The 113,291-nt window shown below is 39.5% G+C and overlaps 2 protein-coding genes across 3 annotated transcripts; both read right to left on the bottom strand.

The window, feature by feature from the left end:
- Positions 1–15,060: 15,060 nt before the first annotated feature.
- On the bottom strand, positions 15,061–45,873 carry PUM3 (pumilio RNA binding family member 3). Of its 2 annotated transcripts, none has more exons than XM_087716025.1 (18): positions 45,766–45,873; positions 42,498–42,583; positions 40,132–40,308; positions 39,615–39,750; positions 39,024–39,099; positions 37,957–38,050; positions 37,195–37,261; positions 35,461–35,635; positions 32,806–32,909; positions 32,314–32,392; positions 31,491–31,589; positions 30,548–30,601; positions 29,131–29,211; positions 23,968–24,110; positions 21,336–21,558; positions 20,337–20,424; positions 19,817–19,907; positions 15,061–15,461 (listed from the first exon to the last, which is right to left on the bottom strand). In XM_087716025.1, exons 2-18 carry the CDS (start codon positions 42,571–42,573, stop codon positions 15,329–15,331), a joined length of 1,896 nt encoding a protein of 631 aa, XP_087572151.1. In that variant the 5' UTR covers positions 42,574–42,583; positions 45,766–45,873; the 3' UTR covers positions 15,061–15,328. The 2 variants fall into 2 exon arrangements, with proteins under 2 accessions (XP_087572151.1, XP_087572150.1); XM_087716024.1 differs by having other exon boundaries at positions 40,132–40,311.
- A 9,554-nt stretch (positions 45,874–55,427) lies between these two features.
- Positions 55,428–109,455, bottom strand: LOC106547356 (histone-arginine methyltransferase CARM1). Its single transcript, XM_087716027.1, has 13 exons — positions 109,004–109,455; positions 90,803–90,928; positions 88,965–89,071; positions 88,558–88,662; positions 82,743–82,853; positions 75,326–75,503; positions 73,480–73,570; positions 64,123–64,204; positions 61,160–61,245; positions 60,056–60,145; positions 58,819–58,956; positions 56,829–56,918; positions 55,428–56,330 (listed from the first exon to the last, which is right to left on the bottom strand). The coding sequence occupies exons 1-13, from the start codon at positions 109,167–109,169 to the stop codon at positions 56,321–56,323; spliced, it is 1,380 nt and encodes a 459-aa protein (XP_087572153.1). The 5' UTR covers positions 109,170–109,455; the 3' UTR covers positions 55,428–56,320.
- Between the last annotated feature and the right edge of the window lie 3,836 nt (positions 109,456–113,291).

The following is a 113,291-nucleotide window of genomic DNA, read 5'->3' on the forward strand; positions in this document are numbered from 1 at the left end:
TGCTGGCCACATGACCACGGAGATGTTTTCGGGCAGCACTGGCTCTTCAGTTTTGAAACGGAGCCCCCTAGAGTCGGGAACGACTAGCACATATGTGCAAGGGGAACCTTCACCTTTACCTTTTACTTTATTTTTTGGTGCATAAGATAAAGTTAACGAAATGTTTTTGCTGACATAGAGAACTATGTGAAATAATTAGACCCAGGAGATCAAGCTGAATGGTGGCCTAAGACATGATGTCCAACACTGACTCTATAGACACTGAATTACCACTTAAGATTCCCACACAGAAGAACTTTTAATCCTGTATCTGAAGATCATCTCTGGCAATCCCTGGTTTAGGATTTGGGAAACTGGGATTTAAATTCTCTCTGTAACAGGAACAACAACAACAACAACAACAACAAAACCCAGAACAAAACAAAACCTGTGCCCAGTGAGTAGTTCAAGTAATGCCCGTTTAACAACTGTTAACAACAACTTAATAACAACCTGTTTAGCAACTGTTTGAAGATACAACAGCATTGAAAACAGTGAGTTATGATTGGTCCCTGCACTTACAACTGTTGCAGCATCCTCATAATCCCGTAATTGAAATTTGGGCATGTGACAATATTTCACATTTATAAAGGTCACAGCAACAGTGAGTGACATGATTGCCATTTACAATTCTCCCACCTGGCTTCCAACAAGTAAAAGCAACAAGGAAGATGGCAGGACCTCCCAAGTCACAGTCACTGGCGAGTCACATGTCTCATTTAATGACTGGAACCAGGACTGGTTTAATATGATAGTTGGGCATGGTCATAGCATTATGGTTTACTTAATGCTTCCCTTAACAATGGGATTGCTAGTTTCAGTTAAATTGCCTATTGGGACCTAAAGCAGGAATGGAGCTTTGGATCCAGAGTAGAGAGCTTGTTGTGTCTGTTGGTGTCACAAAAACATACAATGAGATGCCTACACCAAATCTAAAGCATCTTTCTACGTTTGGATTAAATTTACCAGACAATCTTAATCGGGATGGACTGCAACCAGTTTAACAACCAGTTCAGTGATCATGTGCTTTGCGTGCGCACGGAGCATTAAAAAACCACCCATTTTAAGCTCTAAAACTCACCTTCTACTGCAACGCCAGTGAGTAAAACAGCTGGGGCACAGCAATCCGCTGTGCCACACGAATCAGCTGAGCTGAAAAATATAGGACAGGATAGGGCAGAGACAGGTGAGCGGAGTCAACTGCTCACCGGAATTACCAGTTTGCCTGAACCAATCCGAACCGGCAACAGCCCACCACTGATCTTAGTCTTAGCTAAGTTACAATGAGAATGTTTTGAAGAAAGAAGAAACATCTGTATGTTCCAATTTGTGGAAGAGATACGTATGGGGGTAGGGAGGCAAACAACCAATGCCAGTCTAAGAGATATTTTATTGAACCTCCTAAACACACTTAATTTTATTCAAAGTTTGTTGAACTCAGTGCTGATCCCTTTCTGGATATGATGCGGTAGGAAGATTTTGGCATGTTCAGCGGTGCTTGTAGTTCAATAAACTTCAGGACATTACTGGAATCAGCATGTTCTGGTTCAAACATTCTCTGAACAATTGTTTGGGGGAGCCTGTCAGGAAGCCACTTTCATTTGTCACTGGTGGGGAAAAAAATGCAAAGAATCATAATGGAGAATGTTGTTGGCAATAGCTCTAAGGCTAAGGAGTATCCATGTGCCTTCCATACATGTCACATTTTCAGATGTGTTCTTAGAAAGATACAATTTCCTTTTCAGAAAGTGTAGGCTCAGATGGCCTTTCAAATGTTAACAGGGTGGAAATGGGGTGGGAAAATGAAAAGCCACTCCTCATATCTCATTCTTCCTTCAAAGAGTTCAAAGCTAACTAAATGGAAACATTTACTTTCATCCTCCTCTCAAATAGCCGTGCAGGAGGTTGAACCTATCTCCTCTTGACATTGACACGAGGTGAATTAATGTGAGAAGTAATTTAGGAAACTGTCCCGGCGTTGAAGTTCAATGTGCCGTTTGCTTGAAGAATTTGGCAAGAGTGCTGCTGCTTTGCAAGATAAGGAATTCCATTGCCCTGTTCTCAAGGGTTTTGGGCACAGCAGACATGGAAATTTCCACATTAAATATAAACATGCTCTTGACATTCCTGGGTTTCAAGGTCCTCCTGAAAACTGGGAACTATTTATTGAGAAGCAGAAGCAACACCCCCAAAAGCTCAATTTCCCAAAAGAAATAGTGTCCACGTTCAAAGGAAAACATAACAAAGAATTACTCCATATAATTACCTAAGAAGGGTGAAGAAGTACCCTATACAAAGAGAAGCAGTTTTGGAAGCCGATGCCAATACAGCTAGTGTGGAATAAGGAGCATCCTTGTAACAGTAAGTTTTGTGAGATGGCATATCAGCTGCTACAGTATAAGGGGCTTGTCTACACTTATTCTCTATGTTGTGAAGGCCTTCAGCATTCTCATGTCATACGGTAGGAAACGAAGGCCAGATAAGTTCTGCTCTGGAGCAGTCCCTTGTGCTGAGGGAATTGGAGAACATAAAATACAAAACAGGTGTCTCCCTTGCTTTGGTCCCCTGTGTTGACTTTGGATTGGGCTAAGAGGACAAAGATTCCCCAGAAACGGGGTTCCAGGAGAACTCTTGTCGTCCCAGAGCTGGTGGTTTTGTTTTTTTTATTTTTTTATTTTTTTAAAACAAAGTAGAATTTAGCAATGAAAGGCTTAAAAAGGTACAAAGTAGTTCCAGGAAACAATGCAAGAGGAAATAGATCGGTTTCTTCATTTTGCCATTTGTGGCTTAAATCCTGGCCCTTTCTGGTTGGTAAAAGCCCGTAGCAAGGTAACAAGAGGGTGAGTTGGGTAATTAACAGAGGGAAAGAGGTAAAGAGAAAGACAGAGAGTGAGGAGGGAGGGAGGAGAAAGGGAGAGAGGGAGGGGGAGAAGGAGAGGGAAAGGGATAAAGAGAGAGAGGGAGAAGGGGAGGAGAGGGAGAGAGAGAGGGAGAGGGAGGAAAGGGAGAGGAGGAAAGAGAGGGAGAGGGAGGGAGGGAGAGTGGGAAGGAAGGGGAAAGGGAAGGAAGAGGGAGAGGAGAAAAGAGGGGGGGAGAGGGAGGAAAGGGGAAGAGGGAGGTTGAAAGGGGGAGGGAGAGGAAGAGGGGAAAGAGAGAGAGAGAGGGAGGGGGAGGGAGAGAGAGGCAGACAGGCAGACAGGCCATGGTGGTGGTGTACACTTCAAGCCATCACTTAATCATGTTGGACAACTGCCATTTTTTCCATTTTTGAAAAAAACTTAACAACTGCAGTGAATTTCCGAAGTGAGGCGTGGGAGGAGTAACACATGGGTATTAACTCAGCCCTTTAGCCCTGGAGACTGAGGTAAATCTTGAGGCCACACCTCCTTCCTCCTTCTGACCTCCCAGATTAACCTCAGTCTCCAGCCTAGAAGGAGTGTTTTTCCTGACTCTCTCTCACTTCGTAGACTTAGGAATTTTTTTCAGGTTTTTTTTGTTTTAGCTTCTCACCTTTTGGATTGCTGCACCCTCCTCCTTCATGCTCCATGCTCCTAGCATTTCAAGCCTCACCGCTTGCTAGCACGTTTCCCGGGCGACCAGATGGTCGTGTAAGAGAGGAAGCAGTCTCTGAGCCGCGTGGCTCACCGGAGCGGCTACAGATGATCTAGAAGACCTCTGCAGGCAGCGGAGGACAGAAGGCCCTGCAGGATCATCCCTTGTCGTTCTCAAGCCCCAGAGGAGTTCAGGCCGCAGATCAGCGGCCGCCATCTTCAGATCCGCCATCTTGGAGCACATGAGTGAGCGCATGGCCGGCATACCTTCTACGGTCACCAAGACCACTCAAGAAGCACCAAGGAGGCCGGAAGAGGCCTAGAGCGGCCCCCATTCTGCCGGTGCATGCTGCCACTCGAGCCACGGGTCGACGGCTGGGGAAGGAAGCGCAAGCTAGAAGAGCATCGCGTAAAGCAGCTGAGCTGGCAGAGAGTGAGGAGAGGTGATCGGCAGAACCGTCAGTTGCATGGGAGAGGTGGCGAGGAGCGGGGGTGCTGGGCCTAGATCCCCAAGGGACTCGGATCCAGCCGAGGGGACCTCTAGAGGAGCTTCCCATATCACCAGAGGGAGGACCCCCGTCAGGAGAAGCACCCCCAGGGCATCCAGGAAAGAGACCCATGCTAAAGGGGGTAGAGTTACCAGAGCCTCCACAAGAAGGTTTAGGGCATCCATCAGCCCATCCCCTTCCAGGTCTCGCTCCCCCCGCAGGCTGCCTACGCTGGTAGAGGCCCAGCCCCCCGGCTCTCCTAGGAGCTCAGGGAGAGGGCACAGCTATTTATCGACCACCTTTCCCCTGCCCACCCATCTGAGACTAGGAGTGATCCCTTTGGGCACAGAGCTCCCAGCCCTGCAAGGCACAGGCTGGCACCGCAATCCCCAGAGGCAAGGGACTTCCTACAGCCTCAGAGCTCCATCCCTCCCTTCCAGAGCTCCCCGATAGCTTTCAGGAGGTTTTAGCCAGGGCTATAGCTCAAGGAATTGCTTCTGGGATGAAACATCAGCCTCAGGGTCTAAACATAGGTCTTCCCGGGACCAGCCCAGGGATCATCAGAGCCACTCCAGAGCCTCTGCTACCAGAGAGCCCAGGTCTTCCTCCCCTTCCACTGCCAGTGAAGCTTCAGATTTAGAGGAAGGAGAGTTGGTGGAGTTTTCTGATGATGAGGATGCTCAGGCTCCTGAGCCCCCAACATCACTAGCATTCCCCCCCTTGTTTAGCTCCTTACTTTGTAAGTCTAGGGCCACAGCAGACCTGGATACTCCTCCAGATCCCAGGTCTGCGACTGCCACGCCTAGCACTAGCGGGAGTAACAAGGAGGGACCCTTCCATAGATCCCCGGTAGAGAAGGAGGGGATCCCCACTCCAGAGATGTTCCTGGAAGTCCTTAAATCCCAGTGGGTTAAGCCAAGATCCTTTCCCAATCCAGGGGGCAATGAGCGGAGGTTCTATTCTACCTTTGCCCAAGCTCTTCAGGTTCCTGAGGTGGACACCCAGGTCGCCACCCTAGCCTCAACTTCAGCCGTGGTGACGGGAGACATCGCCAACTGCCTTAAGGCAGAGGACAAAAAGGTGGAGATCATTTTACATAAGACATTCCAAGCAATAACCTGGGCCATTAGGGCGGCCGCTTCTGGATCTTTTTTCAATAGATCTACAGTGCTGTGGCTGGAACAGCTGAGAGACAGAACCCCGGCCACGGAGGTACGACTGCTGCAGGACATCTCTAAGCTGCTGGCAGCCACACAGTTCTCAGCGGACGCCACCCTGGATGCAGTTAAGTATGCGTCTTGAGCCTTGTCATCCTCTGTAGCGTCCAGGCGCCTGCTGTGGTTGCGCCACTGGCAGGCGGAGTCCCGGGCTAAGTGGCACCTGGCAGGAGCGGACTACGCCGGGAACAAACTCTTCGGTGCCTTGCTGGATAATATCCTGGTGGAGGACAAAAACAAGCGGAAGGTTTTCCCGGCTACGACCAAACAGTCAGATTACCAACACGCTCCTTATCCCAGAAGAACATCTTACCGCTCACTTGAATCAGATATCCAGAATCAAAGGGACCAGACCCCCAGATTTCATAGACAGGGGGATAGGCAGTTTCCTAGGGACAGATTCAGGGGCCAGCAGCAGAGCAAGTAGCCCTTTCGAGGAGGGGGCAGCCGCCCATTCTGCAGGTTCAAGTGATTCATCCGCGGATCACCCCATTGGCGGTCGCCTCTCCCTTTTTGCGGATGCCTGGGAGCGCGTCACCTCAGATGACTGGGTCCTCCAGACTGTTAAGCTGGGGTTACAGCTGGAGTTCTGCTCGCAATCCCCGAATAGGTTCCACACCTTTGCCTCCTCTGCAGATCTGGCCAAATGGGCCCTTAAGGCAAAGGCCATCAAACACCTGTTAGATATCAGGGCCATAGAGAAGGTCCCAGAGTGGGAGAGGGGTTCCGGATTCTATTTGAACCTGTTTCTGGTCCCCAAGAGTTCAGGGGGGGGGTGAGCCACTCTGGATCTTAAACTACTCAATTCCAGGGTGTCTACCGTAGGTTCAAGATGGCCTCCCTGAAATCTATCTTAGAGGGCATCCGACAGGGTGACTTCTTGGCCTCCATAGACCTCACAGAGGCCTACCTTCACATCAAAATCGCCCCGGAACATCGCAGGTTCCTTAGGTTTTCCCACGAGGGCAGTCATTTTCAATATAGGTCCCTTCCCTTTGGGCTGGCCTCAGCTCCCAGGAACTTTACCAAGGTGCTGGCCACGGCCGCGGGTCACCTGCGTTCCTTCCCAGTATGTCTTTTTTGTTACCTAGATGACATCCTCGTCCTGGCCAGGTCCCCAGACACTGCCAGGCAGGACCTGGGGATCACCATCGACCCTCTCAGGTCCCTAGGGTTCTCTATCAACCTAGAGAAGAGTCACCTGGTCCCATCTACCAGGCTCCAGCACCTAGGGTCCATTATAGATTCGGTGTCTGGGGAGGTTTTACTTTCCCAGGATCGAAAGGACAGCATTGTGCAGCTGATTCATGAAGTTCACAAATTACGCTCTGTCCCTGTAGTTCTTCTTTCCAGGCTCCTTGAGAAATTCATTTCTTGTATAGGGATCGTGCCTTGGGCTCGCCTACACGCCAGGGAGCTTCAGTGGTTCCTGCTTCCATACCAGAGAGCCGGGATGAGCGATGCCAGCTTCAAGGATTGAGTGTTGCCCCAGGTTCTGCTTTCGCTACACCAGGGGTCTCTGGAGCATCCAGATCCGGAGTGGTGCCATCTGACCGCCTGGTGATTGAGCGGGAACAGCTGAGAGGGGCACAATTTTCCGCGAAGGTCATTAGGACTGTCGAGGTGTCCAGGAGGAAGTCCACCACTCGCATCTTCATGGACTGGTGTAAAGCAAAGGACATCATACCAGCTTCGGCCTCTGTGCCCCAGGTTCTGGACTCCCTACAGGAAGGTCTGGAGAAAGGTTTGGCCCCCAGCACCCTTAGGAGACAAGTCTCTCCACGATCCTTGGGTGGGGGTGGATGCTCCACCTTTGTCCCAACATCCAGTCCTCAGGCGTTTCCTTAAGGGAGCAGCGAATCTGAAACCCCCAGTGGTCTATCGATTCCCTACCTGGGACCTACCCACGGTCCTCCAGGCATTGACGGAGACACCATTCGAACCCTTGAGGGAGGTTTCCCTACAATTCCTGATCCTTAAGGTCATCTTCCTGGTTGCCATCACCTCAGCCAGGAGAGTATCTGAGCTCAACACTCTTTCCAGCAGAGCGGACCTCTGCACCTTCCCAGAGAATCCTCAGACTGGACCCCACGTTCATGCCCAAGGTCAATACTCCCTTCCACAGGGCTTTAGAGATAGTTCTGCCGGACTTCTGTCCACAGCTCTCCAGGGATAGGGAAAGATATTGGCACAGGTTGGACGTCAGAAGACCCTTGTGCATATATCTGAAGTGCACGGCGCCCTTTAGGCATTCAGAAGCCCTCTTTGTGTCCTTTCAGCTGTCCACCCAGGGAGCCAAGGTTTCCCCGGCCACCAATAGTGGATCAGAGCGGCCATCTCTCAGGCCTATGAGGCACAGGGACTTCAGGTCCCAGAGGCCATCACAGCGCACTCCACCAGAAGTGTGGCCACCTCAGCAGCCTGGGCCACCCAGGCTCCCATAGAAGAGATTTGCAGGGCTGCCGCCTGGTCTTCTCCTTTGCCTTTCATCAGGCATTACCGGCTAGATGCTTATGCCTCCGCGGAAGCCGCCTTAGGTAGGAGGGTTCTGCAGGGAGTCCTAGATTCTCGAGGGGCTCAGGCCCATTGATAGCTTTGGTATGTCCCATGTGTTACTCCTCCCACGCCTCACTTCGGAAACTGGCAGTTGGTCTTACCTGAACTGCATGTTTAGAAGAAGGCATGGGAGGAGTCACTTCCTCCCCGTTTAGGGCGCACCGCGCCAGGGGCCTGAGTGGTTCAATGGTCAGTCAGGGCCAGGCAGGAAGGATGTGTGCGTGTGCTGCCTGTGTCTCTTCCTTCCAGGTGCTCTGCTACGATCCATCGGTTAATCTGGGAGGTCAGAAGTAGGAACGGGGGTGTGGCCTCAAGATTTACCTCAGTCTCCAGGACAAAAGGGCTGGGTAAATACACATGTGTTACTTCTCCCACGCCTTCTTCTAAACATGCAGTTCAGGTAAGACCAACTGCCATTCACTTGGCCAAAAAAGTTCATAAAATGGGGCAAAACTCACTTAAGCAATGGTGTGCTTAGAAATGGAAATTTTGAGGTCAGTTGTGCTTGTATGTCAAGGACTATATTAGAGAGACAGATGCTAAGGATTTGAAAGGAACTAGATACAGTTCAAACTGAGATATTTTATTACAGGAAGAAGGGGGGGAAAGAACATTAGGAACTTCACTATCAAGTGAAGCAACAACTGATGACCTGCATGGAATACAGCCGTTTCCTCTGCTTTTACCTCTGAAATGACTATTTGAAAATTATCTCTTGGGTGGGATTGGTGAGAGGCAGATAGAAGGCTTGGAAAAATGTTGATACTCAGATTAAATTAAAGCCAATCAATCACTTCAATCCTTACTGTAAAGTATCCTTTGGGTATCTTTTTAAGATACCAGACAGGAAGATTACAGTATTTGCCATGATAGCCAGACAATAAAGTCACCTTCGTTCTATATATTCCAAAAAAAAAAAAAGAAGATAAAATGGATTTTAAAGATAGGCAAGTTGAAGCAATCAATATTGCAAAAAGAAATGACAGCAAATCTTTGTGGGGCACATCCTTAGGTAAACAGTGATAAAAAGGGACTAGTTCAAAAGCAAACAGGCCTATGACCGTGTTTATACACACTAAGTAGATGGACGGTTCATCCCATGATGAGGGAATGCTGTCCATTTCCACAATCCTGAAGGCACAGAACATACATTGCTTGCAGTTCTTTTTTAGACTTTTCAGTTCCTACTTTTCAAATGTTTGTAGAAAGGAAATTGGCTCCAAGCAATATTTCAAGCCTAAATACACACATGCACTCTCCTAGTTTGAAGGAAAGTAAAGCAGTAACAGAACAGAACAAGACAGAATATTTTCTGATAATTTCTTAAGCTAATTATTTGTTACTAAAAGGCATGATAAATATCAGTGAGATGGGTGGCACAAATGTAATACATAAATAAAACAAGTATGTATGTATGTATGTATACACACACACACGTGTGTGTGTGTGTGTGTGTGTGTGTGTGTGTGTTTTCGTAGATTTTCACAGGTGTAGGTATGCTGGTCTTGTTGTATTTGGGTCTTTTCCTGTGTAAGATTTTCTTACACGGGAAAATCTTACACAGGAAAAGACCCGAATACAACAAGACCAGCATATATCTGACCCATACCTACCTTCAAATGAATTGCTTTAACCTTCTGTGGAAGAATTAGCATTGAGCAAATTTTATATTCATTTTAGGACACTTTAAATCAAAATCATTTAAATGGCGGATCGGCAATCTTGGAATGGATGTTTTGGCTTGGCCAAATCTCTTTGGAAAAGTAGACATTGGATCTATTAAAAACAAAGCATTGCAGACAACATTAGACTTCGAACGTCTAGTATCAATACTTATTAACAGGAACAACAAAGAAAAAAATCAATAGCCTATTGGAGAGAGGAACCATTAAAACATGCATAGGCAATGTAGAACACTCCTCACTGCCTGACCTCCTGGCCACCCTTGATTTTATCTTTCAGCTATTTTAAAATTTAAAAATAAATCCAAACCTGACACTCCTCAAAGCAACACATCTGCCTTTAGTATCCATTTTGTTTATAAGAATGCCAGTAGGGGAGCTTTGAGTGGTTTTGGAGCACAAAACTACTCACTGAACATAAGATTGCTGGAGGCTACAGAACAGCACTTATTTTGGAACTGTTTCCAGATGTGTACACACACACACCTACACACTTGTGGCAGGATGTATTTGGGGAAGGGGAACAAAAATAGAGTCCACTCACCACTACTTTAGAATACATAGATGTTTCGTGATCAGCCACTCTCATTAGGAACAGAGGAACCTTTGGGGAAATTGTTTTGGGAGAGCACCTTCAACACACTGTTAAAACACTAAAATTCCACTGAATTCAGAAAAGATGGCCTATCATGATATTAAAATAATTTTTTGAAAAATTACTCTACCCATTTGGTTTTTTTTAGGAAAGCCAAAAGAAGTCATGGAAACAACCTTTAAATGTTAGCTGCTGGAAGCAACAATAGAAAAATAACAGAATAACAGAATTGGAAGGGATCTTGGAGGTCTTCTACTCCAACTCCCAGTTCAAGCAAGAGATTCTATGCCATTTCAGACAAATGGTTGTCCAATCTCTTCTCAAAAACCTCCAGTGTTGGACAGTGGTGGGTTTCAAAAATGTTTAGAACCTCTTCTGTGGATGTAGCCTACTTTGTGGGAGTGGCTTGCTGGCCATGTGACCGGGTGGGAGTGGCTTGGCAGCCATGTGACTGGGTGGGCATGTAAAATGTGGTGAAACTCACTTAACAATGCTCTTGCTTAGCAACCAAAATGTTGGCTCAGAAACTCTGGCACGCAAGTCTTAAAGCTATCAAGTTACAAGACCCTTGCACTCCTAACCCTTTAGAAAAAAAACCCCCAAGGCTGTTTAAACTTGACAGCTTTAAGACTTCAACTCCCAGAATTCCTCCTCTCGCTCTTCATATTGATGATGTGCAGACGGGCGGGGAGGGAGCTGGAACCGGTTCTAAATGGCACTGTAGATTTATGGAACCTCTTCTATAGAAGAGGTTAGAACTGGCAGGAACCCACTCCTGGTTTAATCTGATACTCTCTGTTCTGAAATACAATATTGAAGTTAAAGCAGGAGGAGACCATCACTATGGATATTGGACATCTGCAAGAATTCCAAATGCAGTTCTACCAGAATTGAAGTGCAAAACATGCTTGTTATATGCCAAAGATTGTGAGAAATGCTTTGTCTTTTTAAAAGACAGCTCATTCTGACAGGTGTGCAAGTGTATTTCAGCCCAGTTTCTTTCCACTATCATTTTGTTGTACTTCTACCATGGAGTTGTAGGACATCAACAAAGATTTGCTTGAAGTCATTTTCCACTGACCTTTGCACACAATAAGCCAATATTAAGCCAACATGTATTTAATATCCCAAGAGACAATCCTAGTAGGAGAACTTTAGGAGCTCATCCTAAGCGTTTGCAGGTGCTCTGGATGCAAATGAGTGTGTGCCTGCCAATTAACCTAGTTGAGATTAATCTTTAAGCTTTATCCAGGCCAATAAAGTTTAGGACTATGGTTTAGACAGCATTGTGTTACCCAGGCAGACAGTTGCTTTATTTATCCTGGCTCTTTTGGCTGTGTAACCTTTAGGACAAGATTAGCGAGCATATTTGCTTACTTACAACTCAAAAATCTGTTGTGTCAATGCAATTGGCCAAACATTATTGGCACTCGTGTGTATTTTCTCTCTCACTCCCTCTTTCTTTCTATGTCTCTCTCTTCAACAAAGATCTTTCTATCCAATTTAGGATGGCAATTTATAAATTATTTTAAAAGGGGAAGATGAAATTCATTTGCTGTTGCTCTGCTTACCACGACTGTGCCAGGAACAGGCAATCTTTTTAGGCAGGGGAGAGGCTGAAAGCATCAGGTGAGCTTGCTCCTAAAATGGTTGCCAAGAGATGGTTGCCAGGTCCCAAAATGGTTGTCATAGCAGGCATGGCAAGTCCTAAAATCCCAATTCAGCAGAGAATTCTCTCTCTTCTCTGAGTGCATTGCTTGGAGATCCAAAAGCATTTCTGGAAATTGATATATGAGACAGTCAGGTTTTGCTTTGTCATATTTTATTTTGGACTTTATTCTGGACTATTTAAAAAATGAATCAGAATAGCATTCCACTTAGCTAACAAAATGGAACTTGTATGGGAACAGCATATATAATAAATGTAATCATATAAAAGATCTTCCTTTATACAGAATAGGTTTTCTTGAGATAGCCAAAGACAGTTGCACCCTCAATTAGTTAATTTGCAGAACAAGATTTAAACAGGGCTCCAACAGATCTCAGCCTCTGCTAATTAAGGAGCAATTAATTAAGATGTAATTAAATTCTAACCAGCAAAAGCTGAGGAAGCTCATATTGGATGCAGAGTTGTGCTCCCAAGCCTGTGAGAAGTTTGGCAAAAATCTGGCAATCTTGAAGCTTATCTAAAGTCAGCAATGAAAATGGGATTTTCAGAGAACCAGTACATGAAAATGCGTTGTGTTGTCAATTATAACAACATAAATTAGGTTACTTTCACACAAAAAATAGCATCTCAAGTTATCAGACTGGTTTGGAGGACCCATTCGCTAAGCGTGATCTTATTCCATCAGAACACCAGTGACTGTGATAGGAGGAACTACCTATTTCTGTTGTCACACCAGACCTGTGCCAAGAACCTTCTGTGAAACAAGGCCATCTAGCGGTCACCTAGGAGATATGCCGCCTCTGGTGTGGGGCCTGCCCTTTGAAACTCTCTCCTTCTGGAGAGTTTGGTCTCCTGGGGCACCTGGCCTCTGATGTTAGCAGAGTCCCTTGTGTGTTTGTCTTGTGCTATGAGATGGTTGATGAGGACGTGTATTGATTTTTAATTATGGGTTGCTTTGTGGCTTTTACATTATTTTATGTACTGGCTCTGATGGCTGCCTGGAGATATTTGATAAAAATGGGTAACCATATTATATAGCTGGTCAACTTACAATCACAATTGGGCCCAAATTTTATGTTGCTAAGTGAGAAATTGGCTAAGTGACTTTTACCCCATTTTATGACTTTTCTCGCCACATTTGTTAAGTGAATCGCTACAGTTTGTAAATCAGTAATATGAAGGTTAAGTGAATCTGGTTTCCCCATTGGTTTTGCTTGTCAGGAGATCACAAAAGGTGATCACATGACTCCCTGGGACACTGCAACCATTCATAAAATGTGAGTCAGTTGTGAAGTTTCCGAATGCAAATCACATGACCATGGGGACACTGCAATGCCAAGGTCATAAATGTGAAAAATGGCCATGTCCAGGAGTGGGTTGCTGCCGGTTTTACTACCGGTTTGCAACCCGCACGCTATGCGCCCCTGCGCTGTTCAATATAAATTGTTCTTCGCGCATGCGCAGAATAATTTACAGTGAACTGTGCATGCACAGTCACTAAAAACCAAAATGGTGGTGGTCCAGCGGTGGCGAGGGAATCAGTTTGGGAGCATGGCAGGCCTGGGTCGCTGCCGGTTCTGTGACCCAGGCCTGAATTCCACTACCAGTTCAGCCGAACTGGACTGAACCAGGAGCAACCCACCTCTGGTCATGTCCCTTTTTTCAGTGCCATTGTAATTAAATAAACTGCTGTAAGTCTAGGACTACTTGTAATTTCTTTAAATAATTAAAATAGGTAATAGGTTAAATTCAATAAATTGGATTTATTGAAAAACTTCCTCCATCAGGCTTTATACACCTGGAATCTGAAATATAGAACACAGTCCAGGTAATATTCTCTTTACAAGAAGGGGGCTTGTAGGAGTCTGCAGCTGTACTCAATGCTTTTTAAAAGAAGAGTAATAGGAAAGCACAGCTTTTGTGAAGCTGGGCATGGAGTGCACTGCAGAACGGTGGGTGATCAGTTGAAAACTCTATGCCAAGGAGCTCTCCTTAAACTAACGCAGTGCATTTCATCTCCACAATTGTGCATGCTTATCTTCAGGCGGCAAGCAAGTTTGGCTGGACCAGTGCCACTTATAGCACTGACTGATGGCAGACTAATGTACTTGCTGCTGGTGTTTACTTTGTGAGTAACACTGTTGTTTGACTTTAACTTTGAAAAATAGGTGCACACGTTATATTCCTTGGTATGGCCTAGTTTTCCTCACTGCAGTAGCTGAGCTACATCTTTTCATAGAAGTAAAAGAGCTAGTTTTCTTCTCTTTTTCCCACTTCTACTATTAAGATACACAGCCCATTAAATGAAGGAGAAAAAGCAAATCATCTATGGCATCAGAAACCAAAGGAGTCAGGAAACAAGAATCTAGATAACGGGTCCCCAAAACCCAGTCCATGGATCAGCACTGGTCTGTGGCATGCCAGAAACTGAGCCAGGCAAATAAGTGGTCCCACCCACGGGATGCAGGAAGTACATGAAACTACACCCCCTCTGATCTGTGGAAAAACCTCTCTCCATGGAACCAGTCCCTGGTGCTCAAAATATTGGGAGCCAAACGCTGATCTAGATTGTATATGTAGCTATTTATCTATTGAGATTTATCTGGCTTGGGACCCCAATGGGGGGGGGGGGAACAGCACAGTGGAGGTGGTTGAGTAACAACAGATTGCACCTCCTGTGTAATTAGGTTCTAGAAGTTTTTTGTGGTTGGTTTTATCTTATTTGTTTTAATGTAGATAGATAATTTTTATGATTGTAAGCCGCCCAGTTACCCTGCGGTGAGATTAGCAGCCAATAAAATGTATAAATAAATAAATATAAATATCAGTATTTATTTTTCCCCCTTAATTTTTTTCATCAATAACTCAAGGCAGTGGACATGCATAATACTCTTTCCTCTCCCCATTTTCCCTAACCAACACTGTGAGGTGGGTTGGGCTGAGAGTTACTTCATTCAGCTGGATTTCAGGCCTAAGGTGGGACTAGAATTCAGAGTCTCCTGGTTTCTAGCCTGGTGCCTTAACCATTAGGCCAATACTGCCTTTTGTACATGTTGTTCCACTCACCCTGACCAATAACCCCAGTGAAATAGATTAGGCTGAGAGGGGATGACTGGTTCCAAATCACCCAGGTCTGAGATAGTATCTGGTCTTGATGTTCTTCACTTAATACCTTAGCCATGATACTACACTGTCTCCCAAATAAACAGTGGGAAGTTAGAAACAGAAAGGTAATTTGAGTAGCAAAATTCAAGAGGCAAACATTGTAAAAGGTATAAGAATTTATTGACAAATTAAAATATGTGATTTTTTTTAAAGTTAACCCAACTCTGCCCAAAACCCTTTCCATTTCTTTTTAAAATGTGTCTGGTTGTCATAGAGGAGGGCTGTCAAACTTGTGGCCTGGATGCATCACTCGTTGGCCACACCCGGTTTAGTGAAGGGGGGGGGGGAGAGTCCTGATACGTCACGTGATGATGCCCTGACATGAGTTTGACACCCCTGTCATAGAGGAACTGAATAATTATTAAATTAGGATAATAATTTCTCCAGCAATGCCTTTGCTGCTGCTGTACAGTCTTTAGTCCTTTTTAGTTTTGGAATAATGCTCTTTAGTCCATCTTTGACTTGTGTTGCAACTTCTTGATCAGAGCTCTGAAGAAGGCTGTAAGAGGAAGAAAGAGAAAGATATGTTTTAAACAGTATCCTTTAAAAATCAATTGTTTTCCCAAGTGTCAAAAATACCATGGTTAGAGATATCAAAGGTCATTAAAAGATTGAAAAGAATTATGTGCTATCCACATCTAAGTGTTATCATAGGTCAACAATGTGAGTAACCAATGCTACTTCCATCTCATGCTCAGATATAAACACTGATTCTAATTTCTTCTTCTTCTTCTTCTTCTTCTTCTTCTTCTTCTTCTTCTTCTTCTTCTTCTTCTTCTTCTTCTTCTTCTTCTTCTTCTTCTTTTCCTTCCTTCCTTCCTTTCTTTCAACACATTTAAAAAGAGGCTAGGGAGAATTGGATTTGTGTTGTATGTGTGCAAATTCACAAGGGCATCATGATTAATAATGGGATGCAAAATGGGGGGGGGGAAACTTTCATTACTTTTCCAGACGCTTGTTTGTCAAGATTTTTTTATATCAATGGTGAAGATATCAATGTTGGCCTGAAAAAACCTTCTGCATTTTTTATCATAACTTTCCATTTAAACTGTCACATCCAACCTTGTGTTATTTTAAAACAAAATTATTCTGCCAAACAAACAGAAGAAAAGAATTAAAGTAGCTGGGATTGAGAAAAAAATCTGTTTTTCAGTATGACCCAAAATAGTTCTCTTATCTAAGAACAAGCACTCTGACCTAGTATTACATATTTGAAGAAATAACATAAATTACGTAATATGCCCACAGATGACTATAACGAGCCTTCTAGGATATTTTTTCTTTATAGGCTTGTTACTATTTTAGGGAAGGACAAGCATGGGTGCAAGCAGCCACCAAGATTACCAAAATGTTGGAGCAGAAATTTAAGCTGATTAGACATGTTCCCGTCTCAAATATTCATACAACGCTAGAGCAAGATATGAATACTCTGCATCTGCTTTTGAATCCACATTAGATATCGGATGATAGAGAGATCTGCAGTGGTTCTGAAGCAGACCAAGACTAAAGATTCAGTAGGACATCTCCCAAAGGAGTCACACAATTTCCTGCAGTCACACAATTGCTCATGAAAATTCAGGAGGTTGGATAGGACTCCTTTAGGGAGCGAATGGTGCTCAAGTTTGATAACAAGCATCTTTGTCTTAATTATGGATCCATCTAATTAAATACATGGCCAGTTGGCTAATGGGCTGTAGCAGTTTTAACCAGTGGTGAAATCTTTTTTTTTTTGACACCGGTTCTGTGGGTGTGGCTTGGGGGGTCATGTAACTGGGTGGGCGTGGCCAACCTTTTTGCATTTTTAAAGCATTTTTTTCCTGCTTATTCGCCCAAACTGGCAGGAAAAAAATGCTTTAAAAAGCGGGGGGGAAAGCTTCTGATGAATGTGCGGTTTGCAGAACCAACGGCAATCATCCCTACCGGTTCGGCCAAACCGGGCGGATTTCACCTCTGGTTTTAACTCTCTCTAGCTCGTCCATGAATTCGGATTAGTTTTCCAATGAGATGTCAAAAATAGAACTACTTCAAATATAGTAGCAGCAGATCAACTGAGTTCTATTAAAATAATGGAAGAAAACTAAAAGTCAGTACTAGCAGTATCAACCATCTAAATTAATTGTTGTAAAACCAGCCTTGAGAGATAAAACTTTTAAAATGCAACAATTCTCCATTTCTAGAATTCAAGCAGAAATAATCAGGATGTCTCTGCTAAACCAGATTCCTCAACATCTTTTGCACCTCAAATAGAAAACTTTGCCACGTGTAGGGAAGCAATTCCCCACAAATCTTTATTTATGTTTTTACAAGGAATTAAGCATTCCTGTCAAATGTATGGGTTCTGTTCTAAGGTACAATTAAAAATCCCCATGGTTCTATTTCAGAAAAGCAGTGGCTGAACAATGGAAATTCACAATAACCACGTTAAATGGAAGTTTGATTTAAATCAGGTTTTTGCACTGATTTATATAAATAGAAACTTTTTTCTGATCTGTATCAAAAACACTAGAATTTTTTTTAAAAAAAGAATGGGATCATGAAGAAAGAAACCAATTATTTTTAACAGATATATATGCAGTGCTGATCAAGCTTGGCTAGGAGAATATATATATTTAGGGGGCAGGGGAACCATCAGATTGACAGGCACTTTGGGTAAGCCTAAAGACCCCTCAGGTAGGACTCCATGCATTCAGACTCTGTTCCCACCCACCCACTCAAATTCAGATTAGTGAAACAAAATAAATATCTCTTGCTTTTTGGTGATCTTGATCAACATTTCTGTTAACAGAAGCAAGGAAACAAGTACCCTTTCATTAGGGATTACTGCTGTGGGGATTGCAAAAACAAAGCAATCTGGATTATCTTCTCAAATTCAGAACATTTCAGGAATGGTCTTAACCGTGTTGGAAAGGCCACTCTTGAACTAAAGATTTGCGCACCTCTACATTTCCCTTGAAATGTGTTTGGACAAGGCACCTCCTGGGAACTCAAGGGCATGACAGAAGAAAGTCCATAGGAAGATAGGGGGGCAAATCAAAGGTGGTATTCAGCCAGTTCTGACCGGTTCTGGTGAACCAGTAGAGGAAATTTTGAGTAGTTCGGAGAACCAGTAAATACTACCTCTGGCTGGCTCCGTCCCCATCTATCCACTGTCTCCCAAGTCCCAGCTGATTGGCTGGGTCTTCTTTTGTTGCCCTGCATAAGATAGCAATAGCAGTAGACTTATATACCGCTTCATAGGCCTTTCAGGCCTCTCTAAGCGGTTTACAGAGAGTCAGCATATTGCCCCCAACAATCTGGGTCCTCATTTTACCCACCTCGGAAGGATGGAAGGCTGAGTCAACCCTGAGCCGGTGAGATTTGAACCGCTGACCTGCTGATCTAGCAGTAGCCTGCAGTGCTGCATTTAACCACTGCGCCACCTTGGCTCTTGAGAAGGTGCTGGAAAGCAGGTTAGTGGGATGGGGAGGAAATGAGGATTTTGCAGTATCATTCCTCTACCACGTCCACCAAGCCACGTCACACCCACAAAACCGCTCATAAAAAAATTTGAATCCCACCACTAGCAAATACTTCTGTAATATAATGAAGAAACTCCTGCTCACTAGGAATTAAGCTTGAGGGTATCTTTACCTTTTATTTTCCACTCATACAGATCATTATTTCAGTAGGCTTGATTGGAATCCTGGAACATAATTATAAGTCTTTCTCATTTTCTCTCCTGCAGTGACCTTGATCAGGTTTGCTGGAGAGGGAAGATTAGCACTTCCTCAGCAAACTGATAAACAGAATTGTTCCTTTTATGTTTAGGCTTTGAGGTTCAGCTGTCCTGCAACCTATCATTTTCTGTTCCCAATTTGCTTTCACTGAATGCACCTCTACTCCCAAAGGGACATTTATTCTTTGTCAAAAGGCATCAGGAAAATACTAATGAACCTAATTTGATATCAGGATATATTGTATATACAATTCAGTGGATTCAATTGATCTATTTCTAGTGACTGTTTGAACAGATCCATCAGTTTTAATTTAGTGGAGCATGTTGCCATAGTGATCTCATCATTTCTAATTCCTGAGAAAACTTACAAGACAGAAGTTAAAACTTAACTTGGAAATATTGTCAGTTGATTCAAATAGAGAACAGTAGTTAATCTACAAAAGCAGGAAGTTACGATAAATAAATACAAGTTAAAAGATATTTTAGTTTCATACCCCATCAATACATTTTAAATAGTTCTATAAACGAAGATGCTGCAAATAGTTTGTTTAATGTCATATTGATTTATTCCAAAACAGAGCTGTTGTGTTCTGAGTTTGTTTGCTTGAGGTTATGTCAATAATTGCAAGAAAACTTCTTGGTGTAAGAGCACAAACTTCAAGCTCATTTGCAATGCGTACTATATATAAGAGACCCAATAATATTTGTATTATTCACATTACTGAGCAAGCAATCTTTGTAGGTTGCCTCATTGGAATAAGTCGAATTACCACATTATAAAGAAAGAAGATAGTATGTCTGTGATAGCAGAGCTTCTAGACATCATAAACTCCAGGACAGCCAAATTATTACCTTCAAAGAAAGACAGTCCAATGGGACAAGACAATCAACAGCGGTTGGGCATTTTACAAAAAATGTAGCAAAGCTTCAGCTTACTTCCCTTGTATTTTAAAAATAATAATAACAATGAAGCTGAAAGCAAAATAATGAAATTTTGAAGGTGATTCAGCAAGTTAATCCAGCTGCAGTGTACTTACTGGCAGGAATGGTTACAGGCACTTCTTAAAAAACAATGATTTAAAAATATTAATATTAAATAATGTCATTGCCTAAAACAAATCTAGAAACCTCCTACATACCGGCACAGAACAATTGCACCACGATTCACATCCACCCAGGTCTTTAGAAGATCAATTCCCACATGTTCTATCAGGATTCTTGCAAAACATCCTGTTTGGGAAAATTCAAAGCAGGGTTTATACATTTACCATCTCAGGTCGGTTATTAATTAACACTAATCAACATATCTGCAGTCACTTCAAGGAGATACTGATTAGATTACGCACAATGCTGATTTGTAGCATTCAGAGCACATGCCCTTTCAATCTAATTTGCTGTGTTATTCACACATACACACAGTTGAATTCAAGAAACTTATCCCTTGAATTGCTTTGTAAGAGCATGACCCCCTTTTTTAGAAATGCTTTTCCATTCTTACTATGAGCAATTATCTGTGTCCTTGGAACCACATCATTCAGAGAAGTTATTTTAATTAAGGCACACAAAATGGAAACCAGGACCTCGCTATCTTGCCCAACCCTCCACCAATTAAAGGTCTATTGATTAATTTTACCCCCCGATGTACAGATGCCAACATACCTTCTCTGCCAGACTGACTCATCTTCTCATCTTGTTCTATTAGCCACTTAAGCACCAAATGACCGGCTGGATGTTCAGCAATGTGAAGCTTCAAAAGAAAGCATAAACATGTCAAGATCTCACTGGCTTCGCTCTTCATTATTCTCACATGTGCAGCTTTTTAAAAGCAGGATCAAGTCATATAGCATGTAAGAAGTGCCCCATACACCTACTCTTCATATAATTAAGTAATTGGTGGAGAAATAGCAAAACAGTCTAAATTTTAAACAACCAGAAAACTTGATGGTCACTCAGATTAGAAATGTACTTCTTTTTTTGGGGGGGGGGGGGCAATCAGCTTCAGTCTCAAATACTTTTTTGAATATGTTCTATACTCCCTCCCATATTTGCCCATACCAGGTAATTTGACAAAACTGTTTACTGTTTATTAGGATTTGTATGCCGCCCACTCTCGAGAGACTCAGGGCGGCTTACAGATAAACAGGGAGGAGGAATATATAAAAATTAAAAAGAACAAACATTAAAATTACACAACATTCATATAACTTAGGATGGGGTTGGAAAAATCAACAGCCCCAGGCCTGCTGGGGCTGTTGATTTAATCGCTTTGCGGAACGCCGGAAGAGTAGTAAGGGTCCGGATCTCCACGGGGAGATCGTTCCATAGGACAAAAAACAAAAAACACTAGATAGATAGATAGATAGATAGATAGATAGATAGATAGATAGATAGATAGATAGGCAGGCAGGCAGGCAGGCAGGCAGGCAGGCAGGCAGGCAGGCAGGCAGGCAGGCAGGCAGGCAGGCAGGCAGGCAGGCAGGCACATACCTCTAAAATATATGTTGGTAATGGAAATCTATGCAAGTCTTCAAATTGCCAAAGTTGGACACTCTTACCCTACACAATCACTATCACCTCAGAGAGATGAGTGAACAACAATGAAAGAGAAATCTGCTAATTCGGGGGTGCTTATTACTGTTTGCTTTGTGTCTAGCTTACCTGTCCATCTTCTCCCCCCGGAATCATCTTTCTTGCAGCAAGACCAGCGATGGCTTTCATCGCTGGCTGGACATCGCCGACAGCAGCCTTGAGGATGCCTGTCACTACAATGAATGCAGCTTTGTCCATCACCATTTCTTCAGCATGTGCATTGAGGTGCTGTAATAAGGGAGTGGAAATGGCTTCCAGAAGCTCACCATGGCGAACATCTGCATCCTTTTTACTGGTGAAATAAAGACAGACAGAATAAGAATGTTTGCTTGACAAAGAAAAGTGAGAATTGTACAAAATTCTGATGCAAATTTTTTAAAAAAAATCCAAATTCTGCATTACACTATTTTCATATTTTTCCCAGAACAATCTCCAACAACAGATCAAAAGTTTTGATTTACGTCCCTACAGCAGTGGTCCCCAAGCTTTTGGGCACCAGAAACTGGTTCCATGGAGTAAGGTTTTTCTGTGGACCAGAGGGAGCATAGTTTTGCATGCTGCCTGTTTGCTGGCATGCCACGGAACGGTGCTGGTCCACGGACAGGGGGTTGGGGACCCTTGCCCTAGAGATCACCTCTGATCATGCACTCTTTGCACTGGATATTTGCAAAAAAGTTGTTTCTATCTAAGCCGGTAAAGCATTTATGAAGGAGCAAAGTGTTTATGAAGCATATTTTCATGAGAAAATGCTGGAATGGAGAATTCAGCTTTAGGCCAGAGGCAAGTCTCGTTAACAGCCACACAGTTGCAATCGCAATCCTCAGTTCAGGCTCCATTTCCTTGGCTGTTTTTAATTTTTAAAGACCAAGATCGGTCAAGAAAGTGATTTGCGTGGCTGCTGCAATTAATGTCACTGGAAAGAACATCGAGAGAGACAGGCGATGGCGTGACTCTCGTGGCTGCCATGCCTGTGGCCTGCAGAGCGGCACTATTTTTATACAATCAGCAGGTGATGTATTTTGAGGTGCCATTTAATTACCCGTGGGGTGATATCAATCAAAGCTGTCTGTCGGCAGTGAGTATATTTATGTTAGGAATGAAGGTGACAGTTCGTTTCTGCCTGTAGTATTTTGATCTATGGCCCAAACATTCATTTGTTCATACTTGCAGAGTTTTGTGGGATGTTTCAAATAAAATATCCTGTCTCAAAGAGGATCTAGGAAAAATTGCCTGAAACCTGATTTAATTTTTACAATTTTTATTGCAATTAATAGGAACCTTCCCCATGAACACATGAATAATAAACAAATAACAATAAAATACCAGGAAATGGAGGACATTAATAAAAAAAATTAAAAAAAAATATTGTCCAGAATGCCTCCAGATCTTTTTTCTTGCTACTTTTTCAGAAACCATATGCCACTTCAATAAACTATTGATATCGGGGTCCCTGGCGCTCTCTGAGCTTGGCTGTTTTCTTGCAGATGTTTCATTGCCAAGGAACCACCAAGACTACTACTCCCACCTACAATGAGAGGCAAGTCACTAGAATATCAAAAGAGAGCAAACCTCAGTCTTGCAGATGTTTCATTGCCAAGGAACCACCAAAACTACTACTCCCACCTACAATGAGAGGCAAGTCACTAGAATATCAAATGAGAGCAAACCTCAGTCTCTACTAGCACTGATGAAGTTGCATAGTTTGGTATTGAAACGTTCACAAGAAAACAACCAAGCTTAGAGAGCACCAAGGACTCCTCATTTCAACCCTGCGCTATTGATATCAGCCCATTGCTAGATGCTTGGTGTCTTCACAACAATGTAAAATAAACCTCTGGCTCCCCTGTTGCTGATCATATCTAAACATAGAAACTAAATGAAACTGAGCATGCCTATCTCTGGGTTTTATCTTCTACTAGCTGATAACCCGGCGCTGCCCAGGTAATTTATTAATCCTCTTTCCATGAACGTTGAAGCAATTTCTAAGCTTGGATTTTCCCCCTTGTGGAGTATATATGAGTGAAAGGACCTTGAGAAAAATGCATTTGTTTTTCTGAAAGTATTCTTTCACTAAGGTCTCCAATCCTGGCACATTGCTAAAGGCTGACATCCATCCACACATTTTGCATAATCTTCTCCGGATTCAATAGCATCACTTAGCCTTGAATAGGTCAGATTCTGTATCCTTGGAAGATTTGTCCAAAAAATAAGTGATATAGGAAGGCAAGATACAGTTAACCAGATAAGAACAGATAAAATATAAGAGTATTGAAATGAATACCGAGAAACGAATCTAGTCTGTATCATAACCAGCTGTAGGTAAAGCATAACATGCATTATTCTGCCAGTGTTGAAATAAACACCTGCTGTTCTTACTTGTCACTTGACTCACATGGCAATAAACTATTATTTTACCAAATCCACTACAAGCAAATGTGATTGAAATTCATAGAAAATTACCCAATATGAAATCCACTATTTCCCACCAAAATGTTATCCTACACTTTGAAAAGCTACGCCACCTTTTAAGGTCATTTATGTACAATAAAATATAGATCAAATTCTACTTGGCACAGCATTCTTAGGCAACTGTATAGCCATAGTTCAATCCACTGGGATTTGGAAGAGTGAAAAACAGCACCATTCAGACACAACCAGAGAGGAGAAGATGCAGAAATCTCAAGAAATTGTACCCAAGTACCTGTGAGAATTTTCATCACCCTGTTGCAGGATTTTGATTATTGCTGGGGAAAAATATGTTGGATCCCGTGGACTCAATAAATATAGCAGGACTTTCCTTCCATATTTGTTGTTTATAACAGCGGCTAAATTACTATTCAATTCCTAAGTGTTGGGGGAAAGACAAAAAATTCTGTTAGCAACAGTTTTTTCCACCCATTTCAGCTTGTTCTTGTTTTTTTGAAGGAAGCCAGTTTTTTTTATCCTTATTCAAATCTTACCTATGACTAAATAAGACAATATGCTAATGCTCCAAATCAAGCCATAAGTATAGATGGGAATAACATCCTCACCATTCCTTGCATTTTCTTTTGCTTAGACTGCTAAGCATTCCCTCCCCACCACCACACCATCTTTTTTTTCCATTTCAAAACCCATCTTTAGCAACCCTGAAGATATAAGAAGTATAAAGCTTGTAGATAAATATCAAAGGGCAACATTGTTTTATTTTGCTGTTCACAAGCCTGGCTCATCAGAAAAAAATGAATCCATGAGAAGTGCAAAACCAAACTTAAGGCGTTTTCCCTATGGCATGATTTCAAAATATTACGAACTGATAATTCCTCCATTTTTTCATCCCCTTTGGGCAACCATATTGATCAATCCATCTGGCTGTAATTTTAAGTTTAAAGCAGATACTCCAAACTTATGCAGATAGTATTACTAAAAGCATTCCAACATGGTTAAAGGAGAGACATGAAAACAGAGGGCAGTTTATCTAACAGTCAAGTTTAGTTTCATTTTTCATTCAAAATGACAGCTTTTTTCTCATAGTTCTGGCAAGAAAATATATTGTGGGTGATGCCTTTTTTCTCTCCTTCCTAGTGATTTTTCTGCAAGTGTAGAGAGTGGGGTTTTGGGGGGAGTCAACCAAGTGTTGATCCATTGGCTGTGATAGGAATTGATCAACTGGCTTGTCACCTTAGCCTGATGTTGTGGGCTGAGAGAGTGAGTGACTGGCTCAAAGTTTGAAAAATCTGTTTTCATGCCTGAGGAAGGACTAGAACTGACAGTCTCCTGGCTTCTAGCCTTGTGCCTTAACCATTAGACCAAACTGGCTCTCTAAGAGAACATAACATAGTGACTATGATAAGTTTAAGACAAGTTGACTAAGATAAGCCTATTTCTATGAATGTGACAACCTTATGGTCTATTAAATCCGGTTTTCAGTAATTTCCCACAATGTTCACATACTAGAGCAGTGTTTCTCAACCTTGGCCACTTGAAGATGTCTGGACTTCAACTCCCAGAATTCCCCAGCCAGTGAATGCTTGGCGAATGCCAGCGAAACTTCAATGGAGTTGAAGTCCAGACATCTTCAAGTAGCCAAGGTTGAGAAACACTGTACTAGAGCATGCCAAATGCTGTACCTATTTCTGAAAAATAGAAGTTAAGCAGAAAAAAAGCACCATTTACCCCCATTACTATATGACTTCCTATTTTGAAGACAAATTATTTAGAGAAAAAGAGGGTTTTTAAAAAAAGATAAATATAGTATTGTTCATAGTCCCTTAAATATATTTCCCTACTGCTCTTTTACAAACACAACAAATTTTAGTCATCATAATCTTTTAGCTTAAGAGTATGTAGGCTTACTCCATTCATTCTTTATTCATGAATAGGCAGAGAAGTCTATATACTCAAATACATCACTTGATAAGCCTTTTGTCTCTTGAGAGTGTCCTTCACTAAATGAGAACTCTGAAGATTCTTCTCTTGCTTTTACTGCCATCCAATCAAAAAATGGAGAAGATATGAGGATATATAAATTCTTCAACTAAAAGAATAGTCCTGGCTTCCTGTTCTGAGCGATTTGATAGATATCAAACTCTCACCACATACAGGACAAGACCGAATTAAACAAAAATCTGAAAAAGTTTGGAGGAAGGTGGCTTCCCAAATGAGATAAATTATGAGACTGTCTTTCAAACAGAAGTTACTATTATAAGCACAAACTCCAATCTGCGGAGCCATTATTGTGACATGCATCTTTGTTAATGAAGAAAGTCCCAAAATCCCAAAGCAGGACGAGCAAAATTAGAATCACGACATAAAGGAATGATCCCTTCACTCAGCTGTAGCAAATCAGACAACAAAGAATAGGGAAACTAAAACAAAACGAGCTTAAGTTTCAGGCTTAAAGTAATTGCTTTAGGATATAATGATAACAACCACTAAAAAGTCTTTGGGGAATGCCAAACATGTTGCTAAAACGTTTGGACTCTATTATACAACTGTTTGAGACAAAGAACATGTGATGTTAGTCAACTGAAGGTAATGACTATAAGACTTCAATCATGGTTCTCTTTCTTCAGTTTACCCAGTCTAATCTTTATATCGGTTATCCATTAATTACATTAGAACAGATAGGTGCCTCAAAAACCTGTCATCACACAGCTTTTTCTATCAGTGGAAAATTCAAACTCACCAATTTCACCATTGAAATCAGACAGCATCTGTTTCAATTTTAGCTTGGTAACATCTAGGTTACTTTGCTAAAGTCAGAAACTAAGTAGGACCAGATTTGGTTAATATTTGGATGAGAGACCACCAATAAATGCCAAGGGTATAGACATGTGATGGCTAACCTTTTTGTTGCCGCATTCAAAAAGTGCATGGAATGCGACAGTGCACCCGCCCCATAATGCAATGTGTGCATTACAACCCCTGTATCCCACCCCCCTGTGCATGTGACCTCCATCCCTTGTGCATGAGCATGCGAAAACCCCAACGCCCTGTTTTGGGCTTAGTAGGCCTCCCGGGACCAAAAACGGGCCACAGGAGGGGGGCGCACCACACACCCCTGTGCGCACCTCCCGCCCCCCCACATGCACATGTGACTCCTCCCACCCCCCATGCATGCACACGTCTCCTGCATGACCCCTGGCATGAAAATCAGCTAGCCGGCAGGAGGCAGTGAAGCTGAGTTGGGACAATGGCTTGCATGCCTGCAGAGGGCTCTGCGTGCCACAGGTTCGCCATCACGGCTATAGACTAAGAAATCAACAATCATCCTGAGACAATACTTGTACTGTAGCCAAGAAAACAATACAGTTATGTCACCAGAAGCTGAACTCAAGTCAATAGTGTCTATATCACTTTTGGCTAAAAAGCTCAAATGCGATAATCACTAAGTGGAGTTCAACAAACAGACAGAGAAAGGAATTTAAGCATCATTTCAAACTCATACATATTCAAGACATGCATAGCAACAGGGCTATAAAAAGAAAGCTATAACATGGTGTCTCTGAGCTGTTCTAAAAAACTTCTAAAACATCAAAAATTATTGCCACTTTGACTAAGATGGTCCTTGTAAATGAATTATTAGTCACACACCTGAGCTCTTTCTCCCTCCCTCTCCGTCTCGCTCTCCCTCTCTCTCCTCTTGCTATCCTACAGTGTATCTGCTAAGATAAACTTTTGATTTTTACATTAATACTGTGCTAAGGTAGAAATTTTTAGCTGCAGGAGGAGACAAACAACTAATTATAGAGGGCATAAAGAATGGCCTTGAAGGACAGAAGGAAGAATTGCAGCCAAAGCTGCAGTCAGATAAGAGGGGCTTGAGCCTGGGCCAAGAAATCAGTTTGAGTAAATGTCTCAAACAATATGACCATAAAAGGAGAAGCACATTCAGATTTGCAAGATTCTGTTACTACAGTTATTATAATAAAAGGAGTCCTGACCTAAATGGTAAGGCTTTCGGAGTCTACTCCAGTGTTTTTCAACCACTGTGCCATGGCACACTAGTGTGCCGTGACATAGTGTAAGGTGTGCCGTGGGAGAATTACTTTATACATAGTCAATATAGGCACAGTTAATTTTTTTAAACATTTTCTAATGGTGGTGTGCCTCGTGATTTTTTTCATGAAAAAAGTGTGCCTTTGCACAAAAAAGGTTGAAAAACACTGGTCTACTCTACCTTGTTGGGCTGACAGTAATAAATAAACCATCACAGGGGTGGCGGGGGAATAGAACAAATTGCTAGCGATTCATCCATTGCATTCTATCACCGCACAGAGAAGTCCACTACACGAAAGGATCCTTGTATGAACCTCCGTCAAGGCAAAAGAGGAATATGGCAGACCTGCTAAGGATTCCCTTCCCTCAGCATGGTTCCTACTTGGTCATTTGATCACTCAAGTTGCTAGCTTTATCTTGGTCCTGGATGTGGATATGGGGGAAGGAAGATGGAAAATGGTCTATGCCAGGGGTGTCTAATCTTGGCAATTTTAAGACTTGTGGATTTGAATTCCCAGAATTCCCTACCCAGCCATGCTGCCTGGGGAATTCTAGCAGCTGAAGTCCACAATTCTTAAAATTGTCAAGCTTGGAAAGCCTGGTCTATGGAGAGAAAATCCTAAGCATTTGCCTCATATTCTCTGTTTGCCTTCAGTCATCTCTTTTTATCTCAAGATATATATGCATTTTATACAACTCCAATGTTTTAATCCAATGCATAATCCTTCACTGGTACACCGATATACAGTTTAAAAATTTCTATCACAAAAGAAAGAGTAATGGATAAATGAAAAAAAAAGTACTCCTTCACCAAAGTGGGCAAGAAGCCAACTGCCCCAACAATAATTTGGACAATTCATTTTCATTTTAAACAACAAAATGGATGCAGGTAGTCCTTGAATTACAACAGTTCATTTAGTGACCATTCAAAGTTACAACAGCACTGAAAAACGTGACTGAGGACTATTTTTTCAGTTATGACCATTCCAGCATCCCCATGATCATGTGATCAAAATTCAGGTGCTTGGAAACTGGTTCATATTTATGACGGCTGCAGTGTCCCAGGGTCACATAATCACCTTCTGCAACATTTTGACAAGCAAGGTCAGTGGGGAAACCGGATTCACTCAACAACGAGGTTACTAACTTACCATCCATAGTGATTCACTTAACAACTGTGGCAAGAAAGGTAGTAAAATGAGCCAAAACTCACTCAGCAAATGTCTCACTAACAACAGAAATTTTGGATTCAATTGTGGTTTTAAATTGAGGACTTCTTACAATGTATAATCTTTGTATAAAACCAGTGGAATTTCCTACATTACTTATATTATTCTGCTAGGTGAATGATTAAAAATGTAGATTGGAAATCATATTTACTTACAGATATTATCAATTGTTTCACAAGTTTGGTATCATCAATACAGTCAAATGCTGCCAGCAAAACCAAATGTGAAAATTCACCCTGAAATAGGAAGAGAAAAATTACAAGTATAAGCCAAAATAATTCTTGAACGCTAGCTCCTAATTATCCAAAGTGATTATTCACCTTATTCCTGATTTTAACACTTTTTTTTGCTAAAATATTTAAACAAGATTCTTCTTCAAATCCAAAAACAACAATAATCCAACCCATCAAAATATCAAACTTCTCAAATGTCTTATATAAAGCTAAATTCCAATGCCAACTTATTTAAAATTAGGCAGTGAACTCTGTGAGAGTTATTCCTCAGTAAATTTACTAATGATTATCTATCTGGATTCTATTTTTTTTAAAAAAATATTAATATGTACCGTATATACTCGAGTATAGGCCGACCCGAATATAAGCCGAGGCACCTAATTTTACCACAAAAAACTGGAAAAGTTATTGACTCGAGTATAAGCCTAGGGTGGGAAATGCAGCAGCTACCGGTAAATTTCAAAAATAAAAATAGATACCAATAATGTTTTTGAATATTTATTTCAAAGAAAAACAGTAAACTAGCGGTGTATTCAATGAAATACTTCACTCACCTCATGATGCTGATGTCCCGCTGTGATGATGATGTCCCGTGCAGCCGCGGGAGCGATGTCCCGCCTCCTATGACAAACAGCACAGTGATTCCTATCATTGGATCACTGTACCAGAGGAGGTGGGACATCGCTATGTGGCTGCTTGCCATAACAAGGAGGAGGTGGGACATCGTTGCAGAGCGGCAGGAGGGGGAGGAAGGGGAATCGTAAGACAGCCCTGCATTACATTAGAACGTGAGGAGGGGGGATGGTGCGGTGCGCGCTGTGCGGCAAACTGACACAGAGGAAGGGGAAACTCACAGGGGCACCGGGCCATTCATGAGTGTCACCCAGCGGCATGGCCCCGCCCCTTTTTCTCCTCCATTTCGGGCAAATTTTTCACTGACTCGAGTATAAGCCGAGGCGGCTTTTTTCAGCCCAAAAAGTGGGCTGAAAAACTAGGCTTATACTTGAGTATATACAGTATCTTAATTGTACAGATTCTATAGATTCTTTGCCACGGAATTTCTTTCAGGTTTATCAACATTCCTTAAAGTACTTCTTTAAACATGTGTATTAATGATATTTACATATATGTAACTCAATTACAAACATAATTGCCACTATTAATTTCTTCTGAATTCATATTGGGATAAAGCAGTATTCCAGAAATGAGATCGTGAGGTTGAAACCCTAAACTTACAATGAAGGAAACACTACTAAGTAAAATACGGTTAACTTCTAAGTAAGCATGTATTAGGATTGCCTTGTATGTGATTACAATAGGACACATTAAAAATACTCACTGTAGCTATTTTTTCAACATACGTCTTCATTGTTTTCATAATCACTTTTCTGTCCTAAATAGTGTGAAAGAATAGGGAGAAGCTTCACACTTTAAAATACATGTAATATAACATGCTATGAAATCAGGCTGCTGACTTTTAAAAAAAGTATTCTCATAATAAATCAAATGCAATGTTTAGGGATCCACATCTGGATTAGGGATAGAAAGACATCCACAAGAGCAGTTGAAAACCATCTTTGTACTGTGAAATAAGCAGCTAATCTCTGCTTCTTTCAACCCTCAAATCACTATATGAAGTGAAATACATATAATGCTCCACATACCACTCTTTATGTCTGTCTGTATATCAGTTATGCAAGCTTAGCTTAAGACAGTAAGGAATTAAATTACTCTTTCCTTCAAACTGTCCAGAACTGTTCAATTAGTGCATTTTTCTTTCTTAATTTCTGCTTGTTTTTTTTCTACTTTTTCTTAATATGTTTAATGGTTTTCTTTATGTTAGCATATTAAAGAAACATTAAAGCAAACTTACTTTCATTAAACCAGGGTTTCCTAACCTTAACAAGTCTAAGACATCTAGACTTCAACTCCCAGAATTCCCCAGCTAGCCATGGCTGGCCAGGGAATTCTGGGAATTGAAATCTACCAGTCTTAAAAGTCGTCAAAGTTGGGAAACCCTGCATTAAACAAAATATATAATCATATATCTTTGGATAAGTTGAAGTTGGTAATAGAATGTATCCCACCCCTAAACAAACCACTCAACTTATCCTTATTGGAGCTTCTCAAAAACTAATCCCAATAAAATGCATGGATGTTTCTCTATTTGAAACAGTTGTCAAAGTACACTGTGTTTTTGATTGCTGCATCTGAGACAACCAGTACACATCAATCCATAGTGCAAGACTTCTGACACAAATAAGCTCCTTCACACACAATACCTTGGGAGTCCCGTGCCACAAGCAATGCATGGCTACTCTGGCCCCATCGTGGGTGTGTGCCAAGTAAATGACAGCTTCTCTAATTGCTTCAATCATTTCCTAGAGACAGAGAACACAGTTTTAGGGAACAGTTTTAAGAACTCACCATTGTCTCCAGTAAATAAAACTTACTTAATCTTCAATGCTTTTTCTCACAACAATACTGGCAATTGGTTTACATATTAGGCAATCTGTATTGTTTCCTCTATACCCCTTAAATAATAATCCTGTTCCTAGCTTGGAATCAATGTCTACTTTCTAAAAAAAAAGTTTAATTTGGTGTGGAATCTTTTAACTCGTAACTTAAAAATTATTTCAGGCTTCTAGGTCTGCATCACATTTTAGCACATAACAACTAAGTTGTATTAACAAAAACATGCATGAATAAAGAATTTCATTTATTTGCAAATATGACAAGGAAAGAAACCCTTCATGCAATTTAATGTAAGGTGATCGGCTTACATTTCAATTATAAGCGACTAGCTGTGCCAGAAAGAAGAACAAGATATACATCCCACTGAAAAAAGTTCAAAGGAACACGCTGAGGGGCAGTGAGGCTGCCAGATCTGACTCAGCAAGCAAAGCTGCATAGTCAAACCAGAATATCCTTGGCTGGGCTGGATTATTTCATCGTTGCTGCTACTATTGGAAAGCCCAAACAGAAACAAACCAGCACTAAGTATCTGGTATGACATTTAACTCTATTTAACATAAAGACAGATTAAAAACGTAAGTAATGAATGTAATGAAGTAAACATAGTTTAATGAATAAATAAATACTTACAGATCTCTGTTTAGGGACAGCGTAAGTAAAAAAGTCCAAAAAAACTTTATGTACCAATGAATGCTTTATTACAGCTTCTCTGTAAGGAGGAAAGGAAGACAATAAAAAAAGAACTCTGTATTTACCTGTTGTGAAATATTTGCAATAATACAAAGAATGCCATTTGCCACAAATTTTCATTTGCGGCTGGATCAAGACAGTAGTTTCAGAGGACAAAGCTTCAGCGGGATCTAACCAAGCTGGAAACAAAAATTGTCTATCCATTTATTGTGGGGGGGAGGGCGGGGGGGGAGAAGAAAGAGTAGGTGTAAGAATTTGGGGTTTCTAGGGATAGGAGACAATCCCATAAAGTTAACAGGTTATCATTAGATCTCGACACCATAATGAAAACATCCTGCTGTTATTAGTACAGATCTCAAAATGGATTTAAGGAAAATCCCTTAAAACAGAATTTCAAGTCAAGCATCCAGGCAGTCTGACATTTCTTCTTACTTTTGAGCCATTGGGGTAAGGATCTGTTTCATCTCATCCATAATGGCTTCTCGCTTTTCGGGCTGAATCTCTAGCACTTTACCCAAGGTTGATTGATCTGCTGTCTGAAACAAGACAGAAAAAAGTATAGAACCAAATGACAAAGAAAACAAAAGGTTTTAACATAACTTATCCAAAATTCTCACTTGTAGTCAACTATGGCTTAATCTGGCACTCTGACTTTGCTGGATTAATTCAAAGACTCTAGGTCCATGATGGCAAACCTATGGCACGCGGAGCCATTTGTTAGGGCACGCGAGGTGTTGCCCTGTCAGCTGCAGTGCACACTGGCCAGCAGACTTCAGCCTTCTTTTTTGGCCAATTTTCGCCCTCCGGAGGCTTCAGGAGGCTTCCTTTCACAAGCCTCCTGAAGGCTCCAGAGGGTGAAAAATGTCCCTACAGGCAACCTGGAAGTTCGGGAACGGTGACTTCCAGTTTGCCTATAGGGCCATTTTTCACGCTCCGGAGGCTTCAGGGAAGCCTCCTGAAGGCTCCAGAGCACCTCCAGGGGAGGGAAAGACTGTTTTCGCCCTCCCCAGTCTCCTAGAAAGCCTCTGGAGGGCAAAAAATGGGTCCATTGCGCACCAAAAGCGGGAGAGGGGGGTCACGCACATAGCATTATGAGTATGGGCACACCCATGCATAATCTGCCTCTGCTCCCCTCGTTTTTGGCACGCAATCCGAAAAAGGTTAGCCATCACTGCTCTAGGTCTAGGACCTCAGGCAAAATAAAGCAGGTTTAAGATTGAGATGATAACTAGGAACCACTACAGACATAACATCTGAAATAAAAATACTACAAGGGTTCTTGAAACTGAACTCCTGGAAAAGCTTCTATTTACTACGGAGTGTAAAATTGGACACCACAAAATGGTGGTGAAGAAGAAGTCACTCTGAACTGAGTCTCTGAAACAAACTTGAGGATTATATATGATATGTAATCATAGCCTACTTGATCCAATAAACCTTATATCACAATAAGTCTATGAGCCTGAAAGTCTATAAAAACACTTGCTTCAAAAAAATTAGCATGGGTGTCCCTCAAGAAACTAGTAATGAAAAATGAATATTGTTCTTGAAGAATATGATAAACATAATGGCACATACTATGTAATACCTTCAACAATACCACATTAATTGTTAATCACCTTTTATAGAATATATCTATCAAAAATGCCAAACTTCCTGTTAATGTACTTTCTGTTTAGGAGTTTTTATTTAAAAATATTTATCAATCTTACTTAAATGTAAGAATTCTGATAAAACAGATTGTTGTGTAATGGAATTTATCGTTGTAAGTTAAGACAAAGTTTGAAATACGACACTTCAATTACAAGTTTCTATCTTTTTAAATTAGAATTTCATATGAATGTTAGCCATCTGCTCACTTGTAACAATTTATAACCCATGCGCTACAAAATACTTCTTCTGCCAATACAGGTTAGGTTCCAAAATTTTATACCAAGGAGATTAAAATACACAAAAACATAGAGCTGTTGAAATCAACTTTCAGAACAAACAACATATTAAATTCCACATTTCTGATATGGTCATTCTTGGTTGCATTTGTTTGGATAACTACTATTTTGAATGCATTTATTTCAATGAAGTTAAAGGTTAATTAAATATTAAAAGATATCCATTTTTTTCACAACTGCAAAAAAAGTTCCATAATTCAGAGATGTGGAATCTTTACTACCCAAATGTTTTTTTGTTTCTTGGGTTCCTAAAAGTTGGTCTTGATTCCTGGTAATTGTAGGGAGTTTTCATAGAAACATTTCCAGGACAGGCTCCTCACTGCCAAAGCCTAAAGGAAAGGGACTGGCCCAAAGTCATCTATAGGTAGTCCTCGACTTACAACAGTTCATTTAGTGACCATTCAAAGTTGCAACAGCACTGAAAAAGGTGACTTATGACCATTTTTCACACTTATGACCATTGCAGCATCCCCACAGTCACATGATTTAGATTTGGATGCTTGGCAACCGACTCACATTTATGATGGTTGCAGTGTCCCAGTATCATGTGATCACCTTTTGACAAGCAAAGTCCATGGGGAATTCAGACTCACTTAACAACCATATTACTAATTTAACAACTGCATCGATTCACTTAACAAACATGGCAGGAAAAATAGTAAAATGTGGCAAAACTCAACAACAAAAATTTTGGACCCAATTGTGGTCGTAAGTTGAGGATTACCTGTATTTGCCTTTGTGCTAAAGACGGGGCTAGAACTCACTGTCTCCGTTTCTAACCTAACACCTGGGACTAATCTACCAAACTGCCAATTGCAATGGAACAATATTTGAAAGATCACAGGTTTTTGCATCCTTGCACTTTATATTTGTCTGGTTAAAAAAAGAAAAAGGCAAAAATCCTGCATCCTCAAGACTATTCCACCCAAGGAAAAATTTAAGGTTTTTGAGAGACGCTAATGGTACATATGCCCCAAAGAAGCAATGTGTAGGTATACAGAAGTGTCTTCAAACTATTTTTCCCCCTTGACTTGCCTGCCCTTACTTTTCCGTCATAACTCAAAAGTCATTTCAGGTGTCAGATAACACAAAGGAAAGCTCAAAATGATTTTGAAGAAAAAAGTGTATCAATAATCACCTTATAGACCTGGAATGTATTACCATAAAGCTCCTCCGTCAACATGTTCCGCTGCTCAAGAATGGCTTTATCATTGTAGGCGTATTCCACCACCGTGGATGCTTCGGCATGCCGTAACATCTTTTTAACCTCACCTTTAAAGCTTTTGATTATTTCTGCAATTTGTGGTTTTGTTCTATTTCAAAAATAAATACAGTGGATAAAAAGAAAATAGGGACAAAGGAAAATCAAGGATTTTAACTCAAGAATGAGCTACTTTTTCAGTCAGGAAAATTATTTTTTCTAACTTAACCCTGGTTCCTGGGGTCACAGGGATCATATATAGTGATGATATACTACCATCTAGAAGTGAGGGTGACATGTTTGGGCCCTTTTCCCCCCTATTTTTCCCCATGCATTTGGGGAGGGGATTAAAGGCCACCTCGTCAGTTTTATGACATGTACACCAAATTTTAGGCAGGATTGGAATTAGCCTTTTACACTAAGCTGAATTTATAAGGAACTTAGAAATGGTTTTGTCAAAGTTATTTTGCACCGTGAATCGTTCATCCACAATAAAGAATGGCATTCCATTCGGAGTTATTTTAGCAAAGAATCTCATATTTAGTTAAGTCAAACCAGCATTTCTCAGACATTAAGCAGGCATCAGAAAAAAAAGTACAAAAAAAAGACCTCACTAAATTATTTCTGAGCAATTAAATTTCATAACAGTGACAGTGATAGAATAGAATAACAGAGTTGGAAGGGACCCTGGAGGTCTTCTAGTCCAACCACCTGCCTAGACAGGAAACCCTATACCATTTCAGGCAAACGGTTATCCAACATCTTCTTAAACACTTTCACAACATCTGGAGGCAAGTTGTTCCACAACTTTCTGAAGCATATTTATGAACATGGTGGAATCATAAAATGGTTCCATTTACATTTCTATTTTGCAAAGCCCCTTTTAACACTTTCAACAACAACAGCAACAGCAACAACAACAGGACATAAATTTTGGAGTTACACATGGACACATGTGAGCAGACAGCTAAAACCAGCTTTGGAACAGCTGTGCATATTTGAAAATAGACATACTTTAAAAATGAAAAAGAACTATTTTATAAATGTGTCCATGTATTCCACATCGCTTTCCAAGGATTTGCACAACCTTGTTAAGCTTTGCCCAGGAATTGCTGTTATAAAAGTAAAGGTATGGCTAATTCATGCAATTATTACAAACTTGGAATATGAATAACTTTAATTTCCAAAAGAGAGTTACATATTGCTAGCATTTTTGCCATGTTTTTAGAAGAAGAAAACTGTTTTTAAAAAGTCAGCAGAATAATTTTTGTTCCCTTATAACTTTCAGTTCCTTGTATCTTCAATAACAGGTTTTTTTTACTATTTTGGGATTAACATCTTTTTGAAAAATGAAGATCCGGTCAGTGAGAGACCCACTTCTCTACGCTCTCAGTTATTCATCTGTTTCATGGTTTAAAATGAATTTTTTCAAAAGCTTGAATAATCCTGTTTAGAAAAGCCCTTCTCTTGTATAATTTTTCAGAGATTTTTGTACAGCAAAGGCATAGAAATAGTTATTCTTATATACTCCACTCATTGTTCTATAGAAAAGTGTTTCAGAACCCATTTTTTTTCCAATTCAAACAAAACAGGAGGAAACAAGCACTGTTGCTCTTTAGTCAACTATGAGGCTATGCAGGAACGAAGTATATGGATGCACTGAATACTTACCCATACATGAGAAGTTTCTTCACAATGTTCCTAGAATACTTGGACTTGCTTAATTCTGTGAAACTTTCTGTGGGACGAAAAACCATAGTGAGAAACTGACCCCATTACTGTATTTTTGGAGTATAAGACGCAACCTTTTCCCTCAAAAAAGGGTGAAAATCTGGGTGCGTCTTATACACGGAATACAGCATTTTTGGCCTCCCGAAACCCCGCCCCCTTTGCAAAAATAGCAGTGCATAGCCTTTAGGACAGTGGGTCTCAACCTTCCTAATGCCGTGACCCTTAAATACAGTTTGTCATGTTGTGGTGACCTCCAACCATAAAATTATTTTATGTTTTCCATATTTTTTTGAAAATATTTTTTCCGATGGTCTTAGGCGACCCCTGTGAAAGGGTTGTTCAACTCTAAAAGGGGTCACGACCCACAGGTTGAGAACCACTGCTTTAGGAGGCTTGTAGAGTGTTCCTGTGGGCCTGGGGAGGGCAAAAATGTGTGGAAAATGGGCTGGTTTTTTGCTCATTTTTTGCCCCTCACCAGCCCCCAGGAACAATCTACAAGCCTCATAAAGGCTATGCGTGCCTTTTTTTTTTGGGACAAAAAATGGGCCTGTTTTCATGGAAAACAGGCCGTTTTTGGGAGGTCTGCAGAGTGCAGAAACTTTTTTTTTTAATTTCTCTCTTCAAAATCTTGGTGCATCTTATACTCCGAAATATATGGTAAGTATTCTAGAGGCCAACACAGACTCTTTAAGGAAGTGTTACCTTTTAATTCTTCAAATACTTCTTGCCTTTGTTCTTCACTGCCAAACTGAATGTAACACTGAATGACACGAGTGGAATCATGAGCAAATGCCATCTGAGGAGAGAGAAACTTAACATGTCATTTAGGTAGCATTTTATTTGGTGAAGCTTGCTACTTTTTAAATATTTAGCAAGAATGTAAATAGATTATTACTATAGCTGGTGGAGTTATAAAGAAATACAATAGCATATGGTCCAAAATCAAATTGCCTAAGAGTACCGAGAATCGTATGCCTTCCAAAAAGAAATAAAACTAATCTGAAACGTATTTTTTCAATAGCTTTCACTTCTCAAAGATTTGGAATGCCAAGCAGTTTTTACAAATTGTTATCTTTCTAATGATCTCATTGTATGTTAGCCTCTTACACATTTATTCTCTCTTAAGTCTCAGGAGGTATTTACAGGTAGTCCTTGACTTACAACCACAATTGAGCCCAAAATTTATGTTGCTAAATGAGACATTTGTTTCATGTGAATGTTGCCCCATGTTATGATCCTTCTTGCCACAGTTGATAAATGAAACTAGTTTCCCTACTGACTTTGCTTGTCAGAAGGTTGCAAAACGGGACCATGGGGCCCCAGGACATTGCAATTGTCATAAATATGAGTCAGCTGCCAAGCATCTGTAGTTTGATCCTGTGACCATGGGGATGCTGCCAGAGTTGTGTGAAAAACAGTCATAAGTCCCTTTTTTCAGTGGGACCCCCTAGGGGTCACTAAATGAACTGTTGTAAGTCGAGAACTAACTGTAATTATTTCAATTTATATGGCCATCCATCGTACAATCATAACTCTGGGTAGCTAGTGATAGTTATTTGTTTATAGTGTAATAAATTATGGCAGGTTTATGCAAAAAAAAAAAAAAAAAGGAAATGAGATCATCCAAATTTCAGCTTTGTCTCCTATGGAGAAAAGTAACGTATCTTTGAATAAACTTGTTCACTATTCACATATTCACTATTCATCAATTTGTCAATTGTACTGCATCTACTGTATTTCAAAATATATACATATTTTATATTTCTTACATCTTTAATTTTTCCATGAAGTAACTTCTGAAGATCACTCAACAGCTTCTTGCGTTTTTCCTTGTCACAGTTTTTTCTACAATTGCACCCAGGAGTAAACCAATAGTTTATTATTTTTGTTTTGACAGTTAAACTGTTCTAGTTATCTGCTAGCACTCTTAAACTATCGGGATAAATGTATTTGCAACAGCACATGGATTAGATCAACTAGGTACACAATAATATCACCAAATAATTTATAAGTTGAGCCTTTTGGGCATCAATTTATCTCATTCTGTGTTATATTTTCTTTATAAGATTCTATCTATCTATCTATCTATCTATCTATCTATCTATCTATCTATCTATCTATCCATCCATCCATCCATCCATCCATCCACCCACCCACCCACCCATCCATCTATCCCCCCACCTGCCCACCATACATTACTACTACATTTATCATATCCAAATATCAACCAAGCCCTTAATTTTGCAGATGAACTTTGACTGTTCAGAAAGATCACCTCCACACAAAGTAAATTTCTATACTGAAGAAAAACGCCAAAGACATTAAGTTATTGACTATACAACTGTAGCAATGATGATTACCGCCGTAGAGCTTCCCAAATCTGTTTTCCTTTAATAATTATGTCATAATTGGTCTTCTCATTCAGCTGGCGGCTCTGTTTTATTTCCTTCTTTTTCTTCTTGATGTCAGCCCACTTAGGCTTTTTAGGTTGGGAGCCTAATGATAAACAAAATGTCGTTTTCGAGGTTAATGTGTAGTGAATACCATCTGTACTAATTAATACTGCACCAAATGTTTAAAGTTATGTTTTTCTGGGTTCTCATCCAAGATCTTCAAGTAATTTGGGTTCATTGTGTCCTAATTGTAATTTCAGCAATGACAGGTTTTGAAGAAATAGCTAACTTTTAATTGAGGCCTCTTCGTCTAAAACCTGTATCAGTGTTGAATCAAAACCTGAGTCTATTTTGGTGTGGTCTGATTTGGAAGTGACAGAGGTTCTTTTATAGCCTTTCTACCCAAGGACCCTTTTTAAAACTGCAAAACCATTGAAGGCAGCTGTTAGATTAGTACATTTAACTTTCAGAAGCACATTCTTACCTTCTGTATCACCTTGAAATTTGCGCTTTCTGGAAACATTCCCTGAGAGTTGCTTACTTTTCCAATGTTTCACGCCAGTTTTATTAGGTTTTTTGCCTCCTTTTTCATTTTTCTTAGATTTAAATGTGGGTTTTATATCTTCATTTTTCCTAATGACTCTCTTTGGATGACCAGGATCTGCTTTAATGTTTTAGAGAAAAAGTTCCCAAAGTCAACAAACAATTTGCTTATACTATAAGTATTATATTGTATTTATTCTTAATCCAACTTTGACAGTTTAATTCCTTTCCTCCAAGTACTTTCATCAACTGAAATTAAAATGTATTTTGTAGAGTCCACATTGTTGATAAACATACTTAGATCATGAAAAAACTTCTTTGGTTTCAAACAAAATATTCAAAAGATTGAAAAATAAACATCAGAAAAACCAGTATGCACAAGCATTTAATTTTCAAATAATAATGTGAGGACTAGAAAGAAAAAACTGCTCTGCAACATTTAGAGACTGTATTGCAAATGCCAATCTCTGCCAGTATTATGGAATAATTACTATTCAAATGGGCAACTATTAAACCTCCTATCAGTAGTAAAGATAAATCACACACTGGGAAGTCCCAATCAACTATTCCTAAATGCAAATGGGGCTGGGAGTTGTAGCTGGGCAGGATCTGGAGGGATATAGATTCCCCATTCCTACATTGTTGGGTAAGATGATGGTACACAAGAATGAAAATATGTTTTTTTTTATTATTAGCCAAGTTTAAAAATGCAATTCTTATTTTGATTCCCCATCCCCCACCCCACCCCAATCAAACTGTATATATTGTGATAACTAATGAAGGAAGAAACTATGAGCTGAAGGTGGCATCACAAAAAGTGGAGCTATCAGGTGTGGCTGAACGAAGATTCAGCAAGTAAACTAGCTTGCTGAATCAGCAAGTACCCTTCCTAAACATCCCATACACCCCAGCTTTTCAGTAGTACCTCTTTGGACAAGGAATGCTTGAGATCACCCATAAGAGTTCCAGACAGCTGTTCCTCATAAGGAGGACACAAGATAATGGTCTCCAGTGGCTATAGAGCTCTGGGAGACAAGGATGTAAGAATCTTCTAAACCATGATTGTCACCTTTGAAAGGATGTTAGTTTGCATATTTCATTTTTTAAGCACTTGAAGAAATTTCTTGTTAATTGCTTTTCAGCTATTAGAAATGTTTGGACTGGCAACTTTGACAGCAGTGAGCTTTCTTCAATCCTTACTAAAAAAAAAAAGATTTTAACCAAACGTTTAACAAGTTGTTAAATATACAGCAAAAGGATGATTAAGATTTTGAGAATCCTTCCCTTGGGAAAATGCTTTTGCTTTGGACTTAAAACAACAACAACAATAAGATTGCAGTTGAATTTACAACTAAAGAAGCACAAACTCAGTTTATAATTATGGAATAAAGAAAAATATTCTAACTTTTGATGTATCAAAGGATATTTTTAACAATATTTTTTACTCAAATTAATTTTAATAGTGTCAACAATGATATCAATCTCTGTGGAGGCTATGTCTAAAAGACGCTATAGAAAAGGAACAAGTCTTATCTGAGAAGATTGAGACTGAATTGAAAGTGGATTTACAAATGACATGCTACAAGAATTACAGGGAAAAAGACATAAATGAAACCAGTTGGCGTCTTAATAATTAGAAAGGATATACAAACAATAAACTGCAACGGTGACCTGGAAAAATTTCCCAATATTAGATTTACAAAAGAGGCCTTTTTATAGTTTTGAGGAACCCCATGAGAAGGAACATGGACTAAAAATTAAAAGTGTTAGAAGTAATAGGAAGGAATGTAAAGTTGGTTTATTTGATCAAATTTAAAATACACATGTTATCTGTGGTAACTCTCGGACTTTTGCATCAGAACTAAAATGACAATGCTATAAGAATTTATAGATAGAAGATGGTATATGAGAAGAGATCATTTATTAGATTTTAAGAGGAGGTTGTAAATTACTAAATTTGCTTACACTGATGAAGTTGGGAAGTCACTTCTTTGCATTTCTGTTAACTTTTACTTTCTTTTTTTCACCTTTTTTCAATTTCTATTTATTTTTACTGCTATAATTGTAAATTTTACTAAATTATTAAAATATATACTGTATTTTGTCCTTTATTTCTGGGTACATATATGTGTTTGTTTGTAAAAGTCTAACTGAAGTATTTCTTTAAATATAACAGTTAAAATCACATTTCCTATATTTTATCATGACTTTACCTACAAGTATCTATTAAATCAATTACTTATTAGACATAATCTACCATCTATGTCAGATTTAGAAAATGTGTAACTTGTAATATACTTATCTCACCATTATTTTTTGTAAGCTTCTTTTTACCACGGCCAGTTTTTCCACCTTTACCAATAAATTTCCTTTTGGTATCCATTAATTAAATGCTGAAAAACAGAGAAAATTATCTTAATGACTGCTTCCAATATCCCATTCCTCATAAATATGCAATTCAGTACTGCAGAAGTTCTTGAAATCAACTTTTTTCATTCTGTAATATGACAGATATATTGTTACAAGCCCATAACTCTCAGTCAACCCATGCAATGTTGCTGAGTTATTTAAATGTTTTTAAATTTTAAGACATTTAAAAGTATCAAGGGTAAAAGTCTGCAACAGACAAAAAAGGCAATGATAAAGTTGACATTTCATCTCTCTGTGAGGTTCCAAGTAGATGTTTCTTAAAGATAAAATAATTGGGGATTAGCATAATATTTTAAGAAAACAACATAAATACTAGTCATGTCATATCAATGTGGCTGGGGATCTAAAAGTCTACTATGAAAAATACAAAAAAAAAATAATCTAGGAAAAAATAGCATCACAGCTGCACACAAACTGCTCTATTAGAATTCATCAAAAACTCAGGACCATGGTTGGGAATATATTTTCAAACCATCACTTTGAATTTGGACTGTTATAAAACGCTGCATTATACCATTATGACAGAAATATACCTGGTATTATTCTTTTTAATATTTTTATTGTCTGTGTAGTAAATACCGTACAAATACGCAAGAACAAATACCTAATGTTGTCTGATTTTAGCCAGTAAGAGAAACCGACATTGGAAAGGATCCTTAAAACTGCAAATAAGCTTGATAGGAATTCCCAATAGTTATTGCTTTTTACAATTCACCATCTCCAAGGCTCCCAAAAGATTATTACACTTGTTACCATGGATAGTTTCATGGTGTTTGCCTCAGATGGAGGTTTATTTATCTTATTAGATTTTTATCCCACCTTTATTACTTAAGAAACTCAAGGTGGCGAACATTCATAATATTTCTTCCCACTCCTTTTTCCGCCAAAGCAACAACCTTGTGAGGGCTGAGAGAGAGAGAGAGCAATTGGCCCAAAGACCCACTTGGCTTTCATTCCTGAGGCAAGAACTAGATCTCCCTGTCTCCTGGTTTTCAGCCTGTTGCCTTAACTGGCTAAGATAACTTACAGACTAAGATAAGTTGCATAAGATAACACCATGTCAGGACGGGCTGGATCAGAAAAGATTTAGATCCACTATTCTTTATGTCATAAAAGCTTTGGTTTCCGTCAATCCAAAATGAGATTCTAGTCTTTTTATAAAGGTAAAGGTTCCCCTGCACATATGTGCTATTCCCAACTCTAGGAGATGGGGCTCATCTCCATTTCAAAGCCAAGAGCCAGTATGTCCGGAGACGTCTCTGTGGTGATGTGGCCGGCATGACTGAACGCCAAAGGAGCACAGAACGCTATTACCTTCCCACCAAAGATGGTCCCTGTTTTTCTACTTGCATTGTTCTGTGCTTTTGAACTGCTAGGTTGGCAGAAGCTGGGTCAAGTAACCGGAGCTCACTCCGTTATGCGGAGTGAATCTTTTTATATACAACCATTTATCCATCAGGGTTACTTTTACGATAAACAGTTCACCTTCTACTGCTTAAGTGTATGAGAAAGTGCTTATTAAGGTCACTGGATCACAGTATGAGGAGGATGAATAAGAGCTGAAAGTCCAGCCAGGCAACCTCCACTGATTCTGCTACAGGGAGATTATGGGATATATATGTATATGAGTGTGTGTGTATGTATGTATGTATATGGTTTAGACTACAATTCCATAATGTATGTGTGTATACATACATACACACACACACACACATGTATATGTATGTATGTATGTGTGTGTGTGTGTGTGCATATATATATGCACACACACGCTGATAACGGATAAGAGCTTGTGGCCTAATGACTAAGATGTCTGCCTAGTATGTTATATAGCCCAGGTTCAAATCCCAGTAAGGGTACGGCTAGCTGATGAGAGCTAAATAGCTTGAAATAGATCTATATTAGTCTCCCTTTATTTATTTATCAGCACAAATAATATATATATATATATATATATATATATATATATATATATATATATATATATATATATATATATATATATATATATATATATATATATATATATATATATATATATATGATATATATATTTGTGTTTGTGTGTGTGTGTGTGTGTGTACGTGTATGTGTATGTATATGTATATATGTATGTTATATTTGTGCTGATAAATAAATAAAGGGAAACTAGTATAGATCTATTTCAAGCTATTTAGCTCTCATCAGCTAGCCATACCCTTACTGGGAATCGAGCCTGTGCTGTATTGCCTCTAAGGCAGATGTGTTAACCATTGAGCCACAGAGCTCGACTCCTTATCAGCCAACCAGGGTGAAAGGTATCTATTTAGATTTTACAACCCCCGGTACTGGTACCCTTACATACCAGTAAGGGTATGGCTAGCTGATGAGAGCTAAATAGCTTGAAATAGATCTATACTAGTCTCCCTTTATTTATGTATCAGCATAAATATAAAAGGCAATAGTAAAAAAATATTGGGTTCTGTCTGGGTGGTCTCTTGTGACGAGCCAAAGGACAGAGAATGGAAGTAGTGATCTTCCTCCCATATTTGGGCATACCGGGGGTTGTAAAATCTAAATTGATACCTTTCTCCCTGGCTGGCTGATAAGGAGTCGAGCTCTGTGGCTCAATGGTTAACACATCTGCCTTAGAGGCAATACAGCACAGGCTCAATTCCCAGTAAGGGTATGGCTAGTTGATGAGAGCTAAATAGCTTGAAATAGATCTATAGTAGTCTCCCTTTATTTATTTATCAGCACAAATAAAAACACATATATATGTATGTACGTATGTATGTATATATGTGTGTGTGTGTGTGTGTGTGTGTATATGTATGTATGTATGTATGTATGTATGTATGTATATATTTCGGTTAGAATCCCTAGTATAGGTCTCCTACATGAGCGGGTGTGTGTGTGTACTTGATGACCTCCTAGGTACCTTCTAACTCTGTTATTGCTACTTTGCTATGAAATTTGCCTTCTTATTAATTCCCACAGAAGGGAGGGGTAGCAGCAGATGGACTACAACTCTCATAAACCGTAAAGCGCAAGAAGCCCATGCAAGCTGAGGAAAGAGCTCATCGGATGCGAAGATGTGTCTCCAAGACCCTCGCTCGAGCTTCCCAAAACAACTTAACCTTCTCCCTCCCGCAGGACGACTCACCTGCTACGGGCCGCGCGTGTTCCGCTCCTTCCGTGACTTCCTCTCTCCCCCCCCCCTGCTTCCGGTATAGGCTACGTTCCCCCGTCGATCTTGCTTGCCGGCGACTGCGGATTGACGACAGTGTCACAAAAGCGCGCCGCAAAGCAAGGGGGAGAAATCCCGAGCGGTGGGATTACAACTCCTAGACTGGAGGGAAACGAAGACGCTAAAGCGGGTCTTCCGGTTCCCAATTGAATCATGCCGGCTGACAGAGCACCATGGAGATTGAGTGGTAGAGTGGCTTTATCGAGTCACATCCGTCCTTACGCTTCTAGTGCAGGGTTCCAGTTGGGACCGAAAGCAATGACTGGGAAGCTGTGTTGGTTTGGTTTCCCTGGGATCGAAGCAGCTGCAGATCCATTCTGCAGCCTCATGCTCCTCCTGAAGAAGTTGGGCATCTTCCGTAATCCATTAGACTGGGGAGCGAAATATTGGAAGTCCAACCCCGGCGGAGGGTTGGGAAAGACTGGATTACAGGAATTCTGCCGTAGAAGTCCGATTTATGTGTTTATTTATATATCCCACCTTTCCTTTTAGGAGTTTGAGGGTAGAGCAGGGGTCTCTAACCTTGGCAACTTTAAGCCTGGTTTCCTTTGCTTTGCCTGGTAAACTTTGCTGGCTGGGGGAGTCCTTCAGGCTTAAAGTTGCCAAGGTTAGCGACCCCTGGGGTAGAGAGCGCTGTCCCCTCCCTTTCTTCCAATACCATCAACCCAATGAATAGATGGAGCACATAAAGGGAGAAAATAGGTCCCTGCATTTAGTATCATTATGAACAGAATGACAAACAAATTAACTGCCCAATCTCTTTTTAAAAACTTCCAGTGTTGCAGGTTCCACAGCTTCTGGGGGCGTGTCGTTCCACTGATTAATTATTCTGTCAGGAAATTTCTCCTTTAGTTCTAGGTTGCTTCTTGTCCTGCCTCTGGATGCTTTAGAGTAGTGGTTACCAAATAGTAGTCCGCGGACCATTGGTGGTCCGCAAGAAAATTTTGGTAGTCCGCAGAAAAATTATTTGCATTTTTTGTATTGCACTAAATACTATTTATCTTTTTTTTAAAAAAAATCAGTGGTCGGTGGGATTTAAAATGGGATTTAGTGGTCACTGAGGTCTGAAAGGTTGGTAACCTCTTCTTTAGAGAATAGCTTGACGCTTGACTCCCCCTTCTTTGTGGCAGCCTCTCAAATATCAGAACACTTCTATCATGTCCCCCCCCAATCTTTCTTTTCATTAAAAATTGTTGATCTTCACTGTATGCTTTCTAGCGTTTCAATGTCTTTTTTTACATCACATGATTTTGATTCTATCCCTCTGTTAATGCAGCCTGTGTTGGCTTTTTTTTGTCTTCTGCAGCACATGGCTGGCTCATATTTAAGTGACTATCCAGTAGAACTCCAAGACTAGTTGCAGATCATTATCAATTGAGCCTACATCTGAAGAATGGTGGTCCTACTTGGGGGAGGTGATGCCTACCTCCCGCTCTGCATTATGGAATTAAAGAGCCTCAGGTGTTGTGCACTTCTCAATTTGAGCCCCTTAATGAACAAATGCTGTTAGATGGAAGGTTTACTGGATGTCAACTTAAAAGACATGCCGCTGTATTTTTTTTTTTTGTAAACATCAATGGAAGGGGCTAGTTAGGGATTTTCAAAATAGAAAATAATGTCTGTGAATGATTGAAACCTGGTGTTTTTGTTGGCATCAGCAAATAAGAAAACTTTTGATGGCTTTGCTACAAGGTTTTTTTAAAAAAATTGTTTTAGATTTCTGTATTGTTGCTTTTTAATGTCCTATTAGTAGCTCATGATGGGAGGCCATCCACATTGTTAAAATACATAAAATGTTCCATCCTGAAAAAATATCTGCAATCCAAAAACAGGAAGGATTGAACAATTTTCTAAACTGCATAAATCAAATCAACCTTTTCTGTATGCAACTAGACTTCAATTTCAATTTTGTTACAACTTGTGATCCTAAACTATTATTTTTGAAAATACTAAGATTCTTCTAGCTGCCAACCCACAGAGCTGTACACGCCATGGATATAAAATAAATAGGGAAAATTTCTATGACCCAAGTGAATATTATCACATTTTTTCTGATACATCTGATGCCACTCATGGCTGTGTAACAATCAGAAATTAGCAGGTGTGGCCTTCCATTTTAAAAAAAAGACCACTCGTTAAATTACTATGTATGTGGTGGTGATGAATATCCTTGTTGTTATTGCAACACTATTGTCACTCGTAATGTGGCCCAGTATTTTTCCCCCCCCTTCACTGTCATCTTGTGCTGGCTTTAACTAGACTGAAATAATAAATTAGCAAATTGGTTTCTTAGTTATTTTGTGTACTTGAAAACCATGCTGTAGAGATGCTCTTTACTCATTTGAATCTCCAATTTGAAAAAGATGTTGTATTTATTAAAGTCAAGCGAAAGAGTGTAGGTGACCAAATAAGTTCATGATTTAATTTGAAGTCCCATCTTTTTATGTCATTTTGTGTGGAATAAAAAGAATAGCCACCACCAGATGGCACTCACATCTCAGTCCAAGCAAAGTTATGTTTATATTTGCCTGGAGAATTAAGTATAGTAGTAATATTTTGAATAACGCTTGCAAAGATTAAGCCCTACACACCATTAATACATGTATTAGACTTTCAAAGTTTTTTACTGCCTGATCATTAGCCTCGCTCTGCTTAATTTCCTTCCTGTGTCTTCCACATGTTCTTTCCATTATAACAAATTCAGGCTAGCCTGTTGTACAGAAGAGTCCCAATGAAGTCTGTCAGATTTTAAGTCAATCTGTAATATCCTTGCAGGAGCAACAATAACTTGCATTATAGCAACCCATCCCTGGGAGATATCCTGGAAAGGAGGAATGATTTGATTGATTTTATAGCAAAGTGTTATATATTGTTGCATGTTGGTAAGCTCTTAACTGCAAAAACTCTTGCATTTCGCTAGTCAAGACCTACGGTACTTAAAATTATGAAAAGGCCAGATATGCCAATTTTAGGTCTCATTTCTACCACAAATAGAGGAAGAATCTTTTTGGCGAACAATGATTTTCTGGCATTGTAAAGGAATGGGTAATGGGATAAGCATTCCTAGCGCACATAAATTGCATGAATTGTTGTCCCCCATGGTCAACTTGCTAAGCAGAATAAGCAAACAATGTGGTCTGATAGTAATGATGCAACCTTAAGTTGTGTTAAAATGTAAATTATGCACATTAGATATGGCCTTTTAATAGAATATTTCATGCATGAGGTGAACGTGGCCAGCCTAAGACATTTTGTTGCCTGTGAAGACTAGATGACACTATTTTTCCGTCATTGAAACTGGTCAAAGTTGGTACAAACTCACAATGAGGTAGTGTGTACCATTAACCTAACCCTGCAGAATGGTTTAGGGCCGTAATGGCGAACTTATGACACACATGCCACAGGTGGCACATGGAGCCATTTGTTAGGGCATGCAAGGGTTGCCCTGCCAGCCCCAGCGCACATTTGTGCGCTGGCTAGCTGATTTCAGCGTGGCACGACAAATCCGCTCTTGTCAAAATAGCGGTGATTAAATCGCATTGCTAAAGCCGCGACGTCATCACCGTGCGTCATCACCGCCGTGACAACAGCGCGGCGACAGAAGGGCGTTCTACATGCTTCATTCTTTGCCAAGAAGAACGAAGGTAGCCCTCCTCCTCCAGCTGACAGCGGCAGTGGGCACGGGGCAAAGCGGGCTGCCCAGCAGCAGCAGCCCGTGGGAAGGGTCCAGCTCAGCTGCGGGGGGCAGCAGGAAGCCCGCAGGGGGCCCGAGCGGGGCCGCCGACGCCGCCCGCCCTGCCTCTTCTTCCAGGGAGGCACCGCTGGCGGAGGAGGACACAGCAGCAGCGGCGACTGAGGCTCTCCCGGGGCCGGCGAAACGGGCTTGCCCGGTGGAGGCAGGCTGCCCTCTTCTTCCTCAACATCTCCTTGGACAGGCGGCCGCCACCGCCGGGCAAGCCCGCTTCGCCGGCCCCAGGAGAGCCTCAGCCGCCGCCGCTGCCGCGTCCTCCACCGCCGCCGCCTCCCCCGGAGGAAGAGGCAGGGCGGGCGGCGGCGGTCCCACTCGGGCCCCCCGCGGGCTTCCTGCTGCCCCCCGCGGCTGAGCTGGACCCTTCCCGCGGGCTGCTGCTGCTGGGCAGTCCGCTTTGCCCCGTGCCCACTGCCGCTGTCAGCTGGAGGAGGAGGGCTACCTTCATTCTTCTTGGCAAAGAACGAAGCATGTAGAACGCCCTTCTGTCGCCGCGCTGTTGTCGCGGCGGTAGAGTCGTGTTTTTCTTAGCGCTTCGGACGCCGCGGATTTTCCTCCGCACTTATGTCGGTGCGGATAAGGGCTTCGCGGTTTTGTGGTAGAACCGATTTCAGCCCTCATTTTTGGTCATTTTTTGCCCTCCGAAGGCTTCAGGAGGCTTCCCTAAAGCCTCAGGAGGGAGAAAAACAGCCCTACAGGCAACCCAGAGGTTTGGGAACGGACTTCCAGGTTCCCCATAGGGCCCTTTTTCACCCACCGGAGGCTTCAGGGAAGCCTCCTGAAGCCTCCAGGGGTGGGGTGTTTTTACCCTCCCAATGCTCCTAGAAAGCCACTGGAGCTTGAGGAGGGCGAAAAACAGGTCCATCGCGAGCCAAAAGTGAGGGGGAGGGGAGGGGTCGTGTGCATAGAATTATGGGTGTGGGCACGCCCGTGCATGACCCCGCTGCGCTCCCCTCACTTTTGGCACACAATGGGAAAAACGTTAGCCATCACTGGTTTAGGGAGTTAAATGTATGCTGTGTGGCCAATGGATGGAAATGCTTGGGAAATCCAGAAGGAAAAGCTGGAAGGCTGTAACTGCTGCCTTCTAATGGAATAACTTGAGGCAGTGAACCCTGTCTGGTGGAGTGGGCTGCAGAGTTCCATAATTTACAGAAATACATTTGATTTAGAATAAAGCAAAATGTTTTTTAATGCAACAAACATGGCTACCCCTGAAGAAAACCACAGAAATTTTCAGCTGAAATGTATTGTGGACTACAAACAGTTAAATACAATGAAAATACTGTGTTCAGGTAAGATTGTCTTTATGAAAAATGTTATAATAAGCAGGAAGAAGGTAAAGGATGTTTCACAGAAACAGGGTTCCTATTGAACGAGCAGAGCTTGCAGCAGAGATGACAAAAGAATCATGGTGTTATGATGAAAATGAAGTGGGAAAGGAAGAGTTGGAAAAGTTAATTGCATTCTGGGTAGCTCTATGTGAATCACTCCAATTGAATTCAGTGCATCTTATTTTCAAAAGTGGTTGCAGGATTGCATTTAGAATCAAAGGAAGCTCATGCAAGTTAGGGAGATGAATATTGATACTCCTATGTACAATATCACATTCTGCAATCTGTAGATCTCACAATTTCTCCAGCCTGATGCAAATACTCAAGAGATCTCCTTATTTGAAAATTGATTGCCCGGTCAAATGGAAAACCATTTGGAAAAAGAAAGGCAGTTCAAACCTAATTCACCGTTTGGCATGGCAATCTGTAAAATAGTCAGCAAACACTGAACCAAGTGTTCATGAATAGTCAGAACAACTCTTAGATAATGTTTATTGTTTCAATTAGAAACAATTGCTTTATCATAATGTGCTATTTCTATCGTAGAATTAATTGTAGTGGTTTAGGGAAATGACTGCAGTTGCTATAACTAAATAAAAATCTTATTCTAGAGTCGCCCGCCCTTTTCATCGTTACTGATTACATAGTTTCTTTTGATAAATATAATCCCTAGCTCCTTATTGAACATTTCAAGATAAAGTAGCTCTGGAATTGAGTTTATAAGATTCTTTTTACGTCTCAACAATGGAAAAAGCAAAAAAAGATTAATGGATTATTCATCTTGGTATAACAATAAGCAAGGTAAAAAAAGGTTTATGTTAACAAGATCAGTCAAGGCTGTATTATTTCTTGCTTGTCAAACAATGTCATGTTGTTACATTAGGTCATGTCTTGTCTTGCTTTTTAAGACACTGAAGATCTGTGAATTTCTAACATAGTTAAATCTGGTAAGATTACACTGAAGAGGGAAGTCAGACATTCCTATCTATCTATCTATCTATCTATCTATCTATCTATCTATCTATCTATCTATCTATCTATCTATCTATCTATCTATCTATCTAGCCATCCATCCATCCATCCATCCATCCATCCATCCATCCATCCATCCATCCATCCATCCATCATCGTCCTCTAGCTAGCTAGCTATTTCTCATCATCTACCTATCAATCATCTATGTCAGGGGTGTCAAACTGGTGGCCCGCAGGCCAGATGTGTCATTCACAGGCCACACCCACCCCAGCTCTGCAAAAGGGAAAAAGTCATGAAATATCATGTGACAGCAACCCCGCAAATTTAACACCCATGATCTATATGTTAACCAATCATTTATCATTTATCGTCTACCTGTCATCTATCTATTGATCTATCATCTAAATTTATATGCTGCCCATCTTCCTCTGCAAAGCTTCCTTGGGCCTTTAAATGTTTTTTATTATTCAATCCATATGAATGTGTTGCCCTACTTACATATTTAAACTATGCCAAATGCTAGTTTTGATGGGAGGACAATTACTCTTTTTTCACACATCTTTTTTCTTTCCTTATTTGTGGGTATGGTGGGTATGGTCACGCCTTGAAGCAGTTATACAACACTCGATTACCTTTCACTGCCAAATGCTTTTGGAAATGCTCCATTTAATAATTTTTGCTGCGTATTTTCAGCTAATTCTGTCTGAGAGTGATGCTTTTAAAACTGATAGTCTGAGATAAAGCCAAATACTGGCTATTGGCTGGTTGTCTTTTTTTTGTGATGACAGATGCAAGTTTCATTTTGAGTTATCTAAAACAGAATGTTCACTGATTTCAAACAGTAATGAAACATGAAGCATTTGGGAATCCTATCTTGTTTTTCAAGGAAGCTTAATTTTCTTATTTAGATTCTAAGGGTTTTTTCCATGGAAGCCGAGTTATCCCTTATTATCTTTGAAGATTTGCATCTTTTTTTATTTAAATGTCTAGTTAAGTAAAGTTATGTATCTAAATTGCCTGATTATTTCCTCAGGTTTTTTTTAATGATTTTGGGCCATCGATCTGCCGTTCACTCATAGCAATTTACCCTTTCAGGTCTTCAATAGTGCATTCATTAACACTGCAACTGAGTCCATCTACTGTACTTTGGTTGTCTGGTTGTCTTCTTTCCTTTCCTTCCACCTTTCCCAGCATTACAACTTTCTCCAAAAAGTTTAGTCTTTGCATAATGTGTCTGAAGAAGGATAACTTAATCATGGTCAAGACTCCAGGTAAATTTGTATTTTCTTGGCTATATCCATAGTGTTCTCAGAAATATCCCATACCAAAATTCTGAAGTGTCTACTATTTCTATTCCTGCTTCTTTAAGTCTATTTTTTCCTTCATAGACCATCACAGGGTACATTGCTTGCACTATTATGATGTTTGTAGACACATCGCAGCATCTGAATATCTTTTTCAAAGCCTTCAATAGGAAATATAGAGTTATCATATATGGGCTGCATAATATATAGATGACTTTTTTTTTCTTGCTACGTTCACTAATTTCCTTGAAATTGTGGAGATTATTCAGGTCTTTGATCTAAATTCTGTTTTTAAATCTGTATTCTGCAAGTCTTTGTGATGCTCTGAGGTCAGTTTAGCTTGCCTTTTGCTTTCCCCCATTACCACTTGTGATCAAAATTGTAGGCATTTTAGTATTGTATAGCACACCTTACAGATTGAAATACATGTGCTGTAAACAACCAGAAGTATGTAATCCAAATGATAACCTTTATGTACTGTAGGTTTCCAAGAACTTGGAATTAAATTGAGATAACCTTGATTTTTCAAAGGACGTAAATACATTTGCTTTGATTATTTGTTCTGTATCTGTCTAGCCTTTTCTTCAGCTTACACTTATCAGTGAAATTCAAAGGGCTCTCTGTTGTGTGTCTTTCTCTACAAATTTCTGGGAATTTATCTTACATGATCTTGCTAGCTATCCAGGGCCATATGTGGGCAAAGGGCTGGACACAACTGATGTAGAGAGACTAATTATATCCTAATTGTAAAGAAATACCTATCTATTGATTGATCTATCCTCTCTCTCTCTCTCCCTTCCCCCCGCCTCTCTCTCAGCAAGGGAGTCCTAGATATAAAGAATACTTATTTGTGACTTTCAGTAAATACCTTGATTTGTTATATTGTTATATTCATGGACACATTACAATTATTATCTTATGGATTATGCTTGATTGATCACCTGTGCAGTTAATTGGTTTGAAATAAATGAAGCTTTCTATCTTTTAGTTTATCAACCATATTACACACAACAGGTTAGGAAGATTAATGTAGGATTTCTTACAGTAGCTGCTTAATAGGATTGTATTGAGGGCAGAAATTTGAGTTTTCCAAAGCTAAGATGCAACAACAGAAAGAGTAAGTGATTAGGGAGCTATGGAACTAAAATACTAGTTGTGATTTGACAAATTATTGATTATGCTTTGCTCCAGCAGCAGTGAGTGCCCTTCTCGCATTTACTTTTCAATCTTCCCTTGAAAAGGGAACCATATTACCCAAGGAACAGTCTCACCCCAATGGGTTTAGCCCATCCCACCCAAGCCGGCAAAAGAGGCATGTTGCAGACCCTGTTGATTGAGGAATTTTGGCTGATGCAGTCCAGGAGAAGAGCCTTTTCTGCTGTGGCTCCCACTCTCTGGAACATCATGCTCCCAGAGGTGGGAGGTGAGCCCTTTTGACTTTCCAAAAGGACTTGAAGACATGGCTCTGCCAGCTGGCATGGGGCCCCAATGGGGGAGTGACATCCTGGAGGTGGTTAATGGATTAGGTGTGACCCACATTCTCCCCGTGTGCACTTGTTCTTTTCCTCTGCATCCTGGTCAATTTAATTGTAACCAAAATTTAAATTTCTGATGTCTATTTATTAACTTAGTGATATTTTTATTGAATTCTTGTATTCCTCCTTGACAAGATGAGTGGCTTTAAGTTTTTTTTTTAAGAAACAGAACAAGTTTAGTTGCTTTTTCCCAAACAAGTGCTGGAATTAAGGTGCACTAAATAACACCTTATTCAAGTTTCTGGTAGATGACTTCATGTCAATTATTTTTTCCAGATTTTTGCATACTTCTCTTTTTTTGAAGCTCTAAACAATCCCTTGCAAAGTCCTAAACAATGATTCCATGTGAAATAGAATTTCATGGTTAAATACGTCAGACTGCATCCATTTGGACATAAAACTTGACCAATTAAATGACCAACTAGAAACTCAAAATGAAAGTAAGAGGACTGGGGAAGGATGGTGGTGATGGTGGTTATAATACATTTTTGAAAATCACTCTGTTAAAACCTCTTTATATTTTACATATATTTTGTATATATTTCCATACTATATACAAATGGATGCAGAGGTTATATGCTCTTCAATCTAAAATTCATTTTAAGATTTTAAGAAGGCTGGATTGTTGAGTAACTCACAGGAGTTGTTTCTCTCCCCCTCCCCCCACCATTAACATAGTTATAGGTTGGTGACATCCATCAAGTAAGTACTCTAATGCCATTTGCCACAAGGTAGTTAATTATTTATTATTGGCTAGCTGAAAATAAATTCTAGATATTTAAATGTTTTAATATTTAAATTACATTGCCCATACTAAAACAGATTGAAGTATAATAGTAGCTTTTTGTTCATATTATTTATACACACACACACACACACACACACACACACACACACACGGTAGGTTATATGTTAAAAATATTTCAGGGAAAGGAATAAAAGAGAAAGGAATGTCAGCATTACAAAGAGAAACCAAACACAATCTCCTGTAGCAATCCAATTTCACTTAAGTTTGAACAAAGAGAATGATTGTCCCAAAGATGCTTTTTCCAAAAGGCAACTGGACTTTCTTGGTTTTTGCTTTGAAAACGTTTTGCTTTTCTCATTCAAGAAGTAAAATGTTTTGAAAGAAAAAAAACAAGAAAGTCCAGGTGCCTTTTGGAAAAAGCACTTTTGGGGCACCCATGACCTGGATGATTGAAAATCTCCATTGACAAACAGAAAAATTCCAAAGAGCAATGTGGGACTAACATTTCAAATTTATACAGTACATATTTACTTGCTCCGGCTGATTCTACTATAACAAAATTTCAAAGTAAAAATGCTACATCAACCAAGTATCATTTATTCATTACAGTGGATTACAGCTCCAAACAGATGTGTTTAAACGCTGGAGATATACATCTGAAAAAATAGTTTTCACAAATATTATACAATTTGTAGAAAATATTTTTTTAATACGTACATACAGATTTCACAGAAGCAGCAATGCCAATATGCTCGTATTTAACTGTTCATAGACTCCTTGGTTTGTTTATAATCCTGGCTGTTCTTCTAGCAGGTTAGTTTCATCAAATCTAAGCGTACCTATGAAAATGTTTCAAAAAGTAAAAGTTGGATGATGCATACAAGATGTTTCAGTAGATAGAATTTGCACAATGACAGCTCTATCTGGATGCATGCAATGGCATAATGAAAGCCACATGCCTTCGTTTATTTTCACTGAAATCACCAGATGGCCATAAATCTAACTTGTATCATATCGTGGTGGCCACATCATCACATTCACAATTACGATCACAATGAAAACATTATGAGAAAACTGAAGATTAAGGGGTACCCAACTTTACATCAAACCGAGTGGGGGAAACAAAGTATGAAAATTGGAAAGATGGGGTGGGGTTCCCCCCCCCCGCTATAGTCACTTATAGATGGCAAACGTTTATGCTCTGGGTTTAACGCTAATAAGCAATGTTTCTTCTCCCTAACAAGAGACAGCATTAGATGTTTACTTATGCATTCTAAAATAGAAATCATGTCATAATTCGTAACAATTACTATGAATCAAAGCTCAAGGTTTCTTACCTAAAGAATGGATTCTTTAAATCAAGCACATTTCCTGATTTAAAGCCTGTCTCATCCACTATGGCAACAATCTGGATGTCATAACTCTGCCTGCATCATAAATAGGAAATACAGTTTTAATGTAAGCAATTGGTTATGTAATCTTTATTGAACAATAAGTGGGTTGATACTCTGGTTTTGATCATTTGACCCTGGAATGAAATTACGGTTTTGTGCTGTTTTGTACACATTCTCCAGAACTTTTTTTCATAAAAATGTATTAGCAGTGCTGAATTTGGGAGTGAGGGTTTTCCAATGCAGATACAAAAGAAACATTTGGGTTCTGTCATGGGTTTATGTCACTGCAAAAACAAAGGGATTGAATGTAGGAATTAATGTAGCTGTGAGGGGTCCTTGATGCTCTCTGAACTTGTTTTGTTTTCTTGTAGACGTTTCATTACCCAAGCTAGGTAACGTCATCAGCAAACTCCACTCCTTGCTAGAACTGATGACGTTACCTAGTTTGGGTAATGAAGCATCTGCAAGAAAACAAGCAAGCTCAGAGAGTACCAAGGACGCCTCATTTCAACCCTGAGCTACAAATGTTCTCTTTCATTGGTAATGCATTTGTCTTTGTAATACATATTTCTGAGACTTCAGAAGCAAAGTTTTGAAGAATTAGCTCACGCATCATTAGTGCATAACATTATCAGTAATGTTGTAAATAATGTTAAGATAAAATTGAACTATTACAAATAAGTCCCTTTGGTAGAAGTAGTCCTTGAGTTACAACTATTTATTTAACTACAGTTATGGCAGCTTCAGAAAAGTGTCTTATGACCCATCCTCAAAGTTATGACAGGAAAACAGAATTCTACAGCTGATTCAGAAAGTGTACACACGCCTGTTAAAAAGCCAAGTGTCTGAGATGTAAAAAAAAATATCAGACCAAGATAAATCACTTCAGAATTTTTCCACCTTTCATATAACTTATACCGTAAACTATACCAGTGATAGCGAACCTTTTCGGTACCGAGTGCCCAAACCAGAATGTGTGTGCGTATATATGCCAGAGCACCGGAAACCCGAAGACCAGCTGCCTGGTGCGCATGGGTATGCTGGCCACTGGTCTTTGGGTTTCTGGCACACGCATGCAAGCCGGCCACCTGGTCTTCACACATGCGAGTGCCGTAAACCCGAAGACCAGCTGGCTGGTGTACATGCCCACAGAGAGGGCTCTGCCAGAGGTGGCACACATGCCATAGGTTCACTATCATGGAACTTGACAATTCAATTGAAAAACATGCTAATTTTTCAGAACGAAAAAAAAAATTACAATAACACTGGTTCTTTGGAAGTTGTTACGTTTTCCATGGCAGCCGTTTTGTGAATGGGGAGGTCCTTCAGGCAACCATTGGGCAAGGACACTCATAGATGTCTTCAGATGTGCCCACCAGCCTCCCAAAGGTGGAGATTCTGGACATCCACAACAACTAACCTCTGGGGTACTGTATTAATATATATGCACTGGTTCTTATTTATATCTATTATTTTTTTGGAGGTCCTGCTAGCATTTTTTTTCCTAGCTAATCACATCTGCTGCTGCATCAGATTGCCCAAAATACACCTCTATTGACACCAAAAGTGTTAAAAGTAACAGGAAACAACTAGCAATAGCAAAAGCAATAGCAGTTAGACCTATATACCGCTTCATAGGGTTTTCAGCCCTCTCTAAGCAGTTTACAGAGTTAGCATATCGCCCCCACAGTCTGGGTCCTCATTTCACCCACCTCGGAAGGATGGAAGGCTGAGTCAACCTTGAGCCGGTGAAATTAGAACCGCTGAACTGCAGATAACAGTCAGCTGAACTGGCCTGCAGTACTGCACCCTAACCACTGCGCCACCTCAGCTTTAATGTTATTCCACTAAAAATAATTATTCCACTAGAAATTACATAAGACAGCTGGGACAGAATTAACCTTTTGTACAACCTTGAAAGAAATCTACTTACCGTTTATTTGCTACAAATAAGACTTCCCCTGAAAGTGTCTCCCCTTCTTTGGCAAAGAGAGGAGTTTGAAAAAGGCAGCGCACTTGATACCAATGGGTCAGAGGCTCTGTTGGAGCAGTGGAGAGCCAAACGGTTACCCTTAAAATGAGAAAACAATGGGAGGACATGGAAATTAAGGTTGCTGTAAAGCAATTTTCTGAATGTTCAAAAAAAGAAAAAGATAATAGCACAGTTCCTACATTGCTATTTTGAGAACAGATGGAACTTCCCCCTAACAGAAAGAGTTATAGTTCCTAAAACAAATGCTTTCTTAAGCAGAAGTTTTATGGTCTAAATAAGGTAAAGGTTCCCCTCGCACATATGTGCTAGTCATTCCCGACTCTAGGAGGCAGTGCTCATCTGTTTCAAAGCCGAAGAGCCAGCACTGTCCGAAGATGTCTGTGTGGTCATGTGGCCGGCATGATTGAATGCTGAAGGTGCACGGAAAGCTGTTACCGTCCCACCAAAGGTGGTTCCTTTTTTTTCTACTTGCATTTTTTACATGCTTTTGAACTGCTAGGTTGGTAGAAGCTGGGACAAGTAATGGGAGCTCACTGTGCTAGGGATTTGAATCACCAAATTGCCGTCTTTTATGATCAACAAGCGCAGCATTTCAGCCACTGAGCCACTTTGTCCCCTTACTGGTCTAAATATATGCTTTAAAAATATACTCTAAAACAGCAGCCCCCAACTTTTTGGGCACCGGGGACCAGTTCCATGGAGAAAGGTTTTTCCACGGACTGGAGTGGGCATGGTTTTGCATGCTGCCTATATCCCACTGACATGACACAGCCTGATTGTGGCATGCCATCAACCGATGCTCTTCCATGGACTGGGCTTGGAGCTCTAAAATGACAAAATAGACTTAGAGTCTGGTAACACATTCAAGGCTAACTAGTTTCATTGTGGCATAAGTTTCTGATGATGGGAGCTTTTGCTTTCAAAATCATATGTAGCTATAATGTTGGTCAATCCTGAAGGTACAGTGAGATTCCCAGTCTATTTTATTGCCATGGATTTTGGATTCTTTCCTTTCCTCCCATCTGTCTTGTAAAGTGTTAATTTTTGGATGATATCCTAAATCCACTCAGGATATGATTTGTATTGATTGACCGCATTCTCTAAAACAGCCTCAATTAGTATTCATTTTTGATGTGGCCAACTTAATCAAAGTTAGAAAGAAGGGAAAAATACATACAGTGAGCCAACAAATGCCACATCAAACCAAAATGCCAAGCCGTGAATTAATCCAGATTGCATCATTTGAAATACAAAAGGGATTTCCACTCTGCAGAAGGAAATAAGAAAAGATTAACAACATAATTAGAAAACTGCAATTAAAAATATGAAAGTGTCATGAAGATCAGCATTCTTAAAATCTTTGATTAGAAATTAAATTAAATAGGTTTTCATCCAAGGAATTGTATCAAAAGTAATAGCTTTTCTGGATTAAATATTTACTAAGCATATTTACTAAATTTAGCACTATGCAGTCCTAAAAAAAATGACTGGAGTCCAAAAGAAAATTAATTTACTTCAGTTGAGGCCATCAACACTCACAGACAAAAAAATAATAATTCCTAGGTTCTTGTTACAAGATCAAATTTTGTGTTTCAAGAACACATTTTAGAAGCAACATCAGAATGGAAGGAGTGGCTATAACAATTTTTCTTATCCAATTATCTAAGACCTGTCTAAATTGGATAGCATACAATAAAATGCCAATGCACATGGATTGGGTCATTTTATACTAAAACCATCCACTCTAAATAACTATAATACTATTGTTATTTTAGTAGAGCACTTTTTTCCCCCTTCCATTCAATTGTGTCCAATTCTTGGAGACTGCTTGGACTACTCCCTGCAATTTTCTTGGCAAGGTTTTTCAGCAGAGGCTTGCTATTGCCTCCTTCCTGGGCTTAGAGCAGTGTTTCTCAACTTTGGCAACTTGAAGATGTCCAGACTTCAACTCTCAGAATTCCCCAGCCAGCGAATTCTGGGAGTTGAAGTCCGGACATCTTCAAGTTGCCAAGGTTGAGAAACACTGGTTTAGAGAAAATGATTGGCCTAAGGTCATCCAGCTGGCTTTGTGTCTATGGCAGGATTGGAACTTAGGGTCTCCTGTTTTCTAGCCTGCTGCCTTAACCAGACTGGCTTTCTAGAGCACATTATTCTAGGATAAGAAAGAACTACATATTTTGAGTGTATCCCTACAGTGACTAGCTTTCTAATAAAGTGAAAACTATACCAACAAATAGTGGTTTAAAATGGAACAGGGTGAAATGGGACGATAGACTCTCACCTATGCAAATCTTCCTCTTCAGCTTCTAGAAAACTGACAGTGTATTTCACAGTCCGGGCCATCAAAATTCTAATGTCAAATGTGTCCTGCAAATAAAAATGGAAAAGAAAGAACACATATTATGATCTAGAGTAGGGTTGAAAACTAGGTCTGACAACTTCCATATGAAATCCCAATGTTAAATATAAAAATAAATTTGTTGAAATCTTGTGAAATTAATGTTTTCACATGATTTTTCATTTTAAGATAGAATCTCAAGGTTTTATGAGATATTTGCATTTTCATGTGAGATTTTTACATTCTCTAATGGGACTAGGCAATATCGTAGTGGGTGTGCACGTGTGTAAGAAACAAACTGGCAGAAAACTTAAGAATTCCTTCCTTCAACCCAACATCAACACCAAACCAAGCCAAAATAAATGTTAAGTCTCCTTCAAGTCAAACTAAGTTCCTGTTTTCTTCTTTGGCAAGTCCATTCTGTTTTCTTAGTAGCATGGAAGTGATTTATTACTGCCAATGTCTAAGATTATTTTTTTACAACCCAGTCTAGCCTATAGCTCTGATATTTCCTACAAATCGCTCATCCAGGTAATAACCCATACAGGTAATTATCAAGTATATAAAACTTTGGGACCAGTCAAAGTAATCTTGAGGTGTAAAAGAGGCAAAAACTATTTATTATTATATAATAGAAATTGGCACATTGTAGAGAAACAAATAGCAGCTCCAGAGCTCTAGGCAGTCCTACATAATTCCACTTGATCTCCCCCTCCCTTGTTTTGGGGACAAAAAAATAGTGAATATAAAGAATATACATTTTCATAAATTAACCTGTTATGCCTCTTACTTAAAAATCATTTTCATAAACATGTTCTACATAAACTCTTCTTGTCCAAATAAAATCCCCTGAATTCATTTCAACAATAAATTATAGATTTTTCATTATTTTGGATCAGATTATCATAAATTACAGCTCTTAAAACATTAGCAATATTTGTCACTGATGAATATTTTCAAGCAATCAAATAACACATATACTCCCACTACTGTCTGGGCCTGTGACAAAAAAAATTAACGAAGAGTCACAGGAGATTTAACAATATGGTTAAAAGGTTTTGGAGTTATTTTGTTTATAATGTAATTTCCAGGTTCTTTTCTCTTTTTTTGTAAAAAATGTGCATGTTACATATTGATCCTTTAGTGTTGCTTTATATATATTCATCAGTTTAGCATAAGTAAGTGAATCAATTTAAAAATGAGTACTTCTGATGCCATTTCTATGCATTTAAAAAAAAATTGGCTATGCTCTGTTTCAAGACATATTTATACATCCAGAAATGGATGCTAAGTATCAGCCTTTTCCTTTATTTTCTGTGAGTACATTATCACCATAAATTATTTCACCAAGGGAGAGAGAGAGAAAAAAAATATTTTTTCTCTTGTTGCAACTGGAAAATCTGTTTGGAATACACTGATTTCAACTAGAAAAATAGCAATGACGTGAACTAAGCAACTATTCCTGGGATACTGTTTCTTTTCTTATCTTGGATATTTTGGGTTGGAACTACGGACGGTCCCTGGGTTACGACAGTAATTGGGTCCGGAATTTCCATCGTTAAGCAATACGGTTGTAGAACAGGACATCATGCGACTGCATCACTTAGGAGTTAATCCTGGAACTCCCTGCCATCCTTAAGCAAGTATTGTGAGCCATTAAGCAAGGATCTCCCTTCAAATTCCTGCAAGCTTCCAATTGGCAAAGTGAAAGGCAAGGCTGGAAGAAAGTCTTAAGTCCTAGTTGGCTTGCAAGACGGCCAGTGGGTAGGTAGGTCAGGTCGGAGAAGGTGCATATTGGTTGGGTTGGGGGATGGCCAGGTTGGGTGTTCCAGGTATGCTCGTGCATTATGATGTATGAGGCCCCTAAGCTCTTGTACTCCTTAGCCAGATTCCTCAGGAAAAGATTGCAGGAATATGAGCAACTTACCAAAACGATTTGCAAACTTCCCTGCCAGTTTCCACATTGACTTTGCTTGTGGGAAGCTGGCAGGAAGGATCGCAAATGGTGATCACATGAAACGGAATCTTGCAACTGTCATGAGTGCAAATCACCCATGACCATCTGGGCCCTGTGATGGGCGGAACTTTGACTTAAGAGGACCGATCATAAGTACAGGTAGTCCTTGACTTACGACCGCAACTGAGCCCAAAATTTTTGTTGCTGAGTGAGACGTTTGTTAACTGAGTTTTGCCCCCATTTTACGATTTTTCTTGCCATGGTTGCTAACTGAATCACTGCAGTTCTTAAGTTAGTAACATGGTTGTTAAGTGAATTTGGCTTCCCCGTTGACTTTGCTTTTCAGAAGGTTGAAAAAGGAGATGATGTAACTCCGGGTCACTGCAACCATCATAAATATGAGCCAATTATCAAGGGCCTGAATGTAAATCATGTGGCCATGAGGGTGCTGCAATGGTCATAACTGTGAAAAGTGGTCATATGTCATTTTTTTTTAAAGTTCCGCTGTAACTTTGAATGGTCACTAAATGGACTGTTGTAAGTCGGGGACTACCTGTACCACCGTTCAGCATCCTTGTGACTTCAAACGGTGGTTGACCAAGTATTCGTTAATTGAGGACTACTTCTATACAAAAAAGGGAAAAACCTACGAAGAGTTAAGGATAGAAGGTAAGAGGTTTATTTTAATTGTAACAAAGGTCTCAGACAGGACATTATAGGCTAACTTTAATAAGCTGTAAAAGAGCAAAATGTGGCTTGAGAAGAACCTTTGCTAAGATGAGGCAATCAATTGGTGAGAACCTTGAAAAAACTGAGCCTTTTTGAAGGACGTATTCTGGGAAATCTCGAAAGCTCCCAGATGGGGAAAAAATGGCTGGCTTCGGAATATAATGCAAAAAAAAAGACAAAGCATTAAAAAAAAGAAAAAGAAAAATAGCAATTAACTTACTACAATGGGCTGTCTGAAGTACTCATCTACAGCTGCATTACGGAGACTGGATAGATTTACCCCATAAAAACATTGCTGATACCTGGAAGGAAGAATGTATTTGTTTTGCTTTTTAAATTAAAATCAGAGAAAGAAGTCTTACGGATCTCGTATAATGGCGTCAGATCTATGCATATTATTAAAAAATAAGCATACAAACACTCTCTCTCTCTCTCTCTCTCTCTCTCTCTCTCTCTCTCTCTCTCTCTCTCTCTCTCTCTCTCTCTCTCTCTCTCTCTCTCTCTCTCTCTTTCTCTCTCAACATGAAGACTGCCCAAAGCACTTTTTAATTGTATATTCTGACTCAGTGTGTTTGTTTATTGCTAACTGCTTAATGGAGTAATTAACTCTGTAGAAAAAAAAAGTCCAGAGCCTTAAGCAATTTGGTTAAATTTTGAAAGAATTAATGGTCACCATTCAGCTACAACATTAATTGTGGTACTTATGTGCTACAGCTCTCCCTAAACCTTGGGCCGATAGGCAGAAGCTGGCTTTTACAATCACATCATGCATGGAATCTGGATTTCACAGGTGTTTTTTTCCCCCCTCCAGAGGAAAATAATATTTTTAAAGGCAAAACAGACGAAGGTCTCTAAGTAAGAAATGACTTAACATGAAAACTCTGGCCCTTGGAATGGATTTTAAGCACCAATTGAGGAAGAACTACGGTACAACTAGGCAAGAGAAGAGTACAGGCTTGAACCAAATGAAAATGCTCCTATATTAGGACCATATATATGAATGAAGATGAGAAGGAATGGCCAAAAGAAATTATAGCAGACTCAGTCAATCAAAGACAGCAAGCACCTGGACATAATGGAAATGTTCAATTTTTGAACCAAGGTTGTGCTCCATGGGGATCTCAATAGCATTGACGCCGAATATTTGGCTTGCACAAAGAATTGCTTCACAGAACTCTTAATCCTGGTCTAAGGGCAAAATAATAATTATAGATTTGTGGCTGATGCCATCCTGAATTTTGCTATCCATTAGAAGGGTGATGATAACATTTTGCAAATTGATTATTTTCCCAACTAGAACTCTATACTGGGTAATTAAACAGCAGCACATTGATCTGTAATTAGATATCTATAATACAATATTCTACTATCTCAAGACGTTTAAGTTAGTTAACAAAAGAATGAATATGTCTCTTAATTCAACTTATAGACAAGGTATATGATGAGCAAGAGCAAGGAAAATTTTTTATTTGTGGCCATGCTATTCACTTTGGACATTCTTTTCAGAACAAAAATGGAGATTAAATCGCTAGCCAGAGCCATGGTTTTGTACCTTAAATAAAGATAAAACTACAAAAGCTAGCAGATATCCTTTTTGACAAATGGTACATTTAATAAGTAAGAAATATATGAATCTGAACAGCTGTGCCGTTATTTAGCCAGAATTCAAAGGAACCTGGATCCAGGTGGTGTACATGGAGGATATGGCAATGTGATAATGGCATATTAATTCAAAAAGCTGTTTCCAAGTTGCTTGTCTGCAGGAGATGATGAAAATAATGAACCAACACATCTGCAGGATAATCAAGCTAGGCAAGGGTGAATTAAAAACTCCTTCAACCATGTCTCAGCATATTTATGTTGTCAATTTGAGGACCTACCTCTTCTTTTTCAAATTTTTGCTTCACCGAGTTCGGTTTCTTTACTGATACGTCATATCAATTGGGATTTTATTGATCTTGAATGATACTTCATATCAACATATGTATGTCATTCTCACATGCAGAATTTTATTACCACATAAAGCACTGCTACAAGTACTGATGTTCATGCAGAAGTGGTTTCCAGAGTTGAGTGCAGCAAAATCCAATATTCAGAAGTTCCAAAACCTCATCAAGTCAACATCACATACTCAACAATTTTAGAAAGCAACAAGCAGCAGAAAACCATTTTCATTGGAAAATGACATGCTATTACGAGAGAAAGAAGTACGCATTCATTCAAACAAACAAGACCCCAAGGAATGTCTGCTAAAAGCACACTTCTCAACACAATGAGAATTACTGCTATACAAATAATTTTGAACCACACGCTTAACATTGCAGAGTTAAATGGAAAGTAATTTAAGGGGAGTTAGTTCTATAAGAAATCATGTTTATGATAAAAATAAAGATCAACTTTGCACTGCAGAGTCAGAGTAACCATAAAGTCAGATAACATAGTAAGCAGAGCACATAAGATGTGCAAGTTTTCTCCAACACAAAAATTACAAAACAGCCTATAGAACTAGTTAATGTTTTCTACCTTAAAAAATAGAAAGGCCACAACATATTTACTATTAAAAGAGAATTATATAGTTCTACATTTACAGTTCTCTTTCTACTTATAGAACTAAAAATAAAGTGATTAAAACATTCCAAAATAATATTTTGAGCCAATTTTGAAGGATAAGACGATAATATTAAAGTTAAGCTTTTATATTTATATATTTCTGCCAGTGACCTTAGAGGGATCCTATTAGAGAAAGTTAAAATCTTCAAATTGAATTTGTGGTGATAGATGTGTTTATACCACTTTCTTGCCAAAATATGGGAAGAGTTTGACATTACTTTTTTCCAGAATGTATTCTGAAATTCCCAATCCATCCTAAAATTCTGGCTTCGCCACTCGATCTCACATGTAAGTGTTAATCAGAGACAACCATTGTTTAGCTTTCTAGATTAGCCAAAATATTTGTAAAAGAAATGTTTCACTGTCTGTACAATACAACTTGTACAGAGTAAAGAACTGCTACCATTGAAAAATACAGTGGAAGATATATTGCTCCCCACTAATCTTCAGATATTCCAAAAGATATTCTAAATCAGGAGTGTCAAAGTTACGGCATCATGGTGTCACATGATGTATCAGGGCTTGATCCCTTTCAATAAGCCAGGTGTGGGCGTCGCCAGAATGTGACACATCCGGCCCATGGGCTGTTTGACAGCGCTGTTCTAGATGATCAGGCTTCCATCCTTCCCAAACATTTTAAAATGTTACTGAAGATTAATTCAGGCTGTTTCCAGATCTAATAAGGCATAATGATACTATGAGTATGATCATCTCCCTCTATTTCCAAATACTATATAGAAATCCAAGAATTGACAACCAATTTCAGATTTCTGACTAATAACTGAGTATAGTGAGAACAGATGGTTACTGAAAATACAAGGGAATGTTGCAATACACTCAAATTTTTGAAGCTGTGTTTGCTGAAATAGCATTTCTCCCTTCAAGGTTAAAAAGGGGGTGGGGGTTGTGGCATATAGGCATATTGTAATCACAGTCCGCAGTGGTGGTGCCATACAGTTAGTTAAGGGTGTGGTTGTTCTACATCAAGATGGTAAGAGAGAAGTGCCTATATACTTTCCCCAAGTACATATCTCCATTCCATAATCCTGTTCTTAATTTTCCATTTTGTCACTAAACCTATGTATCTCAAACTGTACAATACTCTCTAAAAGGATTTCTGCTTGGCAAGCTCATTACTGTATTTTTACAATTCCAGATAATTACCATTTTTATTTTTCTCCATAGAGTGTAGCCATGAGACCACTACCTATTTATTATTTTGCAATTTTTAGTTTAGTTTTTTACATTTATATTTAACTATTTAATTATATTTGTAAGAGCTTACATCTGAAGGCTTGTACATTGTAAGTACAATGTAATGAACGGGCACGTGTGTCTGTGTGTGCATACACAAATAAATTAAACTGCATATACTTATCTGTGTACATCTGTGATAAATTTAAATTTATGTTTGCAAATGGAAGTGCATAATTATTATAAGTACATTTGTGGAAGCAGTAGGAGAGAGACAACTTAAAAGGAAGTGCAAAGAGAAGATGCTATAAATAATTTTCTCTACACATCATGAATTATCATGGGGTCCTTAATTACATCTTTTTAATGAGCTGTTAAATGACTCCTAAAGTAAACAAGTGCCTAACAAAATCCATCTTAAAATGCACTGCAGACATCTGTCTGTGTATTAATAAAAAGAACACCGAATAATTAAGGAGAATTTAGAAAGTCTGGTTGAGATTCCCAGTTTGGAATAAATTATCTTGCAGGTGTTTCAGTACTTCTCTTTCTATAAATATTGTGCGTAATTGCATATGATTGGCTTTGTATGCAGCCATTCATTTCCATTACAACAGTAAGAAAAAGCAGAACAGAGAAAACATATCTTGTGTTCATTTTGTTCTATTGTAAAAGGGATATGTCATCTTAAAACTCAGGCAACATCCACCCCGCAAGACTAGTTACATAGCAATGACACACAATCACATGGAAACTAATGATAATTCACAGGAGTGGTAGTGGAGAGGGGAATATTTGCTTTTCAATGAAGGAAAGCAAGAAAAACAAAAGAAAGGTCTATATTGCAGAGTAGGCTCACACAAATGCATTGATACATCAGCCTATCTTGACCTTGTAAATGGCAAGAAGAACATCATGGGGGAATGTGCAAAATGCCATACTCCATTCCCTTAGCTGGAATCCATGATAACATTTCATGATCAGGGGTGGGCTGCTGGAACTTCACATGGGTTCGGGGGAACCTCTAGCTAAGATTCTGTGCAGTTTGGAGAACTCTCAAATCCCACTCCTGGCTGGCCCCGCCCACCCCACCCCTCTCAGGAGTCTCCACGTGGCCTGTTTTGGTTGCAGGTAAGTGCAGGGCGCGCAAGGAGGCTCAGGGAGGGTGAAAAACGGGCTCACTGGAAGTTCGGGAGAGCCGGAAACGGGTCCGTTTCCAGTCTCCAGAGGTCCTCTGGAGCCTGGGGAGGCTGTTTCCACCCTCCAGGGGGCTCGAGAAAAGCCTCCAGAGATTGGGGAGGCCAAAAATGCCCCCCCTATGGTACAGGAGGCTGACTAAGCCACACCCACCATGGCCATGCCCACCCAGCAACCAGGCAGAGAACCCCTCGCTAAAATTTTTGAAACCTACCTCTGTTCAGAATGATCAGCTATGTGGACTCTGTTGGCTGACTGTTCTTCAAGTACATGGTCCTAAGCTTACTATGTTCAGATGGCCCACATGGTAACTGCATATACTGCCTAAGCAGTTCTTACATTCTAGAACTGTTTTTATGAAGTACAGAGGGTCATCTCAACCACGAACAATTTTTTGGGGGTAAACCCTCTTTGAACAATATCTCATAAAAGGGCATGAGGGCAGAAGATCTCAATTAGTTACTGGCATTTTGGGCAAAGCCATTCTAGGTGAACAGCACTGATCAATGACTTGAGTTAGTCACCCAGGTGGCTTTCATGACTAATGAAGACTTAGAGCTCACAGCCTCCTGGTTTCTAGATCAGCATCTTCTCCATTATATTAAACGGGTACACTTATAAAACTTACAGGGTTCTGGATTTTATAACTTATGACACATTCTTTCCAGATGTCATGCTCTGCATTCTCTTGTGGCGATCTATAATACATGGCATTCTTGGTGCTCTCTGAGCTGGTTGCTTGCTTGCAGATGTAAACTGTAAACTGTATCACAATATTCTGAAACATGCAAAACTGTATGAAATGAATGAGTTATTCTCAATAGAGTTCCGAACAAAATAAATCTTTCTAGATTATAGGAACTACAAATACCCGTTGACAAATGTTTTCCTCAAACGCAGAAGCATGTAAGTTATTGTCTCCAGAAAAAAGAATGTTATTTACAAAAGCAACTTATATAATGATTAAAATGGGAAAGGAGTTGACAGAAACAAATGGGAGAGAAAATAGACACAAGCAATCAAGCAGACAAGTGGGTGAACAGCCTAATAAATAGCTACTTAATCAGATGGACAGAAATCTGAGGAGAAACACTTTAAATCAGAAGTACTCCATCTTAATTAACTCATTATAATTGAGGGTGGAAAATTCCTCTGAGAGTTTCCAATATTCTCTATTTAGTCCAACCTAGATACCCTATGAAATATAAAAGGGTCTGGTAACAAGTAGCAACTAACAAATGTTATTAAAAGACATAAGCTTTTGTTAATTACACCTCAATTCATCACATGCAGTGTCTTTCAAACTTGGCAACTTTAAGATGTGTGGACTTCAACTCTGTCCATACTGGTGGACGAATTCGGTGAGTTCAACTCTACACCTTTCAAATTTGCCAAGGCTGAAAAACAATGCGTTAAACCGGAGTTCCCTGATGCTTTGCAGACCAGGGAGGGGGAGGGGATGGTTCGTGCAAGCGGCTGGCAAGTGGGTGTGCATAGCTCCATATGCGCGAGCAGCATGCATGGATGCCTAACGCTCACACAAATGGATTGTGCACATGCCGCTCACACAAGTGAGGATCCCATGCGCATGTGCACTTGCTAGCCCTTTCCACTGTCCAGTTGCAAACCCCTCACGGCCCACAGGGTGGGTGAAACTGATACAGGATTTAAATTAGAATAAAGGGAAGGGGCAGATGCAAAGGTAGGGGGAGATGGGGATTATGCTAGTCCAATAATATGTGAAAAGATCATCAATTATCTAATACACCTTCTTCCTTCTAATAATCCTAATGCATTAAAACCCTTTGTGTCTTAAAAAAATCTGTGTAACTTTTTGCTATTTGTTTGTTTGTTTGTTTATTAATTTATTTATTTAAGCACTTTATATAGTTTTTTATCTCACAATATCTTTGACCTAGCTTAAAGGAGAGAAAAACTCAGAGTTATAGTCCAGGTCTCAGTTCTGCCAAACAGTGGCTGATTCCCCCCCTCAAAAATAAATGGTTTAAGAAATCACTGGAATCAGTGCTGAAATCTAATTTTTTTGTCACCAATTCTGTGGGCATGGCTTGGTGGTGGTGGTGGGGTTCATGTGACTGGATGGGTGTGGCCAACTTCCCCCCCCCCTTTTTTAAAAGCATTTTTTTCCTGCCTATTTGCCTGAACCGGGGAAAAGGTTCCAACGATTGCGCGGATCAGCTGTGAGCCATGTGATTGTCAGAAACTCCCCCCCCCTACACTTTTTAAAGCATTTTTTTTCCTGCCGGTTCAAATCACAGCTGAGTCATGCGATCCTCAGAATTTTTTTTTTACTACCAGTTTACAGAACCAGGGACAATCGTCCCTACTGGTTTGGCCAAACTGGAAGGATTTCACCCCTGACTGGAATCAATAAAGGAGAATAAAGGAGAATATTTGTAGCTGAGGATTGAAATCAAGGAACCCTTCATTTCCCTAATGTTCTCTGAACATTTTGTTTTCTTGCAATAAATGCCACCTTTATTTCATGTTCAAAACAGAACAGTTTCCCTAGTCTCTGCACATTGTTACATTCAAGCAGTGCCCTCCTTCGTTCACACTTTCATTTTTATGCCATATGCTCTTATTGGTGATTTCCCAAACTTGGGATGATAGCTACCAATTGAAGCCGCGTCATCCTCAAGGCACTGGATCCTCAATGTAATCCAAACATATTCATTTCTTTATTGTGGTGTCTCCAAATGGAATCAGTCTAAATTATTTTAGCCAAAACATAGAACCAGATGAGGCATAGAACTGCAGCTAAAGTACAGGTAGTCCTCGACTTACGACCACAACTGAGCCCAGAATTTATGTTGCTAATGAGAAATTTGTAAAGTGAGTTTTGCCTCATTTTACCACTTTTCTTGCCACATTTGTTGAGTGAATCACTGCAGTTGTCAATCACACAGTTGTTAACTGAATCTGGTCCCCCCACTGACTTTTCTTGCCAGAAGTTCACAAAAGCTGATCATGTGACCCTGGGACACTGCAACGGTCATAAATATGAACCAGTTGTCAAGCATCCAAATGTAAATCATATATTATGGGGATGCTGCAATGGTCATAAGTGTGAAAAATGGTCATAGGTCCCTTTTTTCAGTGCCGCTGTAACTTTGAATGGTCACTAAATGAACAGTTGTAAGTCGAGGACTACCTTTATTCCTCATTTTGTAACAAGGTGATGAGAACTTGTTCCATGGGATGAAACCCTAAGACACACTGAATTCAACTTAAATGTGATATGACCATGATGGCAAACTCATGGCACGCATGCCAGAGGTGGCCCGCAGAGCTCTCTTCATGGGCACGCACACCGTCACCAGCTGCTCTTCTGGTGCATGCGTGCCAACCAGCTGATCTTCGCACGTGCTGGAGCCCGGAAACCCAAAGACCAGCTGGCCATTGTGCATGCAGGTGCCGGCCACCTGGTCTTTGGGCTTCCCGTGCTCCGGGGCATGTGAAGACCAGCTGGCCGGCATGCATGCGCACCCCAGAAATCAGAAAACCAAGTGTCCGACATATGCACTGGTCTTCCCAGTTTCCCAGTTTCTGGGGCTCCTGCATGCACACACGCATTCCAGTTTGGGCACTCGGGGTCGAAGAGGTTCGCCATTACTGTGATATGATATCAGAAGTGAAATAATTATAGGACACAGGTGCTCTCTCTCTCCTATTGTCTAGTTCCATTCTTAGATTTTGCTATGTTCATCATCATTTGATATCATCACAATGATATCATATATCATTTCCTACTTTAAGGAAAATTCTTCATCATCAAGCAGCAAAGTAGTATTTTGGGAAAAGGCAATGGACAACATTCATTCAGCTTCTAACATGAACCTAGCTAAAGCCCTGTAATGAGAAGATTCAATCTTCAAATCCAACTTCACTATTAGAGTTCATTTCCAAAGCATGTGATTAGAGTATAAATTATCTTACTTGTTCCTGATTTATGGCTACCACAAAATTATTTTTTCAGCAGCATTATTACCATGGCCTGTTCTCATTTTTCCTGATACTTTTTATTCCTTTGATTTTTGTACTGTGACTCAATCAACAGAGTATTATGCTTGACTTAACACTGCCACTAAATGTTTTTCTTATTATCGTCTAGTTCTTTGCTTTGACTACCAAATTATGTTATTATTAGCAGTTTGTTTGCAAGCAATATTCTCATAACATACAATCGCTGCTTTCCTAAGAATTTATCGCCTGTAACTAAGAAGGCATCAAATGGAGAATAGCAGTGTGACCCAGGCATCAAATTACTAAGTCATTGCATGGTATTGTAATTTTGGTACAAATAATATGATTAAAACTTCTCCCGGCCTCTAAAACAAATGTGTAAGGATATATAAATAAATACAACAATAGCCATAAGAATCAACTCTAAGTGCTACAATTGCAGACCAACAAAATAAGTATTTTGCAGTTACTTTAGACATCTATAATTCGCCACTGCTTTACGGTTCCAAGCAGCTGTTTCATTTGAAAATTCCTATTTAATTGCCAAGCAAAACACCTTTTTGTGTGAAAAAAGTGAAACAATTATTACCAAAAATTGGCTCTGGAGTAGTGTTCCATGTAGAGTTGTTCATCGGAAAAAGGAGCCAAATGAATGTCACTAAATGTTGGAAACATCATTCCTGGTGAACAAAAGATAATATACAGTAGCAAAGTTCAAATCTTCTATGTAGTCCTTAAAAATTTAGTGGAAATATCCAAGAGGCATTATTTATCCATCCCATATTTTTGGGGGTAAATTAACAATAGATATTAAATTTAATTCTTGGTCATATTTTAGTAAATCTATTGACAAGAGAATACTTAATATGATAATGCTAATTTACTGTCACAAACTGATAAATAATCCATATTTTAACATATTAACACTTAGACACTTAAATAAAATCCTTAAATTAAAAGCAAGCAAGCATGTATTCCAATTCATCCACCACTATTGGAAAAATGGGATTATATTTCTTAAACTGAAGATTCAAAATATAACTTATAATAAATAATAAGTAATAATAAATATTACTAATCTACCGGCAACTTTTTCAGGAATTTATTGTAGTTAATGTTAGAGATTGTCAGTATTAAAAATAGAATATTAAGGACTATCAAATGCCCACAAAGCATTTTACAAACCTTATGCCAATTCAATGCAATGTACCACTGAATTATGACATTACAGATTTATACTGCCTATTAGTCATCCTTCACTTAAATAAAAGCTTAACTCAATATTTGGGAATGACCAGATGAAAGCATTTTAATTGGTAAATTGTTTAATAGCTTAACAATATAGAGAACTAGCACATAGAAGAGAGATAGGACATTTAAAAGAAAACATACATCTTTTAAATTAATGACTATTAGCTAGGAAAATAATTGATTCATTTTTGTAGCTTGATGAGAAAAGTAGTTAATGTTACTTTCAAAAAGGTATTGATTATACACTAAAATTCTAAAGTTCTTTAGTCTAAAGAAAATCACTGAACTCAGTTTAATTCAGAATAAGTTGTTTCATTTTAGTAATATTACAATATAAAGGCAACTCTTAAGATTAAATAATATAGAGAGAAATATATCCTTATTGTCCCTCTTTATTTTACAAATGAAGAAAAAATATCATTAGCACATTGCTATTGAAATAGGATTTAAATTTTAGGAATTTAAAGAACCACAGAAAGGACACATTTAAATGGAACAATTGGGCCAATCCAAAAATTCACCTTAAAACATAGATTAAAAGTTGTTGGTTAGAAAAGGCTTGATGAGTGATAAATGTTAAAAGATAACACATAAATATCAATAGTACTTATGAGAATGTGTATTTGTGAATGTATATGAGAAAAAAAATAAAACTTTAAAAAAGGCTTGACAAAAAGCAGAAAACCATCCTAAATAGCTTGATTTTCTACACTGTACTCAACCCCTCTATTCATCATGCATAATTACACTAAATAAGTAATTAATAAAATAAAACAAATCCACATATTCTCTAAAGTGATGCTTCATTGATAAAGCTTGCATATATTACACAAGGTTTTTTTTTTTAATCCTCTACTTCCTATTGATCCATATTTTGGTGTTACCAAGGCAGAAAGACATTGGTAGATCTCCTTGTTGACTTGTGTTAAGATTTTAACCTAGTCTGGGAACAACGAATCTTGGGATCTGGACTTAAAACTGAGGACAAGGTTGCTGGGTAAGAAAGAATCATTTCATCTATTGGTTGCATCAAGATAACTTGTGGGGGAAAAAGCAATATATGTAATACCATGTGCCGAAAGGAAGCAAGCCATCTCTCTTACTAGTGGCTATATTTCATAAATATAGGCTTCTGTTCTGCCTCTGAAATTCAGGCCTCAGAACCTGCAAATGTATAGACTCACCATTGGACTTCAGCCATTTTTTGGAGTGAAGGTAACTTTCCAGCATCCTTTCATTGAATAGCATGTAACCCATCGGCTCAGAAACTATAACATCTACACTTTCAGGTAGGGTGATTTCCTCAATTTTTCCTGAGAGAACACTGATCTTATCAGCCACATTGTTACTCTGGACTAAAATCTGTAAAGTAATGAAGTAGTAGAAATAAATATATGTATTAGCTGTGTTGATTCAGAGATAAGTTAATGAAATATCAATTTGATGGATTAGTGGAACTCTACCCAGCTGTCTTCACTTATCTTTTTTATGGAATTTGTTTTTCCAAAAAGTGATATAACTAATACATCATGTTTTTGCATTCCGTACTGTATGCTCAGTTTGTTAAGTAAGTCGGAATCAAAGTTAAATTAATTAAGAGATTTATTATCAAATTTATGTAGCTAACCATATCATTGACATGACTCTGGGCAGTGTACAATAAAATGAATAATTAAAATACATCTTTAATAACCAGTAAAACAATTAATATAAAATATAACTAACACAGAAGATGGCACCAGAATCTCATGTACAATATAACAATTCCCTAGAAATAAGTTTTCACTGAATGAAAGATATAATCACTGAAGTTTTATTTTTACTTATGTTAATTAACCTTCATGTTCCATTTTTTTAGTAAATCTGCAGAAGGCCAGTATGATTCAGTTACAAATCATGAATTTCTTCCCTTTACCTAATCACAGTAGTTGGAGGAAAGCGAAGCTACTGTATTAATCCAAAGAGTTCTTGCCTTCTGTTGCTACAGTATAAATTTATGGAAATATTTGATCTCTTTCCTAATTAGTTCTCAGAAGCTGTATTATGTATTGAAACCATTATACTGCCAAATTTTTATATTGAAAGCATTTCTTGCAACATGTTAATGAAAGATTTGTCCACGAATATGGCAGAGTTAGGATTAAAAATGAAAAGACAGTTTATTGAATAGATCCTAATAAAATTATCTGCATATTTTGTTAATTGTAATTCTACAGGGTTGAAGTAAATAGTAGTAGTTTATCCAAACCTTTACAACCATAGCTCTTAGCTTCTCAGAAATGCTGTACATTAATCCAACAATTAAGTAATACAAAGTTGCTGTGATAATGTGCTTATGAATGTGCATGAAATGAATCATCCCTGCAAGAAGACTACTATATAATTTCTAAAGATGATTTAATTATACTCTGTGCAATATTGTCATACAGATATTAGCAACAGTAAATACCAAGGACTTGTGATGTTACCAATTCCTCTTTTCTGTTTCAGTTTTTCAGATCTTTTCAAAATATAGCCATTATCAGTATATTCCAAAATGTTTTCTATAATTTGAGGCAAAGTCTAAATTACTATTTTGGATTAAGGTGGGTTACAGAGCGTGATTATTAAAATTCCATTAAAAGGAATGAAACAGACCAAAAATTGAGTAGAACAGATGAATCTGTTATCTCACTAATATAGTGAATGGTTATTCAAGTTATCTTCTTGCAGTGATATTAAATTACTGTACCCATATTTGTTTTAATTTCTGGAAGAGAAAGGGAAAAGATTGTGTTTGGCAAGCTGCGAACTTCATGTAGCACTTGTGGGCATCCGGTGCTTCTGTTGTTTGGCTTGCTGTGTATCCTTAGTAAGTTGTACTATCCTGATGATTTCTCACCGTCCATTAAGCAACAGTCTGGCTGGTTTTTAAGATCATGCTGCGGAAAGACATCAGGACAATTCCCAAACAGGACTGAACTTCTAATGCTTTTTCAAGTAACAGTGGTGGGTATTATGAGGACATTTAAATAGAGAAAACCCTTCTATTTCTAAGATGGCAAAGTGTGAATAAGTCCTAAAATGTTCCGATTATGGGTATCTTTCAGCATTACTTTTCACTTCTCAGACCAAGACTACAGCAACATCATTTAGAACTAAATTTCTTGTCTTAAATTCTAACCACATTTCTGGTTTTGCAAGTGAAGACAAGAACATTGGGATGAATGATTTAAAAGCATGCATGTCCATAAAATTCATTAAAGATTACAAGATTGCTTTGAATTGAGACACACACACACACCTGTTCAACCCAGGTGAAACATGCCTTAAAAAAATTGTACTATTCTTTACATCTACTGAGGTCATCCTCAAAAGGCTTTTTTAAGCATCCATATTATTTGTTGAAAAGAAAGTTACAAAAAATTCTAACAGGAGTTCAAAGTTTATCCAGATAGGCATGATCTGTGGCTATTCTTCAGCTTTTAAGCATCAGCCAGAAATCTTTCAAATAGTTTTAAAATGCTTTAATTAAAAGTGAATTAAAACACTGAGTTTTAATGTTTAATATCAATGTTTTTATTTATTGTTTTAATAATAATATTAGGACAAATCTTGAAGAAAGAGGAACACAAACTTATTAAAGAAACAGGAAATTTCTTGGAACCATACAGATCTAGCAGTCTTTCCCAAAACATGATTTTTTAAATAGAAAAAAAAAACCTTGATTTGGTTCATTAAATAATAAACCTTTCCTGAAGGTATATGGAACGAGCATCTGGAAGAGTGTGAGCTTCTTCTCTTTGGGCCTCTGTTCAAAAGGAACCCAACTGCCAAATCTCCCAGAAAGGCCTCCCTTTCACCAGCCTGGTGTGCCAAATACCTCTGTATTCCTCAAGGACTAATTCTTTATTTCTAATGATCCCATCAGTAGTTGACCTGTCCCATATATTGTACAATACATTTCCCTTATGCTGGTTGCTCTCATAATCTGTTTGTACAAGTGCCCTCCATAAAAGTTCATCCATCTTAACATCACATTATTTCTTTGCAGACTTTGCAAATGTAATTTAAATCCGAATTCTGGACACAGCTATTTGAAAACTTCTCTTTATTTCTGTAGAACATGCTCCTGGCTAAACCTGGGGGCACAATATTGAAAAAGTCTATTCCAATTATACTGTAATTGAGTTAAATTTGTAAACAGAACCTAAGCAGGTTCGGTGGGATTTATTTTGATATCAAATTTAAAAGTACAGCTTTAATCCTAGCATCCAGCTTTCTCTGCCCTTTTATCACAAGGCATGCTGTAATATATCCATATAATTTAGCTCTGTGAAACAGATCTGTAGTCCCATACCATAGGAAGGTAAGAGACTGGGGAAAGCTGCATTAATACTTTTTTTAAAAAAGGTACCATTTGGCAGCATTTATTTGAGATAAAGTAAAGAGTGTTTCTTGAGCTATAATTCAAGAACAAAGTCATGCAAGGAAGATCTGAAAGCCAGATAGGTAAACAAGATAAGTTAATTTATTTACATTGGTCTAGTGTAGTGGTAAGGGCTGAGGCCATGGGGTGAAAGATGGGAGATTTCCAGTTTCCCCTCCCAAAGACTCTCTACTCTCCTGGTCTGCCTTCCTGATTTGGAACAGATGCTTGGTAATTTTACAGCAGCCACCAATCTTCTGCTTAGAATAGCGTTCTAGGTGATACTTTACCTTTTAACCTCAGGATGTGGGACATATAGGGAATCCTACAGTCTGTACTGACAAATCAAAGACAACAAGATTGAAAAAAGGGTGGGGGGAATTATATTGTACCTCCTATTATAAGTCTAGCACAAGCATTTAGCAACCACAATTGGGACTAACAATTTGGTCATTAAGGAGAGCAGTTAAACTATAACTGTTCTTACAATCTTACTTCAGCTTTGCTTGACAGATATACAAAGGTTAAAAATGCGAGGACTGGTTGCAAAGTTACTTTTTCATCACCATCCTAACTATGAATGGTTGCTAAACAAGGCAGACGCTCAATGAGGACTACAGTACCAGTATACATTTGACATGTGTGCTGTGGGTAAAGCTGTCACCCTAATTGATTAGATGGTTGAATGCGGTGGTGAGAAGTTTGTACATTCAACTTGCCAAGAATTTGATTAATGTAACCTTACAATAAAGTAAAATTGCTCATTCTTTTCCCTACAGGATCCAATCTGGATCAGTCACAGGGACCAACCCAGATTGGATCCTGCAATATTATTCTGGGATACATGTATTTGTCTTCATTCATTGTTTTTCCTGTCTGGTTTACTAGGGAGGGCTGACAATGTCAAATTTTACTTTTGATACTCAGTGAAGATGGTAAGGTTCACTTATGTCAGCCTCTCCGCTGTATTTTTGGTGTTTCTTTCACAAAGTTCTCCCTCTTTCTCTTTCAAAACTTGGATTTCAAAACAATTATTTTATTCTCTCTTTAGAGAAGAAAGTTGCTTAGGAAATTCCTTTTTGTCTTATGTGGCCGAGTCTGGATTTGTCTCCTTTGACTCCACATGTTTCCAGCCATTGCTCATTTGTGGGTGTAGTATTAACTCTCCTGCTTGATAAATCTTTCCATTCTGGAAATTGTTTGTAAATCTTACAAACTTGGCTGGAGCAAATGAAAAGGATAGTGGGCTTGGCCATTCATTATATATGCATTCAAATGAATATTTTGTTTGTAATATGCTTACCGTCAGAGGTGGGTTTCAGCCGGTTCTGACTGGTACACCCATACTGGTTGAAAGAATTTGGTGTGCCTTCCTGTACCGGGGCTTCTGGTGGCCCGGAACCGGAATGGTCCCTCCCCTGGCTTGCCCCTCCCCCCTGCTCTCCCACCAGCAGAAGCCTTCCGGGAGGTTTTGGCTGGCGGGCGTGCAGAGGGAGGGCAGGGAATCTATGCAGAGGTAGGAAATTGCATGGATTCCCCACCCCCTTCATTGGAAACAAGGTGGCTGTCAGAAGAGAGATCAGCATGCACCCGTTGGCTTGTCCATTCGCTTGTCCAATGAATCCTCCCCTCCTGTTAATTCTTCTGTTTGAACAAGCCACGTGGGGCATGCTCCGTTGCTTTGACAGCCGCCTCATTTCCAATTGGGGGGGAGAAGAAATCCATCTTTTCCATCCCTCTCCATGCATCCCCCAATTGGAAACAAGGGGACTGTCAAAGCAAGGGAGCGCGCCCTCCATGGCTGTTCAAGCAGCAAAAGAATGGACAGGAGACAGGGGTGGGTATCAATCGGTTCACGGCGGTCCCTGCGAACCGGTTGGTCGCCGAACCCGGAAGTAAGTAACTTCCGGGAACGGCGAAGGGCCCACCTGCACCCACGCGTGCCCGCTCCTTACCCGGTTTTGATGAATTCTGCGCTTCCACGCATGCGCAGGACACATACAGCGCCTGCGCGATCCTCCAGCATAGCACAGACGCTAGTATGCATGCATGCACCGCGCACATGCACGCACACGCCACACACGCGCACGAGGACGCCGCCGGCCTCGTTCCAACCGAACCAGTTGGAACGGGGCGAGAAACCCACCCCTGACAGGAGAGGAGTTCCACATGGGGCTTTTTAAACAGCTGAACTCCGCTCCTGTTCCTCAGGCAGGCCAGGTTGGGAGTGGACACCAGGCTGTTGCTCCTCCTGCCGCCACTGCTGTCAGTGTGACTCTCGTGAGGGGAAGAGAAAAAATAATAAAAGGCTCCCTCCATGGAGCGAACCACCCCACTCCCCCACCCAACAGAGCTTTTTTCCCCCTCTCAGCTCAGCTCTTCTTCGCCCACCAAAGCGCTGCCCCTGCTCGGCTGCCCTTGCTGTTGCCACGCATTCCCCCTCTGCGTGCCTGGCCAAAGGCCTGAGTGGGAGCAAGAGATGGTGGCGCGGGGCGGCGGTTACTGCTCCTGGGCTCGCTGTGGGTAGCGGGCAGTGCCACCGCCACCCTTGCACCGCCTCAGCAGCAGCACCTCCCACCCACAGAACCAAGGCGGGGAAGAAGATAGAAAGATGTGAAGCCACAGACTCCCCCCTTTCCCCCGCCCTACAGCTCACCTCCTTGGGTGGGACCAGGGTGCGTGCAGAGTGAGTGGAGTTTGCGATCAACTTTAAAGTGAATGGGGCTATTTGTGACTAAATAGGACAGAGAACATAGAGGAATGCAAGGGAACATGGAGGTAATCTAGTCCAACCCCTTCCCAAGGCAGGAGTTCTTCCTTCTCTTTGAGAGCTGTCAGTCTCAGACATGAGGGAAATGGTGTGTGTGTGAATGAGAGAGAGAGAGAGAGAGAGAAAGAAAGAATAAGAAAGAGAAAGAAAGAAAGTTAGAGAGAGAGAGAGACAAGAAGGAAGGAAGGAAAAGAAAGAAAGAAAATAAGTGGGGGAGAAAGACACAAGAAGGAAGGAAGGGATAGAGGGAGAGAGAGAGGGAGAGAACTTATGATCACAATTGAGCCCAAAATTTTGGTTGCTAAGCAAGAGCATTGTTAATTTCACCACATTTTCCAACTTGGCCATGCCCACCCAGTCACATGACCCTCAAGCCACGCCCACCCAGTCACATGACCGTCAAGCCATTCCCACAAAACAGGCCACACCTACGGAATAGATTCTAAAAAAATTTGAAACCCACCACTGCTTACCATGCTACTGAAATAGTCACAACATCTTAATTATAATACAGGTTACATTACATTTGAATGAGTCTAAGCAGCTTTAGAATTTATTTTGCATAAATTACACAGCTTCTTCTCTGGAATCAGAAAAAGGGAGAAGGAGAAAGCGATATCCACTGAATTTGTAATCCTTTCCGAATCATGTAGTCTAGACCTGTGATGCTAATCCAATTCTTGGCCAGACAGCAAACAATATCAGCGTAACTTGCATATTCCACATTCTGTTACTGTACAGTGTTTGAAGTGAAACAAGAGAAATTGCAGGAAATGAACCCTGCTTCCTTTTCCCTGAAATATGTCCAATATTCCTGGTTGACTGTGGATCCATTCAAGAATAAGAGAAGCTGCTAATTAATTTAAGTCCTTTTACAGGAGATGAGTTTCAATTACTAAAGATTTTAGTGTATTTCAATATGGGGAAAAGTCATTGAATGGTAGTCAATAAAGATAGTTCTAATCAAAAGTCATTACTTTACTTTAAATTTCAGTAGTACGTTCAATTCTTATTCCTTGTCATTAATTTATCTATGAAATGATTCCAGCCCCATTTGCTTTATACTGAATAGGCCCATTTCTCAAATATTAAGCGGCTATTGCGAGGATGCATTGTAGTTGTCAGCAGGGATAGTGATCCCCTTAAATCTGCCTCTGCCATCAATTTTCACACAGGCCTCTAAATGTCCTAGTTTGTAGTTGCTTAAGTGGGAACAGGTTTCACTGAAATAATCAAAATGTTTTCATTTAACATGTACCTTGAGAGTGAATTATGCTCTTCAAGACACGGTCCTGATGGAACACTGAAATAAAATGGACCTAAATTATTTGCACACCGTTATTTCAGCTACAAATACTTTGTTTTCTACACACACACAACAAAGCAAACAAATGCAGTTGCTCATCAAATCTAACATACTCACCTCAGCATACTTGGCCACTGAGCTAGCTTCAACAGCATAAACTTTTCTAGCACCAGCCTGCACAGCGAAAAATGAAAGAATACCTGATCCGCATCCAACATCTAGGACCACCTTGAAACAGAAAAATGGATGGGGGTGAACATTTACTTATATGCCAAATCTTACCAGCACGTTAAAACCCTCCTGCCAATCAATGCTTTCAAATATTTATAAATACTATATATAACATTGCCAATCATCAAGATCCCCTAACTAAAACAATGCTAAGGTTTTCTTCATGAAATTAAAATATGGCATCAAATTAATAACATATTTCTTTGCATAAGTTTTATTAACTATAGTACAAAAAAGTCTTGAAATCACAAGGTTTTAGTAAGATTAATTTGGAGAACCTACACATAAATTGTAATTTATTTTTTCTTAGGAGAATTCAACAGTTATTCTTGCTATTTTATTTCTTAGCAGAAGTATTAATGTAGGTGTGAAAGAAAAGGAAGAACATATGCTGTAGGATTATTAACTTAACACTAGGTAGATCTTGCAAATGCTTTTCAAAGTATTTTATTCCATTAAATATACTCCTTACCTAAAGTCAAAAGCAATGTTGGAAGCATTTATTTTTTAAAAAATTACTTTAAGAATCTACTTAGCAAAAGTGGTAAAATAATAGAACTCTCTACACAGTTGTTACAGATTAATAATAATTAAAAAACAGACTTGTGCTAAGGTGGACAGCATTTGTCACTCTCAGTTCCAGCAAAGGAACTAAATAAAGGCTATACTGCACATTTATGTATATATGGATGGATATATTTATATGTCACCTTACTCTTGTGGATAGCTAATAAGTTCATTCCTTAATTAATCTCATTTACTCTAATGAACTTTAAATTATTTTTTTTATCAGTTGAAGAGCTACCTACATTCATGTTTCCTGAGTCAGCTGTGATGCATTAGATTAGAATGAGAATGTCTCATGGGTGTATATTTACTTATTTTTCCTGCCTGCCTCAATGCCTTAGTTCAATGGTTGAACTCATGTAGCCCAATTCTGAATGGGCTACAGATCAGAAATAGGCCACAGCCTAAGGGTTGAGCACCTTTGCCTTAGTTTATTTCCTTCCATAGTCCTAGTCAGTTTCATTTTGGGAAAATAAATGCTAAGATACATTACCTTAAAAAGAACTGAAGTAACTGAATAATGCTATCCCTAATAGCTCAGGTTCTACGTTTAATCCCAGATTTGCTATTAAACTTAGCATATTTAAATACCATATTGTTAAAGGTTTGTTGCTTATTAAGTCAGTGTTTCTTTTGTACCATAGCTGATTTTGTTTGGAGTTAGAAGTTTAACCGAAGTCACACAGGTAAGAAAATATATTAGCTGACACTGAGTAAATCCTTCAATCAAAACATCTAGTTTAAGGACTACCGGTACTACAAATTATGTTATACAGATTTATCAAACCCAGCATCTCCAACACTTTTACTAGATTGTGCTTGAATAAAAATTTTGTACTACTACTACTACTACTACTACTACTACTACTAGTAGTAGTAGTAGTAGTAGTAGTAGTAGTAGTAGTAGTAGTAGTAGTAGTAGTATTTATTGAACAATTTCAAAGTTTTGCAGTTAATGGCTGATTTTCATCTCTTGGATTAACTTCCCCAGTTATACACTGGCTGCATATATCATGAGAGTTAGGACCAGCAATGTTGAAACTTCTGAATTTTCTCCACATTTCCAACATTTATGCTTTCCCAATACCACATTCAAAGAGAGGGCAGAGTAATGCCAGACTGGAGGTATATAGGGGGCATGTTTGCTTCAGAGCACTCTAGCAAAACAACAATTTGTTGCCTCTGTTTGAAATCAGAGAAAGATGGAAAAGGCAAACAGTAGAAGGCAGAAGAGACAAATCATTTCTATAATGAAAATGTCTCACATCAGCGCGCTCTGGCATTGATCTCACAGCTCTAACTGATCTAATGTACAGAAACAAATGTAGCTATTATTGTTGTGGCACTTTTTCTACGAAGTCAGAAAGCCACTAAACTCTTTCGTGTAGAAAAATATAAGGCAATGTCATTTTGTTTCTCCCACACACATGCAGAGCCTTAGCAATGAAACTCTGAAAATAACCTAGCTAAGCAGTGTTTAGACTAATTAAAAATGCAATCCAATAAATAAATAAATAAATATATACAGCAATCAAGAAAAATTATGTTGTTAATATTAAATGAGACCAGGAATCACCAAAGGTTTAAATGATCAGTAAATGGGGCCCTTCATACACCTGGGACACCAGACCTGGCCACATAACCAGCACTTCAAGGCCTGATGAAACACGGCTGGAATCATCCTAATCTCTGAAGGGACAATGTCCTTGAGGACAGGCACTACAACAGAAAAAACATGCCTCCTAGTGTCCACCAGTCAATATTCCTTGGCTGACAAGTTCTAGAACAGACCCATCCAGCTAGACTGGATCAGATGGGAAGAAATAACTGGGAGAAGCTGGTCCCTCAGGTAACCTGGTTCCAAGCCAGCACTTTGAATTGCACTCGGAAACTCACTGGCAACCAATGCAGCTCACAAAGCAGTGATGTTACATGCGTTGAGTACTTGACACCATTTATCAGCTGAAGCTTCAGAATGCTTTTTAAGGACCACACACCCCGTGTAGAGCACGTTGCAGTAACCCATACTGGGTACTTGGACAAGTCAAGAGATCATGAGTGGCCATCAGCAGAATGTTATGATCCAGGAATGGGCACAACTGTTGCACAATGCAAAGGTGTGCAAAAGCCCTCTTAGCCACAGCTGCTACCTGCTTTTTCAGCAGAAGTTATGGATCCAAGAGGCACTCCCAGATTGTGCACTGGCATCCACTGGGACAATGCCACTCCACCCAGAACCAAAGGGGGAATAACTTGCAGCCTGAAAGGCCCAAATACCTCAAACCACTCAGATTTCCTAGGATTTTTTTTTTCATTTGTCAATCATTAAGACGTTGAAGTACAATTTTTTTTTTGTTGTGTGTACCCCTCCCTCCCTCCACCCCCCCACCCCCCTTCCTCCTTCCCCCCCCCCCGACTTCCCAGAACCCGTACCCGGTATGGATTTTTAACTAACACAGTCTAAAATCTATTGAGAAAAAAGAAATAAAGAAATTAATGACATTCTAGATTGACCTTAGCTTCTTCTTACTGAACTGACTTTTAACAGTTTAAATCATTTCTGATCTTAAGCATAGGCTAACTGGAATTTCTTAGTCCCGTATTTATTTTGTATATAGTCAATCCATTTTTTCCAGTCTCGTTTATATCTCTCATTTGAATGATCTTTGAGATATGCCGATATTTTAGCCATTTCAGCTAAGTTTGTTACTTTCAATGTCCATTCTTGGATTGTAGGCAAGTCTTCCTTCTTCCAATATTGCGCCACCAACAGTCTTGCTGCAGTTATCAGGTGCAGAATCAAATTGGTCTCTACCACTGTAAAGTCAGTACATATACCTAGTAAAAATAACTGAGGACTAAACTTTATCCTTCTTTTAAAAACATTTTGCATGACCCACCATATTTTTATCCAAAATGCCTTAACCTTTTGGCAGGTCCACCATATATGATAATATGTAGCATCGAGAGAACCACACCTCCAACATTTAGGCTGTACATTCGGATACATAGAAGCCAACTTTTTAGGATCTAAATGCCATCTATAGAACATCTTGTAAAAATTTTCTCTCAGATTTTGAGCTTGTGTAAATTTCACATTTCTTACCCAAATTCTTTCCCATGTATCCAACATTATTGGTTCCTCAATATTTTGAGCCCATTTTATCATACAATCTTTAACTAATTCTGTTTCCGAATCCCTCTGTATTAATACATTATATATCCTCTTTATATGCATCAAGCTTTGATCTCTTATTTGTTTAAACAGATTATCCTCAACTTGAATAAAACCAATTTTTGGATCTATTTTCCACCTAGCCTGTAATTGCCCATACTGGAACCATGTTTGAACTACCTTCTCCTCTTTTAATACCTCTAAAGATTTTAATTGTAATACCCCCCTTTCCGAGGTAAGAAGCTGTCTGTAGGTAATTCTGTCCTGTTTTTGTGCTGTATTCATATTTTCAATTGCGTGTCTAGGAATTGCCCACATGGGTATCTTGTCATTTAATTTATATTGGTATTTCTTCCAGACCCGCAATAAAGCATTTCTTAAAATATGACTTTTAAAGTTCTTATCCAATTTTTTGTTGAATAACAGGTAAGCATGCCAACCAAATAGCAGATCGTGTCCCTCAATGTTCAATATTCTATCATTGGTTAAGTGAATCCAATCACTAATTACAGATAATGCCACTGCATCATAATATAGTTTTAAATTAGGTAGTTTCAATCCTCCTCTCTCACGTACATCTTGCATTATTTTCATCTTTACCCTCGGCTTCTTTCCTGCCCACACAAATTTGTTGATACCCTTCTGCCATTCTAAAAGGTTCGCATCTTTTTTTAGTATAGGTAACATTTGGAAGAGAAATAAAAATTTTGGTAGAATGTTCATTTTCACTGCCGCTATCCTACCCAGCAAAGATAGGTGCAATTTCTCCCATTTTTTCATCTCTGTCTGTATACTATGCCAAAGTGGTTCATAATTATGCTTATATAATTTCCCATTTGAAGTTAAAATGTTAACTCCAAGATATTTGACTTTTTTAACTACCTCACATCCTAGCATCACTCCTAATTCTTCCTTTTGTTTAATATTCATATTTATAGCTAATATTTTGGTTTTTCCTAAGTTTATTTTAAAGCCCGACACTTGACCATATTGATTAATCATATTCATTAAAACCATACTAGATTCCTGCGGTTGTTCCAATATTATGACCAAATCATCCGCAAAAGCGCGGACTCTATATTCTTGCTGCCTAATCTTGATCCCTTTTAAACCATCCAAGCCCCGTATTTTATTCAACAATACTTCCAAAGTTATAATAAACAATAATGGGGACAAAGGACAGCCCTGTCTTGTACCTTTTCCAATTTGAAAAGAGTCTGTTAGACTTCCATTGACTATGATTTGTGCTGTTTGCTGTTGGTATATTGCTTTAATTGACTGTAAAAAATTATCTCCTATCTGCATTTTTTGCAGTATCTTCAACAGAAATTGCCAGTTAACTCGATCAAAGGCCTTCTCAGCATCCAAAAATATAAACGATTTCCTAGGATTGAGCCAAAGGTTACCGTGACCAATTCAGGCCCCTTACACTCCAGTTACTTGGATGATATCACTCAACCTGAGGCAGATGCACCAAATGTGCTCTACATTTCCCAGTCAGCCTGCAGGTGAATCCCAGAATTACTCCCTCCAAGGAGGGGCCAGGTAACCCGAAACAGGTCTGCTGGGCAGCTATCTGCACACATAATAAGAGTGGGGCCCTTATCGCCATGAGGAAGGCTCTAATAGAGGCTCTAGCTTGTTCTTGAGCATCCTCACTTTTTGTCATTCACCAGCAGTGCACTAGGCATCTGTTCACTCTCGTCATGTGCCTTCGCTCATGCATGAACCATGGAGAGCTCCGGGATCCATGGGAACAGAGGCTGCAGCTATTCTTGCATTTCAGGCAGCCATCACAGTTTTAACCGACAGTGTGTTGCAGAATTTCTGCAACCACACCAAAGCTCCTTCTGGATCCAATCTGCCCCATCAGCTGTGGCTGGCCGATCTAATGTAAAGGCCAACTTTGTAAGAAAATACATATAGATATTTGAAACTGAGCAGAAAGGTAAAGCTTACCTTATCTTTAAAATCTGTATGATTCTGAAGTATTGCTCTGTGATATGTAGCTGTCCTTACAAAATCCTGCATCATATTTTGTTGTTGAGATAAGCATCCATAAAACTAGAAAGAAAAGAGGAGAAATGTAGCTGCTACAATTTGCCTATAGCAATATACAAAATAAGAATAAAGTCTTTTCTGCAGAAACCCAAGATAGTGCCCTAAATTGCAATAAACCTGGAGAATATTGGTGATGAAAAAGCCATAGCCACTGAATTTTTTAAAAAAAACTGATTATGGCATAAGTTTTTTGCATGCATTAGTTAGACATTTATGTTGCTACAAGAATTTTCTTTTTTTCTGCAACAGGTTACCCTAATCCCCCTGGGAAATATGGAACATATTACGAAACAACAGTTCTTTACCTGAAAATACTGAGATGCAGAGGAGTCTTCTGTTCTCTGACTGAATACAGAATGTTCCTTATTTATATTCCTACAGCTGTTCAGTGTATTTGAAAACATGTTATATTCTGGAAAAGAATGAATAAAGTTAAAGTATAGGAACATTAAACACAAAACCAAAGCAGGCAGGGAACACAAATGTAAGAAAGGTAACTGAATTATTATCAAGTTGGTCTTTATTCTGCACAAGAGATAATTCAAAATTCCAGTAAAATATGCCATAGCTGAAGATCAGTGTTTTTCAACCTTGGCAATTTTAAGTCCTGTGGACTTCAACACCCAGAATCCCCCAGCCAGCACAGCTTAAAGTCGCCAAGGTTGAGAAACACTGCTGTAGATAGAAATTATATCATCTGCTCTTTTCTACGCATTTCCGCCCTTAAAATACCTCAACTGCTGATTCTTTTAATGAAATTGTATTTTCCCACATTTTTGAACAGTTCAAAAAGTTTAGGAGGGCCTAGGTAGAAATAGATTATCTGCAGCAAGCACTCCCTAATGAGAGCAGGAGGAGGAGCAACAATCATTGCAATTAGAAATAATGCTGCCCATTAAAATATTCTTTGCAAAGATCAACTGTCTCAATTTTTAACCTACAATAATCCTCGGCTTTCAATCATTCAATTAGTGACTGTTTGAGGTTACAATGTCATTGAAAAAAAGGGACTTATGACTGTTTTTCACGCTGATGACCACTGAAGCATTCCCTATGGTCACGTGATCAACATTTGGACCAAATAAATATCATTGAACTGAATTGAAAGCAGCAGAAACTGCACTTGTTGCTTCCTGGTGTCTCTAAATATCATGCAAAAGCTAAAACTGACCTTCCCTTCTGTTGGTGCGTGCCAGGACTAGTTCAATGTTTTTCTTCAGAAGACAGAGATAAGTAACATCCATCAATAACCACTGGCTACCAAGGCAAGATAAATTTATAGTTCCATCTGCCCACTTATATTTTTATTCCCATAAAATTTCTAAAGCAGGTATTTACATAGAAATTGGCTTACCTGCTGAACATTTAGACTATCGTGGGAAAGTGTACTGGTTAGTAGATGGTAGACTGCACTTCTATTACTTGAATTGTTCTAGATGGATAGCTTTACTTTGCAAAAAACTAATATATTAGACACACTAAAAACCCATTTTATAGCCATCTTGATGCTATTCAGATGTTGCACACATGTTACACAGGAAGCAGAAAACACTACGTATGATTTACTGCTGTCTAAATGGTATAAACCGGATGCTGGAATATAAAAATCCTCTGCATGAATTCAGTTCAGACTAACAGTTGTCAAAATAAAGAGAAAAGAAACAGGAGATGGAAAACTTAAATCACAGTAAGTCTCAATATAGAATGATGCAATTCTCAAATAAATCACCACAAATATTCCGTTATAAACAATTAGAGGACTGTAAACTTTTGGTGTATGTGTGTGTTTGTGTGTGTAAGTGATTTAAGTTAGGCCTTAATATCACCATTATTTGAATTATCTTGAAAAATATAAATTCTCTACAAACATCAGCAAAGATAAAACATATACAGTCAATGAATTATCAAATTAAACTAACTTGGGAGTAGGATAAGTCCAACTTGATTTTTAAAAGCTTGAAACAGCAGGTTCTTCAGAATGTCAAATAAGGATCACAGCACCAGATCATTCTCTACTCCTTGCCCATTTTACCTCAATCAGTCCTCAATCAAATAGTGAGTAGCAAGTTGGTCTAACAAATCTAACACCTGAGAATCTTTGACTATCACTGTAGCTGTAGATATAAAATATCTAGCCACTTACCTGAATGTGATGTGAATTGTAGTAAGGCGCTGTTGTAACCAAGTGTTATCAAAATGGATTCTTTTCCTACACGGCAATATTCAGTATCTTTATTAACCAAGCATTTATATACACACACCCCATCAACTGCAGGGAGAAAAAAAAATATTTATAACGAAAACACATGAATATTTGTGTTTATTTATTAGCAATATATAATGTACATAATATTCTTTGTATGGAAGAAATATTTGTATGGAAATAAAGGTTCCAGTTGAATATTAAATGAAAGACTCAAAATATATATTACAAAATACAAATTTCTGCAATCCAAAGAGAATTAAAGGTCTTTTTGTTTCAAATACATGATTCCAGAAAAAGTGAATTAATGCATACAAACGGAATCAAATGACTGATTTGATTGTTTAAGATGAATGATATAACTGATGGACAATAAGAGGATGATGAGTGGTTCCAAATAGGAGATTTTTTTTTTTTTGCTAGAGTCAAGATTGAATCTTAGGAAAAATGAATATAAGAAAAATGTTCCTAGTAAGAAAAACAGAAATGGGTGAAAGAAACAAAAATGAAAGGATAATAGTTACAGGAAGAAAAAGAAAAAATCATGTACCAGTAATTATAAATCTAGAAAATAGATTAATCTCCCAATGGAATACACAGGAGATGTACATAGGAGGAAGAATAAGAAAGCCATGGGTCAGTGTTGCATGTTGCATAGCACACAAAAAGGTCCCCCCCTCTCTCTCACACACACATGTTCTCCCCAACATATAAATGTATTTATTGAATGCACAGATATTCTGATTTAGAAGAATTTTCATGCAGTACAATTTGTGTTATGTAGGACATCATTGCACTGAGGTATATGTGCTGAATATTTATTTACAAATAAATATTTAGTATAGAACTCCTTTATTTTTAAACAAAATCACTATAATTTCTTCCCTTTGTAATTGTTATGTAATTAAAACAGTTTTCATTATTTATAGCAAATTATGAAGATAAACTTTAAAAATGATCACATAAGTAATTTTCTTTCAGATTTGATATTTTCCAATGACTGAATTATCATTTCTTGTTCTTTAATTCCTTTCATTAATTGTTACTCAGTCAACATTCTATCACTTCTCATGGGGGGAAATAGAAAGCATTTCAAAAATTCATCTTATTAAGCCTTGCAATCAAGGTGCTTCAGTGATAATTTGCAGTGTAATCCTATCATGTCTATTCAGAAATAAGCCCCCACAGAATCTCCAGAAAAAAAGATTCTAAAACATTCTTTGACCACAGTTGTAACCGCATTTGCTTACAGAAGTCCATGCACAACATTGGTGGACTAGATTCTCTGGCTCCCTTGAAGGAGTTCTTGGAATATCCACCCACCTCGGCTGTCACTACATCTACTTTACTATTCCAAAGAATAAATCTGTTTTTGCACTGCTTTACTTGGGAAGAGGAAATTGGCAGACCTCTTGCCCTGCTTTTCTCTTCAGCTAACTAAGCAGGCCAAATGATGACCATGGAGCACTTGGTAATCTCTGAGAATGGATGCTTGCTTGCTTGCTTGCTTGTAGAGATTTTATTACCCAACTAGGTAACGTCAGTGCAAGTGAGTGTGGGGTTTCCTTGTGTTTATATGCTGTAGTTTGACAATTTTGTTGCGGTTGGAGTTCCCTCCTATTAGAATGACAGAATGAAGGGGAGAGGGTGATGGAACAATTAAGCTCTGTATCAGTGTGCTCATTTTCTCAGAAATGCAATTCTTTACTGTGCGTATCAAGATTAAAAGAATAAATGGAATCTGAAAGGCAATGGAAGAAAGGGAAGTAAATAACATTTTGACTTTTGGGAGGTTTACATGCTTAGGGATTTGGAATTTGACTTACTTGGCTTACAGCCAGACCAATCTCCAATTCTTTCCAAGAGAGAAAAAAAGAAACAAAGACAAAATGGAGCTGCCCCTTCCTCTTTCTAAAAGCTTACCTAAAAGAGGACCTTTATCCACTCCTGATTGGCTGAATTGTGTTTGATTTTCCCATGGTTTTATTCCCTGCTTATATTGCCAAGTGAGTTTTGATTGACAGATCAGATTTAGGGTCTCTAATCCTTTCAGGTCTCAACTTTTACAATGTTTACTACACTAATAAATCTTTTTTTTAAAGCCAATTACAGTTCTCCAGTGATAAAGCTATGGCAACAGTAAGTATACATAAAACCTTAAAGCATTTATAACAGAAGGGTTTTCCCTCCCCCATGACACCTATGAAAAGAGAGCTTGAAGCTTTTAGTTATTACCAATGTAATAGAATGCAAATGTTGTTTCCAAATGCATCTGTGGTCACAGGATATGTGGATGAACTTGAAATTTGAAATCATTCTTTATGGTTCAAACTTTGCTCTGATGATACCACTGAATACTTTTGAATGGCTTTAGTACTAAGGTAGCAGGGGGGATGGCTTGGGTCTCTTGCCAGAAGAATTATAGAAACTGGAATAAGAAAAAAAGCGGGGGAGCATTGAGGAAGGGCATTTCCACCTGTGCAAGGGCCTCAGAAGAACACTTGGAAGAAGCTGTAGTCCAACTTGTTTCAGTAGCAATAAGTTGAGTCATGGCAATTGCACTTATTTTCTTGTTGGTTTGCGATATTAGCAGACAACTCTACCTGGATGATTGAGTATCTTCACTGACATATTGCCAAGCAGTTTGGTGGTGGTGGGGACCCTGAAGTTGATAAAGAAATAATCCCTGATTTTAGACACATTCCAACTATTCTCGGCTTATTCAGATTCCCCTAATCAATATGTTCAGACTGAAGAACCTGCTTGGATGGGCAGCAAAAAGTCTCAAACCAACAAATAAGTCCAGTTGTCGTGACTTAAACTTCCAGACAATTCAACCTGGATGACTGAGAATCTTCTCTGACGAAAGTAAGGTAACGGTAAAGGTTCCCCTCACACATGCATGCTAGTCATTCCTGACTCTAGGGGGTAGTGCTCATCTCTGTTTCAAAGCCGAAGAGCCAGCACTGTCCAAAGACGTCTCCGTGGTTATCTGATTAGCATGATTAAACGCCAAAGCCGCACAGAATGCTGTTACCTTCCCAACAAAGGTGGTTCCTATTTTTCTACTTGCATTTTTACATGCTTTCGAACTGCTAGGTTTGCAGAAGCTGGGACAAGTAATGGGAACTCACTTGGTTACGTGGTGCTAGGGTTTGAACCACCGAAATGTCAATCTTTCTGATCGACAAGCTCAGTGTCTTAGCCACTGAGCCACCCTTGACGAAAGTAGCAATAGATGAAATAGATACCCCGGAATTTGCATTGGAGTTTTTATTTCTAGGAGGTTTTGTGTAGTGTTAAGGTTTACAATCTTGCTCCCTATAAATAGGGTGTTTAACTAAGCCTTCCCTTATACTTAAGTCTATATTCATGAAGTCATCATTTTTGTCTTTAAAATCCTCTTGTGACCAAGATTACTTTGAACTCTCTCATAATCAACTCTAAAATTTGGGGACAGCATTCTTTATTCATAGCAGACCACTCCCATCTAGTGACTTGTCCAAGGTTTTGTATTTTCTTTCTGATTATCTAATTTTCACACTGCTGAATTATGATGATCTGGGAATATCTCACGCTGAGTATATTGCATTGCAACTCTTGAAATGAAAAGCAGGCTGTGTACATTTCATTTCACTCATGTATTAGTAATAATGATTTTTTTTTCCTGGATGTACTACCTTCTAAAAGAGGAGGGATAGTTGATTTTTCTACCTTTCATTCCATGTGTAATGGAATTCTCTTAAGTCTGTAAATGAAAACTGAAGTTTGTCCAGGTTTGATTCACTGCCTCCTTCAGAACAACAAAAACATGGGGCATTTCTCCACTGTCTTATCCAAGTGCTATTAATTTTGCCTTGAACTAATGAACTACTAAGGATTCCATTTGCTGTCCTCATCCTTGTGTAGTCTGTTATGACAGGTGGCTAATTGGCACGGTTTTGATTTCGCATGTGAAGATAAAGTGATTTGTTGATTTCTAATTTTGCTGCCCTCCCTCCCCTTCATGTCTCCAGCCAGCAGGTAAAATCTGCCAACTGAGATGCTGCACGAAGAAAAGGGTAGAGCTACCTGCAAGGCATTGCCCATCATCTTTAGACTTTATCTTAGGTTCCTTCTCCAGCAGCCCAGACTACCGAGACTCAAATAATTTTTTTGTAAAAATGGAATCACAAAGTGAGCACATTCTCTTCCTTTTATTTCCTCTCTTTATACAGGTGACCAGTGTTGGAGGGGAGAGGGGCTTCCCCCCATCATTCCAGTACTTCATTATTTCAGTACAGGTAGTCCTTGACTTACAATAATTTGTTTAGTGACCATTCAAAGTTACAGTGGCACTGAAAAAAGTCACTTATGACCATTTTTTCACACTTACAAGCATCCTCATGGTCACATGATCAAAATGCGACCACTTGGCAACTGACTCATAGTTATTACAGTTGGAGTGTCCCTTTGTGAGCTTCTGATAAGTAAAGTCAATGGTGAAGTCAGATTCACTTAACAACCGTGTTACTAGTTTAACAACTTCAGTGATTCTTAACAAATGCGACTTTAAAAATGTGGCAAGGAAAGTCGTAAAATGGGGCAAAGTTCACTTAACAAATTCCTTACTCACATAAATTTTGGGCTCAATTGTGGTCATAAGTTGAGGACTATACATTGTACATCGATACCAAGAGACACTACATCCATTTCTGTCCTACTGTATTAAAACTCATTAGACAGGAGTAACCTGATCTTATTCCATGGGATTATAACCCTCTATTGGGAATTGAACTCACTATCTTGCACACTTCAAGGTGCATTAACTTTAGGAGATAGCCAGATCCTGGTGCTTAGCAATTGCAAAAAGAATATACAGATGTTATCAGAATGGTATGTATGATCTTTCCAGAGGAGATAAATATTTTTATTTCAACCTTGTATTAAATCAGTGAGAACAGTTGAATAAAATATCTACAATACTGCTCCAGAGCAACTATACAGTTCTAAAAGATCACTGATAGAGCACAATTCTTGAGAGGACCAGAGCAGAATGACACCAATCAGTCTTTCAAGTTGGCAAGAAAGGCTGATTGGTCAAGAAAAAGGCATGCCAGGAATCCAGGAATCCTCTTGATGGTTCAGGTAAAATAACAGAATCTTGAAAGCTATTCAGAATTTCTCTCCACCCCATCTTATGCTGAACAAAATCAAGGTGAGGTTATTTTGAGTTTCCTTCTCACTTTCCCCAGGACTGAGTAATCTTTTCTGGAAGTCCTACCTTAATGGCTGGTTGGTTCTTTCTCCATTCCTAAGGAAAGACTTACGTTCCTCACAACAACAGATAAAGCTGGTACAAGAGCCCAACCCACATCATCTGAAATTGTCGGAAATAACTTTGAAGTTCTAGATGCCAAAGAGTAAAGATTTTATGTATCTTTCAGCTGTTGCTGGATGCTCTGGTTTAAGAGGGGAGACTGCTGTTTTAACAATAGTACAGCTAAGTACCCTTTAAGAGCATTTCACTCACCGGCCTGGGAAAGAGACAAAAGCAACATCATGGAGACTCTGAAGAAAAAAAAAGATATTGCCAGGGAAACATTTGTTATTTTGTTGGGTGTAAGTGGGAAAAGTGTTATGTACTAAATGTGGCTCAAAAATGGATAGAATAGAAATTGGGGGCAAGGAGAACCTCTCTACTGACTAATTCTTGCTGCGAGAAACACCACAATTATAATGTTTTTATCATCATAAAAACTTTTTTATTTTAAAATTAAGCCCTTAGCAGATAAAATGATATTATCAAAAGAAACAAAGGAACTTTGGGACAAAAATACATCCTTGTCTTATGGATGAATGAATAATCCATCTGACATGCGCTTCAAGGCAAAGACACTAGCATACTCTTTGACAGCAAACTGTCCCTTTTTCCATGTTCTGCTAGATTTTAAAGCATACTTCTTCTTAAAACTGTCTTTAGACTTCTACCATCTTTAACAGATTTTTTTACTATTGCTGCAAACAGTAGATACTAAAATTGCTGCTGACTGCTAATGAATAAGCAAGCATTAATATATTTTGTAAATATATGGGAGGCTTCCTAAAGCAGATAACAATCATTATAAAAGTATGCACAGCTATACAGAAAGATATAAAGTGGATTTCCTCAAATATTTTCCAACTGCTTTTTTCCAGTATAAAGTACAAAAATATACGTGCAATCAAGCCCTAAATGCAAGAATCTTGAAGAACAAGTTGTGCATAACTTTCCTTTTACAGTTCGGTGGGATTTGAAATTAAAACTCTACTTTTTTTGGAAATCTGCCAAAATGGTCAGATTTTTTTTACTTGAAAAATATTTATTTATAACTTCTCCAGTTCGTTCATATGTATTTTCAAAATGAACAATTTTAGTAGAACGACAAAAGTCCTGTGGATTTTCATATTTTACTTTGATACTACACAATCTTAGTCAAAAGGGTGAGATATTACAGGCCACATAGAACAGATATTGCCTTAGCTGTTATTTTGATTTATATAGCCACTGATGTCAAATACATCCAAACTGTGCAGCTGAGTAATTCCAGTTTATTTCAGGCAAAGCTAAAGCAAAAGTACTAGTTTAATTCAAATGCAGATGTATACAAGGTTCTCTTATTTCACTCATTAAGGAAATTTAGAATAATTCTGTAATTATCTATATTAATCCAATATAATTAACTCAGATGTTATGTCAAGTCTCAGGATAGCAAATACACAAGGTAACTGAGCTATTCGCTTTTGCAGGTAAGACTGATCTTACTCTGGAAGAATGCCTACTGAAAGCGTGTTGCATTTACCTTCACTGATTACTTTATTATCAGACTACCCAGATGGATAATAGGAGACAAATATTTTAAATTTTATGATACAAAGCTTATTTTATTTACTTCATTTTAAAGATATATATGCTTCCTAAACCTTCCTAACACAGTATATGATAAATATTATTTTTAAAGGATTTAAAATAGTTACAAAATCACAAAAATTGGTGGCGGCGATCCCTGCCACCTAGAACTGCCCAAAAACATGATGCACAGAGGCTGAAAATATGATGCGCGGAGGCAGCAATGTGCTCTGGCGATCCCCACAGCCTTGAACCGGTCTGAAACACAGCATTCCGAGTCTGAAAACGCGAGGCACAGAGGCCATAAACATGAGGCACAGACGCCAAAAATGCAAGGCACAGAGGTGGTGATGGTCTGTGGCAATCCCTGCAGCCTGGAACAGGTCTAAAATGCAATGCTCAGAGGCCAAAAATTGCCAAAGGGTTGGGCCAGCCTTCGGGGCTACATTCAGTATATAAGATGCACCCAAATTTTTGCCTTCTTTTAGGGGGGGGGAGTGCATCTTATACTCCAAAAAATATGGTACTTCTCTGAAGATAACAATAAGAAGTTCTGACATCACCACTCTATTTTACTTTTCAACTTCTTAGAAAGATTGCTATTTGTGAATTCAAACTCCCCCCCCCAAGATTTCCTTTAGGAAAGACATGGATTCCTGGAATATGGTCCACATTACCAATATAAGAGGGACATTAGGCACAGATGATTGCTCATTAGAGAAGAAATATATCTGGCAAGACCTTTGCGATTGTTACTAAAATGGCTTTAAACCAGAAAGGGAGAGGGAGACAAAGAATATTATGAAAACTGATGAGCTCCTCCATTATCATGACTGCCCATGATAAGGAAGGTGCTGACAAAAAGACTACTGGAAAATTCTCAACATGCGGTGACAATGAAATTAATAATGAGCGAATACCAGAACATCCAATCAATGTGTGTATATTAATCCATAGAATACGGGTAATGAATAAAAGAACTATAAAATCCTATTATTGAAAGGCAAATATGTCCTGATATGTACCCCAGAACCATGGTGGGTCAAGTCATAATCAGAACATAGAACTTGAAGGCTCTTTCTTGTTAACAGACCAACAAAGGTCTATGGAGATTCTCAGTCATCTAGCTCATGGCTGTCCCAAAGGTGCTTTTTCAAGAGGCAACTGGACTTTCTGGTTTTTCTTTGAATATGTTTCTTCTCTCAACCAAGAAGCTTCTTCAGCTCTGACTAAAGAACCATCATCAGTGAGATGATGATGATTCCCCGCCATCCAGCCAGAGCTGAAGAAGCTTCTTGGATGAGAGAAGAAACATCTTCAAAGAAAACCAGAAAGTCCAGTTGCCTCCTGAAAATGCATCTTTGGGAAGACCAACAAAAATGAACACAGCCCCTTATATTATTCATATAATAATTTATTATATAAATAATTCATATGTCTATGGAGGAATTAATGTCTCTGAAGATGATTATTAAAATATAATGCTTTTAAAAAGTGAGAAACAATAGTAATATCTCTGTGGGTATTTATTACACTACCAAACCCAGAAGATGTAGACTTTAAAAAAATTCAAAAGATTATGTGTTCCTGGTAATAAGATGCTTCATTTGCTTTAATATCTCCTAGAAAAGTCAGCTAGTAGGGGCTGATTTTTTATCTTTCTGAAAACATTTCATTTTTTAAACAATGAAAGAAGCCTGCAGAAGAGGGAGACAGTGAGAGAGGTTATTTATCCTGGAGAATTACTGATGAACATTGATTGATTGATTGATTGATTGATTGATTGATTGATTGATTGATTGATTGATGTAGATGTCAGGCAGACTGCGATGTCACTTGAGGGAAAGTGATCTTCTCCTCCTCCCCAGGTGACTTTCGTGAAGTTAAAACTGGAGAGGTTAATCTATTGCTTGACTACTCTGAGTACAAGATAGGGAAATAAGATGTAATAAAAAAGAAAAGAAAAACAAATGCACCCATTTAATGCTATCATTTCTAGCTTTCTTAAATCAATAGGAGTTGGATTTCATTTAACAAAGAGACTAATTATTCATTCATTCCATCTGCTAAACATCCCAAAGTGAAGCATTTTCACAGACTATAAACTTTGATGTAGAAGTCTGCTGCTAGCAGTGAGAACAAGGTAGTAATGACTCCATGAGACATTAAAGATATTCAGGGCTTCAGGAGAACGCTCTATTAAATCAGCCTACTGTAAAGTATGGGCTGAAGTTTTATTCATCTATTTCTCCATGCTCATTGTGGTTGACTGCTAAAAGACCTCCGTCTGTAACTGCACGGCTCTCCGTGACAATCTGAGAAACATAATATTCTACAGACCCTGTAACAGATTTCTTTCTGCATGTGTGTGTTTTGGAGTTGTTTCCTGGGGAACAGTACAGTTCTTCAGTTAGAATATCAGAAATAGCAGACAATTCCCCCACCCCCAGAAGACAGCTTGTCTTTTCCAGCAAGTCATCATCCCAGCTCCAAGGATGTTCAAAGGATGTTTACATTCTGTAAAAGGTACCGTATATTCCACACAGGGTAAATTGACTTGATTTACACCAAGATGAAAAGAATGGACCACGAAACAAATATCCTACCACCTTTTACAACAAACAGGGACTCAACAGGAGACCTGAGGAGGTTCTTATTGGACTTTTGGAACAGAATGATTTCTCAGCGTGAGAAACGTTGAAAAACCAGTGGTGTGGATTGGAAGACTCCGATTTAGCCAGTATGTCAGGCAATCAAGCCTCTGATTACTGGCTTTTGAGCCAATACCATGATCGGCTACAAACCCAGTTTGTGGTCCCTTCATCTCTGCTGGCAAAATCCATTTATAACAGCAGCAACAGCACAAAAACAGCAACAACACAAAAGCTATTATCTTGCTAGCAAACATTCCTTGTGACTATAGCTGTTTGATCTGAGCAGCAAATCTCATAATCTGAATGCTGAAATAGAAAAGTGGGGTGGGTTCAGATGCAGCATAGAAAAGATGTCAGAGGGAAAGAAAAGTAAAAATTACCCACTAACTAGTCCAGGGGTCCCCAAACCTGACAAGCTATGCTGGCTGGAGAATTCTGGGAGTTGAAATCCACAAGACTTAAAGTTGCCAAGTTTGAAGACCTCTGAACTAAACAAATAAAAATAGGTGCAACATATTTGCCCAAAAAGGGACTCCTTCAATAAGGACCCCAAACGTATTTTGCAATACAGATGTACAAAGAGTCCAAATTATACTTTAATCTCATTCTTCTGGCTTTTATGGGTCGCAGAACTTTCTCAATCAGCATCTCCTTTTTCTAACAAACATTTAAAAGTAAGTCTTCATTTGTTTTTGTTTTTTTAAACCCCACAACCTCTATGGATTCAGGAGAGAAGGCAGGGCTCTATTTTACTTTTGTGAAACACATCACTGTCCTGAAGGGTTCCCCGTGTTTTCTATTCACTGACACACAATAGCAGCAATCTTTTTCCCAAAAGCTATAGAAAATTTGGCATTAGTTTTCTAAGATACACAGAGATTATATCATTCTTGTCAGCATCTGTGAACTGCATACTTAGTGCACAGCAAACAGAAGATGGCCTAAATCCCAGCTGCATTCAGTTTCATTATTTTCTAGCGACATGGTTCAGTGGCTAATATACTGGATCTGTGCCCGGGACATTTTTTTCAGTACTCAACTCAGGCAAATACTCAAGGATGGCTTTAGGCAAATCAGTAAGTAAAAGTAATAATACTACAGGAACCTTGGGGGAAGAGAGGGCAACATGAAAATTTACATTTTCATACCTTCATACTAAGCTTTCACGGGATTTTGAGGTCAGCTTATTTCTGGGCAGTGTATTTTTGTGGTATTTTTGTGAGTTTTGTTGAGGGTTAGCTTATTTGTGGATGGGCTTATCTTCAAATAAAAGGGATGTGGTGGCTCAGTGGCTAAGACGTTGAGCTTGTCGATCAGAAGGGTCGGCAGTTTGGTGGTTCGAATCCCTAGCACCATGTAATGGAGTGAGCTCCCGTTACTTCTCCCAGCTTCTGTGAACCTAGCAGCTCAAAAGCATGTAAAAATGCAAGTAGAAAAATAGGAACCACCTTTGGTGGGAAGGTAATAGCCTTCCCTGTGCCTTTGACATTTAGTCATGCTGGCCACATGACCACGGAGTCCAGGTTGGCTCTTCAACTTTGAAACAGAGATGAGCACCGCCTCCTAGAATTAGGAATGACCAGCACATATGTGCGAGGGGAACCTTTACCTTTACCTTTATCCTCAAGTACATGAATATGTTTGTCTATGTGTGTGATGCCTATCTCTCCAGCACTGGTTAAGAGCTGCAGTAAAATATTGGGACATCATGTATGTAAGTATGGAGATTTTCTATAATATTGTCTGGCCAGGATATCTTTCAGCCATTTTCAGAAGTATTTTTCTATTCGTAAAACCAAAATTTTACTGGAGGTCCCTTTGGGTATATGACATATGAGAACTGGATATAGATCATGTTTCTTGTGTATTCTTTTGAAATTTTGTTTAATGGCATCCAGAGTCTGTATTTTGACCAGTACTTGCTATGTGCTCTTCAGGATTAATCCATAATTGAGATTGTTACTGACTGAAAAAAGTCGGCTGGACTGACAGTTGGAAAAAGTCATTAGTCATTAGTTCCAGAGGTAAGAGCTAAAGGAGAAACAATTCCTGTAGGCCACATAAATTTGTCTGAAAAAATATATGCAGGTGACTTAAGATTTATAAAATAAACTCAACTAGTTCATCACTACATCAATAAACAGCAGATGCTGCATCAGTGTTTTTATTTATTGCTATTCAAAGTATTATTCCAATATTTAATTTTATAACCCCATTGAAAATATTTATTTATAAATTTATTTATAAATTGTGGAATTTATACCGTTTATTCAACATGTAATTAGTACAAGCTGCTATCATTTGTAAACAGCTTTCCAAAGACCACATATCCATTTGGAATTAATGCTGGTAGTCTTTGATTTACAACCACAATTAAACCCAAAATTTATGTTGCTAAGAAGAGAGTTGTTAAGTGAGTTTTGTCCCATTTTACAACCTTTCTTGTCACAGGTGTTAAATGAATCACCACAGTTGTTAAGTTAGTAACACATTTGTAAAGTCAATGTGGCTTCCCCATTTTGCTTATCACATGAACCTTGGACACTGCAACCATCATAAATATGACTCAGTTGCCAACCACCTGAATTTTGATCATGTGACCACAGGGATGCTGCAATGGTCATAAGTGTGAAAAGCAGACGTAAGTCAAATTTTTCAGTCCCATTGTAATTTTGAAAAGTCACTAAATGATTGGTTGTAAATTGAAAACTACCTGTAAAGGCATAGAATATACATCATTCTGTACTGCTATTTCAGTAGGCAGTAGAACAATAATCTGTTCACTGCATTTTTAAATATGACATGAGTATAACTTTGCATCATTTTTATATTTTCAATATGTCAGAAGGATCTTCTTTGGGGATGAGATTCAGAGAGAGCAGATGTTTGTTTATGCTGATAAATCCCCATAATTAATAATAATAAAAATACATAAAGACAAATTAAAATGGATAACATTCCCCCATTTCCTTAAAAAAAAGTTTCAACTTCTATAAATATTTTTTTAGATCCAATGTGGTATTTATAGGTTTTTTTTTTAAAGAAAAGCTTTTGAAATGTTTGCATAACAGCAGCCCATTCTATCTAACATGATTCTTATAGGGCAAGAAAATTGGAGAGGAAGACTATACTGGCCACAAATTCACTTCTCCCTTAAAGTAAACCATTCAGGCTTTCCTGTACCATTCAGATGTAACTGTCTTCCTCATTACCCAGGTTACCCATATTTTGCTGCTAACTTATTTTACTGAAGAGCAAAGGCTACAATAACATTAGAAAATTAATATAATTGTATCACTTGAGGATTTGAAATAAAATATACTGTACAGCAATACGGACATCTGGCTGACTGGAGGCATCTCTAATTTACTTCTGGATCAACTAAGTCAGTGTTTCTCAATCTTGGCAACTTGAAGATGTCCGGACTTCAACTCCCAGAATTCCCCAGCCAGCATTCGCTGGCTGGGGAATTCTGAGAGTTGAAGTCCGGACATCTTCAAGTTGCCAAGGTTGAGAAACACTGAACTAAATAGACAAAGGTAACAAGAAAGAAGATACAGTATTCTGATTTCAATTAAAACAGGTGTTTTTGGAGTCCATACAGCACTTGTCTTTCCCCACAATTGTGAGGCAGCTATAGATGACAACAGTGGTATCTCAGGAAAGGGCCCTGCTGCTTTAAAGAACAGCAAATAGGTGTTACCTTTGGACTTACATGCTCCAAGGCACCTCTTTGGATTTCAATCTGAAGCAGGGAACCCATAAACTGAACCTATAATTCAGTCCTTATAGATTTGTGTATTGTGTAAGTCCTCGACTTACAACAGTTTCTTTGGTGACTGTTCATAATTACATCATCATTGAAAAAAGTGACTTATGACTATTTTTCACACTTATGACCGTTGCAGGATTTCTGTGGTCACATGATCAAAATACAGATCCTTGGCACCTGGTTCATATTTATGGCGGTTGCAGTGTCCGGGGTCACGTTTTGTGACCTTATGGCAAGCAAATTCAATGGGGAAGCCAGGTTCACTTAACAGCCATGTCACTAACTTAACAATTGCAGTGATTCATCTAGCAACCATGGCAAGGAAAGTGGTGAAATGGGGCATAACTCACTAAACAACAGAAATTTTGGGATCAATTGTGGTCATAGGTTGTGGATTACCTGTGCCTGAAGCCTTTTAAGAGCACTCCTAGTGTTTGCAGGAGGTGTATCCTCTCTGGTTTCAGGGTCAGCCTAAGAAATTATGGACACCATAATTTGGTTATATGTTAGTTCACTTTATTGATTTGGTGTTCATAATGCTTGAGCTAACCCTAGAGGTAAATGGGATACCTCTTGCAAACACCATGGAGAAAGCAAATCTAGGCTTCTCATCTGCTAATGTGAGAGCCCGATCTCATTTCTACTAATCTTCAGCCAATTGCAGACCACAGTGGGGAAAAACCACATACATTACAGGAAAAAAATGAAGATTTTTTTAGAAATTGCAGGAACAGCTTGCCTAGGAAATTGATTCAGCTATTGTCCCCTCAGGTAGCACATACTAAATAAAAAATATAGCAACATGTGGGCAACATGTTTGTATTATTCGTATATTCTTCATATTACTTTCTGCTTCAGAGACAAATGGATATCCTCAACAGAGCCTGGAGAAGCATGGCCACCTCCAGATAGGCAGTTATAACTTTCCTCCAGGTGGCACAAAGTCTGCAGCATAATTTGTTCTATTCCCTGTTATGCCTTAATCACAAGGCCAATGAGGGTGATCCTGTCCTCAATGTGGGGAACCTTAAGGAAAGCAGTAGGTGGTTTCTTACTAGCAGGAAAAATATTATATGTGCTTGTTGTAATGCCTTGGGATGAACTGGACTGGGTAGGAGGTAAGTTCCAACAGAAAACTAAGCCCAGAACTGTATTCTTAAGTATATTCATCTGGCTGAATCTGATTCACAAGAGTAGATGGAGACATTTCACCTCTCGTGGTTTCCTGGAAAATCGTCACTAACTTAGAGATCAAAACACTGCAGACCTTACCCAACCCACATATTATCAATGGATTCTCTTACAGATAGTCCTCAACTTATGACTCCAATTGGTTAATGCACCTTAAAGTATGCAGGACAGTGAGGTTGATTCCCAATAGAGGGTTGAAACCAGTGATGAGTTCCGGATCCTGTTGCAACTGGTACAGTTGCAATGGGGCCCGGTGTCCTCCACATGAATGTGCATGGTGCGCACGTACACATGTGCAGTGCGTGCATGCGTCTTACCATCCAGCGACACCTCCGCAAGCCTCCACGATGCTCCAGCTGCTCGGCGGAGTATCACGCAGATGCTATAAGTGCCATGTACGTACTCAGAAGCGCCAAAGTGTTTAAAGATAAGGAGCATGGGCGGGCCCTCCGGAGCACCGCACCAGAACACTACCTGGTGCTCCGGGCAGGCTCCGGTATGCCCATACTGGGGCATACCTCCTGCAACCCACCACTGGTTGAAACCCCATGAAATAACAGGTGGGTTATTCACGTCCAATGAGTTTTAATACAGTACAATAGAAATGGATATAGTGACTCCTTGGTATCAATGTACAATGTATAGTCCTCAACATATGACCACAATAGAGTTCAAAATTTATGTTGTTAAGTGAGACATTTGTTAAATATTACGTCAAGCCCCATTTTATGACCTTTCTTGCTACACTTATTGTGAGTCACTGCAGTTGATAAGTTAGTAACCTGGTTATCAAGTGCATCTGGATTCCCCATTGACTTTGCCTGTCAGAAGATCACAAAAGGTGATGACATGACACTGCAATTGTCATAAATATGAGCCAATTGCCAAGCATTTGAATTTTGATCACATGATCATAGGGATGCTGCAAAGGTCATAACTGTGAAAAATGCTCATAAGTCACATGCTTCAGTGCCGTGGTAACTGAACTAAACAAGCTGTTGTAAGTTGAGGACTACTTGTATTTATCCTCTCCCATTTTTGTTTCTTGCTGATCTTTATGTCACTTTTCCCCACGCACATGCTCCGCTTTCGCCATGGTTCTTCCTTCTCACTTCTTCTTTCACAGCTTTTCCATTTGCTCTCTCATGCTTTCTCCCTCTCTCTTGCTTATCTCTATCTCTCTCTGCCCTAAAACAGGTGACTGGGAACTATTAGCCAATGATGGATAGAGGATGATCCTGCTTATTCAGTACCACTGCAGGCTACATATCAGCCAGAACATTTTTTAAGTATATGTCTAGCTGACTCATGTTAGACTGCTAAATCTGTATAGATAAGAGTCTGGTTGGATTAATAGACCACTGAAGTCCTTTCCAGACCTATGATTCCATCAATATCTGGCACTGATCATTCCCAATCAAAAATGGCCATGGAAGGAAATTCCTAGGAACTGGAGGTAAAGGATCTGCTTGCAAAAGCCAAGAGCAGCAAATGAGAGTTGGATCAATTCTAGCTGTGGTCAACGCTTCTATGGTAGCTGCTGAAGCACCACAAATTGTGTGTAATTGTGCAGTCTGTGTCAGCAGAAGATGGGAAACACTTTAACCCTGGATCAGATAACTACAAAGTTAGGTAGCCTCAGCTGTGGGTTTTGGATGAGAAGAAGGAACATCATGAGGACATGTCCTTAAAGAATAATTGGCATGGTTTGGGAACATGTGGATGACCTCTCTGGCTGGTTGTTCCATTTGCTTACTATTGGAATAGGCATATCCAGGGGTGGGTTCCAGCAGAGACTACTGCCGGTTCACTCAGGGACGCGCTGCAGGCACATGCATGCTTGATGTGTGTGCATGCGCAGTACTACTAAAATTGCACTGCGCATGTGCAGAAGCAAAAAACAAGATGGTGACACCTACGGCACTGCTGGAAGAGCCAGTTTGGGGAGTGGCAGGTTGCTGGTTCCAGCGACCCAGACCGCCAAGCTACTATCGGTCCAGCCAAACTGATCCGAACCAATAGGAACCCACCCCTAGATATAACCAAATAGTTATGAGACATGACAATTAGATGCAAGTCTGACCTAAACAACTGCCAGGCCTTTCATAAACAATTTTTACATTTCAAAGCTTGATTAGGAGTTGGTGTCTAATCTGAACACAACTCAATGAAAGTTCAAACTCATCGGAGTTTAAGTCAGCAGCTCAATTTGCTTCCTAGAACTTTACATGTAAAGGTTCAACTCTCGAAAATCTGCAATACAAAGAAAAAATAAAACCTGCTATAGTTTATTTTTTTCCAGTTCATTTAAAAAGGATACACATCTAAGAGCTGAGAAGTTGCAACAATTCTATGGCAGCAACCATGGGATTAAGAAGAGCTACAAAGTACTCCTCCATATTGTATCTGTTTATTTATAAATCAAACTAGCATGCTGCCTGACTCCCATTGATGCTGCCTACCTCATAATAATCAAAGCAAGGCAATTACCACAGAACCAATTAACAGAGGGGAAAACAAGATAAGAGATAAAAAGGATCACAGATTGGACAAAGCAAGTCATCATCCCATCCTCTTTTGTTTTGTGCTATACTATTTATTTTACTTCACAAAGTGGGGGGGGGGGAGAATAGTTGGGAAGTCCGAGTATACACAACACAACAAAGTTCTTAGGAAACTCCCGGCAACTTTTTACAAATCTAGAATAATAAAAAAATAAAATAAAAACTTTCAAGAATGTCTGCCCAACTCTTCAGCTATCTGTCTATACATTCTCACTTGAAACAAACAAAAATACAGATGTCTATGGAGATTCTCAGCCACCCAAGTCATGGTTATCCCAAAGGTCCTTTTTTTTTCAAGAGGCAACTGGACTCTGTTTTTCTTTGAAGAGGTTTTGCTTCTCATCCCAAGCTCCGGCTGGATGGTGAGGAAACTTCATCCCAGAAGCGTCTTTGGATGGTGAAGAAACTTTCCCACCATCAATCCAGGGTCGAAGAAGCTTTTTGGATGAGAAGCGAAATGTCTTCAATGAAAAACCAGGAAAAGTCCAAGTTGCCTCTTGGGGTCGGGAAGCACCTTTGGGGAAAATACAGACTCTTTACGGATGAGAGTGAGGGTTTCCCCGCAGAGGGACCTCGGACCGGTTTCCACGATCAGCCCACAGAGCTCTATGGGGGCAGGGGGGGCAGGGAATCCGAAAACCCCGCACATGCGAGTTCCCCGCCATCACCTCCCGCAAATCGCTCTCGCCCGCATGCCCCCAACCGGCCAGACCCCCTTTTCCCCATCGCGCCCAAGCGAAAGCAACAGCAGGAGCCGCCGCAATCCCAAACCGGAGCCGGGCATAGCCGGGATAAAGAAGCCCCGGCTGGTGTTGCTTCTGCTTCTGCTGCTTAGGAGTCTCCCGAGCTCCCCCGCCCCTCCGAGCCATTTTAGGATCCAAGCCTAAGAAAGGAGGAGAGGCTCCTCGGGACCAGCGAGCGAGTCAAGCGGCGGCTCCCCAAAAGGCTGCCGAGAGCGGGAAACTTTCCGCGGAGCTTCTTCTCCCCTCTCCTCTCGGACCAAGGAAGCCCCCTCCGGCACGCTCCGTCCCCGTCCCTCCCGCCCTTTCCCCGGCCGGCCACACCTGCCGGCGCCGCTTGGCTCTACTTAACCGTCTGTCACGGCCACCTCGGCGCCTCCGTCGTCCCGCGTGCAGAGCTGCAGGCGGAGGGCTCCCTGGGCGGGCTGAGCGACCTGCAGCCCTTCCCGGAGCTGCTCCTCGTTGAGGCGAAGCAGCCGGACGCTGCACTGCAGAAGCTGGCCGGGCGGAGCAGCCATGGGTGCCGCCTCGGGGAGCGGTTGGCGGGAGAAGCTGGCGGCCGCAGGCGGCGGGCGACGGAGGCGGCTTCTGGTCGGGGCGCCTGGAGCCGCTTGGCTCGAGCGAGTCGGCCGAGGCTATAGGGCCGGCAAGGGAGGCGGGGAGCGGCGGGCTTTCCTGCCGAACGAGCTCCCCATCGGAGACGCCGCCGCCGCCTCGCCCGCTTCGGCATCTGCAGCGAGTCGGGCTCCCTCTCCCGTTTTCCTCCCGCTTCCCGCACTTCCTCTCTGGAAAAAAAAATGTCCCTTCAACGATTTGCGCGCTCACAAAACGCCGAGGGGACGTTCCCGGCGAGCTGCGGTGCGGTCGCTTGGCGTTGGCAAGAGCGACGCCTGCCGGCTGCCTTTGGAACTGAAGACGAGGGCTCTTAGGAGAGCCAGTCACACCGCTGACACAACCGTGCATAGTGCACATATCAGTCTGTCTTTATCTGTCCGTCCATCCATTATCTATATATCCATCCATCTATCCGTCTATCTGTCTGTCTGTCTGTCTTCCATCTATGTATCCTCCATCTATCTCTATTTATCTGTCTATCCATTGACCTACTCACCCACCCATCTATTTGCCTGCCCACTCATCCATCCATCTATCCATCTGTCTGCCTGTCTGTCTGTTACATTTCTGGCTTCCACTAAGCTGGAGTAAATTACTAGTGCTGCTGGATTTTTTCCAACCTTCCACCTACCCTCCAGGGCCTGATTAAAAACATTCCTACTGGCATGTTTTAGAATTTGGAGTGGTATCCTTTATTAAGAAAACCAGTTGGGCAAGACACCTAAAGGCACCAGGGCTGGGAACCAAGAGACTGCATAAAGCCAATCTGAGCCAGCAGAAAGGCAGATGTGTCCTGGAAAAAAGGCAGGTGTGTGCTGGTGCTGCAGGGGAGGATATGACTGAGGAGCAGAGCTACTCCTCCACACAACACCCTCCTCAGCATGGGCTTTGCCCACGTGTCTGCTTGCACACGTGTACAATCCCATCTCGCAGCCCGAGTTTGCCTGCACTATGGCCTGTTTTCAGTGGTTTGTAATAAGAGAAGCATCTGCTTAACCTGTAGCAGATTAGATACAAATTTGACCTAAGGACACCAGGGTGTTCTTTCTGTACCTATCATAATCAATGCATCAGGTAGAAAAGAAATACTGTAATAAGCTACCTATTTTTGTATGCTGTTTCAGTATGTGATGTAAACTGGATTAGCCGCTTCTGGAAAAAGAAAAAGGGATTAAAAGAGAGAAGAGAGTTGGTGAATAGGAGTCTAGTCTCCTCTGGCTAAAAATAAAAGGAGAACAGAGGGAAAAGTGTTGGGACTTATATAGGAATATTTACAATAACAAAATAGCAGTTAGACAAGACCTTGGAGGTCTTTTAGTCCAACTTTATGCTCAAACAGGAGATTCTATATCATTCCAGACAAATGGCTGTTCAATTTCTTCTTAAAATCTTCAGTGTTGGAGCACCTACAACTTCTGGAAGCACGCAGTTCCACTGATTAATTGTTTTGTCAGGAAATTTCTTCTTAATTCTAGGTTGGATTTCTTTTTGTTAAATTTCCATCTGTTGCTTCCTATCTTGCCTTCAAGTACTTCGGAGAACAGGTCAACCTCCTCTTCTCTGACAACATCCCAAATATTGGAAGATTGCTATCATGTCACCCCTGGTTCTCTTTGTTAGACAGACCTTCCCAGTTTCTGCAACCATTCTTCACATGGTTTAGCCTCCAGCCCTCTAATCATAATTCAAATCAGTATTACTTCTACTTGCCTTAAGTAACATTTGGTATTTTATTCTGCGCTCTCAATCTGAGAGAGATCAAAACTGGTGTGTCCATAGGAGTGGTCAGCAACATCAAAACGGCAGGCACAAAAAAGTGATTGACACTCTGATGCTTTTGGTCGACATGCAACTCATGTGGCTTAGATTTAAAAAGGCATGTCCACCGTTTTTAAGGTGTTGACTAGCTCTTCCCCTCAATGGCCATGTTTCACAGCCACAGCTGGGGTCTTTGCAAGACCTACCTGTAGTACAGTGGTAGGATTCACTTACCTTCCTTACTGGTTCGCAAATGTGAGCGCATGTGCCATGTCAGTGCTTGCGCATTATGATGAGGTGGGTGGGGTGGAGCCTCCCGCAGCCGCCCCTACCGGTTCACCCAAACTGGAGAGAAACGGCTGAATACCATCTCTTCCATAGCATCTTGGAAACACGTTGCCTGAATTTTAATAATAAAAAGGCTTTTCTGGAGCTTTTGCGAAGTTGTAAAAGAATTTCTTCCTTCAAAGAAAGAAGCTTCAAAAAAGTCTCTTCTTATCTTTACTCCAAATTTGTTGCCTGGGTCATTCTGAGAGCTGAAGTCCACAGGTCTTAAAGTTGCCAAAGTTGGAAATTCGTGCCCTAAACAAAGGCAGTCCCTTTGTTGGGAGACAAAGGGACTATCCAAGAATAGCCCGAAAGCAAAAGTACTTTCACCTGTAATTACTCTCTTTCAAGGTCATTGTTATCAACAAGGAGAAATGGGAAATAAAGAAAGTCAGGCTTTTCCATTAGGAAGAATCAGCAGCAATTTTTCTGGTTGATGTGTTTTAATTTTGCCTCCATTCTTATTTTTTCACAATTTGGCAGCTCTTTCTATAAAGTGGGGGAAGAGTTTTAAGGGCAGCTGGGATACAAGGTAAATCCATCAGACATAGAGAGGGAGAATATATATTTAATACAAAACTAACATTACAATGACAAAACAATAAAAAGCCTAAGCAAAATGGCCATATTCTAGAATATGTTAGAATATACATTATAGAATATAGTTTAATACCTGTGAGTGAATGGCTTTTCCTTGGGGCTCATAATGATATTGTCAGCGGAACGCAGATCCTTAATTGTCAAATATATTTGCCAGTTTCACCTAATGCAGGTGAAATTTATCCTACATCAAACCTTTCACCATTTAATTAAGGCCCAGATATCTTATTATACGCAAGTTCAGAGTTGAAAAATAAAACATATTCAAAATAATATAAGAATAAAAACCCAAAACAAGAATGTTGCAATTGGTGATGGGCTCATCTGTGAGCAGTCACAATGTGCCTAATTTCACAGGCAATACAATTTGGCTATGTTCAAGGAAACGAAATCATCCTGCTCAGATAACAGCCATGTATTTTTAAAAAGTCAGAATTTCCTGGATATTTGTACTGAGTAAAGAGTTCTAAGCTTTGCACAGTGGTTGTCAATGAAGTTAATCAGAAGCACAATTATTGTTAATTGAAGACTAACAATAATTCCCCAAAACACACATAGGCAAGCTGAGAGGATGTTTGGACAAATGCTTTCTGCTTGGCAAGGGCAATCTTCATTCTTTTTTAAAATACTATCTCATGACCAAATGTCAGCATTTTTGGAGTTACCCAGTCAAAGTTTGAGTGAAGGAGGTACCCTACTTCCTAGGTACCAGACAGATATCCTCTTTGCTAGGCCTCATGGAGTCTGCTCAAACAGGAGGCATACAATTTAGGAGGAAACAACAGATTTGTTAAAAATAAATAATTCACCACAAACATTTCAGATCCATTGTTGTGAGGAAAAATCAAGAGAGAACATGCTATGTTGATTTCCTAACATAACATAAAGAAATCAGGAATTATTTAATTAATTTCTTTGATTATTTCTATAATAGAATTGTCTATGGGTTCCTTCCAAACATAGGTACACTTTTATTTTTTATTTTATTTTTTTATAAATTTTTATTTCTCATATATACACTCACAATTATATAATCTCATAACTGTTATTAATAATATGTATTTGTAACAATTTTTCTCCCCTACAGTTGACAATATAATTGACGTTGCTTTCTTACCATCCCATAAACCCATCTTATTTTACAACAATCCTACTTCTTCTTCCTTCCTTCCTCCTCTCCTTCCCCTTCCTCTCCTCTACCCTTCCCCTCTTCTTCCCTTTCCTCCCCTCTCTCCTACTCTTGCATTCCCTCCAATTCTTCCTCTGCTTTTCCCTCACTCCTTTTCCTCTCCTTTCTCCTCTCCTTCACTTTTATTTTTTTGGCATTTCAGATAGATAGA

The sequence above is a fragment of the Thamnophis sirtalis genome, unplaced genomic scaffold (genome assembly GCF_051295495.1).
Source record: "Thamnophis sirtalis isolate CommonGarterSnake01/CBP01778 unplaced genomic scaffold, rThaSir2_p1.2 scaffold_5, whole genome shotgun sequence".
Classification (NCBI taxonomy): Eukaryota; Metazoa; Chordata; class Lepidosauria; order Squamata; family Natricidae; genus Thamnophis; species Thamnophis sirtalis.

What these genes read in the sequence shown, in the direction of transcription:
- PUM3 (XM_087716024.1), bottom strand. Translation starts at nt 42,573, where the DNA reads ATGGATACCAAAAGGAAATTTATTGGTAAAGGTGGAAAAACTGGCCGT. An exon ending in AGTATTTGAAGAATTAAAAG is followed by an intron (nt 37,262 to 37,956) that starts GTAACACTTCCT and finishes TTCGTCCCACAG; the next exon opens with AAAGTTTCACAGAATTAAGC. An exon ending in ATGTTGAAAAAATAGCTACA is followed by an intron (nt 29,212 to 30,547) that starts GTGAGTATTTTT and finishes TTCCTATTTCAG; the next exon opens with GGTGAATTTTCACATTTGGT.
- LOC106547356 (XM_087716027.1), bottom strand. Translation starts at nt 109,169, where the DNA reads ATGGCTGCTCCGCCCGGCCAGCTTCTGCAGTGCAGCGTCCGGCTGCTT. An exon ending in TACTCCAGAGCCAATTTTTG is followed by an intron (nt 64,205 to 73,479) that starts GTAATAATTGTT and finishes TCTTCCTTCCAG; the next exon opens with GTATCAGCAATGTTTTTATG. An exon ending in GTGGCATTTGTTGGCTCACT is followed by an intron (nt 58,957 to 60,055) that starts GTATGTATTTTT and finishes TCTCATTTTAAG; the next exon opens with GGTAACCGTTTGGCTCTCCA.